We start from the raw sequence: 144,179 nt of genomic DNA, 5'->3' as shown, positions 1-144,179 counted from the left end.
TTGTACAAATACAATTTTACTATCAACACGTTGTTAACAATTGACATCTATTATTGACATAGATGTTAACAATTGACATCTATTGTTGACATTTGTGAGTTTTTGGTTCTCTGTTTGTTGACATAGATGTCAACAATCGACATTTATTGTTGACATCAATTGTTAAGGGTAAAATTGTATTTGTACAAATGATTTAGTAGTATTTTTGGTGAGGAATTGGAAAATACTTATTAAATGGTGGTAGTTGAGGAAATTTCTCAAAAAAAAAAAATCTATCAAGGAAGGGCAAGACTCATGTGGAAAAGGATTTATGGACGAAGCAGACATTTGCAGTGGTGTTAACAAAAGCTCGCATTTATTAAAAATTCAACACGCGAGTAACGATCTGGTTTTAGAGACTAACATAAAACCACACACACGGTACATAAGCAATTGTAAGTGAGAATATGTGTTGATGACTCTCCTATGTTGATGAGTAGTTTTACTAAGCAAAAGAAGGAAGGAAAAGTAAATACAACCAGGCATACGCCGGAAAGGTGCAATTTATGTGTTTTTTTAGATTTTAGGTTTTAGCCATGCTCAAGTAAAGTATACTATGAAGTATGAAAACATTCAAGATTCTCTTACAATGTATAAAATTGGTTCCTTCATTATAAATAGACCGATAAGCGAGACAAATGATGCAACATCGATTACTTACATGTTCATTGGAGGAGAAACGAGGTCAGCTTCTTCTTCTTTTAAATATACGTAGTCAAATGTTTCAACGTAGGTGTGGAATATCATATTCTCGGCGAGATTATATTTCAAACCAAATATAATTATATTGCTCAAGGAGAACTCTTGACTTTAGATCCAATTGAATGGGTCTGATGAGGAATTGGTTTTTGTTTAGTGTAGTTATTCAGCACATCATATCAGGTTATTCATTTAAAATTTGTGTATAAAATTCATGTTAATTTGTAAGCAGATGATAAACATAATGTTTCAAAAATCTTTCTTCTATAACCTAACTCCATGAACTCCTCATCTACAATTTTCACTCCAACAAACCCCATGGATACTCTGCTTAGTATAACACTTTGTCCTATAAGAAAAGTATTTGTATTCATTTTAGATTTTAGATTTTCGTAAATGAAATTACTATTACGTGCACATTTCCTAATACACACTAAAAAAACATGTTTTAAATAACACATATATAACTTGTGTTTTAGTGAAATATCGACTTTAACTTTAAGTTTTCAAAAACGTTGAATTTTTATGCCTTATGTTTAATTAAAATGACGAAAGTATACCCTAAAATAGACAACAGTGCCACAAATCTTCTTTTTATTTACTTTTCAATGACGTTGACTATAATATTTATATGTAAACACCAATTATCTTATTCATTCGCACCATATATGTAATTTATTTAAAAACTAAAAAATAAACAACAGTCTTAATCGTGAAGAACACAGAAAGAGGCAAAGGTGTAAAAATCGACAGTTGAGAGTCATTGAAATCACAGATTCGAACAGAGAATCTAGGATTCAGAGTTGCAATTCGAACGCGGAATGAAGTCATCTCTTAGGATATATGAATTTTATTATTTAATTTCAATTTAAGGCTATTCTTATTTCAAAATTGGGAATTTGGAAGTTAGGGCACTGGATTGAATTTGATTCGTTTTTTCTTATATAAGAGTTAATATCAATGAAAGATAGATTTGTGACACTGTTATCCATTTGAGAGTATAATTCCGTCATTTTAGTTAAACAGATGGTATGAACTCGACATTTTTGAAAATCAAAGGTTAAACTTGACATTTCACTAAAACATATGGTATATATATGGGCTTATTACGTGTTCATTTCTCACTAGACTATAACGAAGTAGTGGGCTTATTCTAGTCGACCGGTTTTTAAATACTGAGGTATACTGATGGTATGTCGTTCGTATACCTAAAAATTAAACATCTCGGTAAAAATCGAATAAATATATATATTTAATATATTTGACCGTTTTATTAAAACACTGATGGTTTACGGCTAATATGCCGATATTTTAAAAATACAGACGTTACACCAATTTTGAAGAGAAAATTTTACTTTATACCGGTGATATACCAATTTTAAAATATTAAAAAAAAAATTTAATGACTTGATGTTTAATTGTTAAATAATGTTATATAATTGTGATTTTATGTAAACTAAAATTCACAACGTCTAGTTTATTGTGAATTATAACTCTAGTGTCCATATGTTCGAGTAATGATTACGTATCGATTAAATGTCTCTTCAATTAATTCTCGCTATATTAGAATACTTTCCTCCTTCACCTCTAAGTTTGAACATGTTTTTTTGGCAAGTATTTGTTTGTACAACTTCAGCTGGTGCAAAGTGCTATTAGTTTATAAATATAAATAAAAAAAATATTACGAATTTTGAACATCATAGCGTATTATTTGGTATTTATAAAATATAAGTTGTATAATGGTTTTAATCAACACCGCACACTACTAACATCTCCACTCAATTTACAACTAACGAGTAAGTTTATGAAAAACTTGTGAGAAATTCTATGATATTAGGAATTTTAAATACTTGGTTGTTGTATTTTGAATATTGTATGAAATTATGATTTATGAATTGATTTGGAGTTTGGACTTCCCTCCTCGATCATATTTATAAATTGCATATTTTATATGAAATATGTCGATATACTCATTAGTTGGTACTCGTTATACCAGTAAATTTGATTGGTAGTGATTGATGGAGATATTGAAATCATTATGGATTATGGCTCATCCTGACTATTGGAAAGAAATGGAAATTCCATTTCCAATAAGCCACCTTCCATTGCTTATTGGAAATGGTATTTCCATTAGGCATTTTGGTGTCTTCCATTGTTTATTGGAAATTGAATTTCCGTTAAAGTTAATGGAAATCCATATTTCCATTAACTTCCGATAAGAAATTAAAAAAAAAAAAAAAAAAAAGTAACTTTACCCACTCAAACTCCCACTGTCTCACACACATGCACAGCAGCCCATTATGTACAACAATAGTCAAAGCATTCATCTCTCCAACAGCATAAATAGCCTGACACGCCATCTGTTTGCCTTGTCCCGCTTCCGCCACGTGTCGGAACAAAAATTTCTGCCCCATCATCACACGGTACTCGGCACACCCCGTGAGGCACACGTAGGATACGGAAGTTGTTCCTTCCGTGTGTCTTCCGACCGAGAAGCCAGCTTGAATTATGGCTTACCAATCGATATATTGATAGGTAATCGATATATCGATACTCAATGCTCAAATCAAAAAGTAAAAATTTGATGTTTAAAATGGTCTCTCTAAATATCACAAATTTCAAATATTCTATAAATACTTCATTATTTTAATCAGATTTATTTTCTGTTATTATAAATAAAATAAAGATATAAAAATGTAAACAACAAGAAAAACTATAGAAGTAAAATATTCTCGAAATTTAAGGACTTTATTTACAGAAAATATATTAATAATGAGGTAGTCATGTAATTTCCAGTTTATACCAAACCCAAAGTAATTCAGCATTTCAGATCTAATCGCGCGACTCAAAAGAGCCAGTATCTTCGTTTGTTTCATACACTCTTACTACTTGCCAAAAACTAAAAATAAAAAAATAAAAAATAAAAAATAAAAAATAAAAAATAAAAAATAAAAAATAAAAAAAATGGCGGTCCGGCTTCTGAAGATCTCTAATTGGTTGCTCCAATCTCGCAGATTCTCTACAAGCACCTCAATTTTATTTACTACGCCCAACTCCGGCATCAATCTCTCTGGTAAAGCATTCTTAATGAAATTCTCTCAGGCCTTTCCACAAACACTTCCTTAGCATGATTTTCACTTTTGTGTGACAAGTTGGTATGATTTTGTTTCCAGTGGGAAGTTCCACAGCACGTGCTCATGTTCAACGAAGAAGCTTCGCGGATGCGAATTCGACGAAGATTCAGCTGCCAAAGAAGTAAGATTCGCGAGCCAATTTTTTTTACGCTCCTGATGATGAATTTACAGTTCTAAGCTGCATGATCGTGTTTAAGAGCCAAGGAATGCGTTGATTGAACTCTCTCTCTCTCTCTCTCTCTCTCTCTCTGATTGAATGTTTGTGTTTGACCTATTTGCTGTTCCAGAAAACGGAGGCTTGATGAGATATGCGTTGAAAGATACCAACAGTACAGCCGAAATGTCATACAGTCTTGGATTATGCAAGGTAAATCCATCCACATGACTCATTGTGTTGGCAAAATGAACATATGACTCAAAAAGACAAAGTTTCCCTGATTTTCGATAGGCAAAGTATTTGTCAACGGAAAGGCAGTTGGGAAACCCGGAACACAAGTATCCGACAAAGCTGTTGTGGATATAAGAGCCGAAGTGCCCAAATATGTATGTAGGTGATTTACTTACTTGGCCTTTGTCCATTGAAAAGTTTCAATTTTGTGAAATAAAAAATGAAATAAAAAAAGGAACGTGTTTTTGAAACTCTGTGATGTTAAAAAGTGCCGTTGTCTCTGGATTCTCGTATAGAGCAGGACATAAGTTAGAAGCTGCGATCGAAAAGCTCGGCGTTGATGTTTCAGGCAAAGTGGCTCTTGACTCTGGGCTCTCCACTGGAGGCTTCACCGACTGTTTACTTCAGTACGGCGCTTCGTTTGTTTATGGTGTTGATGTGGGTTATGGACAGGTAATAATATATATATATATATATATATATATATACATATATATATATAAGCGATCGATCTCGGAACATCCCCAATGAATAGGCGTTGATTTATTTATCAGACCGTATTTATTATCAGGTGGCGGAAAAGATTCGAACAGACGAACGTGTTTGTGTCATGGAGAGGACAAACCTAAGACTCCTTGAAGGACTCCCGCAAAAAGTTGATTTGGTGACTCTAGACCTCTCCTTCATTTCCATTATGTTGGTAAGCTCTCTAACTACGTTGTTACTAAGACCAATCTCCGCTTTGTGGTTGATTTTAAGAGGAAGAGATTTTTTAGGTGATTGGTATTGTGGTTCCTATACTAATTTTATAAGCATATGGTGATATATACATGCTATATAAACGACATAAAACATTTTTGCAAACTCAAATAATTCGGTGACTCTAGACCTCCCCTTCCTTCATTTCCATTATCAGTCGGGGAATATATGGCAAAAATACGAAAATAGTATGTGCCCGATTTTTTTTTTTTTGCTTACTCGTTTTTGTTATGAGTTAGGTTATGCCAGCTGTGTTAAACACGATGAAGGACAATGCCGGTCTAGTGACCCTCGTCAAACCTCAATTCGAAGCTGGTAGATCGCAGGCAAGAGATTTTCTTGAATAATAGAATCGTATTTAGTGTTTCTCCGTCATGTGCACGCTATAATTATTTTAATCGGTATTTCTTGGTTTTTTGCAGGTAGGAAAAGGCGGGATAGTCAAAGATCCACTAGTCCATCAAGAGGTATGCAAGTTTGGCTCTCTTATTTTTGTTTTCTTATATATTGTGACCAGAGTTTTTGTTGAAATTTTCGGTAACAGACAGGAACGTTTGATTCATGAATAAAACTAAAAAACTACTTAAAAAGAGAACCTAAGCCTGACCAAAGTAGGAGAGCAAATTTTAATATGTTAATTAAATAAAATTTTAAGTAACAACCCATTACTCGCTCAGTAAAGATTGAAATGGGATGTACTTGTTAAATATATTTCTTTCTTGTAGGTTCTTGAGAAGATAATCAATGGTGTTGAGAGTTTAGGCCTAAGCAGCAAAGGGTGGATCGAGTCTCCTCTGAAAGGCGCAGAGGGCAATACAGAGTTTTTGGTTTACTTTACTCGAACGATCGAAAATAAAGCAGAGATGGCGTCATCTAGTTCTTCAATCATTTAAAAACAATGCATTGTAGTTTTGTAAGCAAGCAAAAACAAATCTGTTAGTTTTGATGTTAGCTTTTTTCTCAACTGGTGCCAATGGATTAAAAATCCGCGGTAACTGCCGATTATGTGTCGCTTTAGCCATGACCACTGGTTAATGATATTCAAAAAACTTAATAACATTGTCAATTTACGGGTGATTTATCTCGTTGTATTAATCAATATTTAATAGTTATGTTATTTATAAGATAACATTATCTACTCGAAATAGAACAAAGTACATACTCTTTCACAAAGTTTAAGTTCTGTTAATAACAAGTCCAATGATAATTTCGGGATAACAAAGTCTCACAACCCAAACCCTAACTGCAGAATTTCAAAAAGCCTAATTGCGTAATTTAAGAAATCCATATAATGAAATTATAAAAAAAAAAATAATAATAAAAAAAAAAAACTCCCAACTCTAGCCCTGGCTAGCCCCCTTGTTACAGTTTGTCTTTGATATCCCATAATGAAGTACGGATGTGTAGGATCTGTAACATTACTCTCTCCCTCCGCTAAGAGCTTGTCCTAAAGCTCGAACTCTGGGTACGACTCCATGAATGTCTTCAAAGTCTCCCACGGTGCACTTTCCGGCAACTTGGTTAGCCATTGAACGAGTAGTTGCCTCCACCTCGAGTGAAGAATGGAACAGGGGTCAGCAATGTGCGACTGTTATGGATTGAGGGTAGCTCCGTAACTATCTCTGGAATATTTCAACGATGGGGTTTTGTAGGAAAACGTGGAAGATTGATGTGAAGCCAACTTCCCTCTGTAATATATGGTAGTTCCGTAACTATCTCTGGAATATATGGTAGTTTGTGAAGCTGCAAACAAAATCTATATACCTTTTCTTTTTGCTATCACCTCATACGAGCGATGACTTCAAGACAATACAACAATGTGAAGAAGATCTCGATAGTGGACAACCATATCGATGAGCCCATGACACGTTATTCTGATAACATTGAGACCGTAACTAACTCTAAGAAACCTATAAGCAATATGAATTCAAAATGCATAGAACATAAATATCACCTCATACGAGAGATAATTCGAAGACGAGACGCGAAAATGAAGAAGCTCACAACGGTAGACAACCTTTCGGATGAGTACTTGACACTTTATTGTAATAAGAGTGATGTTGTAGATAATTATAAGAAACCTAGAAATCATAAACATTCAAAACACATAGAACAAAAATATCATCTCACACGAGAGATAGTTCAAAGAGCACGGAAATGAAGTAGATCTCGACAATGGACAACCTTACATAGACTTGAACAAGCAAAAATCTTTGACAGTCACTTCGAGGGTTTAGGGATAAAGGATCACGCTCAACTCATTTGATTGAAGTGGAAGTGGGATTGTATTTTGTCATGTATAGACTTTTATACGACTAAAAAAATAAAAAAAAATAAAAATAAAAATAAAAATAAAAAACTCAGCTAGGGATAGACAAAGAAAGAAGCACACCATTCAAATCTACTAAACTTGTCACTTTAAAGCGCCCAAAAGCAGTTTAGCCAACAGAGGCTTAGTCAAGTCAAGTCAAACACTCACTCGACGAAGTAGCAACTGCAAAGACAGAGTAAGCAAGTCATGGCTTCTTTCTCAACTTGTTACTTTTCTACTTCATCTTCGTCTTCATATTTCCATAACGAAAGATTCGTTTCCTACCAAAGAAACCCTCTCTCAAATCTCGCGTTCCCTTCAACCTCCAAATCCCGACCCGGCTCGTTGGCCTGCCCGGCTCCGAACCGGAAATGCATTTCGGCCTCTTCTTCTTCTTCTTCGCAGACCTACGACGTGATCGTGATCGGAGCCGGAGTCATCGGGTTAACAATCGCCCGCCAGCTCCTTCTCGGATCGGACCTCTCCGTCGCCGTCGTGGATAAAGCCGTGCCTTGCTCCGGCGCCACCGGTGCTGGTAAAATTTATGTTCGCTCACCGACTAAATCACAGCGTCTTTCTCAAATCGACGTTATTCTTATTATTGATTTTTGTTTGCTCAGGGCAGGGATACTTGTGGATGGCTCACAAAACCCCTGGGAGTGACTTATGGGATTTGGCACTGAGAAGCCAGAAGCTATGGCGGGTCTTCGCCGAGAGCCTCCGCGAAAATGGACTCGATCCTCAACACCTTTTGGGTTGGAAAAACACAGGTAATATATACATACCCAGAAAGAAGAGAACTTACTTTGATTTATTCCAAATGCTCACACTGTGAGAGAAATTCGGTTATCGTTATTTGAGTCATCTTTCTCGATAGGAAGCTTGCTAATCGGTCAAAGCTCTGAAGAGTCGGATGTTCTGAAGAGGCGCGTGAAGATGCTGAGCGATGCCGGGGTGAGATCGGAGTATCTTACGCCCGCAGACTTGATCTCCAAGGAACCCGCTCTGATGGTCCAAGAAGATTTCGGCGGAGCTGCTTTTTTCCCCGATGATTGCCAAATCGATGCTCGTCGAGCTGTCGATGTTGTTCTCGAGGTTCATTGCTGTTTAGCCACACTAGCCATCCACGTTTTTTAAAATTATTGCCGCCACGCTTTTTTTTTTTTGTGTGTATATTTATCTCACTGTTATTTGGTTCCATATTCAGTTTAACAGAAAATTCTCAGCCAAAGGCCGATACGTAGAGCTGTTTAACGACCCAGTTACAAATTTATTACGGTACACTGTTTCCTTTCGAGTTTAAAAAACTTGTACTGATGGTACAAAAAGGATAAAAGAAAAAACATCGAATATTTGATCAGTTTACATAACTATTTCTTCCCATGTATGTACTGTTACCCAGATCTGGAAGCAATGGCGAGGTTCTCGGTGTTGGGACTGTAAACAACAACTTGTATGGCAAGGCCATTATAGTGGCAGCTGGTTGTTGGAGTGGCTCTTTGACTCGAGATCTGTTTCGAGAATCGGAGATTGTGCTTGATGTACCTGTTAGACCTCGAAAGGTTATTACTTTATCTGTGTATCGTTGTTTGTTTAACAGTGTTAATTAGTAAGTATAGGGTCATTATTATGAACTGGTATTTTGTCCATATCCACCAAAAAAAAATTTAGCTAGTTGTTACTTCCTCGTGATAGGGTCACTTGCTTGTGCTTAAGAACTTCAATCACGTTCCACTGAATCACGCTCTAATGGAGGCCGGTTACGTTGACCACCAATCTAGCTCTCAATTTTCGAGTAGCTCAACTCCAGAGGCTTCCGATCAGGATCAGTGCTTGTCTATTTCGATGACCGCTACCATGGACTCAATGGGGAATCTCATCCTTGGTAACAATCCATAATACTTCTTTTCGCTTCGTTTGTGGATTTTTTATGTCCTGCACCATGAGCATGATGTTATATTTAATGCCTTTGCATGAGTAAGGAAAATAGTTAATATTGATTCAATCAGTTATTGAGGAGGGTGATAGGAACCTGATGAATTTAAATCGGGAATTCACCAAGTTGATGAATTTCCATAAATTATATTAATAAAACCGAATGAACAAAAAAAAAAACTTGATCTATCCTTCGAGAACTAGACCATCACTCTCGCGATGATGTTTAAAAAAGACTCATTGCAAACATAAAAATAAAATGAGCAGGGGTCTAACTGATGGGTCGTTCTGTTTTACGAGAAAAATCGTCAAATGAACTTGTTAGTGAGAATAAGTGTAATATTAGAGATTGGTTGGCCTCTAGAATTGTGAACCGGATTTATTCATGATTTATTATTCATGATATATATGTTGAAATTGCCAAATCGCCACAGTAATAATCCTAAAACAAAGAACATTATCTTATTCTCTTTTCTGGTCATTAGGGAGTAGCCGCCAGTTTTCCGGTTTTGGAACTGAAGTCGAAGAATCCGTTATTGATCGAATATGGGAACGAGCCAAGGATTTCTTCCCCAAATTGAGAGAACAAAAGCTTGCCGATTTCATCAAAAGAAGAGAAGTGAGAGTGGGATTACGACCTTACAGTGAGTCTCTCGGTGTACCAATTAACAAGAAGCCATGCTAACATTTATTATATGGATCATGTCAATCCAATAAACTCTTTTTGGTGTCTCAGTGGCTGATGGGAAGCCGATTATCGGACGTGTGCCTGGTCTGTCGAATGTTTTGTTAGCAACCGGACATGAAGGTGGTGGACTCTCTATGGTAATTCTTCTTCATTTTCTTCTCTTTTGAGATATACAAACCCAAGAGCTTCAAGAAATTCAATTTCTGATTCAGAAAATTTCGTATGTATTGCTTTTTCCAGGCTCTCGGGACGGCTGAAATGGTCGCTGACATGGTGCTTGGGGATCCAGCGAAAGTTGACCTCACGCCTTTTTCTGTTCAAGGTCGATGTTAAATGATAATTTATGCTCACATGGCCATAAAACAGGTCCTTTGATTTTTATGGTGCTGTCATTGCTTTGTTTGTAAACTAACTCTGATGTTGTCTTTAATATCTTCCCTTTTTTTTTTTAGATTTCTCAAAATAGTCTCGAATTACTTTATTATGCATTTAATTAATTGCTGATTTATTTCTTGATGTGTATTTTGACTTTTAGGATACAATGTAACTAATTCCAGATTGTAAGGAATGAGATAGATTTATTATATTGTTTAATATTGTAGATACGTCAACTAGGTTTTAATTCCCTAGGGGTATGAGTTGTATACATAATCCTGTCTCTGAATGAAAAAAAAATACTTCAGCCTCAAATAATTTTATGGTATCAGAGCCATCTCTGACTCTTCTCCCTCATCAATTCCGATGATAATTCCTACGTCCAGTGAAGTCACCAGCTGCTCAGTAACGAGCAAAAACTCAGTCCCCACTCACGAAACTGAGCTTAATCCTTCCCTCTTCATAACAACCCACAAACTAAATGGCCTAAACTATCTTCAATGGTCACAGTCTGTGAAATTGTTTATCCAAGGAAAAGGCAAGTTCGGATATCTCTTTGGGACTACAACAACTCCAACAACAGAAGATCCTTCCTATCCTCTTTGGGAGATTGAAAATTCCATGATTATGTCATGGCTTATCAACTCAATGGAACAGGAGATTGAAAAAAAAAAAACATATTTGTTTCTTCCTTCGGCCAAGGATGTGTCAAATTCGGTGGCTGAGACATACTCTGATCTTGGGAACGCATCTCAATTATTCAAGCTCAAGCATCGCATCAGAGACACAAAGCAAAACACTCATTCAATCACTCAGTACAACACCTTGACTAGCCTTTGGCATGAGTGCGACTTGTTCAATTACTTCACGTGGAAGTTCACGGAAGATCGCCTGATGGTACAAAAGATGTTCGACAAGGAATGGGTCTTTAAGTTCCTTGTCGGTCTGAATTTAGATCTTGATGGCGTTCGCAGTCAGGTTCTCGGTCGAGTCCCATTCCCCAACATCATAGAGGTATTTTCTGAAGTCAGGCATGAAGAAAGTCGCCGCCACGTTATGCTCATCGATCAACATCCCACGACAACACCTCTCGAATCATTTGCTCTTTCTTCAAAGAATGATGATCATTCATCAAAGCGACCTAGCCGACCCTTGTGTAGTCATTGTCAACACCCGAGACACACTCGCGACAAGTGCTGGAAACTTCACGGAAAACTCGCTGACATGAAGAACTTGAAGAACAAATAAGGAAGGCAAAGCTCTCCACTCTCCCCAGAATGATTCCTCTAAGTCTCATACTCTAGATCAGCAATTGTTCACTAAAGAACAACTAGAGCAACTGTATAGCTATATTGATTCTTCTCAAGTCACCACTCTATCTAACTCATATGTCAAAAAAAAGATAATACCCTTCAACCCTTAAGTACCTTCATGACTACAACTGACTCATGAATCATTGATTCTGGGGAAACAGACCATATGACTTCAAACTCTGTATCATTTATGCCATACACCCCTATTCCAGGTAACTTAAAAGATAAAATTACTGATGGCACCCTATCTTCAATTGTTGGGAAAGGTTCAGTCCAACTATCTCCCACCATTACCCTAAAATTTGACCTACATGTTCCAAAATTAGCTTGCAATCTCCTTTTTGTAAGTAAATTGGTTAGAGAACACAAATGTGTCCTTACCTTTTTCCCATCTCATTGTCTCTTACGGGATCATGAATTGGGGAAGAAGATTGGCAGTGCTGAGGTGCATGGTGGTTTATATTTCTTCAATAAAGTGGAATCTTCAGTTGGACAAATTCTACCGAGTAGTTTGAGTTCTTTTACTATTTCTAGTACTCTTATTTAATGTTATGGCACCTAAGATTAGGCCACCCGAGTTTTGCTTATCTCAGAAAAATATTTCCCACGTTATCCATGAATAAAAAAAACTCTATTTAGTTCAAATGTGAAGTGCCTGAACTTGCGAAACACCATCGTACTACTTTACCGGCTAGGACATATATGCCATCTAAACCGTTTTTCTTAGCTCATACAGATGTTTTGGGGCCCCGCTTGTGTCACCAACATCTCAGGTACTAGATGGTTTGTCACTTTCATAGATGATCATTCTAAGTGTTGTTGGATATACCTGTTCAAAGACAAATCTGACACAGCAAAAACCTTTCAAAATTTCCATGGCATGGTCAAAAATCAATTCAATACCTCGGTTCAAGCTCGTGTATGTTGGAATTGATCTAGGGTTTAAGAAAAAGATTAAACGCTTCGGGAAGCGGCGGAATTTTAAAAAATTTCTTTTCAAGTAAAAACAGTTTTTACTAACCTAGACAAAGAAGCAAGTACATGTAATTAAAAACAATATGAGCTAAAGAGTTTACTAACCTTTCTTGAAGCTTGAACTTTGAAGAAGCTTTTGGAAAGTTTGCAACGCTCGTCTCCCCTCGCAGCACGTCTCTCTTTCTTTCCTCGGCACCTCGAGCAACCACGAAAGTTTCTATCACTAAATCACTCGAAAAGAAGGAATCAGTGAGTGGGCACTTTTAAACACTACGACTTAAGAACGAGTCTCAAAGTCGCAGAGCTAAACACTAGGTCAAGTGAGGACCTAGGTGCCAAAACAAGAAAAATCGAAAATAAACTAGAAAGAGAGAGAGAGAGGAGTTCGGCCAACAATGTCTAGAGAGAGAGTCTCTCAATCTCTAACTTATGTTGAATGAAATAGAATGAGAGGAATGAGGGTCCTATTTATAGGAGAAGGGTTGGCCTTGGAAAGAAGTAGTTTCCTCTTATTTTCCAAGCCTTTATGAGCAATCTTTTATTACCCATTCCTATCAACATAGGCGCCCACCTCATGCACATCCACAAGGGATTAGTTTCCTCTTTTATTCCATGCCTTTGACTTTCTCTTGGCTTGTTTGGCCGAATTTCCTTATGGCAAGCATAGGAAATTTGTTTCCTCTTTTTCTTTTGGCAAGTATCTTGATACATTTATGCACAAAATATTTTCTCTTTCCTTGGGTATTATGGGCGCCTATTCTCATCTAGAAGGAGCTTCTAGAAGCTTCTTCATTTGTTCATGACAACATGAGAAAAGCCCATTAAGAATTTTCAATAAAATTCTTATGAAATGAAATTAATTCACAAGGCCCAATGATCAAGTCGTGGCTGAGTGACATTAAGTCATCAAATGAACTTGTCAAAAAATTTATTGACATTCATTTCATCCTATGTCTCAAAAGACAAAAATACCCTTTTGACTATTTTCGTTCTTGTTTTGACTTAGCTTCCAGTTTAACTATTCCTATCGATGTGATTCGTGACAGTGACCTCGTGGACCCAAATGAACAAAGCTTGAGCTAAACACTTGGACTCAAAAGTTCACAAACATTTTCCAAGTTTAGCTTAATGCCAACTGACTCCACTAAAGAGCTGACACTGAAAATCTCTCGGTTCAAATGAATTTATTTTCTACTCAAGAATTCGACCTAATTATGATGAGCGGATCCACTGAATATTATCTATGTTTACCCTTCATGAATGTCATCAGCTAGTCGGGATTTACTAAATTACCATTTTACCCTTCTAGCTGTTATTTCCTCAACTCCTTTGTCGCTTGTGAATAAGTTAGAAACAATGTATTGACGAGGAGCTAACAAGTCACATTGTTTCATCCAAAAGAGTCAGGACTCAATTTGGACACTGGCCAGTTCATTTATTCACACTCCAAGGAACAAAGCATGAGGTGACATACATTGCATTTCAGCAATCTTGTACATGAATTCCATATCTATGAGAACTTCACAAAGTTACTCATGACAGACTCACAACTTAGTACTTCACCAATAGGCCTTGTTCGGAATCACATAGTGAGTCCGAACTTTGACTTTCTCAAATGAGAATACTAAGGTGTGAAATGGCATGTCTCATTTCAGGATTAAGGTAAGCATGATGCAATTCATACATAGTGACTTCGAGACATAAGAGGTTAAATGGTTTGTTCTTATATTGTCTCTAGAAGTGCACTGGTCAATTCAGTACCTTCGGAAGATACCTAGAAGAACTATAGAGTCCCCAACTCTCAATGCCTCATAACCAAACATCATAGATTCTTCTAACAATCATACTGAGGTCAATAGTCCTTTGACCCTAAGATTGCGAATATATCGTTTTAAGCAAACTACGAAGAGTTTGTTCATGCAAATCTATATTTGTCTCTTCGTAAGTTGTTAAGTTTGTTTATGGACTAAAAGACTAAGGTTTTATCATAAAGCTTCAAACAAAGAAAGAATGAATGAACGTTTCAACTTTATATTAATGAATAAGCATTTACAAGCAAGAGTCTTCGTAAGACTATATGACATCAAATGTACATAAATAGACACTACTACTCTTCTTGTGGGCACCATTGACAACAAACTCCTACTTGACTCAAAGAAGATGTGAGTAGTCCTACATGCCTAATCCCTCTCGAAGTTGGTCGAAGACCATGTTCGCTAGGGCCTTGGTGAATGGATCTGCCAGAGATCTACTTCACCTCCACGTCTCCGCGCTGCGCGATCTCTCGAATCAAATGGTATTTCCTCTCAATATGCTTAGAGCGCTTATGGCTTCGAGGTTCCTTTGAGTTAGCGACAGCCCCATTATTATCACAATAAAGGGTCATGGGCTCGTCGACGTTTGGAACAACTTCCAAATACTTAAGGAATTTTTTAAGCCATACAGCCTCTTTGGATGCTTCACAAACAGCCACATATTCTGCTTCCATTGTGGAGTCAGCAATGCAAGATTGCTTAATACTCCTCCACACAATAGCGCCACCATTAAGGATGAACACAGATCCCGAAGTGGATTTCCTGGAATCCTTATCCGCTTGAAAATCGGAGTCGGTATATCCCGTCATAGTCAGGGCAGTACCTGAGTATGTAAGCATCAAGTTCCTAGTTCTTCGAAGATACTTAAGACCATGCTTAACAGTAATCTAGTGCTCGGGTCCAGGGTTGGATTGGAAACGGCTAACTACGCCAACGGCGAAACAGATGTCAGGTCTAGTGCAAAGCATAGCATACATAAGGCTTCCTACGGCAGAGGCGTAAGGAATTTTCCTCATGTCTTCAATCTCTTGTGCAGTCTTTGGAGACTGGTCCTTAGAGAGTGAAACTCCATGCCTAAAGGGTGTTTGGCCCTTCTTGGAGTCTTGCATCGAGAAGCGATCCATTACCTTATCAATATAAGACGCTTGAGAGAGCGACAGGGTCCGGTTTTTCCTATCTCGAAAGATTTGGATCCCCAGAATGTACGCGGCTTCTCCTAGATCCTTCATATCGAATTGCTTTGCCAGCCAGACCTTAACCTCAGATAACTTACCCACGTCATTACCAATGAGTAGTATATCATCGACATACAGTACCAGAAACACAACTTTGCCTTCGTGTATTAACTTGTAAACACAAGGCTCATCTATTGACTGTTCAAAGCCGAAGCTCTTTACAGTTTTATCAAATCTAATATTCCATGACCTAGATGCTTGCTTTAGTCCATAAATGGATTTAAGCAACTCACAAACCTTGGTCTCTTGACCTTTATCCACGAAACCGTCTGGTTGAGCCATGTAAATGCGCTCGTCAAGATTGCCATTCAGAAAGGCTGTCTTGACATCCATTTGCCAGATCTCATAGTCGAGAGCTGCAGCTATGGATAGGAGTATGCAGATGGATTTAAGCATCGCGACTGGCGAGAAGGTTTCTTCATAGTCAATCCCTTCTTGTTGGGTATAACCCTTCGCCACAAGTCGTGCTTTGAACGTCTCGACGTTCCCATCAGGACCCCTTTTCTTCTTGTATATCCACTTACACCCTACGGGTTTAATCCCTTCAGGAAGGTCTACAAGTTTCCAGACTTTGTTGACATACATCGAGTGCATTTCAACTTTCATGGCGTCAAGCCAAAGGTTTGATTCAGAACAAGCCATCGTTTGGCTATAGGAAACAGGGTCATCCATGTCGGAGACGGCTACAAGAGAGTCTCCATAAGACATGTACCTGTCAGGCTTTTGAGTAGCCCTCCCACTACGTCTAAGTACTACTTGACGAGATTCTGATGAGTTAGGTTGTGTTTCAGTTGGGGTAAGAACAGTTCTTACAGATGAGGTAGAAGCTTCCTCACCCAACTTTTCTTCAAGCACAATTTTGCTTCTAGGTTTTGCATCTTTCATAAAGTCCTCCTCGAGGAAACGAGCATTCGTGCTAACGAAAGTCTTATCGTCCTCGGGACTATAGAAAGTAAAACCTTTGGTTTCCTTTGGATATCCTACAAACAGGCACAATTTTGACCTACTAGCCAACTTGCTAGTCTTTTGCCTCAGCACGTGTGCAGGGCAACCCCAAATTCGGATGCGGCCAAGATTCACTTTACGGCCAGTCCATCGTTCATAAGGAGTACCAGGAACCGTTTTGGACGGAACTTGGTTCAGAATATAGGCGGCTGTTTCAAGGGCATATCCCCAAAAGGAAAGCGGGAGTGATGAGTAACTCATCATTGATCTAACCATCTCCATAAGAGTTCGGTTTCTTCTCTCTGACACTCCGGTTTGTTGAGGTGTGCCTGGTGCGGTAAGCTGAGAAGCGATACCTTCTTCTTTAAGAAAGTCATCAAACTCTCCAGACATATACTCACCACCTCGATCAGATCGAAGGGTTTTGATCACTTTGCCAGTTTGTTTTTCCACTAAAGCCCTAAAGACCTTAAATACGTTAAAGGTCTCGGATTTGTGTTTAAGCAAATAGACAAACCCATATCTTGAGTAATCATCAGTGAAGGTAACGAAGTATTCGTATCCTCCACGTGCCTGTTGGTTGAGCGGACCACATACATCAAAATGTATTAGTTCCAGTAACTCATTGGCTCTTCAACCCCTATCGGAGAAAGGTCGCCTAGTCATTTTTCCTTCTATGCAGGATTCACAAGTAGGTAGTGAACCTATTGCAGAGGCTTGGAGTGGACCATCCCTCACAAGTCTCTTAATACTATCTAGACTGATATGACCAAGTCTTAAGTGCCATAGGTGTGTTGATTTTGTTAGATCGGAGGATTCAGAAAGTTTGATCCTTTTTGGCTCCCTAATTAGATCGTTATCTATTTCGGTGTCTAAAAGAGAAGGTTGAGTGGGATAGATGTAGAAAAGAGCATTCTTCATACATGCATCAGTGACAAAAGAATTATCAAGAAACGAAATACGAATTCCATTCTTAATGAACTTTTAAACAATAATCTTGCTCAAGAAGACGAGCAACGGATATTAAGTTCTTCCCAAAGGTAGGAACAAAATAAACATTATTCAAGTTTAAAGTGCGGTCTTCAAAAGACAGCGTCACGGATCCCACAGCCTTCGCGGACACCAGGCTCCCATCACCCCATTTGAAACAGAACTCGCCTTCCTCTAAGCTTTTGGTTTTCTTGAAACCATTCAAGGAACAACAAATATGGTTAGTAGCAGCGGAGTCAAGAATCCACGTTGATACATTATCAGCTACTAAGCATGCTTCGGTAACTAGTACAATACTATGTTCCTTTGCTTTGAGATAGGCAGGACAGTTCCTTTTATCGGCTTTGTAAGGTCCCTTCTCAGTTCTAGAGGCGGAGGCTTTGTGCTCAGTAGCATGTGCCTCTCCTTGATTCCTCTTTCTCTTATTGAGACCTACAGCAGTGTGAAGCTCCTTCATAAGCTCGGTAACAGTGTACTTTAGCTTTGTAATGGAGTAGTTCAGCATGAAGGTATCAAGAGACTCGGGGAGAGTTTCTAAGATCATATCTATGATATTCTTCCCATCAATCTCAGATCCTAGGATTTCCACTTCATTTAGGTAACTAATGATCAGCATCATATGGTCCCTAACAGGAGTCCTAGCCTTCATGCGACAGTTCATAAACTGTCGGACTGCTTGTAGCCTTGTTTGACGCCTTTGCCCTTCAAACATCTCAAAGAGATTGTAGAGCATGTCAGCGGCAGTCTCGATGTCACGATGTTGTTGTTGCAACACATTGTTCATTGATGCTAAGATATAGCACCTCACAATCTCATCGGAGCAGAGCCAGGCCGCCAAGGCGTCTTTGTCCTCTTGAGTTGAATCATTATTCGTTAGAGGAGGACACGGGGTGGTGAGTACCCATTTGTGCTTGGTAAGGATTATGTCGAGGTTATGTTTCGAATCTACGTAGTTTTCGTTTTCGAGTTTGATCGAGGAAAGAAAGATTGAGAGATGGTTGAGAGACTTATTGCCTATATAAGTTGAAACAAGTTTATGATTAGTCTTTGGTTTAGGATTTAAGTTTTATTAAGACTTTTATAAAATCCAAAAGTGTTATAAACCAAATGATAATTTACTCCCTCAAGAGAAGGCCGCAAAAATCTCCTTTTATAAGTAAATGACACATCATTAATGCTTAGCCAAGATGTCAATACATCAGCTTTGACTAGCCACCTTGTAAATTGGTTTGATCACTCACATCCTTTCGCAGAGCCTCAAGGGAGGATTACTAGGGATTGAGCCTAAGTGTGTAACCAACCACTTAGTCCAAAAGATCAGCTTTGAAAAACAATCCCCCAAGGGGAGGCCTTGTCATCATTGCATCACTCTCAGACGTAGCTCATTGAGCAATGATCGAAGTAATAACGCCTTGGAGTACTGACATTTAAGTGAGGGTCGCAAGAGCGGCTCTTAGTCCCACGTTATTGCATCTTTCATTAGTGTTGGGGATCGTGGGTTACAAACAACGAATATAACCCTCCCACTTAGTTTTTGGAGATGGTTCATCGACTCTTATAAGTTCGGAAACAAATTTCCTAGTTAGAGAGCGACAGAGCGGACAACTAGAAGAGAATCCTAGATCGACATGTTCAGAGCAGTATTAGTGCATAAAGGCACAAGGTACATACTCGATCTTTTCCTATTTTCTATTTCGGGAAAGTGCGTGAGGGAAGTGTGAACTTCAACTCACTCGAACACTTGAAAGTTTGAGATTACACATCTTTTTATTTTTCGGCTTGTCTACAAGGAGACCTCCCACTCAAAATTTCAAGAGCATATAGATTTTGAACATATGTGATATAGATATAGTTTTGAAAACATTTTGAAAATTTATTTGATTTGGATGACAAAATATTTTCAAGTTTGAAAGTGAAAACGGTTTTTCAAAATTCAAACTAGTTTTGTAAAAATTCAATTTCAATTAATCTTTCAAAAATCAAAACTTTTAATCTTACACATCATGTTTATAATCATACGAAAAACATTTTTGCTCAAGAAAGTTTTCTCATTAGAGTTCTATAACTCATGGTAGTGGGGTTTGAAAATCCGGATTTCTAAAAAACTGGAGTTTCAGACAGCCGCGCACCTCGGAGAAAAATTGCCATATCTGGCGGCTCCGATGTCCTTTTGAGCCGAAACCACTGGAATTGGACAGAGGACAGACAGAGCTTTAATTTGATTCAAGAATCATTAAATTTCGATATCTTAGCAGAGAGTTATGCCACTTTTAATGCGGGTTTACTCCAGCTCGAAGAAAAAGAAATAAATTAAAGCTTGGTCCTTTTTAGGTGCGAAAAAGAATCAAGTGTACCGGAACGTTTTAAGATGTTGTTTAAAGCTTTTATTTGTGTTTTATTAGCAGGGTAATAACATAGAATAAAAGAAATAACAACAAGCATAAAACGATTCAAGTAAAAAAAAAGAAACTAGCAAGATATCAAAACTAGTCCCAAAATTTTACTCGAAATTTCTCAAACCTTTAAAACACGTTTTTCAATATAAAAAATTAAAAACTTTTAGAACTGATTCTAATGTGTTTTAAAAACATCCCAAACTCATAGAAAATCAACATGCTTTTTAATTTAAAGGCAAGAGCAATAAATTAAAAAAAAAATCTAAGATTACAATTCTAACTTTTCACAAAATTAGTAAACTTTCGAAAACGATTTTCAAGCTCATAATTTTAAAAACATGTACATGCATCTCTTTGACCATAGCTCTGATACCATTTGTTGGAATTGATCTAATGTTTAAGAAAAAGATTAAACGCTTCGGGAAGCGGCGGAATTTTAAAAAATTTCTTTTCAAGTAAAAACAGTTTTTACTAACCTAGACAAAGAAGCAAGTACATGTAATTAAAAACAATATGAGCTAAAGAGTTTACTAACCTTTCTTGAAGCTTGAACTTTGAAGAAGCTTTTGGAAAGTTTGCAACGCTCGTCTCCCCTCGCAGCACGTCTCTCTTTCTTTCCTCGGCACCTCGAGCAACCACGAAAGTTTCTATCACTAAATCACTCGAAAAGAAGGAATCAGTGAGTGGGCACTTTTAAACACTACGACTTAAGAACGAGTCTCAAAGTCGCAGAGCTAAACACTAGGTCAAGTGAGGACCTAGGTGCCAAAACAAGAAAAATCGAAAATAAACTAGAAAGAGAGAGAGAGAGGAGTTCGGCCAACAATGTCTAGAGAGAGAGTCTCTCAATCTCTAACTTATGTTGAATGAAATAGAATGAGATGAATGAGGGTCCTATTTATAGGAGAAGGGTTGGCCTTGGAAAGAAGTAGTTTCCTCTTATTTTCCAAGCCTTTATGAGCAATCTTTTATTACCCATTCCTATCAACATAGGCGCCCACCTCATGCACATCCACAAGGGATTAGTTTCCTCTTTTATTCCATGCCTTTGACTTTCTCTTGGCTTGTTTGGCCGAATTTCCTTATGGCAAGCATAGGAAATTTGTTTCCTCTTTTTCTTTTGGCAAGTATCTTGATACATTTATGCACAAAATATTTTCTCTTTCCTTGGGTATTATGGGCGCCTATTCTCATCTAGAAGGAGCTTCTAGAAGCTTCTTCATTTGTTCATGACAACATGAGAAAAGCCCATTAAGAATTTTCAATAAAATTCTTATGAAATGAAATTAATTCACAAGGCCCAATGATCAAGTCGTGGCCGAGTGACATTAAGTCATCAAATGAACTTGTCAAAAAATTTATTGACATTCATTTCATCCTATGTCTCAAAAGACAAAAATACTCGTTTGACTATTTTCGTTCTTGTTTTGACTTAGCTTCCAGTTTAACTATTCCTATCGATGTGATTCGTGACAGTGACCTCGTGGACCCAAATGAACAAAGCTTGAGCTAAACACTTGGACTCAAAAGTTCACAAACATTTTCCAAGTTTAGCTTAATGCCAACTGACTCCAAAAGTTTTCAGGTGTACCTCTTTTGTTCATCTTCACAATCACAATAGAAGTAAACTCGAACCTCGTGCAATAAAAACCATCTTCCTTGGCTATTCCTCCACTCAAAAAAGACACAAGTGTTTTGATCCCTCAAGTCGAATGTACTATGTTAGTGCTTAAATGAATTTCTTTGAAAATAACCCATATTATACCAAAAATTCACTTCAGGTGGAGTCACAACATAGAAGATCATTTTTGGACCTATTCAAATTGAACACCCCCTTATTCCACCTGAGACTTACTGTAACTACTTCTCAGGCTACTAGAACAGTGAATGAACTTCAAACTACTCAACTAGAATTTCGTGTCTATGCGAGAAGGAAAAATATGAAAAATATTGAACTACCATGCAACTTAGAGCTCCTAACTCTTCAACCTCAGCATGTATCCAAAAAAGGTACAACTCATATCTTATCTCTTCCAAACACCAATGTTAGTCATGAGGAAAACACCAATGACCTACCAATAGCCATTAGGAAAGGTGTTAGGTCATGTACTCGTCACCCAATTGCCAAATTTGTCTCTTATTCTAACAAGTCCACACCTTTTCAGTCATTTGTTTCAATATTAATGAATAAGAAGTACCTAAGTCTATACAGGAAGCACTTCATTCCCAAGTGGAGAGAAGTTGTTCTTGAAGAGATGAGAGCGCTAAAAAGGAATAACACATGGACAAAGGTGAGTCTTCCCAACGGAAAGTCTACAGTGATATGCAGATGGTTGTTCACCATCAAGTTCAATTCAGATGGAACAAATTAGAGATATAAAGTCCGACTAGTAGCCAAAGGGTTTACCCAAACCTTTGGCTTAGACTATACTAAGACTTTAGCTCTTGTTGCCAAACAGAATACAATATGTGTTCTCCTCTCTTTAGCTGTCAATCTTGAGTGGCCTCTTCTCCAACTCGACATTAAGAATGTCTTTCTAAATGGTGATCTAGAAGAAGAGGTTTACGTGGATATCCCAGACAGCTTTTATAACGAGTCCAATAGAGGAAAGGTGTGCAAACTCAAGAAAGCGTTCTACGGTTTGAAGCAATCCCAGAGAGCGTGGTTTGAAAGATTCAACAAGCACGTGAAGAGGCTACACTCAAGTGCAAATTGATCATACTATGTTCTACAAACATACACAAGCTAGTAAAATAGCCATTCTCATCGTATATGTAGATGGCATAGTTCTCACATAAGATGATCTAGAAGAATTGGAGCTTCTCAAGACTTGTCTCTCCAAGGAATTCGATCGAAATGACGAACTTGGTGGGAAAGATGAAATGCTTCCTTGGTATGAAATTTGCTCAATCCTGCCAAGGACTCTCCTTATCTCAGAGAAAGTATGGTCTTGACCTCTTGAAGGATGTTGGACTTCTTGGTTGCATGCCAACACCAACTCCAATGGATGCCAATGTGAAGCTCGGGAGAGCAGGGAGAACCACCTTGGTGGATAAAGAGAGATATCAAAGATTGTTTGGAACATCATGATGCAGTGCTCAGAACCTTCAGGTAATCTTAAAGGCTGTCCTGGGAAAGGTTTGCTCTTTAAGTAACATCAAAACCGATCTGTACATTTTTACACACATGCAGATTGGGAGGGCTCGGATATTGATAGGAGATCCACATCAGGGTATTGCAGTTATGTTCGGGATAACCTGGTTACATGGCAAAGCAAAAAACAAGCTATTATGGCACGTAGTTGTGCTAAAGCCGAATTCAGGGCCATGGCCCAGGGAGTGTGTGAAATATTATTGCTGCAAAGAGTTCTTTTAGAGTTGAAAATTCCATTTAAAATGCCCTTGAAATTGACGTGGGACAACAAATCAGCAATAAATATCGCTCACAATATTTTCCAACATGACCGCACTAAACATGTTGAGATTGATAGACATTTCATCAAATAGAAGCTCGATCATGCCTTTCGCTCCTTCAAAAAAGAAAAACATGGATATTCTAACGAAGAGTCTACACGGTCCTACATTTCAAGAAGTGACCAGCAAGTTCGAACTGTTTGATATATGCATTACGGCTTGAAGGGGAGTGTTAAATTTCTCAAAATAGCCTCGAATTACTTTATTATGCATTTAATCAATTGTTGATTTATTTCCATATTTGTGTATTTTGACTTTCGGGATACATTGTAACTATTCCATATTATAAGGAATTAGATAGGTTTATTCAAATTTTTAATGTTGTAGATACGTCAACTAGATTTTAATTCCTTACGTGTACGAGTTGTATATATAATCCTGTCTTTGAATGAAAAAAGTATTTCCGCCTCAAATAATTTTATCTATTATAGTAAAATATAGTTTCTCATCAAAGAGAGATAAAACTCTTTTAGTCTGTATTAGTGATCAAGGTTTAAAATTTTGGGGTATTTAAGGGAAATGGCACCGAAATTGCGGTATTTTTTGAGGTCCGACACATTTGTGACATGTTGCTCATTTCGCCATAAAATTTCAATCGTTTTGTCGTCGGCGTTTCGCCAATGTTGTTGCGTCTTTTGTTGTGTCTGAGTCTGTGAATAAAAAGAAAAAAGTCACGACATTTGGACGAAATTGCACTAGACAAAACCGTACAAATTTCTCTCGACTTCGTACATGGAGGTCGGCGACACAGGAGTGTGATTTATTCCGTGTCCATGTTAGTTCGTCATCTTCTTTGAAAAATCAACAATATTTCCATCATCTCGCCGTAAGGTCGCAGCATCTCCGTCGCTCTCCGTGAAATTGTGTCGTCCAAGTATTCAAATATCAGATTTCGTATCGTTTTAAACACAACCATGGCCACTATGCTCAATAGAAAAGAAACGCAAAAGAGACCAAGTTAGGTTTGAATTTTGATAAAGAAATTTTATAAAGTGGGCTTAATAATTAATCAAATATCATGTTTAGACCCGTTAGTTTAAAAATATCAAAAATTAGACTTTTGGCTAAAAAAAATAAACAAAAATACCCTTCATACCGAATAATAATTAGTTTTTTTCTTGTCTCCCATTTTCAATCTCCTTCCTTCTCACTCAGCCAATTCCATGAAGATTTTTTATGGATTTGACCTTCTTGCGTAGATTTGACCTCGCCCCCCGTAAAATGCAAAAAAAAAAAAAAGTTATGAATTTTTTGTTCATTTCATATTTCATTGCTTATAGATTGATTTGGAATGATTTGGAATGATTTGGACTGAATTTGGTAAAGTTAGGGTTTTGAATTTTGGAAAAATTACAATGAGAATTAAAAAGAATACGAAATGTACGATAAAATTCATACGATTTACGATGGTATACGATAGTGTACAATGACATTCAAAACCTGAGATTTTTTTTTAATTTTTATTTTGAATTATGATGGTGTACGATGATATACGATGCTATACGATAGTGTACGGTGGCATTTAAAGGCAGAGATTTTTAATAAAAAAAATTTGAATTGCGATGGTGTACGATGAAATATGAATGATAAATAGGCTAAAAGAGTATTTTTGTCCTTTTTTGGTCAAAAGTCCAATTTTAGATATTTTGCAACTATGGAGTCTAGTTTTGATATGCATCCGTTATTAACAAGATATTTTGTAAAGCAATTGCTTTTTAATTAAAGATATTTTATATACTGATACACGCAAGTTAGAGACTAATATGCTTATTTGTGTCTACTGTTCTGTCCCATTAATAATTATTACAAAAAGTTTATGTGGGAGAGCATGAATACCAAATGGGCCTTGGCCCTATTACTCATTTTATTTTTCAAATAATCTATGAGACAATACAATTATACTCGGGAACAATAAAAAAAATTATAATGATAAAAAGAAAATAAAATGTTATACTCACACGTTTTATATATATATATATATATATAAATTATTATTTTGCAAAATTATAATGATAAAAAGAAAATAAAATGTTATATATATATATTATTTTGCAAAATTATTTTTGTTCTGTATTTTAACGCAACTTTCGTCGGCCACCGCTATTTCCGTTGACACAATTTTTTTTTTCAAATTTCCACATTATTTTCGTCACAATTTCCATCGGCCACCGCAATTTCCAATTTTCAAGGTCACCGACACAAAACAATCACCGACATTTCAATCATTGGCTTACTAGGATAACCGATGGGTTGCCGCGCGGTATGCCGCTTACCGCCAGATCCCGACAGCAAAACGTACAAAACCATGAAATACGTGTAAAATCGGAGGATCCGGAGTAACAAGAAGCAGAAGATTAATAATAATAAGCAAAGTTTGGGTTACCGCGCGGTATGCCGCTTACCGCCAGATCCTGGTAGCGAAACGTACAAAATCATGAAATACTTGTAAAATCGGAGTTTACTGCACCGGTACAGGTGGAGAATCCCGTAATGCAAAAACCGGCCCGATCCAGTTAGAAACTTCATAAAAATCGGGGTTTATTGCGAGAAAATCGAGGTTTTACCGCAATTGTAAATTAAAAAAATAAAACTTATGAAAACTTAATTTATATTTCTTTATTATGAAAAATCTATTGGTTTTTTTTTTTTCGGAAAACCCACGATAAACACTTGTTGTAAGAGGTATACCCATAAAATCATATTTCGGGCACGGTAACGGTAAACGGTATCCCAAAACCCTTGATAATAAGCCGTAAAGGTTAACCGATTTAACTGGCTTTATGTTTTCCTATTATATTTAATCTGGCCTTTAGAAAGGAAGAGAAACGGAGTTTTGTTCCACTTCCGATTGGAATGGAATACTCCTATTCTAGAACAATGGCGGAACAGAAACTGTGTTTCGTCTTAAAATTCTTTTTAGTTTTTTTTTTTTTTTTAAATAGTACCACAACAGAAGTTCCATTCTGGTTTGGCGGAAATTGCGGCCACTCGGATTTTTTATCAGGACAAAGCAAAATATTGTTCATTTTGTTTGCTCCCGATTATATATACAGTATATATTATCATTTTTGTAAAAAATATTTAAAGTTCTTTTTAAATTTGTGATATGTAAATTATGATAACAAGTTTTATTAATATTGGAACAATTAGGCTAGTAACGTAATAATTCATCCTCCTTTTAAAAAGTAACTCAAGTTTCATTTTAAAAAATAGTTCATCAGTCCGCAGTAAATTAAATCAACTAAAGGGTTAATTACATTTACTAATGAGTTAATTAAATTAACTAATTTTGCAAGAACAATCAACCAAGCAAAAAAAAAAAAAAAAAAAAAGACAGAATTAGTAACTCAATTTAACATGGAATTTAGTAACTCGGTTTAGTGATAATCTTTAAGGTTGTAAACTTAATGGTAGAAAAAACAATCCACTATAATCAATTAGAGGTACAAAAGACGAGTTTACAAGACTCTCAAAACTGCCATCTCCTCCAAACAGAATATAACATAATATAGCTTATAGAGTTTTTGCACTAAAAATCTTTGAATTAACGTTACAATTTGGAGTACCTTAAAAAGAATTATAATATGTAACTCTCGCTGATAGTCGTAATTAAATGCCTAACCGTAGTACACAGTACAAAGGACTACACATATCAACACAACGACCCAAAAGGAAAACACCAAAGAGAGATGATGAAGCAAACAAATCAACAAAAATTATACACGTAAGCCAGCATAACTACACAGATTTAACAATAAGAAAAAAAGCTTCCTTTACAATTCTCCCTGACAAATAACAATAAAACCAAATCAAAATCATCCTGTGAAAAAAAAAAAGCATACAAAAGCTCAAAAATCAAATAGAAGGTTCAGGTCAAGTGGTGACACTGGAGCCGGAGCCGGAGCCGGAGCCGGAGCCGGTGCCGGAGCCGGAGCAGGAGCCAGAGCCGGAGCCGGAGTCGGGACTTTAATTTCAGCAGCCTCTATTGTTGGTGCCAGAGCTGGCACCTCGGACTGTTCCGTTTTACCCAAGGAAGATTCTTGAACAGCCTCAGTAGGAATGGCTTGGTCCGAAGCAGTGGACGGAGGAGGAACAGGCAGCGGCGTGTCTGCCGGAACGGAGTCGCCAGATTCCGGTGGTGCCGTCGTAACAGGTTCTCCTTCGGACGATTCCACCGGGGGCGACGCTTCCCCGGCGGTCGAGGGCGGCGTCGGGGCGGCGGTGGATCCTTCTAGAAGCAAAGGCTTGGCCGGGGGCTGCTCCAATTTCTGGGTCGCCGGAGCGGGCTTTTTGGGAAGAGAAATCATCGGAGCGGTGAGGGACGTCATTCCCGGGGGAAGAATCTCGATCGGGGGTTTCTTCCCAGCTTCTGCCAAGCTTGTGAGCTTCGGTTCCTCCAAAGAAGCCAGGAACGCGTCTGCAGCGTCCATCTTCAATGACGGTGTGTGGTCGACTTCCTTCTGTAAGACCTTGTTCCAGGCCTGAGCCAAGCCCTTCAATGTCGGCCGTCCGTGAGCCTACAGAAAAAAAAAAAAAAAATTAAGGATATACCGATAACGGGTTTTTAGATTTGTAGCGTATTATTGTTCGGACAAAAAAAAAATTAATTAATCTTCGTACATGGGCATGAAGTACAGCCTCGGCTAGCATTCCTGTGTCCTGCCACGCCTTTTCCATGAGCACATTGTCCCCCAAAACGGCCGCCGAAAATGCCGCTTCAGATCCCAACCCGAGCACGATCAGATTGTTTATCAAACTCTGTTCAGAAACATGAGCATTAATTATGATATCGGATTTTCGAGAGGTTCACAATAGGAAATTCTAACTTCCACTATTTCTCGTACAATTTTCATGATATATCTTCTCCTTTTAACTTATCTTGTTTTAAAGACCAATATAACTTGTGATCTATCTTTTTTTTTTAAAACAAAGAGTAACTTAAAAGCAAAATACGTACACCGAGGCGGGTCAATTCTCCATGATTTGCAAGGCGCAGCGCCAGTCCTCGTAATTCGTGACCCTGCAGAGATCCTTTAACCGAACCGGCAGCGGCCAATCTCTTCAAGGCTTCCCGAGCGATCTCAGCTTGGGCGGTCGCATCGGCCGCGTCGATGAGATCCAAGAACTCCTTTGCGAATTTTACTATTCCTTGTACGGCTTCGACCATGTTCTCTTTCCGAGCAGTTAGATTGAGGATATCATTCAGTTCGAGCCCCGTGTCGTGCCCCAAATCTCTGCTGTTGCTCATGGTGAGAAGGCACTGCAGAGCTCTCTTCAGATCGTTGCTCTGCATGGCCAGATCAAACTCCAACCTGTGAAAAAATAATAATGAAATCGGTGAGAACATCAGCCCAATGATCTCTGTAGGTTCCACATGAAGCATTGAAAATGAATGCTGTATATAATAACTGTACCTCTTAGATATGCCAGGCAAATGAAGTGCTTCCATAGCGTAACCCATGCCCAGCATAAATTGTGCTAAATCATCGTGATGTTCTCTCCCGAGTCTACTCGCCCTGTACAGTACACGTTATGGTTGGAAAAGCTAGAAAAATACGAACTTCGATATTGTATTAAAAACTATAAAAGAGAATACAATGATAGATTACGGAATTTCGAGAGGTCCGTGATCTCTGCAAACGAATTTCTTCCTTCCTCTAAACTCCATCAGTTTCCATACCCCCTTCTCTTTTTATCCATCCTATTAATAAGCTAATATAATTTCTAACTATTTCATATTGAACCCATAATTATCTACTACTTACTACTATAGCTCTTTTATATCCAAGAACCTAATAATCTCCAGGAAGAAACATACCACTTAACGGCACTAACAGCATCGCCATAAGCGGCAAGGCATCGGCAGCGGATCCCAGGATGGCTTAATGATAAAGCATGGGCACACATGTATCTGCAGAAGAAATTTGCTAATTACAAACAACTCATTTTTTATTTAATTTTAAAGAGATTGGTTAAAAAAGAGTTTTTGAGTACCTATCTATAAGCCAAAGAACACCATCTCTGACGCCTACCACGACCAAAGGACCCGGAGGCCGTTTTTGCTCTGTTGGAAAACGAGTAGCTGCCACTGCCACTCCACCGCCACCAACGGCAATCTCGTTCACCTTTCTTTCTTCCATCTCTTTTTGCGTGTATGAATCATCACCATCGACTCTGGACTGTTTAGGCAATGACAAAAATGGTGGTACCGAAGGAGCATGCTGAAATGAAGCCAAGCGAACCACCTACACGAAAAGGAGAATATGAACCTATGAGAAGGTAAAAAGCATAATTATAGATTTGAGAATTGAGATAGCATCAGTGTCCTCAATCCGACCACATCTAGCTTCAGATAAGCCTCAGATTCGGTTCACAGACGTGCGCCATTCAAACCGTCCAAAGAAAGGGCACTAGAGTCCATTTTTATTAGGTGAGGACTATTTGGGTTGTTATTTTATATTTTAGTAATCAGGCCCATTTTTGGTATGTGTTAGTCATTTCGGTGTTGTAATAAAGGGGAACAAGGGAAAGGGTGATGTCATTCATTCACTCGGATAGTTTGTACTGAATTAGAGAGCACCAGTCCTCTTGGAAGGCCAGGTGACTCTTTGTTGTTCAATACAAATTGCTGGCCTTGTCTTATATTATTGCTGTTAGTCTCTTTTCGCTACTCAGGATCTATCAGTTTCTTTGCCATTTTTAAAACCGAGTAATTGACCCATCAGCTAAAGGAAGGTCAAAGCTCTGCTCTTTTTTCATACATGAATAGAATAGAAACTCTTTTACCTGTAGCATTGGGGGACGCAAAGCCATCCGTTCTTGTGTGGTTTTTTGGGGACCCTCGACTGAAATTAGAGCCAACTCACCATGCTCCGCAACAGACCTTGCACGCGCCTCTTCCAATTTTATCTCCTCTTTCCTCTTTTTGGTTTCAATATCAATAAGTGCAACACCAGCATCAACAAACACGCATCTGTAGCCGAACACAATAGTGTTAGTTTGAGGTTCAGTGAGTCTAGTATCCACCCATTAACACTCAAGTTTAAAAGTGAGAACTTCTGAAACTAAGGTTTCAATATTTTTATGCTTAGTGTCGTATTATACATTATTTTTTGTCTATTTTAGAAACTGATTCAGGAATCTTTTGGAGAGATTAGGTTTATGGAAAGCCATTTCACATCATATCGTTTTGATTACAGGGACCTTTCTGTGAAACAAGCCCACAACTTCGTTAATATAATGCGCTCGGGTGAATTTTCCAAGTGAAAGACAAAAATGCATTGAGTAAAAAAAGGTGGATTTCTAAACCCACCTAGATAGACAAAAACATCACAATAATAAAAAATAAAATTAAAAATAATCATTGTCCCCTGATCGTATCTTACTCAATTGTTGTAGGCGTGACAACAAATAGTTGTCTTCGATGCCAGACACCACCAGTAGCATACGGAATAGCAACATCACCCAAGTATCTAAATTGAGGTCGCAAAGAAGCTATGACAATGTAGTTATGATATGCAAAAGCACAATACTCAACAGCCTGATCCCATGCTGCCCATTCTGGCTGCGGAAGAAACCCACCAACAGGCTGGGAAGTTTCCCAACTGCACAATTACACATGTAAAATTGGCACTTAGCAGGAAGAAAAAAAAAATGCCTGTTTAATTGCGTACTGTTCATCAGATCATTTATATCACAAAATATCATACATGACATGTATTATCTAACTGGGCACTGAACATGTACCCAAAACATGCTGGTACCTGTACAGCTGAAAGTTAGGAGCTGGAGCCTCAGTCGGAGATCTATTAGAAGACAATCCATCATCAAAAGTGTTAAAAGAAGATAGACCACTATTGCTGAATCCAGACAAGGGCATAGATTGAATTGTTGAAATAGCAGTCGCAGCCACAGGGCTAACTCTTCGAGATGTTCGGTAAGCAACACCAAGTAATGCTCCTCCATGCAAGCCAATTACCTTCCATTAAGTTCAAAAGAGCAACCAACCAATCTTATTATGTATTTCAATATAAAGTTTTAGTTAGATACTAGTGATATATTGTAAATTCTAGTCTATAAACACTAGGCAAACTTCTTAAGCTTTTGGGAATATAATTTCTTAATTTATAAATATATTGTTACTCGTTTTTTTATTTTAATTCCTAGAATTTCTCTATGACCTCTAGCAGTTAGAAACTGTCATAACACAAATCAAAGACAAAAAACAAAACTACCGGGAATGATGGTAATGTAGTAAAAACAAAGAAGTATTATCCAAAACTCATATAATTTTTAATATATTTCTCTGTTTAAATAAAAAAAATTAGTTTCTTCTAAAAATTAAAAGACAAAACAGCAGACTAAGTTCAAGAGACACATACCGGCTCGCCACGGCCACCAATAGATGTGGAGAATATGTTTGAAGTGCCATCGTCGAGCAAGATGCGAACTTGTACACTGGCTGAGGAAGCAGCAGAAGCAGCAGCAGCTGCTGCTTGTGCCGCAGCTGCAGCTGCCTCTTTTGCTTTTCTGGATGAGCCCTTGACAGCTATGGGAATTCTTGGAGGTAAAGTAGATTCCAATATAGCATACCTATCACGGCATGTATCCCAAGCAAGAAGCCTTGCACTTCCTGAATCAACTATGGACCAATCACTAACTTTGTAGATGGAGAAGTAAGGAATATCTGGCCACACAATTCCAAGATACCTGCAACCAGATTATTTGTAGAGAATAAACATCACTTTACAACTATGGTTCTATTTTCAGCATCGCTGATCAATGAATGGAAACTTATGCAATAATAGAATGAACAACATGGGTTACTTGATTCATGCATCTAACAGAATCGTTAAAAGAAAGGTTAGCAATTAAAGGAATCCACTATATAAAATATCTCAAATGCGGTAGATGGCAAAGAAATCGTGTAATTGAAATAACAAATGAAGTTATGCCAACTGCCATGGCCATGTCATCAGTCTTTTAAGTTGGTACTGAGCAAACGTAAAATAATCCAGAAAATTGCAATCCAATCATGCAGACTACATTTAACTTTGATCTGACGTACTAGAAAAGCAGAATATACACCAACTGAACTTACTTTCCAGAACTGCTTACAGAGAGTACCGAGTATGAATCATGTGGAACAGGAGTACTGATGTGCTTTTTCAACTGCTTGACCAGCAATTGTTCAGGTAATTCTCCTCGAAGTCTGGCAGCTTCGGATAAGGAGCCATTGTTCGCCAGTGTAGGATTTGCTGTCTGAGACAGTTGGAAGTTTAGTAGCTTAAGTTCTCTCTCAACAACATAGACAGCAGAATGTTCTCTGCTTCCTGAGGGTGTTGGCAGCGCAGCAATAGCTGGAAGGGATCTAGGGTCAAACTCACATATAATGACACCAATATTGGATCCAGTAGCAACAAGGTGAGGTTGCAAAGGATGAGTCGTCATACAATAAACCTAGAAAAGGACTGGAGTTAATTTGATCTTGCATAAATATACATGTCAACAATGTATGGTTACCAAATAAACAATTAAATGCTTCATCTCATATTCATCATTTGTATTTTCTCAACTGAGAATGCTGTCAACTATAGACATGGGTCATTCTTTATATAGCTTAAGATATTAACATCTTTGAAGCGGCTAAGTCAACACCAAGGTGGGTACTTGGAAGAGCTGATACCTTAATCGAGGGAACTGATATTCATTCACTAAATGTTTTATTCTACAGTTCGAATAAATGAAAGCAATAACCCTGAGAAAACTAGATATCAAAGCTAAAAACCAGAAGACAAAATCCATTGATAGAAATTTACCCTAATTTTCTTGTTAGGTGCGAGAGCTTGTGGAGGGACAAGAGAGGAGAGTTCACACAATGGCCTTGTTAAAGCTGAGTAAGTTGGGTGTTCAATAGCCCTGATAAAATATTAAAGTTAAACAAATATGCCTCAAAGAACACTGGAAAGGAAAGAAACACCGCTATATTTTCTTTCGCTCGTCTAGATTTACCACTGACAAATAAAAAGAGTTAATAATTAATAGAACAAAATGTTACACATACCATATATGGGAATCTTTTACACAAGTTAAAATATCAAGATTTGGGGCTCTAGGATGGGACCAAGATGCCATACTATGACAGGCCAGCTTCGGAACAGGTTTAATACGACGTAATTCCTGCAAAATAATGGTAAATAAATATCAGTTGTCAAAAAATCTACCAAACCTCCTTACTTTTTCAAACTGAAAAAATACTTTTTTGTTTTAGATAAGTACTGCTGCGACATTAGTATAAGACCTTAAAAGAGATTGTATCCCATATGGCTAAGGTCTTATCAGCACCAATTGTAACAAGCTGTGGAGCACCTCCAATAACTCTAGAAAGCTCAACAGCAACAACACCACCATCGTGTGCCTGCAAGTGTAACAATACCACCATTGTAACACGGCTTTTGCCATTTTTGATATATAATACATATTGGAATTTTTGGTTACAGAAACAGTGTATTTATATAATTGTATAATATGGTAATATACATCCGAAGTGAACCCTCCAAAACCCAAAGAACCTGAACAAAGACACGACCCTATCCTAAGGGATATAAGGAAGTCCACCAAATAAAACATTAGATCTTCCTAACAATCAAAGGGCACTAATCATACAAACTAAATATCAATAAAACTTTTGACAGAGAAGAAAGAAAATAAGAATGAACCGAGAATTTTAGACACTTCTTGGACGAGAAATTATTTTGAACTGAACAGAATAGCCTTTTCATGTGCTGCTCAACTAAGATACCCAAAATTCATATTACTTTGACTACATAGGGTTTTGTGGCAAACATAATTCATTAGTTAACAAAATTGAAAGGAAAAAAAAAATAGCAGATCATTAAAATCATGCTGAAATAAAGATCAGTACCTTTAAGCTCAGTTTGGGTACTAATTCTCGTGAATCTTGACTATTATCTGCACTCCAAAGGACAATCAAACCATCGCTAGCCCCAGAAACTAGAAGAGCCTGAGATGAAAGTGCAGTACAGGTCCAGTTTAATCTATAGCGAGCATTCAAAAGTTATACCTATAAACAACTGTATGTTCAACATAAATCATGCAAAGGATGACATGTGTTATTCAATTGAATAGATAATCAAATTAGTGTTCAAACTATGCAGCATAGAAACATGATAAAATAATATAACTCCTCCACTTAAGGAAAAGATATTTAGAAAATTATAATCATCATATATTGCCTTTTAAAGGGAAAATAAAAAATAAAATAAAAATAAAAAAAGAAGAGGTTCTTTTGGATTGTTATCATGATTCATGCTTTGTCAAGTATGCAGAAAAAATTGCTATAGCTCACAAACGTGATGAATTCAATTAAGTAATGGCACCAAGTTAGATGAAATCTATGAAACCAGTTGACCGAAATGCATCGTATAAAGCTTAAGTTCTACCTCACCAGACGAAGCCACGAATGACATCAAACAAGAAATTGAACCTTTATGCCCTCCAGTATATCTTCGTAGAAGCTGCAAGAAATAAATCATGTTAACTCAGTAACATTAGTTGCTAGAACAGAGAACAAGAGTATTAAGTTTTAAACCTTCCACGTCATCATTGATAGCACTCTAATGACACCATCTGATCCACCAAAAGCAACTAAAGGTGCATCTCCTGGAGCAGTTCTAGAAAGAAAGTCCATACTGCAGGAGAAAAGATAACACAATAAGCCCCAACAAAAACCACAACAATGAAAAAAAAAGTAGGACAAAAGGAATACAGCAATGTTAACAACTGTGATAACAAAATACTATCGATGTTTTACTTTTCATACATAAAGCCTCGAAATAAATTTCTAACAAAATGCCGTGAGGTTATGACCGAAGAAAAGGTGGTCATACTTATTATATTAATCCATGAACTATTATAATAGTTATCCTGAAAATCCACACAATTGAATTGGTGCATATAGTAATACTGAGTAATTGTCTTGGTCCAGTTATCATTAAGGTTGGCAAGGAAACTCGACAGGTCCTGTCCTAAAGAATTATAACTTTTTTTTTTCTTTTTATTATCCTATTATCCACCTGCCAAACCCTAAAGAGAATATTTTCTTTTTATTTATCCTATTATCCACCTGCCGAACCCTAAAAAGGTAAAAAGAATTTGAAATTTAAAAAAAAAAAAAAAAGAATTAACAGAAGGTCCTTCTATGTAATACAAGCAATAAAACAAATACACTAAAGATTAGTAGCCATCATTACCAAAGAAGTGACTTGTTGTCGAGGTCCTGCTTGGGCACATCTCGGCCTCGCATAGTCACCAAGTCAAGAAAAATAGCTTTATTTTCACAGCAAATTACAAGAAAATGTCTTCCTTTGGTTGATGGAGCAGGAGAACTGAAAGCGGATGTGACTTGTTGGACAGCTGAAGGAGCCTCCGCAGCAGCGGCACGGTTGCGCCAAAGTTGCCAAAATCGCACATCGTCATCAAAGAAACTCACCTGCTTAACACTTCAGATGGGAACACGTGTAAATCAGAATGCTGTGGTTCAGATTCCAATTCAAAGAAGAACGGAGGCGCTAAATGTAGAAACAATAAGAGAATACAGTCATTACCTCCCTCCACGCATAGCTTCAGTGGACTTTCCTCTAGGTTCTGGGAAGAATATCAGGGGAAAAGAAGAAAAAATAGTTTCATCAACATATAAGCATCATAAACATGTGTATTATGCATCGATACTAAATTGTACACGATAGAGGTCTGCAGATCCATATTATGTGAGATCACATATCGGCATTTTAAGTTTTTTGCAGCTCATCTAAGATAAGAATCCATAAAAATCTATTGAAAATTCGGATAGACTTGGATTCTTCACAATACAATTCTTCCAGTGTTATTACTTGTTAATCACAATCAAATTTGCTAATAACTATATGACTGGTTGAAGGACAATATTTCCCGTATGTTTAATACGGAAGCACGACTCTTCAGTTATTAGAAAACTAGACTAACTGCTCTTTCAAAAGAAAAATGGAAGCTATGTTGATCCGTGTATCATTTCTTACTCCTAAAACTCACTTCTTTATTTCAAATTTCGACTTCCCTATCTAAACTATGAATTCACAGATCTGGTTTATATCAAATTCCACAGTACAATGGAACACTTAAGTCAGGTTGCAAAAAGCATTGTCCAAACAATTCCAAATTCCATAGACAATTTTTTTTTTTATTAGAAACTCAATTAAGAAGAAAAACAAAGCTTCGGACAATCATAATTAATACAACCAAATTTCTACTTCCGATTAATTAAATCTTACAACTGCAGTATAAATACATATCAAAACTTAAAGGAAAATAATAATTATTAAAAAACGATCGTTTTGGGGAAGAAATTTCACATTCAGACCTGATTCGCCCTCGGCGAGCTTTTCCAGCTTCGCTCCGACCAAACGTCTCTCGTCGACGCCGCCGGGTTTGAGTTCGTAGATCACCTGGGAGAATAAACCGATTCGGCGACCTGAGAACTAAACAGCCGAGACCTGCATAGCTTGAGAGCTCGAAGATAAAGAGGACGAAGAACTCGTACCTGACGGTGTTCCCAGTTCCAAACGGAAACGTGGTCCGACGAATCGGCTGTGACCATCCATGGATGAGTCGGGTGTAACTGGATCTTCACGATCTTCTCATTGCTAGGCCTAAAGGCTTTTAATCGCAACATTTCTGTAGCTGTTTGAGATCGATCAGAGCGACAAGTTTATAAAGGTACTAGAGAGCTTGCAAATGCGAACCAGATTCGCTTTGGTGTAATCAATACATAGAGAGAGATGAGCCAAAACTCTCCCTGGAGAAGGTCGGGAGAGATTTTCTGGTGAACGTCCGAAACCCAACTTAAGTTTTAACACAAAACGACTGGATCAACCGACATGAAAAGTAAGAAACGACACTGAATAGAAAATGTCTAGTTACTGTTGTGTTTATTCAAAATATAACAAATATAATATAGTATATAGTAAAATGGGCATTATTTGCCTCCAAAATTTCTAATCTAATGCTTTATATTACATATAATTTTACACTTTTACACTTTTGATTTGAAACAAACTTCAAATAACGTATAGATGTGCGGCATGTGCCTACCGCTAAAGAAAAAAAAAAAAGAGGCCAACTTAATATATATAGATAGGTTGATATTATTTTTTGAATTAATTCATTTTTTAACCCCTGGACTCGTACCTCGATTTCATTTCACCCCTGAACTCGGAAATGTTGCATTGAGAATCTCTTAACTAATGACGTTATTACACGTTGCCACTTCTGTCTAATTTTGGACGTTAAATGTCACGTTTTTTGTCACGTGAGATTTAAAATATGTGCAATTATCAATATACCCTCGTTTTATTATTTTTATAATAATAAATTTAAAAAAAAAAAAAAAAAAAAAAAAAACTCTTGTGTATGCCTATCCTACGGACCTTCTCCGGCGCCGGAGCCTCCCAAGTGCCGCCGGAGCGTCTCTTCATCTCCTAGAAATCAGTGACGCAATCCTCCACGCTCAGCCCCATCACTCTCTTCCGCGCCGCCGCAAGCTTTTCTCCGGCGTCGGCGTCGAACCTCTCCTCCCAGCCGGCAGCCCAAGGCCACGCGCGTCGCAGAGCTCCACCGTGTCGTTGACGGCTTCGATCCAGCTGTAGTCCCGCCTCAGCTTCGCCACCATTTCCTCAGCTCGCTTGCCGCCGCACACCGCCCTGCATGGCCGACAGTAGACCCTGTTCAGCATGCCCCGGCTCGACATGGCCGCCATCGGCAAAGACATCCACCCCAGCGGGAACTAAAATAGAAGATCACAACATAAAATTATTCACAACTCATTGATAGTTGATTTAAAATCAAGAATCAGTGCAGCTTCTCCTCCAAGGCAAGAGAAGCAAAAACAAACTATGTGCTCTCAACTGGTTCGTCATCTCTTTCTGAAGAAAAAAAACAAAAAAACAAAAAACAAAAAAACAAAAAAAAAAACCAAAAACCAAAAACTGGTTCGTCATGGTTACCCAATCCCATTTGTGGGTGCTAAATGTCGAAATCGTAAATAAAGCAGGTTAACATACCTAGCCCTACGAAATTAGAGATTGGCGACGAGGGAGAGAGAGAGAGAGAGAGAAAAAAAATAACGAAGAGAGAGAAACGAATCTCTCTCCTTCGGTTCCTGGTTTTTGTTTCCGACGCCTCCAAATCCAACACCTACTCTCTCCGCCTCTCCTATCTTGTCCCTCTGCTAGCCCTCCCATCCGCGCTCTTCCAATGCCCAATCGCCGACCTCGACGTGGACCCCGACGCCGCCTCCGCCCTTCTCAGCGTGCGCGGCCTCTGCTCCGCCCAGTACTCCGACCAAAGCCTCAGGCTCAGATTCGCCTTCAAGGACAACGAGTTGTCCTTGATCCCTTCTCTCTCGCTCCCTTCAAACGCCTTCTCTTTGGCTTTCAAACGCCGATTCTCCCCTTCTCACAAACTCAGGTAATCCCATGTATGTATGGAATGGGTCATCATCTTATTCATTCTAATCAATTAATGGATCAGCTACTGGTACAATTTCGATGCCCAACAGCTGGAGCGCCGTGTACAAACAAAACTGTGGCAAGGACCTCAAATTGAAAGCTGGTTATGATACTTGTTTCCTGGTAATTAGTTATGGTAATTTAGTTAATACATATCAATACTTGTTTCCTGCATCTTCGTAAGGAGGAAACACAACCCAGCTGAAACAAAACACAACCTACGCGAACCAGGAAAGAAAAAAATTGCAGAGAAGAAAGGAAAGAGAGAAGAGATAGAATAATATTTATATTTAATAACAATTAATATATCCGATAATAATATTTAAAGATTAAAAGTATTTAGAATAATAGAAAATACTCTTATACCCTTTAAAATATTGTCACGTCATCAAAAAGTTAAATTTAACGTCCAAATACTGACGGAAGTGGCAAGTTGTAACACGTGTCTAAGTTCTGAGATTAGTTCTGCAACATTTCTGAGTACAGGGGTGAAATGAAATCGAGGTACGAGTCCAGGGGTAAAAAAGGAATTAATTCTCAATTTTTTTTTTCCTGAGTTAAAATTATGCCAAAAAAATCCAATTATGCACAATTTTTGTCATCACAATCCACAATCTACAATTTCAATGTTAAGCAAAAAAGATTAACAAAAAAATGCAAATAGAAAAACAATAGGTCTGTTTAGTAGTTCACTCAAACTGTTTTATTTTCTGTTTTTGTTTTCTGTTTTTGTTTTCATATAATTGCAATCTAAAATTTTTTGCAGTTGTTTTCAAATAACATTTTGGTAAGGATTTCAGTTTTTTTATTAAGTTTTTTGTAATTGTAGTGTAATAATTCACATAAGAATTAGGCGTCGAGATATATACTAATCGAAAGTGTTTGCTGCGAATATAATGGTTGTACGTTTAGTTATAATGATTGTTCACAAGTTCATCGGAAAACACCGTTTGTCTTTGTAGTTAATACAACAAATATCAAATTTTGATACCTAATGTTGACTAAAAATAGTGAAAACTTATGCGCTCGACGAGAGGATCACGACCAATTAACAGTTTGTAAAATGGAGTTCCGATTGTTTAAAGTTTGCCATAATTGTAAAATTAAAATCAAGCTTTACAGGGAACGAAAACAAATTCGATAATCAAAAGTGAGGAAAATGAAATGATGTTGATAGGAGAGAAGGATATGTCAAGAGGAAATATTAAAAAAAAAAGTTAAAAAAGTTGAGTGAAAAAATTGGAAAACACCTAAAAACTGTTTTCTGATTTTCTTCATTAAAATAGAAAACATTTTGAAAACTTTTTGAGTTGTATTCTGATAATCATCAAACAAACAGTGAATTCAGTTTTTTCATAAAGAAAAGTCAAAAACAGTTTTCAAGTTAAGAAACAAACAGGCCCAATAGCAGCCTCTTTCATCTGGATTTGTTTCGAACGTCCTCTGGATCTGTCCGTGGCTCTTTCATATCTACATGTCCATGCATGGTGAGCCCCTAGATCGACGAAGCCTTGCGTTCAAGCGGTATCTCTTGGCAGCTCACACCCTCAATGTTACAAAGCTCTAGATCTAGAAAGATTGCAAGTGCTCCCTAAACTTTTCAGACTCCTCTCTTTATCGTGACCGAAGCAGGTCTTGTTCTCAAAGACACCAGAGGCCATATACCTCACTTTGTGTCTTTCTCTGTCATTTACATTCTTAGATTGTGTTATATAATTTAGCTTCCCTTGTGTTGTGACTTAACTCTGTACCCCTGTTTATGGGACACAATTTCGGCTGATGCTTCAATGTTAAAGTCCAAGTGACAACTTTTTCTCTAAAAAAAATCAATACCAGTTGGTGCTCCCCAGCCCTGCAATTCCAACAAATTTCCAATAATACAAAAGTCACTACATATGAATACTTGGAAAAACCTCAAAATTTTCAACACGTTTCCAATGTGTCGATGACATTAAGAGAAACTATTTTTGACAACTGAAGAGGGTAAGTGAAATTTTGAGGCGTTATAGATCAAAGGAAAATTCAAGTTATGGAAAGGAAAAGAAATACCCACGATTGAGCGTCGGCCCATTGAAAGCCGAATTTGGCGAGGTGATGCTAGACTAACTTGTCGTATATATAAAATTATCTAAAACCTTAAACCAAACTATAAAAACAATTAAAATTTATGAATTAAAAAAAAGTATAGACCTTAAAAAAATGAGAGGGTTTAGATAATCGAGGGAGAAAAAAATTAGGGGTTGCGAGAGAGGCGAGAACCTGAGATTTTGGTTGAGATGACAACTTCAAACACTTATCACATTCGTACACTCCCTAACCACAATGTTTATGCTGAGTACGCCATTACAAGTTTAACTTATTTACAATCAAAAGAAAGCTAAAAACTAATTAATAACACAAAATGTAGACTTCAATTATTCACCACAATATTCTTACAACAAATAACACTTATCACACTTAGGGGTTGCGAGAGAAGCGAGAACCTGAGATTTTGGTTGAGGTGACAACCTCAAACACTTATCATACTCGCACACTCCCTAACCACAATGTTTATACTGAGTGCGCCATTACAAGTTTAACTTCTTTACAATCAAAATAAAGCTACAAATTAATTAATAACACAAAGTGTAGACTTCAATGCTTCACCACAATATTCTTACTACAAATAACACAAACAAGTTGCTCAACTCAAGAATTCACATAAAACAATGAACATTTAAGGTATGAAAATATTAGTTCTAAATGTTAATTTGAACACAAACGAGCAAACAAATCACAGAAAAATTCAACAGAAAAGAACATAAGGACTAAGCATCCAAATTCACGTAACTCGAAGCTAACTAAATTCATCAGCACATAAAACATAAAATTTAACTTCTTTCACATTGAAGCCAAAAAGTCTCACATAAAACAAAAACTAACAAGCTTAGTAATAAGCGAAAAAAAATGATCAAAGAATCATAAACCTGGACTTTATCTCATATCTCGATTCTCTTCTTCTCAATCTCCTCTTTGAGAGTCGAAAGTAGCGAGCGAGACTTCATTTCCTCCTTGAGCAACATGTTGCAGCTGCTCAAGATCAGGCTTCCTTTAAAAAAAATGAAGACGAGCATTTTTAAAATGATTAAAAAAAACTTAGCAGCGTGGTGACTTGCTGCCTGAGTGAGAAGGCTTCAAAACTGACCTTGCTTCAGAGATTTTAGCCGGAAAATGGAAAGTTGTCGCCACTTCGTCGTACTCTTTACAAGTCATTTCCAATTGTTGAACTCTAAAGCTCTCTTCATTCCTGTTTCTAGGCCTCCATTTTTCTCTCATCCTCACTTTCACGTACTCGTGCACCTTTCAATCAATCATTTTCTATTGACATATTACCGTCCATACATGATTATCTACCTTTTTTCATCACATCGCCGCTTCATCTCCTAGAACAGAACACCATTATACAATGAGTACTTAAACAACATAAAGAAGATACATTAATATGTTTGATTCAACACAAACAACAAAGACCTCAAATGTGTGCAGTTCGTTAAGAAGAAACTCCGAAGGCACTGTGATCGTCAGAGAAATATTGTAACGCTGAAACTACGGGAAAAAAAATTAAGAATGCATATTAAATAAGCTTATCAGAAAAACCAATCACAAAGAATGTTTAATTAAAATTCGACTTTATGTAGAGTATGTTTATTATGTGCTCCCGAGTGTGTGTATTTGACTTTTTATCATGTGCTCCTGAGTGTGTAAATCTATATAAATATAATAAGTGAGAATGTCTTGGTTATCATGCATTTGTATTTTTACCAATCACATCACGACACCTAAGCTTACTCTTATTTTAACAAATCATATCATGACACTAGTCTTACTCTTATTCGATATAATAAGTGAGAATGTCTTGGTTATCATCCATTTGTATTTTTTACCAATCACATCACGACACCTAAGCTTACTCTTATTTTAACCAATCATATCATGACACTAGGCTTACTCTTATTCTAACACATATACACACTCATACACGGTTGGTTTTCAACACTTACACAGTTTCTTCTTCATTTCAGACTTAAATTCTTCATTGAATCCCAACGTTTTCAACATTTTCATCTTTTTCAATCGCATTTAATCCCGCCTTTAGTAGCGACGTTTCTATCTCCGTCTCATCCACCGAGTCATCTCAGCTTCCTCTCTCTCTCTCTCTCTCTCTCTCTCTCTCTCTCTCTCATCGAAGTGGTTTCTTTATTTCTTTATTTTACGATGGTGGACTCAGACCCTACACTGTTCCATCCACTTCATCTCATTCGAATTCGTTTATTTTTCTATATCCCATGTCTCGTAGTCTCTTTCACCTAATCAAGGTTTTTGGGTATTTCTGAATTTTTGTTTTTGTAGAATTCAAGTTCGTTTCTTTTCTACTCGGCAATTATTCCTGGCTCCACCTTCGGACTCCCTCTCTGACGGTGAGATACTGCAAATTCATGTTTGGTTTTTTTTTTCTCTTTTCATTTTTTGTTGTGCTCAATAAATTGAACTCTCATCTTCTTCAAGCACGTTTTTGCCTTGGAATCTGTCGGATAATCCCAACGTTTTGTATATAGTATATAATCTAATTATTATTTTTTGAATTTTAGCCTTTTTATTTGGGAGTTCTGTCTCTGAGTTTGAATAATTTGTTTCAACTTTGAACGTTATGTATTGAAATGTGGATGGGGCGAGGAGGAGGAGAATAGGAGTACTTGTTCAAGATCACGCACATCTTCATTAGTTCCATTTATATATATTTTCAGTTCATTCTATTAATTGTGAAGCTAAATGTTTTTGTGATTATTGTGAATATTTGTTGCTGATACTGAGTCATATCTAATTAATCTTATGATATTTAAAAACAAGAGAATATATAGAAAGTACCTAAAATATCATTATCATTATTTTCGTGTTCATGTAATCTATGTTAATTGATATTTTGTTTTTTTGATCGGTATAGAGATTCGATTTAGTGGGCAGGTTCTTATCCCAAATCAAGGAAAAGAAAAAGATGAACGGAACGACTGCGTTACTTCCCCCAAAATACAAGATTGTGAATCTTTCTTTCAAAGGTATATGTCGCCCACCATGTGTTCGATGAAATAAGTGAATAAAGAAATTTCAATCAGATAATAGATTATCCTAATTGTTATCATAAAGATTAAAGCTTTAGGCGTATGTAGATTGACCCATTTTTCCAAATTGTGTGTGTGTGTATAGTTTTCAAGTAAGTGTTAATCTGTTGATTTTTTGCATAGTAATAAAGGATTTGAAAGATATGAGAGGCTGCTAGGATAGCTTACTCTCTGCAGTCGCCGTGACTGAATAGCTCATATGGTACATTTCTTTTCCAGCTCATGAAATGTCTTTTACCATGACGTTTTTTGTGATTGGTTATTCATGGGTTCTATTCATCGAAATCTTGCAGAGTTCTTTGAGTCGTTACGTGAATTGGGTGCTTGTCTTCTCGAGAAAACCGCTTTGACCGACGATGAAGACAGCGGTAATGTCACTCTTCATCATTGATATATCGTATTAATGTGGGCAGTGTGTTATCTTCTTGTGGTTCAGTCAAAGTACATTTCATGCTCAGGAAAGTGCCATACGAAATCCCAAAGCTTGTCGTCGACTATGTAGCAAAATATAAATTACACACAAATAATAATAAAATAAAAAGTTACATATAACACACAAATAAAATTACACTCAAATAATAATAAAACTATTATAAATTGGTTTTAATTTTATTTAGAATAATTGCCAGATGAAGTTGTTTGAACAACTTGTTGACGCTCCGGCTCGAACAACTCTGTTACAATTTGTTTTGCCAAATAAACTATGCCATACAAAATAACAACTATAAAAAATTAGATGGACTAGTCAAACTCAAACGTTGAGATTGCATATTAGCCAATCTTTAAATTTATTTTGAGGAATAGCCAAATTCGCTGACGTGGCGTTTCAACCAACATTTTTAATTTTTTATATATCGGAAATACCCCTAATGTAGCTGCGTTTTATTTGAAGAAATATTCATATGAATAAGTCAACATAATAATATCAACGTATATTGCATGATTTCAGGGATTAATATCAACACATTTGTTCTCGTATTACCCAGATTACATGATATTCAAATATCATGTGAATGCGTCGATCCTCGACAACGAGTCGTGAGAGTTTATTGTCGAGAAGTGAAAGAGCATGGTCGGAGAGAATCAGTGAAAACTCGTCGCCGCATCGAACCACCACCATTAAGCACCCTCAATCTCTGCCCATCCATCTCACGCGCCCCCGATCTCTGCCACGAGTCACCACCACCGATCTCCTCATCGCCGCAAAGCACCACCACTTGCCTTCTTCGCCACCCATACCTATCGCCACCTTCATAATAAACCAGGTCGGAGACCTTGTGATTTTTTGCCAGAAGCTCATCATAGCCAGACTATAATTTTTTAATGGCGAGATCGCGGACGACGACGATCGAACGATCCAGGTCGGAACTTTATCGAGGAGGTTGCGGATCTCATTCATCAAAGACCTCGGCTTTAGCGGGCCGGTCCGCCATGGCTGTTTTAGACCTTCTTCTGTAATCGGATCGGTATATTCGTATTTATTTTTGCTAATGTCGACGTAATTTTGTGTTAATTTCAATATATTCTTGTTTATTTGTGTTAATATAGGTAAAGTTCAGCATATTCGTGTTTATTTGTGTCGTTTAAAATTATTCCGCAGCGTGGATAAATCCGTGAGATTGATTCGATGACATGGTTAAGTTCTCTTGGTCGGTGTGATCGGCAGGAAGTGAAGATCTCAATATATATTTTCAAATTATAAGGGATTTTTGTAATCATAAGAAGAAGAGTTGTTTCATTTTTTTCCCTTTGATTTCGTATTGATTAAACTTGCCGTGTATATGTGAGTATAATAGTCTGATTTCAATTTTATTTTTTATTTTATTTAATCTTTTATCTATCTAATTAATGGTATTTTTGTCTGATCAAGTGGGTTAATGTGGTTTATTGGTTATTTTGATAATTTTATATTTTTAATTGGCTAATCTACTAAAAATTCTCAATAAGATACTTATCAAAAATCTCAATTCTTGATCAATGGAGGAACAATTTCATTTTTTTTGTTCAATAAGATAGCAAAGTGGATGGTTGACTTATTCCATACCAGAAATAATCACATAAAATATTTTGATAACCCAGATTCTTATTTCTCAATGATATCATCAAGACAATTGGCAAATAAAAATTACTAGGTATCTATCAAATGTCACTTCCATTGCCCTTTTTATTTCATTAGCTACCGCAAATTTGGGTAAGTAAGCAGGTTATCACGCTAATTATTAGTCCTCTTTAATAAAGGCTACAAGCTTATGGAGCATTTCAACGGCCTTCTCATTCTTCGGATTTCTCAAATGAAAGCAGTGATCCTCTGCGAGCGACTCCACGATCTCAGCACTCCCTGGCCAATCGCTCTTCCTCAGCTCCTCCACGTAGCGCCTCCCAGGTCCCGCCAGGCTGTCCTTCTCCGCCACGAACAACAAAACCCTCCCGCACCCGATCCCAGCCAAATCCTCTGCAGTCGGGCTCACCCTAGGATCGCTCGTACCCTTGTCATTCCCGGGCCACATGTACATGACCATTTCGTCGTCAACGGTGCCGGCGAAATAAGGGTGGATTATCGCCGCCCCGGAGATCGAGACCCCCGGTAACCCGTCCCGCCCGAAGCGGGACACGATATCGTGGGTTATGGTCCCGCCGGCGCTCTCTCCGGCGACGAAGACGCGGCGGAGGTCGGCGTGGGCGTTGAGCCACGGATCTGGCCCGGCTCCGTCGGCGTGGGCCGCGATCCACCGGAACGCGGCCCATGAGTCGTCGAAGCAGGCCGGAATAGGCCGTTCCGGGAAGAGTCCGTAGTCGACGGAGATCCCCACGGCGTTGGCAGCGGCGGAGACGGAGGTGACGAAATTGTGGGACCAGGTGGAGGAGGCGGATCCCATGCAGAACCCGCCGCCGTGGACGTGGAGAAGCACGGGGAGCTTCCCGGCCGCGTTCTCGGGGAGGAACAAGCGCGCCGTGACGCGCGGCTCGCCGGAGATCACGACGTCTTTGTATCGGACGCCGTTGACCGGATCGTCGGAGGGAGGGACGGTCGGGCCGGGCGGCCAGTTGAGGACGACGCGGCCGTCTCTGTGGACGCGGAAGAAGCGAAAGCGGTGGATGATATCGTCGCTGTCGGCGGAGGACGGCGGAGATGCCATTTCCGGCGGGGTTTGGACAAGCGAGTTAGTCGTGAAAGAGAGGAAGGAAGAGTGTGTGTTTGAAATCCGTAGAATACGATTCCTTATAGTTTTTATAGTAATAATGGTGGGCCATATTCGGTCAATAGTACAGCTCACTGCTCACGCTTGAAATATCAAATATTTAAGAGTTTTAAAGACTTACTGTACCCTGATCTGAATTATTTTATTATTATTATTATTATATTTATTATTTTGTATCTACGAAGTGATTGGATATTGGGGACTGAGAATATTATTTCTTTAATTTTCTTTCTCTTCTCAAAATGTTATTACTTTACTATGAATGCAATTGTTAGGTGAGGACAGACGTTTTTTTTTTCCTGAAATTGTTAGGTGAGGAGGACAAACCACTTTACGCTTCCGAAATCAATTTTCATACTGTGGTTTTAATTTTCAGGAAATAATTATGGAAGTCGTAGGTTCCATTCCATCTAGAATCTTAAACAATAGCAAACATCATTTGAAAAAAAAGTCACACCATTCATTTTTACCGTATTCTTTGACCTTATTTATCGCTAAGAGGTTCTAGATGCATAAAGGCTAGTTTTTAAATTAGGTTGGAAGTTCCAGATCATCGCATGTATGGTGTGAGTTTAGGCTAAAGAATAAACGTGGGCCGTGGGCATGGGTTGATTTAACACCAAATTTTTTTCCAACTCCAACCACAATATCAAATTTCACACTTAAAAATATTATTCACCATTATTATATTATTAAAATAAAACAATCTCTTTATTAATAAATATTTTAATAAATAATTATAATAGTTATATTTTTTAATTAAGTGATTAAAATAATTTAGTACTTACCAATATTTAACAAAAATTAAGATAAATAAAAATAACATTACTAAAAATATTACATTTAAATAATTCAACATAAAAACATACAATTGAAAGATAGATTACATCGTACGAATTATCATAATTAGTATATTCATTCCACAAGTGCTCAATTAATGCATTTCGAAGTTCAATATGAGCGTCTTTGTTCTTGATTTGTCGGTGTCGAGCTAAGAATTGTTGAAATCGAGCATCTTCATCGCCTGCCATCTCAACTTCAGCATTTGGAACTTCGGCTCGTTCTTCAATGGTTGGATTAACATCGCGTTCATCTTCTATTATCATATTATGTAAAATAATACAAGATGTCATGATATCATGTAACACTTTCTTACTCCAAAAGCGGGATGGTCAGGTCACAATTGCAAATCATGACTTCAACACTCCAAATGCACGCTCTACATCTTTTCTACATGCTTCTTGCTTCATTGCAAATAACTTTTTTTTTTGGACCACGTGGATCGTGAATAGTTTGAACAAGGGTCGACCATTTTGGGTATATGGCATCAGCTAGATAATAATCCATGACATAATTGGCCGGTGGAGCAGTACCCTCAACAAGATTAGCAAAAAGATGAGATGCCTCTAGCACATTAATATAATTATTAGATCCTGGTAGACCGAAATATGAATGACATATCCAAAGATCATAATCAGCTACAGCTTCTAGAATAATCGTAGGCGATCCACTACGTCCAGCATATTGACCTCCCCAAGCTCTTGGGCAGTTTTTCCACTTCCAATGCATAAAATCTAAACTACCCAACATACCTGGAAATCCTCGACGCTCATTAATGTGGGGAAGTCTTGCAACGTCATTAGCATTAGGTGCTCGAAGAAAATGGCCTCCAAACCTCGACAATAGCACGGCAAAATCTCTTCTAGCATTCCAAAGTTGTGGACTCGCCTATTTTGATATACTCATCGGTGGAGTCTGTCGGTGATCCATATGCCAACATTCGAAAAGCGACCGTTAGTTTTTGCAAACTAGATAACCCGAGTTTACCGAGTCCATCTCTTCGTTGGACAAAGTAATTGTCATGCCTTTGCACAGCATCATGAATTTGAAGAAATAAAGCTCGGCTTATTCGAAATCTTCGTCGGAACATTGTCTCTGGGAATCGAGGATTATTTGCAAAATAGTCGTTGAAGAGATTGCAAGCGGCATGTTCCCGATCACGGTTGATAACGATATGACCAAGAATAGATCCACGATGAGAGCCTTCGGTATTTAGCATACGATTTAGCATAAAATTGTTATTTTCAGTAATTTGATATATGACTTTGCTTTCTAGATCTTCATAAAATTCATTATCCGAAGAAGAAGAGGAAGAAGATGGTATGTAAGATGAACTACCATATTGAAAATTTATCGTTTTTATAAGAACAAGTATACGGTAAAGAAGGAGGTGATATTTTTTCAAGTATGAAACTCATCATTTATAGAAAGAAATAAATAGATCCGGACCATTGAATTTTAGATCTGAAATCTAGCTGTTGTATTGTACTGTCACATCTTGTCTGTTAACATTATCAGAAACAAACAAATAGATCCGGACCATTGAATTTTATATTTAAAATCTAGCTGTTGCATTGTATTGTCACATCTTGTCTCTTAGTATTATCATAAACAAACAAATAGATCCAGACCATTGAATTTTAGATCTAAAATCTAGCCGTTGCATTGTATTGTCACATCTTGTCTATTAGCATTATCAGAAACAAACAAATAGATCCGGACCATTGAATTTTAGATCTAAAATGTAGTCGCTGCATTGTATTGTCACATCTTGTCTCTTAGCATTATAAAAAACAAACAAATAGATCCGAACTATTGAATTTTAGATCTAAAATCTAGCCGTTGTATTTATAAAATCTAGTCGTTCAATTTCTATAAATAAGACTTACTCCTCAACCCATTTCCTCACAAATTCATTCTTCACCTCATTTCTTCAAACATGACTTCAAGTCGCAGTTCTTCATACTCTGTTCAAGAAGATATACTCTTGTGTCATACCATTTCCCAAAAAAAAGATCAATTTTGGGCAAGAATTGAAACAGAGTATCACTCAAATGGAATCCAAAAAGTTAGACCAAGAAGATCTTTAGAAACTAGAATGGCAACCATTCTTTCTGCTGTTTCAAAACTAAGGGGATGTGTTAACCAGATTGAAAATAAGAATCTCAGCGGTGCTTCGGAACAAGACATTGTAAGTATATATTTTGTCGATAATATGTATTCATATATTTTTTTTGTACTGACTAACTCTTTATCATTATTCTCTTATCAATATATAATAGTTAACTCAAGCGAAGATGTTATTGGTAGAGGATGCCAAATACAAGAGAGGCTTCAAATTCGATCATGTGTGGCCCATTCTGAAGGGAATTGAGAAATTTGCTAGTAACAGCTTAAATATCGAGTCCCCGGGTCGTAACCATCCATCATCATCATCATTTTCTACCGAGTCACCTGTAACCCCCGGTATGAATTCATTTGATCTTAACATGAACGATCAATAAGGCACTTGCAATTTATCTGGAAGACCAATGGGTGTAAAAAAAAAAAGCAAAGAAACAACAAAAAGATGCTGGAGAATTTAAAAAAATGATGGACAAAAATGAGAATCTTGTTTGAACTATTAAAGATTCTAATTTTGATAGAATTGAAATTCAGAGACAAAAAAAATTAACTTCGAAAGAAAAAAATTGAGCTAGCTCAAATGAAAGAAGAGAATAAAATTTTATCCATGAATTTGGATACTATATCCGACCCAAATATGTGTGAATTTTTAATAAAAGAAAAAGAAAAAATTATGAACAAAAGAGCACAGACGAACCAATATGAAGAGCAATGAGAATGTTCCCAATATCATGGATCTCAATATCGAGCATGTAATTATCAACAAAATAAAGCTCAGAAAGATCAAGCTCAGGGAAATCAAGCTAATGAAGATCAAACTCACAGGGATCAAGCTCAGGGAAATCAAAATCAAAATTACACCCAGTATTATAATTATCTTGACGGAACTGGAAATAATTTCCCCGATTATTAAATTGTGTTTTAAGTTCTTACTATGTCTTTTAAAATTATGTTATTGTTTTAATGTATTTTTGTAGTTAATTTAAGAGTTTTTATATTTTATAATTATTTATAAGGTTAATATATATATATATATATATATATATATATATATAAAGAGTTTGGGTTTAATATGTTAATAAAATAAATTAAAAAAAAATACTGTGTGATACAGTGTCACGGCATATATAGAGTGACATTGTATCACACGCCAAATATGCTGTAGAATTTGGCGTTTGGTTGCAGCAATTTTCACGCTATATATAGCGTTATAGCGGTAGGTTACAGTAGCCCTTAGAGAGATTAGATGACCGGTTTCATGAAAAATGATTTTTTTTATCTTGAAATATATATAAATTATTTGAGAGAAAAATTCAATTGAGGCCGAAACGTTGGAGTCAAGTTATCATCCATTCTCAGGTGAAGATTGTCCTAGGCCAATCATCACCGGCAAAAACTGTAATTCAATGACAACCATGATGTTGAATTGTTGACAAGAGAAATTGGCTCAGTGGCAATAAACACCAAAAATTCATAATAAAGATATTGTTGATTTATATTCATTAAGGGTTGGAACTCGAGAGATATGAGAGAACTGAGAATGGAATCCCTCCAATTTTATTTGTGTTGTTTTGATAAACAATAGAAAAGAAAATAAAGTATGATAGAAAATATATAACTAACAAATGGAAAATTGAGCGGACAATGTAATTTATCCAAATTTATACATCTAACGATCACATTTGTATCTATTTTCTCACTTTGGGATTTTGTCGAGCTTGAACGAGATTCCTCACCATTAGACTTGAACCTCATCAACGAAACAAGAAAGATGTCAGGAGTAATCATCTTCAGATTTTTTGCTCTCGTTTCTTCCAACATAAACACATGACCATTGATTTGTAGTCTCTGAAGCTCGGCCTAAAATCGGGATAATTCGTAAAACCAATATGCCAAAATTTGCAATGTTTATCACTCGCTCTTTCGATCCCCATTTCATCGTAAGTGAAATTCTGATTAGTCACAAAGACAAGATGTCGCACACAAAGTGTTGACAATGTGTCCGACAACTTGCTTGAACACAGATAATGGATAAACAACAAACAGTGCGATAAAAAGAATACACACGATATGATTACCCAGTTCGGTGCAATACACCTACGTCTGGGGGCACTCTGCCAGTGGAAAGGATTTCACTATCTTGTAGTCAATAGTACACGCAAGGTTTAAAAGATTACAATCACCAAATCAATAAAACCTAGAGACTATTACCACCACTGAATACCTAAACCAGGGACTCCCCCTGGATTTGAGATCCGCCCCAATTCCACTCTTCGAGCAACCGCCTATGCTCGGATGACTTTCAGTCTTCAAACGATCGTGAGCCTTCAATCACGAGAACACAAAACCCAACTCTCACAGACACTCAATCTTTCTGGAATAGTGTTTGAGAGAATACACCGCTCTTAACAAAACACAAAGCCTCCCAATCCGCCGGTCTTGCACGTCTAGGAGCTCTAAGTATTTTATCAAAAGCGTCAAGGCTGCTAAGGGTGAAGCGCATGGATTTTATAGCAGTTGTACAGGCCTGGAAGTGTATCTAGGGTTTCCTTACCCAGCCTCACACGAATTTCTCACAATAAAGTCACCAGCAAGGCAATCTGTCAATACTGGAAACTTGCCCGAAATTATGTCTGCACATAGAAGGAAGAATGTCTCACCAGAAGTAGGAGCATGAGGACCGACATCTTTTCAAACAACTTACACTAAAAAATACAGCCAACAAATGACGTAACAACAGTAAGAATGCTAGAATGTTCCAAAACAAGAATTATCTTGGGGACTTCAGTGCGGAAGAAATTTATACTTGCTTGCCTCCAAACTCAATTGTCGAACTTAAAATGACATTGAATTTGCAAAGACATCATCAATTACACCTTACTTAAGTTATTTATTTTTGTTTTACTCATAAACAATTAAACAACCAATAAGAAAAATTAAACTTACTGCTCAAAAAAAAAAAAATTAAACGAAAAAGAAAACTTTGTTGCCTTTGCTTCGTGAATATCCCTAAACTATAGTAAGTGTCTAAAATAAAATTAAAAATTAAAAGAGAATCCATAGGAAAAGATTCAAACTTTTTGAGGAAGTGATACTAATTTGGACAAAGTTTTAAAACAAATGAATATACTAATTCAACTTAATCACCACGGAGAAAATAAAACATAAAGAACATACAAAAAAAATGCAAGACATACCTCTGTCAATAGAAATTTGAAGTCGTTGTACATCCATCAACATCATTTAAGTTATTGCTTCAATTCATAATCATAACTGATACAAAATTAAACCCCAAGTGTCAGTTCAAAAGGGGACATAAATTCCGGTTATGACAGCCCAAAGTAGACCATCAAGAACTTCCATTCTAGTGGATCTTTGAAGTTGAACCAGTACTTCCGCTTCTGCATAAAAAATGATATGTACACCATAGAAGCGTGTACTTCCAGATTGTGCCGTTAAGATTTTGTTATTTTTCTCTTACACTTTGTTTGGTAGGGTGGATAGATGAGTGGAGGGAGAGGGTTGGAGGGAGAGGAGTTGAAGGAAGGTTGAATTCCATTGTTTGGTTTAAAAGAAATTAGGGGGGAAATGATTAATGGGAGGAAATGCTCCCCCTTGGATCCCACAAAAATTAATCATTCGGGATATGGAGGGATGAGATAGCCAAAAAAATGGAGGGAATATTAAGAGAGCTACAAAGATAAAATTTACCCTCAGATGTCTAGAGATATGGTTTTGTATTGTTGATGTCTATATTTTGTAACTTTTGTTAAAACATGCAGTAAGACTTTGAAATATTTTGTAATGTCGACATCCATATCAATATCAATATTATTATACTATCTATTGGTTTGCATTGGTGATAGTTTTTTTATTACATTAATGTTCAATTTATTTCTATAACTTTTTTTTTGGTAACTTTATTTATTTAAGTTAAGGATATATAGATTTAAATTTATTATTTATATATATTTGATAGCAACATTATTTCACAATTCAATAGCCAAGAATATGTTGGATAAAATAGTAATTGTACAAATTAAAATTCATCCATCCTTCATAAAATCATTCTAATACCAAACAAAGGAGGGGAAATCTTCATTATCTTCTCTCTTTCTTACCAAACAACATGAAAGATAACACTTATCTTCTCCCTCCACCATCACCTCCATCCTTCTTATTCTATCCATCCCTCCTACTCTCCATCCTTCTAACCAAACAAAGTTTTAAAAAAACATGGGTCATTGGATTTATCTCCAACAACCCAAATTCATCTCTCATAAGAGCCATTAAGCTGGTGGTGCTCCTGGGTACAAGCCATGCCCATGGCTTTTTTTTCGGAATAAGAAATCTTCAATTTTGAGCTGAAAAATATGTTCCAAGAGGACTGTAATGACTAGAACGTTTTATTCTGTCTAGGATTGGAAGTGGCGTTTGGCCAAAGTCAAAAGGCGATTACAGTAGAATGCCCAGATTTTTTTATTAAGAACAAAATATGTATTATTGATGATATTGATGACGAGTGAATACAAAATTCAAAGCATATATAAACTTGTAGTTAATAATTGAAACTTTTCAGCGAAAGAGCACAAAATAATCAAAATATAAAACTAAAACTCCTAAGAGGTAAATATTAACAGAGATGTCGAGATGCATCTAACGGGATTGCTCACTCGCCCTCCGAAGAAGAGAACTAATGTTTTTTGGCGGACTATTGGTTCTGTGTCGAAGACCATGACGTCAACAAGTCCATTTCCCAGCTTGGAATCTTCGCGTTTTCATTTTGTACCCTTGTACTTTTTTTTGTGATCGAGTTGGTTTAACTTGATCGCGCGTAATGCACATCAAAGCCTATCCCGTCTGAAGTCTGCGCCCGGATTTAATCTTTACTGTTGATATAATAATAACAATAATAAATATTCTTCAAAAGAATAACAATACTAAATAGTCATCTATATTCTATGGGGCACAATGCTAGGTGGAGGTGAAGGGCTTTAGCCTCTTGAACTTCCTTTAAACTTTTTTAGTTTAATTAATTATTGTAAAAGCCTAATACTATGGCTAATTATAATTATAAGGGAACAACTAACATAGTTAATAATATATCCATTTCAAATTACTCTTGTATAAATAAGTACTAAGATCTCAATTTTAATTTTTATGATTCCAAAGTTCTAAATGAGTTTCTAAATACAAAATACCATCTCACCCCAACAAAAAAAAAAACACAAATACATCGGTAAAGGTATTTAGTGGATTTGTTTGAGTATATAATATTTTTTGTATAAATAATTATAACAGTGTAATTTTTTTTACATTATTTTTGGCTTCGTCCCGAGCACGAAAAAACTACTTGGCCTTACCTTATTTTTAGCTCTTACTACAGATCACAAAAGTGGAGTCATTAAACTCATCAAATAACACCATAACATTCATAGTTTGCTGCTCTGTTGTTGCCTAATCATGTTTCAAGAAAGAGACGACCCGGTTCAACAAATCAACCGCCTTATCGCACGTGGGTTTCTGGAGATGAAAAACATGGCCTTCCTCTTCAGACTCGAACAAACCCAACTTGCCGGCCCAACCACTCTTCTTCAACGCCTCATAATAAGCCCAACCGGACTCCCTTATGAAGTCCCTCTCCGCCAGGCACACCAACACCCGCCCGCACCCGATCCTCGCCAACTCCGGATCCTTCCCCGGATTCACTCTCGGGTCACCCGACCCGTTCATACCGGGAAATATGAACTTGATCAGATCGTCCGGTCGAGACTCGTCCACGTAGAAGTACGGATGGACCGCGATCAAACCCGCGATTCTCGGCCCATCCAACCCCGCCCGCATCGCCACGTAATGGGCCAGCGTCGCTCCCGCGCTGTCCCCCGCCACGTAGACCCTATCCAGGTCCGCGTGGTCCCGGACCCAACCCTCCGGCGCGGCGGCGATCCATCTCGCCGCCGCCCAGGCGTCGTCGAACGCCGCCGGGAGGCGGTGCTCCGGCGCGAGGCGATAGTCGACGGAGACGGCGACGGCCTCCGCCGCGGCGGCGAGGTCGCTGACGTGGCGGTGGTAGTGCGGCGAGTACGGGGACTCGATGCAGAACGCGCCGCCGTGGAAGTAGAGGATGAGAGGGAGTTTTCGATCCGGGTCGGGTGTTTTGGGGAGGAAGATTCGGGCGGAGAGGTTGGATTTGGGGTCGATGACGACGTCGGCTGATTGGACTCCGGTGGCGGGGTCGGTGGAGGGAGGCACGGTGTCGGTGCCGATGAACCTGTCGATGCGACCGTCTTTGTAGATTCGGAAGAGACGAGGGATTTCGGCGGCGATTTGATCGGACATTTTGATATTTTTATTTTTTTGGTCAAGTGAGAGGTTTGAGAAAAGAGTGGGTGATAAATAGGTGAGAAAAAAAATGGAAAAGAAGATTGGTGTTGAATTGAGTGCATGTCATTCAATGACTCTCTGACGGTGGTTTAAGTCTTTGTCGGAATGTGGTAAGAGTATCTCCAACCCTGTGTTGAAATCACACTATTTTTATGTGTTTTTAACACCAAATTTTTTTAAACTCCAGAACATCAAATTTCACACTAAAAACACTATTTTTTATTATTATATTATTAAAACTAAACAACCTCTTTCAATAAATATTTATAATTCTTATTTTTTTTAATTATCTGATTACAATTATTTCTTACATGTAATATTTAACAAAAAAATAAAATGTACTAAATAAAAAAATAATAAAATTCTGAAAAAAATTACATTACTTAAAAATATATTAGTTTATTTGCAGTTTTTATATTTAGTTTGTGTGTTTAATTTTAATTTTATAATTTATGTATAACTTTTTAATGTTTTAATTGAATTTTATTTTAATGTGTTATTTTGGTGATTTATAAAAATTTATATAGAATATACATATATATATATGTATATATATATATATAAATAAGTGATAATTAGATAAAGTATCCAAAAAATAATAATAACAAAATAAAATAAGTTATATCGTATTACACATTCACACGGCATATATGAAGTGATACTGTACAAACGGTATAATTTGATGATGGTTATGCAGTATGATTGGAGGTCATTTCACGCCAAATATAGTGTTATACCGTGTGGTTGCACATGCCTTAACAATTTAATGAGTAACGTAGAGTCCACGCCATGGCAACGCATTAATATTTTCGATCAATTAGGGACAGAGCTAGAGCAAATATATATATATATATATATATATATATATATATATATATATATTTTAAAGACGGTCTCCACTCCAGGTCAGGACTTTTAATTGAAAGGCAATTCCGCGGTAAACGATCTATAATGTTGCATTTGGAGTTTCGTTTTCGGACTGCTTTTAGCTTCTTGAAAAAGTTAATCGTTTTAGAGCATTTGATCAAACAATTTTTTATAAAAGCTAAAAAGCGTTTTTAAAAAATATATAGAGTTGAAAAGCAGTTAAATCGTTGCTTTCGAAAAAAGTAACATCGTAATCAAAACATAACTACTAATTTATCCTTGATCATGAATAAGTCATCATGATTTTTGCTTAAAGACCGCTAAGAAGAACGAGTAAATTGTATCATCCTTATTTATCTCAACTGATAAAATTTCATTCAAGTAATGAAACTATTTAAATCCCTTAGATCGACCTATGTAGAAAATATTATATTAATATCTTTCATTTGACAATATATGTAAAATTATAAAAACTCTCATCCATTCATCTCCTCCATTAATTGTGAAGCTGGAATCAGGAATTGCTAATAAGGTACTTTCTTCTTTCTCAAATAATTTATTTTCATGACAAATTAAGAATAACAAACATAAAATAGTGAAAAACAAATATATTGAACAAACCCTAGTAAAGCAAGCTTAGAGGAGAATATAAATCATTGATTAACGTCGTGCGACGGAGGAGCTAAAACATCGGTGAGACCGAGCTCAACCATCATCGATTTCTCCGGCGAGACCGCGGCGACGAGAGTTCTGACACCAATCCGTGCTTCTAGGCATAAAAGAATTCTTGCTTCTTTTTATCTAAAATAAACAGGATGGATTTTTTTATGGGGTGGTTTATTTTATTTTATCTATTTCTGCTAAGTTCATGGAGAGAGTTTGAAGTTTGAGCTATGAATAGTTTTGAAATTTAGAAAGAAAAGAATCTACTAAAGATATAGAATACATTTACAATGAGAAATTTCATTTTCTAGACTTAGTAGTTATGAAAATATCTCAATTAGATCCACTAGTTTAAAAATATCCAAAATTAGACTTTTATACTAATTTCGAACGGAAATACCATTGCAGGACTATATAACCTCTTTTGACAAAAGTTCATTCACTATGGAAATCTGACCAAATCCGATAAAATCCGACCACTCCGACCAAATCCGATAAAATCCGACCAAATCAGACGGAATTCGCTGATATTCATAAAAAAATTTCCATAATTTTTAAGAACCCTAAAACCTATTTTTTTTCTTCCAAATCTCATTCAAATCAACCTAAAATCACTAATAAACACTAAAATCATGTATCCTATGATTCCTATCAATACTACATTAATCAAACCATGAAAAAAACATAAAAATCTATTTTTTTTTATTTTGAGTTATGGTACTTTGAGAGCTTGACAACCACCTACACCGGAAGGAGACGGTCAGATTTGGAAGGTGGGACGGTCGGATTTTGATGGAGAAGGTCGGATTTTTCTTGTCTCGGTCGGATTTGGGTTTGTTCGGTCGGATTTGGGGAAAGAAAGAGAGAGAAAGTGAGAGTGAAAAAGATGAAGTGTGAGAGAGAGATGATCTATTTGAACTGGGGGTATTTTTGTCCGAAATTGGTACAAAAGTCCAATTTTGAATATTTCTTAATTAGTGGGTCTAATTGAGATATTTTCATTACATTAGGGTCTAGAAAATGAAATTTCTCTTTACAATATTAAAGTATTTTAGGCTGGTAGGCTGTAGGTATATCTATTTCGTTTTTAATTTTGTTTCCAACGTTCGCTGAATAATACAGCTACTGAACTTCTCGTATCATCACGCGATGTCATATATATCGCAGAGTTTGACTTTATATAAGCTTTTGATTTAATATAATATTTATTTTTTAGGGTTATATAGCTAAATAGCCTCCCAGTTTAGACGGTTTTGGATTTGGCCATCATTTGGTTAATTTCGGGTTAATAGCCAGACCCATTTATTTACACAACATCAAAATACCAAAATAATCTCAACTGTTCCCGCCCATTAACATGCTGAAAATAAAAACATTTAAAATAAAATATTCGGATAATAACTGCTCGCGGTTATCGAGGAGCATCATTAAGATCATTAATTAATTTTTTTTCTCTTTTCTTGGTCATACTTTGACCGGGCTTTTTGTTAATTTTAAAAGGCTTATTCTTCCTCTTCCCGTCACTCTCTTTCTCTCTCTCTCCAAAATTTCATTTCATTTTTTTTCCTCAAAACTTCAATTGACCATATCTCTATCGTTTGAGCTCCGATTTGGGTGATTCCAAGTGCTATGAACTTGTGTCGAAGAGAGGTTCAAGAAAACACCCATCATGCTTGCTAAAAATTTCGGTTAATTGTCGTGGGAGATCGCCGGAAAAGACCTCCGCCCCAATGTTGAGTTTTTCGATCACCGGAGGGAGGTGGTCTTCACCGTCGGTATAAAAATGAAGTTCATGACATAGGTAACAAAAGCCCTCATGAAATTCCTCCGATAGGTGGTCGGAGATGCTCCGTTTTGCTCGAGGTACGTTATGGAAATAAAAAGGGCTAGATCTATGTTGATGTGTTGTAATTTTGATGAAATTGAGTTCGTCATGGTATTTAGAAGGTGAAATGTGTAGGGTGGGATTAATGGCTGATTGTATCATTCTTGCTTGGTTAAGCTTTGTCGTTGATTTTTTTTCTCTCATTCTCCCTGTTTGGTCTGACGGGTTTGGATGAATTGAAGCTGTTGAATTGATTTTTGTTGGTTAAAATTGAAGGCTGAATTTCAATCGCAGGCTCTGGTTATTCGGCAAAGTCTGGGGCGTCGTGTGTCGGTGCCGAGGAAGGCGGATTTAGTTCGATTTGTTTGAGAAGCGGTTAATATTATATTTTTTAGAAGTAATTAATTGTTTGTTTACAGAAAAGAAGGAAGATGGGTCAGTGATTTGCGTGACAAGGAAGATGAGTGTCAATGGTTATTTGGTTGTACAGAATAGGATGATCCGTTTTTGTTCGGATGGTGTATATTCGTGTAAATACAAGCATATTTACAATATATTCGTAAATACAAAACGTATTTACAGTATATTCGTGTAAATATAAAACATATTTACAGTATATCCGTGTAAATACAAAGCATATTTACAGTATATTCATTGTAAATACAAAGTATATTTACAGTATATTCGTGTAAATAAACTGAAAAAAATTCTGAAAATATTTTGGACGTTCTAAAATTATGAATATATGGAAGACAAAATAATATCAATAAATGAAGAATATATTTACAGATTTTATCCATAATGAATTGCCACGAAAATATAAACTAATTAACTAAAGTCAACGCTGAAAACTTCAAAATATGTAACAATAAATGCGCTGGAAACTTTCAAAATCTGCTGGAAAATTCAAATTTCAAATTTGAAAACTTTCCTATTCGGTTTCAATATTTGATTCGAAATTATAAAAAAAACTGCCTAATTAAAAAAATCTGCCGAATTAAATAAGGGCAAAAGTGTAAACTTAATTCAATTAATAAACTGCCACGCAAGCAATATGGCTATTTACATGAAATTAACGAAAAGTTGGCTAAAACCAAATTGCTAGTGTTTTAGATGGCTACGCAGCCAATTATTTGTATTTTTTAACTAGTAAAAATGTTATATTGTACCTAACCATGGTATTTTTATCAGTCTTTGGCATTGGCACTGTGGGGTTCTTTACAACTATACATTTTCTATTGTTTTTATAACTTTTATCGTTACTAGTTACTACAACCCAACCGTATTACCCACTTCTTTCTATTATTTTTTGTATTATTTTACTTTTCGTATTACCCACTTCATACAACTAAGTTGTATATCATAACGAAATTAAATATTAAGTAAATCAATATGTCATATATGGCCAATGATCGAAATACCGTTACTATTCCGGGACTCAGATTTTACTGGTATCCGAAGGTAAGCTAGAGGAATACCGTGGAATTCAGAAAAGGAAAAGAAAACTTTACCGTTGAAAATATCGTTACCGTTGAGGAATACCATCAAATACCGTAGCTTACCGAGATGAATGTAGTGAATAAATATTTTAAAAGAAATTCATACATAATATAGGATAAAAATGAAAAAAAGTATACAATAATAGTTCAATAAAAATCCAATACAAACTTAATGATATAGTTCAATACAAAGTACAAAATCAAAATAATGATAATATTCATGTTAAAAATCAACTAATTATACATAAAATTTCATATTCTACAACTAATTTAACAAACAAAACCAAAAACACATTCAAATCTAAACCCTTATTTCTGATGCAACAAAAAAATTGGATACAAACTCTAATTAAACATAATAATGAGTTAGAAACTACGGCTAGATTGGTTTCTAGAACCCTATTTGATCAATAAAAATCCAATACAAACTTAATGATATAGTTCAATACAAAGTACAAAATCAAAATAATGATAATATTCATGTTAAAAATCAACTAATTATACATAAAATTTCATATTCTACAACTAATTTAACAAACAAAACCAAAAACACATTCAAATCTAAACCCATATTTCTGATGTAACAAAAAAATTGGATACAAACTCTAATTAAATATAATAATGAGTTAGAAACTACGGCTAGATTGGTTTCTAGAACCCTATTTGATCATAAAATTTGTGTCTCGAAAGCGGTGTGGAAAACAAAAATTCATGAAAAGTCATGGCTTTTTCTCTGGCGATTCGAGACCCAACATCCTCGCTATTAGGTTGGCGCTTGCTCATCTGGGCTTATATGATTTAGAGTAGTGTAGGTCATGTGGTGCTTTTTTTGAATATATGTTGCACCTTTTCATCGTGCCGATGGCAAAGAGGCTGTGGTTTGTGATGACTCATGGTATCCGCTAGGATGCGGCTCGAGGTCAACATTTGGATCTAAATTGGCAATCGTTTAAGATATTGTTCAAATCAACCAGGCATGATTAAGGACATCGGGGATGTGGATTGTTTCTTATCACAGTTCTCGATCTAGAAAGGCATTTGGGCTAGGTGTAATAATTAGATTTTTTTGGACGAAATCATAAATTAGAAATTTTTAGAAAAACGTGATATTTTAAATTTCTAGCGGATCAAATTTACCCTTTTTCATATTTGACATAATTTTAAGATAACATCATCTTATTTGTAAAAAAAATATGATCTTCTTTCTCACAAGTACTGTTAAATAAGATAAAAATGCATTCAAATATATAAATCATCATAAAGCATCATATAATACTGAAAGAAAGCGAAAAACGCCTTAAACTATAAGAGCCGCGTTGAACATCGAAAAATATCAGAAAATTATAATTAATCGAAAATAGCCGAAAAAATCTCGAACCGTTGAAAGACATCACAAATTTATTAAACGTTTAAATTTCATCAAAATTTTAATTAAATTTCATCACATTTAAGCGTAAGTTATAAAAAATTATCGTAAAATTACATAAATGTCATCGTTTCGATATTATAATCACAACCGGTTTCAAATAAATGTACGAAATAAACTTATTCATTGTCTTGGGTTTCAATCCACGAAATTTAACTTTTTAGAGAGAATAAGAGAGATAAGTGAGAAACTGAAAAAAAAATGAGTGCACGAATTATTTTAAGGATATTTTCGTAAAAAATTGTGACAAAAATCTAATTTTAATAGCGTTTTCAATAAGTTTATTCATACTTTTATGTTAGAACTATTAGTAAATTTTTTTTAGGACCAATGTACTGAAAAAAAAAAAAAAACCTAAAAACCCTAACAACTATCTAACGGCCCATATTAACAGGCCTCTATCTAACGGCCCACACAACCATATACCTTGGTATATAGCCATCGCTATCCGCTACAAATTGTTTCCTCTCCGACCTCTGCGTTAAAGCATTTTAGGGTTTCCTGCGATCTTTTGATTCAGCTTCCAAGATGGTCAGTATATACCAGCTCAGTTCAATTTGGTTCTCAACGTCGATGTTTTATTTTGTGCTGTTCAGATTCTAAGATTTCACTATGTTTTTTTACTTTGATTTTAAAAATATGTTTTTCTTTGCTACGTGTTTAGGTTCTCCCAAACGATATCGATCTTCTGAACCCACCGGCGGATCTTGAGAAGAAGAGGCACAAGCTCAAGCGTCTCGTTCAATCGCCCAATTCATTCTTCATGGTAATTCATCACGAGTAATATATCGTATAGATGTTCGATATGCTCTAATAAGCTAAACACTGATTCGATTTTGTTTCGATTTGTTTTCTCTTATTTTTGCGCCGTTTCAAGGATGTCAAATGCCAGGGTTGCTTCAGCATGTAAGTTTCAACCCTTCAACTCTCTCTGATTTACATATTTACATGATATGTTTCTGGTTAACAAAAATTAGAAGTCTTTGTCATTACCGAGTTATCCAGATTGTCGAGAATTTCAATTCGTGCTAATTTATCACCCTTGGAGTTTCGAATGTTGTGTCAAATTTTATGTGAAAGAGAAATATATGTATGTGAATTCAACTAGTCTTTAACAAGAGGCGTCATTTAGATGCTTTGAGTTGTGGGTTTTGATGTTATTTCCTAATTGACCGTGAAAGAACATTACTTTCTCTAGTACAGGGTGATATTATGAATTTGATTTAAATTTGGAATTTGACGGGTGTGTTTGTGATTCTGAAACGCAGCACGACCGTGTTCAGTCACTCTCAGACGGTGGTGGTGTGTGGAAACTGCCAGACTGTGTTGTGCCAGCCTACTGGAGGGAAAGCCAGACTCACCGAAGGTTGCTCCTTCAGGAGAAAGGGAGACTGATTTTGGTCAACCACTTGTTTTTTTTGCTTTGGCTGCTGTGATCAGAGAGAGTTGTTCTGCTAGCTAAGTTAGTTTCAGAATATTATGGTGTTTGAAATGAATTGTCTCTTAGTCTCATTGTTATGGTGTTCTGATTTTGGTTCTCCTTTTCTTTTGCTATAAAAATATTTATAGACTGCATTTTTATGCTTTGAAGTTTTGCTCTTTACTTTTGTTTAGTTGATTCTGTTCTAAAGATTTTGCATAAATTATTCTTACTGTTTTAAGTTTGCCCATTATATGCTTATTCCTTGATCCCCGTTTCTTGTGACACTATATAATGATAGTGTTCAATAGCAACTTGAGATGGTAGGCTGGTTGGTCAATTGCTCAGCAAAGCAGTGATTTTACAGAGCCTTTTGCTCTCTTAATAAGACGTTCCTTGTTTCGAGCAATTAATAAGATGTTGCCTAAGGTTAAACTTCGAGTTACCTTTGATTCTTGATTCAAGATATCGCAATGAGATATCGATCATGCTGGGTTTGAAAAAAATGGAAAATGTACACCACATGATTGTTAAATGGCTTTTTATTTCGTTTAGCAAACGCTACCATCTCTCACGTGCTCAAGTCTTTTACGGTAAAGGCAGCTTAATCAGGTGCAAAAAATGCCTGTTTATGGTCATTGAGATGAACTAAAAACAGGAAAATAAAAAAATATAAAAAAACTTTATGGTTTTCTTTCTTTAGATCTAGGTCTACATCTACTATTTTTCTCCCCTGGGGCCGATTCCGGCCACGGCTGGGCATCTCTCGGTCCCAGGGAGGAGGAGCGAATCGTTACCGAAAGTAGAAAGACGACAACAGAGCTTGATAGTGTTGCTGTAGGTTTGTCGACGATGGTTTCGTGCCGTGGCTCGTCAGCTATGGTAGTTGTGCGGTGTGGGTCTTCGGTGATGGCGCGGACGATGCCGCTGCGTGACTCCTCGATGACGGCGTCGGTGCAGCGACAATCCTCGGCGGCGGAGCTATGGCGTAGCTTCCCGGAGTCGGCGACGGGGACTCTGCGGTGTGATTTCGATGATGCTGTGGCGAGGTTTCTCGGCAACGGGGATGATGTTGCTAAGCTTTTCGAGGTTGTCTATTAAACTTCGGTGACATATTTAATTTTTATTTCGATTTTTTTTAAAAAAGGATTTGTGACTCTTTTATTTTGTTGTTGCATTTTGTTTGGCTTGGTTTATTTTGAAGACGGATTAGCCGTCGTCCACTATCCCGTTGTGAATTTCCTGTTAGGTTTTGTTCTATATAGGTTGACGAAGCATCTTCTTCGTGACCATCGGACCGAGGTTGAGTGGATCTTTCCATCAACCAATTTTGGTTTTGTTGAAAGAGCCATATGTGTGCTCGATTATTGTGCTCGTCGTTCTTCTTCTTGTCGGAAGCATGCACAAAACATGCGACTACCGGAACTTAGTGTTAGTTTCACTTCGATTTAGTTTTGAGGTGTTTCATGTACTAAAGTGTTTTTCTTCTGTATTGATGAGTTTTTACCCAGTTTTAATGGAAAATCCGTGACATTAAAAAGAAAAAATATGTCGTTAAACAAATTAAAAAAGATATTGACTTACAATACTAAAAAGAAAAGAAAAAAAATTATAGTTAATCTAGTTTTTGAAATTATTTTTATACATACAAATTCAAAACCTAATAATTTATTTTCAAGTTTATTAGTTATAACAAAGTTTTCTTATAAATTTATTTTTTGACAACTTAAAATATAAATTTTAAAGTGCTCCATTTTGTGATTTAACTTTTAACAAAACTGTATAAATTATTCATTATTATTACTTTTGACATAGCCCGAATGATGTGTCCTATTCGATATATATTTAATATTTTTTCAAGTTGACAAGAAAATACTAACAAACACAAAATTATATAATAAATTTAATAAAATTAATAGAAATAAGAAGAAAAAAACGTAAAAACTAATAAAGGGTAAAACCTTCAAATAGAAAGAAGAAGAAAAAAAACGTAAAAACTAAGGGTAAAACCTTTAAATATGTGATCAAGATATTTATCATTCAAGTAGAACTTTATTTATTTATGGGAAAATATCAAGATTATCCCTCGTATTTAATTGAAATGCGAGATTTATCCATTCGATTTTTAGAAATATCAAACATATCCCTTCAGTTTAATATAAATGACATATATATCCCATGAAAAATGTTATATTAAAAATATCCCCATTTTCGTTTATTTTTTACAAAAAAAATAATTTGAACTCCCCAAAATACCCTTAATGAAATAATTTTTTATTTTCTATTCTACATACAAAAAAATTAAATTAAAAAATTTCTTTATAAAAAGTTAAGGATTTTATTTATAAAGAGAGATTTTGATTTAAAAAAAATAAATAAAATACTAAACAAATATTTATTCTATTAAGGGTATTTTGGGGAGTTCAAATTATTTATTTTACAAATAAACGAAAATGGTGATATTTGTAATATAACATTTTTTCAGGGGAGGTATATGTCATTTATATTAAACTGAAGGGATATGTCTGATATTTCTATAAATCGAAGGGATAAATATCGCATTTCGATTAAACACGAGGAATACTCTTGATATTTTCCCTTTATTTTTTTCGCATTATTTTTTTGATTGATTTTCCTCTTCATTATCTAATCACTTTATTCTCAAGTATCCGCGACGACATATATCGTTCTTGAGCTAGATGTACAACACTCGCCAATTTTGAGTTCCACACACCCGGCTCGGGCGCGGTCACTTGGTCCAGCCTTGGGTCGAACTGCTCGAAGTTTTGAATAGTTGTTCTATTTATAACAATAATATTTTGGTGCTAAAAGGAACTTCCCAACTTAACAGCCACAAATCCCTTCCACCATATTCTTCTTTCTTCTTCTAAAAATTTATTTTTTTTCTCAAACTCGAGAAAAGATGAACAACCCTCACGTTTTGAGAACCGAAATAACCTCAATAACCTAGCGGTAGTTCCAAATATACCTTGAATCGCTCCCCATATCCAACTTAAAACGTACGGGACACCCATGAAGGAGAATATTTGCGAACTTCAAGAGGCTAACGCAAGGTTCGTAGCCGACTGGCTGCGAAACAATCTATGCGAATAGAAGAGATTATCAAAGAGGAACCCGAAAACCTCAACAGTGATGATCAAGAGGATGATCCTAGTTACAAGGGTCTCGAGGATTCCGAAGACACCGAAACTTCCCTTGCTGAAGACAGGGAACTCCCCTTCACAAAAGAAGTCAGACCTTCAAATCCTCAACCTAAGACAAAGAAAGCACATGCTGCTTCCTAAGAAGGAAACTTTCGACGCTCAACCCATGACCGACTTGGTCAAAGGGAAAACATTGCGGAAAGCAAGGTCGCACGGAGGAAATACATGGTATCAGGTGTATGTTAAATAAAAAACTGGTTAGGAAACGTGAAAATAAGGGATTTCTCAGAAAACTTTACATCTATGCGACGTGCAAAGACAGCGACGAGCGAGGAAAAAATTCATCTCCGATCCTAGCGGGATGGCCGCGGTGGACAGCACGCGATGCGTAAGGCCAAAATGTCATGCAACGCAGTGCACCAAGGGTACTGCACGACGCGCCGTTCAAAATTCTGCTTCTCTTTGACTTTGAAGCTTCGCCCCACCCCCGTGAATTGCGCCCTCCCCATTTTTTCCCGAGTCTATATTTAGGCCAATGTAGGTTTCAAGTTTGAGGGTTGGCTACATGACTCATGGTGGCAAGTTAGTATCCTTCATCTCTCTCATCTCTCTTGGCCGCTCTTTTAGCCTTAAATTGTAATAATTTTTAGAATTTGTTTTTACTGTATTTGGATAATTGTTCCTTATTCTAGAATTTGTAGCTTCTTTTTTGTTTTTGTGGAAAATTATCTTAGTTTAATCTTGAATGTGTTGAATGCTTGTTTAGTATTTTCTTATCTTAATATGGTTCATTTTTAGTTTTAACTTGTTTTGTGGATAATTTGTGATGATTAGTGTAATTTTGTTATTTATTTACTTATCTTAATTTTGAGTGTTTGGTTTTGTGAATGCTTTGGATTTGCTTGTGGTTTATGAACGTTCATGACCCATAGAGTCTTGAGACTTAAGAGTAATAGTAATGTATATTTACTTGCACTTCAAGTCTTATGTTTGATTGAAACTCTATGGTGGCTTACCTTTATTTGGTTTGACCCGATGATTTTCATTACTTTGCACATTTCGAGCCTTAAGGATGGTGTTTAGGGGACTGGAAAACTGAGTCCTAACAACCGCACCTCGGGAGCACTAGAAACACTTGAGCCATCCTCGAAGCAAAATGGTTATAGGTGAGGAATGTTAAGATGATAAAAGCATTAGGTTTAGCCACTCAAGCCAAAGAGCCACCCCGTTCTACCTCCACTAGAACCTTTTCACAAAAAGTCGAACGCTATTTCCATCTCTTGTTACTTAGTCTAAAAAAAGCCTTAGCCCATGAAATGAAATTCCACAAAGAATCACGTTCTTTAGCGACGAGTGATTTTGTCTATTTTGTGGATTGTGTGCTTTTTTAAATTGTCAATACTCTCGCCGCGCCGTTATTTATAGATATCGTGATAACTTCTAGTTTTTCCTTTATCTCTTATTGTTTATTGCTTATGAAACAGAAGTAAAACTAAAGAGAAAAAAAGAATAAAAGAAATTAAATAAAAAGGCACAACCATGCCATTTACTTTGAAAAGTTTGTACATACTTGTTGGTGATTAATGCACCTTAAATAACCAATAAAATGCGGAAAAGAATAATTACGCGTACAAGAGCTAATTATTAACTTGGTTATTAAACAAGATCTAGATTACTTAATAAGTTAATCATAAGAAACTTCATCAAGCAACCATATTAGATAAGAGACGAGTTCACGAACCGAAAGCTTTTACAATCCGTCTTCGTCTTTAACGTACAAGCCTCCACACGATTAGATCTATAATTCCTCCTTCAAGGACTCGATGTGATGACACCAAAGTCTTCCGAAACGTAATCTCCGAGGAAGATAAGACAAAAGAATGGGTTTCGTTATATCTCACTAGATCTGGAAACTAGGTGTTTCCGATCTTTCTCTCTTATTTCTAAGAATGGAATTGAAGCAATTCCGAGGGGAGGAATGAGAAGCACGCATACAGCCACGAAGGAGAGTGTGTGGGCGTTTTTAGCTGTATGTCTAGGTTCAATTTTGCTTCACATCAGCCATCTATTTATAGCAGTTTAAAAGGTATCTTTATAGAATATTCCAGAATATTCGAAAAGATATTATTTCCCTTTATTGTGTTCACACTAGTAGATTAAATCTCAGCACTTGGATCTCAACAAGTGAATCCTATTTTTCCTCTCATCCATCATATCAATATCTAGGATTTTATTTTATACAACAGTATAAAATATTTTCTGTTGAGAAAATCGAGGAAATTATATTCTCCTAGATATTCGCCTAAATATCCTCATAATATTTAGCCTAAATATTCGGAGAGAATATAGGAAAATATATCTCCTATTTATTCTCCTATATTTTAGGAACAGAAAAACAGAAAAAATACTGATTACCACACCAGTGCAAAAACGTCCAACACCGTAGGGGGTAGTCGATTTTTTGCTTTTTCAAGGTCCAATAGATTTAAGCCCATTAAACACTTATTTACTTGTCCAACAATAAATAATAAGTTTATTTACTTGATCAAGCAATAAATAAACAGCTATACTATAACTATTTATTTAATTCTCAAAATACCCTTTTTGGAATTTAATGCTGTCAATCACTATTACAGCAAGTGAGATTATAATAATAATACATACTATTATATTAACGTTCTTATCCGCCTTTATCGAAGACGAATCGGGGACGATGGACCTAGTAGTTGAAGCTTAACAAATCCGATAAAAAAGACGAAATAGTCCTTTCTCTTTTTCGATCGATTTGTCTAATCTTAGTCAATACTCCACTGTGTAAGCTAAGACTGCACTCTCCTTTAATACGAGAATTATATTTACTCATCGTGACGAGTGTCCACTGATTTAGTCAGTACGTGATCATGACCCTCCAGGTTCTGCCCGTATCGAGATAGGTCAATTTGTTCCGTTATACCTTTCTCGTTACATATAAGCCCTAAGCATCGTTGTTTCCCCAGCGAAATATTCAACCGAACGCAAGCCAACTTCGGAAGTGTGCAGAATCAATCGGTTCTGGATTCAACCCTTAGGTAAGAGGGCGGACCTAGGTCAAGATTGTTGTCAATGGTGCCAACAAGAAGAGTTGTAATCTTTATATTGTGCATTTGATGTAATAAAGTCTCATGAAGACTCTTGCTTGTAATTGCTTATTCATTAATAAAAAGTTGAAATGTTCATTCATTCTTCCGTGTCTGTTTGAAGCTTTATGATAAAACATTAGTCTTTAGTCCATAAACAAATTAAACAACTTACGAAGAGACAAATGTAGATTTGCATGAACAAACTCTTCGTAGTTTGCTTAAAACGATATATTCGCAATCTAAGGGTCAAAGGACTATTGACCCCAGTATGATTGTTAGAAGAATCTATGATGTCTGGTTATGAGGCATTGAGAGTTGGAGACTCTATAGTTCTTCTAGGTATCTTCCGAAGGTACTGAATTGACCAGTGCACTTCTAGAGACAAGATAAGAACAAACCATTTAACCTCTTATGTCTCAAAGTCACTACGTATGAATTGCATCGTGCTTACCTTAATCCTGAAATGAGACATGCCATTTCACACCTTACGTATTCTCATTTGAGAAAGTCAGAGTTCGGACTCACTATGTGATTCCGAACAAGGCCTATTGGTGAAGTACTAAGTTGTGAGAATGTCATGAGTAACTTTGTGAAGTTCTCATAGATATGGAATTCATGTACAAGATTGCTGAGATGCAATGTATATCACCTCATGCTTTGTTCCTTGGAGTGTGAATAAATGAACTGACTAGTGTCCAAATTGAGTCCTGACTCTTTTGGATGAAACAATGTGACTTGTTAGCTCCTCGTCAATACATTGTTTCTAACTTATTCACAAGCGACAAAGGAGTTGAGGAAATAACAGCTAGAAGGGTAAAATGGTAATTTTGTAAATCCCGACTAGCTGATGATATTCATGAAGGGTAAACACTGATAATATTCTGTGGATCCACTCATTACAATTAGGTTGGATTCTTGAGTAGAAAATAAATTCATTTGAACCGAGAGATTTTCAGTGTCAACTCTTTAGTGGAGTCGGTTGACATTAAGCTAAACTTGGAAAAGGTTTGTGAACTTTTGAGTCCAAGTATTTTAGCTCAAGCTTTGTTCATTTGGATCCATGACGTCACTGTCACGAATCACATCGATTAGGAATAGTTAAACTGGAAGCTAAGTCAAAACAAGAACGAAAATTGTCAAAATGGTATTTTTGTCTTTTGAGACATAGGATGAAATGAATGTCAATAAATTTTTTGACAAGGTCATTTAATGACATGTTTCACTCGGCCAATATTAGTCTTATTGGGCCTTGTGGATTAATTTCATTTCATAAGAATTTTATTGAAAATTCTTAATGGGCCATTCTCATGTTGTCATGAACAAATGAAGAAGCTTCTAGAAGCTCCTTCTAGATGAGAAATAGGCGCCCAACATACCCATAGGAAGAGAGAATATTTTGTGCATAAATGTATCAAGATACTTGCCAAAAGAAAAAGAGGAAACAAATTTCCCACACATGCATAGGGAATTTCGGCCACATGGGTCAAGGGAGAAGCAAACAAAAAAGGAAACAAATCCAAGGACTTACTTGGTAAGTCTTGGCCGTGCACCTCTATGAAGGAAAAGGGAAATTGGCTCATGAATATGTGATATTCTATAGAAGAAAAAACTACCTTATTGAAGGTGAGACCTCTCCTATAAATAGGAGCCTCATTCTTCTCATTTTATTCATTCCACAAAACTTAGAGATTGAGAGACTCTCTATCTAGACATTGTGGCCGCCTCTCTTCTCTCTCTCTCTAGTCAATTTCGTTTTATTGTTTTGGCACCTAGGTCCTCATTTGACCTAGAGTTTAGCTCTGCGACTTCAAGACTCGTTCTTAAGTCGTAGTGTTTAAAAGTGCCCACACACTAATTCCTTTTATTTCGAGTGATTTAGTGATAGCAACTTTCGTGGTTGCTCGAGTTGCCGAGGAAAGAAAGAGAGACGTGCTGCGAGGGAGACGAACGTTTTCAACCTTCCGAAGGCTCATCAACGTTCAAGCTTCTAAAGAGGTTAGTAAATTTATTAAGCTCATATTAGTTTTATTTATATGTACTTGCTCTTTGTCTAGCTTAGTAAAAACTGTTTTTACTTGAAAAGAAAATTTTTAAAATTCCGCCGCTTAACGAAGCGTTAAACTTTTTCTTAAACCCTAGATCAATTCCAACAAATGGTATCAGAGCTATGGTCAAAGATATGCATGTACATGTATTTAAAATTATGAGCTTGAAAATCGTTTTCGAAAGTTTACTAATTTTGTGACAAGTTAGAATTGTTTTCTTAGATTGTTTTTAATTTATTGCTCTTGCCTTTAAATTAAAAATCATGTTGTTTTTCTATGAGTTTGGGATGTTATTAAAACACATTAAATCTAGGGTGCACGAAATTTTTCTAAAAAATTGCTTCATTTTTTGCCTTCTCATGAACCCCTATTTATAGTAGTAAAATGAGATATTCATGGAATCTTCCAGAATATTTTATTTCCTTTTATTGTGTTCACACTAGTGGATTAAATCTGGGCCATTGGATCTCAACAAGTGAATCCTACTTTTTCTCTCATCCATCAGATCAATATCTATGGGATATTATTCTCTATTTAAATAGAGAATATTTTATTTAGTGAGAGAATATAGGAGAATATATTATTTCCCTTTAAATATATTCTCATATATTCTCCTAAATACTTTCCTTTAAATAAGGAGAAAATATAGGACAATATCTTATATTATTCTCTCTCCTTTATTTAAACAACTAAAGAGAAAATATTGGTAAATACCAATATTATAAAAATCGGTTTTTAGGCACACGGCCAAGGGGATTTGCGCAACTCCCATGCCAAAATTCCCAAATCCGATTTTCATATTTTGTGCAAGGCCCAATTGCTTAAAACCCAATTAATTATTTATTTACTTGGTCCAACAATAAACAAATAATTAATAATTGTTTATTTACTTGATCAAACAATAAATAAACAATTCTACCATAAATATTTATTTAATTCTGCGAATACCCGTTTTCCAGAATTAATGCTGTCAATCACAATTACAACACGTGAGATTAATAATGATAAACATTATTATACGAAAGTTCTTATCCGCCTTTATCAGAGCCGAATCGGGGACTATGGACCTAGTAATAGAAGCTCAACAAATCCGATGAAAAAGACGAAATAGTCCTTTCTCTTTTTCCATCGATTCGTCTAATCTTGGTCAAATACTCCACTTTGTAAGCCAATACTGAACTCTCCTTTATACTAGAATTATATTTACTCATCGTGACGAGTGTCCACCGATATAGTCAGTTCGTGATCAAGATCCTCCAGGTTCAACCCGTGTCAAGAGAAGTCAATTTTTCCGTTATACTTCTCTTGATACATATCAACCCTAAGCATTGTTGCTTCCCCAGCGAAAGGTTCTTTCGAACGTTACTTACTTCGAAAGTGCTAGCAATCTATCGGTTCTGGAATCAACCGTTAGGCGAGTGAACATTAACCTTCTTTCAGGAAGGCTAGATTCCGTATCTGTAAATCACTTCCCACTCGAATTATGCTCTGAGAAAACTCCAAAGACATAAGCTGTGATTAGCATGAATAGCCTTTTAGCGAATGAGTCAAAGAGCCCAGTAACATAACCCAGTGTACATGATCACTTCAGGATTTAGATCAAGTCTCACTGTGACCATCATAGTGACCTCGGTTAGTGTGTCGTAACGGTCCTTAAACCACACATCTACACCAAGACCTGTCCAAGTCGTACACTTACCACAAGTGTAGAATGCTCTCACATAGTGATCAGCCTTCACCTATGTGTTCCACATATATGACTTTAGATATAGCTTTCCAGGCGTATATCAGTCATCGACCTCGTTTTAGCTCACCGCCCGAACTCAGGTGCCCAACACGTGACTCAGTTTAATATGGAGGCTATGGAAGATAGTTGTTATTGATTCTAATTGTTTAGAACTCAACCCACTAATCATATAAAGCTAATAAAGTAATCTTACTATCGAATTTAGTAATCATTTATTCATTATCTTCAAGTGAGCAATATTTCCAACAATCTCCCACTTTGACCAGAGAAGATAAGTTTCCTTAAGCCAATTTAATTCTTTACCATCATTATAGACGGTTTAGACTTTGACCCAGGATTGAGATTCCCATCATATGGATTCCCACTTTTATCTTTACTCTGTCATTTATGTCGATCTGACATATGTCCCATTTTCATATTATTCTAGTTCATGCATTTTTGCAAGTGATCTTTGACTTACCATTTAAGGTCAAGTCAAATTGTTCATAGTAAATAAATTTACTTTAGAACAAATTAACACTTCGCATACCTTTAGATCATACACCAGACTTTATATCTAAAGATAACAATTCTCCCTATCAAGGTGTATATCCCTTTGGTGCCAAAACAGGTTGCACCATTGCATGGTCTGATCTCATCACCACTTACTATAGTGTGATTAATTGAACGTGTTTAAATAAGAATTTCTTGACCTATTTCCATTACTTGGTTATTTATAGTTCATCCTTGTTTGTCGTGTTCATATTCAATATATACACATGACTTTAAGGATCAACTATATTTAAATAACTAAGTATCTCACTATTTCTAGAAATCACAGTGTTTACAACACATATAGTTATTCTCGGAAATACGACATTGTCTAAGGTCTAATTGTTAGTCCTTTTAAAGAAAATGTCGATAGCCTCAACATTGAGCTCATACCTTATATCAATAAGTATGTTTGAGACATAATGGAATGAACATGTCGTTTCTAAATTTAATTTTAGAAACAGTTAGCTCAGTCAATTTACTTGTGTCATAATGAGGTCTAGAACTATAATAGTAATGACTTTATTCATGACACTTGTTTAGGAGCTACACTTATCGATCATTCTCAAAATATTGATTATAAGAAACACCCATGTACAATCTGTTGCGATTTTTCCGTACGCAAGTGCACGTAGTCGCTCAAGTAGTAGAGTTCGTAAGTACGAGTCGATCCCACGAGGAAAATGTTTAATCAAATTGACAAGATTACTAGCACGAATTGAACCAAATGATTTGATGATTATGATGGTTATCAAAACAAACGAAAATTAAAAACAATTAAAATACGAAAGATTACGATAGTGAGAAAGCAAGAACTATGGCTTCACAAGTTATTCCTATGGTTTGGATTCGGGAATTACACACAAAACACACACTCTTATGTTTGCTAATCACGCTCACGATAATGGTAATCTAAGATTTCTCTCGAACATCTAAGAATCTAAACCTATGCCGGGATATCTTCTCTCGATCTCAACCCCTAAAAACAATGGCTAGCATTAAAAACAAGAACGTTCACACTACTCCGAAACAACCTAGCTATTCCTAGCCTAGGAATGTATCCCAGTAAATTAATCCTTGTGCACGACTAACCTAATCTCTCCCGAGCATTAAGCAATCCTAATATCATGAACACGGTAGCTAATCGAATTTAAGCATTACACACGGAATTAAAATAAACAAACATTATAGAGCATATGAACATTAATTTGACATGAATGAATCCATAACCATATTCCTAACTTGTTACACCATAGCCCTTAAAGAATTTAGTGCATGATTGAACGGAAAATAAACGGAGATGAATATAAAGCAATCATGAATAAACTGAATTATATTAATAAAAACGGGAGTTCCAAAGATTCAGAGAATAGAGATAAAAACTGTGAATGATGAAAACGAGAATTGTGGCGACGATGATCCTCTCTGAACACTTCTTCTCTCCCGGGATTTTTGCGGCCGAATGAAAACAAAACTAAAAGCAAAAGCAAAGATATGTTTCTCAATAAACTAAAGTGTTTTTGTAGGTTTCCTAGGTTTTTCGGAGCTCATATGGGCCGTCGGATCGCATCCAACGGCTTGGATTACAATTATAACGCGTGACAAAAAAAAGTGGGAATCGGGGCCTGTGCGCCGCACAGGTCTTCCTGTGCACCGCACAGGTCTTCTGGGAAGCCTGTGCACCGCACAAGGGCCGCACAGGGCAAACGCACAGGGCTGTACGCCGCACAGGGCAAACGCACAGGGCTGTGCACCGCACAGGGGCCGTACAGGGCAAACGCACAGGACTCTGGAAGTTTGTGCATTGCTTGGTTCACCTTGATCCACCTATCTTGAGCTCCGGGTGTCGGAATTGAGATCCGAAAGATGTTCTGAACTCCTTGCGATTGCCCCGTCGTACTCAAATGCTCTATTTGTCATTTTTGAACCTCAAAACTCTGAAAATTAAGAAAAACACTCCAAAACACATGAAAATGCTCTCGAACTAACTTCTTTTCACTTCTGAGAGTACAAACAAACACGTTTAAAACGCGTTTATCAAATACCCTCAAACTTGAATTGTCGCTAGTCCTCGAGCGATAAAATAAAACAAAATCACAAAAAAACAATAAACCTAAAAAAATGGTAGAACTTGGTGTATCACGCCTCGACCGATAATCGATTGCCTCAACCATAATGCGTAGACTTACATACAAGTGAGAATTCATGATTTTAAACTTCACGTCAACTACTAAATGCGCAAGAAAGATTGCAAGCTCGAGTTACCTTGACCGTTTTTCAATGCTTTCGTATCTCGCTCACTTTCGACTCCCAAGGCTTTGCAACTCTTCCAACCCTTCTCAATAAACACTCTAATGCCTAATTTTGCGAAATTCGGCTCAACACACCCATATGCCTCCTCTTTTCCCTTAGTCTCGACTAATCTACACACATCATTTCTAGTCAATCGGTAAGTCTTTAAGGCTTGTAATGTTAGGCTTAGGTCACAGGTAGATATGGATATTTTCACGGCTCATGGTTAAACTAACTAGGGTCACTAATCACCTCCTTAGACTCACTCAAACTCTCCTCAAAGTCAAAACTACTTGTTTAAACACCGTCAACAAACTCAAAACAAATAAACATAATGTACACAACGCTAAAGATGAACGTTCTTCATTGCATTTTTTTTTCTCTTTTTTTTTTTTTTTTTTTTTTTTACATAGTGCGTAAATAAAAACAACGACGGTATTTAACGAGCTTTTGACATTTTTTTGTGTGACTCGGAAGATCGTGCTACGAACAAGTCATATAGAGGTGAATAAGCGATGAAGTCCTAGTTAGCTTAACTGATTTTTTTGTGGGAATGTCTTCTTTGGTTAAGCTCATTTAGTGACTTAGAACGAGATGGGTCGTGTTTGGTTTTTTCTAAAAAAGGGTTCTAATGGATATAAATGATCGGGTCGGCTTTTTAGGTCTACGTGGCTCATCCTAATGCTTACTTCATTTCGACTTAGATTAGTGTGTAATTTATTTCGCCTCGATTAGGAATTACAGAAGGTTCTAGTGTGTTGTGGGTGTTTTCAATCAAGCGATCGGTCAAGTTGCTATCCAAGGTTACCTAAAAGGTCGAGACATGCATCATTCGGGTCAAATATGGAAACTCTAGAACTCGACAAATTCTTTCTCACCCAGTAGTTCATGAACAAATCTCACCTCTAAAGCTAAGACATTACAATATCATCGACAAACAATATAACAATCAATCGAGACAATTAATACCAATTTCTACCTAAAAACCTCAAAAACAAATAAATTATCCTAATATATACAAATCCACAAAACAAGAATCCCCCCAAACTTAAAATCTACATTGTCCCCAATGTAGTTCAAAGAGCACAAATGGGAAGAAAACTTATCTTGCGGGGGTGGTAGAACTCCCCTACTCGTTGCCGTCGCACACAGGCGGCGGTGGTTCTTCTTTTATGCGCTCTTTTTTTCTCCAAACCTCTTTGAACGGTTTCGGCCAGTGTCCTCGCCATGTCTTGAATGTAGACTTCGGCGTTGCACCCTTGTTCGTACCTTTTGTTGATTTTTCCGGAGGAGCACGTGGTGGTGGTGGAGGTGGCAGAGGCGCCGGAGGCATCAGAGGCTGGACTTCAATAGTCTTGAGGACATAGACTTCTTCTATCTCATTTTCACGTTTTTGGGCTTTGTCGATCCTAAATGTCTCTTCCTCGTTCTTCATGTGCGTCGTCAACTCGCCTTTTTGCACGTCGATGCGAGCACCACATGTGGCTAAGAAAGCCCTTCCCAAGAGTATGAGAATCTCGCGGTTTTCGTCCATGTCGATGATGTAAAAATCGGCCGGAAAAGTAAATTCTCTTACTTTGACGAGGAGGTCTTCCATAAAGCCACTCGGGTGCCTTACGGTCCGATCTGCCAGTTGGAGAATGGTGCGCGTGGACTTTAGTTCACCCATCCCAAGTTTGTTGAAGACTGTCATGGGCATGAGGTTGATGCCTGAACCTAGATCGCACAAGGCGTTGTCGATGAAGACATCTCCTATGGTGCACGACTGTAAGATATCGAATTTTAATTATTATTTATGTAAATAATAATTATATGGTAAGGACTAAATTGTAAGGTTTTTGGACCCATTTGAGATAAAAATGAGAAAAGAGGGTCAAGTGGGAGTTTTTGGGAACTTTAGCATTTGTTCTTATCCTTGCCACATCATCATGGGCTAGAATTTTCTTCAAGTGATTTAAATCACTCGGCCAACCCATGTGCCACACAAACAAACAAGAAAAAAAAAAGATTAAATCCGATATAGGAGGATAAGTATACATTGCCACGTCATCAAGTTGGAGACTTATCTCCTTCATGGAGTAATATCCTTGCCCTGTCAAACACACCAAACGCACTAGGAGGAAAAAAAAAGAGAAGAGAAAAAAAAAGAAGAAAGAAGAAGGAAGAGAGAGAGGGAACGCGAGGGAGAGAGAGAGAGAGAGATCGAGAGAGCGAGAGAGTGAGTGAAGGAGGAGAGTTTGAGGAGGAAGAAGAAGCTTGGCCGACAGCAAGCCACCGAGACCAAATCTCACGCGCGCGCTCGGACCGAGAGGAAGTGAGCCACCGCGAGCACGCCAAGGACGCCGGACCGAGAAAGACGCCGGGAAAAGAGGGAGTGAGCGTTGAGGAGACCCAATTTCATGAAGTAAGGTGAGAATTCGTTCTTGCCCTGTTTTGATTTTGAAGTTAGGGTTGGAATTTGGGGCTTTTCAATTATGAACGTGTTTGATACTCCTTGAATTGGTTTGGTGCTCGAATTGGTGTTTTATGATCCTAAGAATCTTGATTTTGGATTAATTCTGGGTTTTGGGTGTGTTAGTTGGCCGTGTGGTTGGCTGGAGATTTTGTGATGGTATGTTGAAGTTACTGTTGATGATTCGAGACTGTTAGTGTTGTGTTGGCTGGAATTGTTAAGCGTTTTGTTGTTGTGTTTTGGATCGAAATGATGTGAAGTTGTTTGTGATGACGATTAGAATATGAGAAGTGTGTTTATTAGGAATTATGGTTATAGTGTGATATATGTTTTTTCAGATTTGTTGTAGAATTATTAAGTCGTTTTTGTTGCGAGTTTCTCGTCGAGAGTTAGGCTCGGTTTAGGTAGGCTGAACAGCGCTCGGGGCAGCGGCTCGGGACGGCGAGGAGGCTGTCCGAAGATTGGCGGAGGTGCTGCGCGAGCGACAACGAAACGGGGCTGGTCAGCGTGGTTCATCGGCTCGGTTGGAGCGAGCTGTTGGGCCAGGGACGGCAGCGACACTGTGGCGGCTCTCGGGGGGCTGTTTACGGGAGTCTCTGCCTAATGTTAACGAGTCGAAATTTCCCGAGTTCCGACTCGAGTCTAAGACGTTATTTAGTAGTTTATTTTTCGAGTTAGTTACGAAGTTTTGATTAAGTTGTGCGAGTGCTCGAGTTAGTACGTTTTTATTATTATGTTTTATAGTCAAACCCGTTTGATATATGTTGTTAAGAAAAATAAATTAGTATGTTATCATTATTAAACTCGTTGATTATTCAAATAATTATTTAGTATTCTTATTTACTTAAGTATTAAAAATCGAGTTCGACTATAAGCTCGACTCTTTTAATTTGGAAAAAAAAAGAATATCAACGAGAAATGTTTTATTTACGCACGAAAATAGAAATAAAAGAATGGTTCGACTACGAACCGAGGGTTCGGTTATTTCATAAACATTTTATTAAATCGAATCCAAGAATATTTATATATGGTTAGATATTTAAAATAAACGACTTGGTTTATTTTAAATGGAAGGTTTTTATGTTATGTACTTCATTTATCAAATGGTTATAACTTGTCAATAAAAAGAGACAAGTCAAAAATATTTTCTAGAACATATTTGAAAAGTATCGTTTTGAGTTATTTTCATATAACTTCTGTATGCTATAGATAGTTCGTAATAATTTCTTATTACGTTCTTTTCTTCTAGTTTCGACTTCGGGAACCTATTCTAAGCAGTGGGTCTTGCCCAGTCAAAAGAATAGGTGGTCGAATAGTATGTGACGTTTCTTAGCTTAAGTCGGAGAAGTTATGTCAAGATCTTATTATCTTTAGGCATCGATTCTTTTCTGCATCTCTGTTATGTTCTCATGTGTTCTTGATTGCTCGTGTTTGAGACGCTCTGAGTAGCGTGACTAGGAGGACGTTTGAATACGTTCCTTATGAGCTTTCTTTCTAGTAGAAGTATGTACGTTAGTATGCCGAGGGATGAGATACTGAATACGCTCCATGTTCGATCTTCGTCTTCTATAGATAAGTCCAGATTGCTACAAGGATAGCAGTGAGCGTAAAGATATTACGTGGACGAAGCTACGTGAAGTAAAGAAAGGACTCTTTCTGTTGGAAGAGAAGGATTCGGGATTCGAAAGAATCGTATCCAGGTAAGTAGAAACATTTCAACTGTATCACAAAAACAATGTGTTGTGTGTGCAGCTTATGTGCTTGCATTGACATGATATGATATGTGATTGTTGCATTTATTGCATTTGCATTCATGTGCATCTCATCTAAAAATGGAAAAGAGTTTTACGAGAAACGAGGTTTTTCGAAAGAAGGATGTGTGTTGTGGATCGTCCATGAATGGTTGGCTAGCTCCTAGGATCGGGGAGTTAGCTACAACTTCGCGAGATAGGATCGGTCTCACGAAGGATCGGGTCATTTGAATAGTTCTGGGAACATTATGACTTCGATGAGCGGACCGTATGTAGTACTGGGTACCTTATGGTCACGTCGGACCATTTGAATAGTGCTGGGCACCTTATGGTTGCGACCTCCGGGCTGTATGTCATAGTGCTGGGCACCTTACAGCTGCGGCGTTAGTCATACATGTATGCGAGAGGACCTGAGTGAACTGTTTACAACACACACCTTGCGCGCGATTAAGAAGAGATTTAAAGAGAGAAAAAGATGAGAAAAACTTGCTTGAGTTTTTAAAGTGAAAATCATATCATATGCATTGTTTCTGCTTATTGGGGGTTGGCTCATTCGTTTTTGTGATACAGGTGAGGGATGTGAATAAAAGATGTATATACGGTAGCAGGTTGACTGGCGAGCGCTTCCACGTAGACGAGACTTCGTATATGGGCTATTTTGACCTGATGGGCCTAATAAGAAATCGTTTTGAATAATGTTTTGTGAAAGTGGTTATGTTTTGCGAAGTCTGTTTAAGACCTAGAGGTCAAGTAGATTGTTTCTTTCACTATGTCGTTTATGCATGTAGACTTTTAGTCAAAACGATGGTGTTGTGTGTAGATACGAAAGGTTTGTCATGACGTCGTGTCGTTTATGTTTTTTTTTAAAAAAAAATTCCACGTGTTTTCATTTAAAATAAACGACTCGTCGGGGCGTGACAACGACAGCGTGAATTTGCCTGGGTCCTTCAACTTTGGCGGGAGCTCTTGTTGTAGAAGCGCGCTACTTTTGGCTGAAAGCGCCACCGTGAGCCTTTGCGGGAGCGGCTCATAAGTATGGATCGACGATGGCAGCTTAGGAGCTTCGGTGACAGAGGCAACCTCTTCTTCTTCTTTCTTTGGGCCCTCGATGATCGCAGCACGTTGATGTGAGATGGCGTTGCAATGCTCCCTTGGATTTACTTCGGAGGTGCTTGGAAGTGTACCTTGGGGCCTTGTGTTGAATGAAGCAGCCATCTGTGTCATCTGTGTCTCGAGGTTTCGCATCACCGCATCTTGATTCTGCATGTACGTCTGCGTTCGGGACATGAAGGCTGTGAACATCTCCTTCATTTCATGTTTAGGGGCGGGCTGATTTTGTTGTTGTGGCTGGAACCCCCGTTGGTGTTGTTGCTGCCCTTGTTGTTGATTTTGGAACCCCCGAGGCGGTCCTTGATTCAGGAACCCCTGTTGATGTTGCTGTTGTTGTTGAGACTGCGGTTTCCATGCTAAATTTGGGTGGTTGTTCTGTGCTCCGGTGTAGTAGTTGTTGGAGTTCTGGAACGTTGGACGATTGTAGTTCCCCACGAAATTTGCATTCTCGGCTTGACACTCGTTTGCGTTCGGGAAGTCGTCGGTGAAGTGAGGCCCGTTACACCAGAAACATGGCTCTAGTGTCGAGTGCACCGCATGGGCTGTGGCTTGCATCTCCTTCAACTGCTTCTTAAGTTCCGCCAATTCAGCCGTCACTGCTCTAATTGCTTCCACATCAGGTGTGGATGTCGTGGCATTCGCGGATGCTAAGGGTGGCTTCATGATCCGCTTCTCCACCGGGCATTGGTCATTGCCTCGTGCCAGCTCGTTTAGGAGTTCCTGGAACTCTGTGCGTGTCTTAGTTAGCACCGTGCCTCCTGCCGTGGTGTTCACCAAAGTTTTCGTGGATGAGAGCAGCCCGTAGTAGAATATCTGAAGCTGGATCGGAAGGGTGACTCCGTGATGTGGGCACTTTCTCAGCATCTCTTTGAAGCGAGCCCATGCTTCGTGTAGAGATTCGCCTTCCCATTGTCCGAAACTATGGATCTCGTTTCGTAGTCGGGCTGTCTTCTCGAACGGGAAGAACTTGGCGAATAAGACATTGCAGAGGTCTTCCCATGATTCAATGGAGTCGGCGGGTAGCGACTTGAGCCAAGACTTTGCTCGGTCGCGTAGAGAGAAAGGGAATAATCGAAGACGAATGACATCAGTACTGATATTATGGATTTGGAAAGTATCGCATAATTCATTGAAGTTTGCGATGTGCTCATTCGGATCTTCATTGGGGGCTCCCGAGAATTGATTCTGTTGAACCATGTTAATCATCCCCAATTTGATCTAGAAGCTTCGATTCCCTTCAACCGATGGATTCTTGATCGCCGAGCGATACCCTTGGACCGTGGGTTGCACATACTCCATGAGTGGTCGTTCGGGTGCAGGTTCTGCCATCGTTGATTGTGTCTTCTTTGCTCGTCGATTCTGTTTGCAGGTTTTCTCGATTTCAGGGTCGATCGGAAGAAGACTCGATTCACCGACCTTTCGCATGCACCTTCACAAAAGCAAAAGAGAACACGAAACTAGATGAATACAAAAGAAATAAAAGAAGTTCAAATAGTAAACTAGTTGATCTAATCTTAATTAAAATAAAATTCCCCGGCAACGACGCCAAAAACTTGTCGCGATTTTTCCGTACGCAAGTGCACGTAGTCGCTCAAGTAGTAGAGTTCGTAAGTACGAGTCGATCCCACGAGGAAAATGTTTAATCAAATTAACAAGATTACTAGCACGAATTGAACCCAATGATTTGATGATTATGATGGTTATCAAAACAAACGAAAATTAAAAACAATTAAAATACGAAAGATTACGATAGTGAGAAAGCAAGAACTATGGCTTCACAAGTTATTCCTATGGTTTGGATTCGGGAATTACGCACAAAACACACACTCTTATGTTTGCTAATCACGCTCACGATAATGGTAATCTAAGATTTCTCTCGAACATCTAAGAATCTAAACCTATGCCGGGATATCTTCTCTCGATCTCAACCCCTAAAAACAATGGCTAGCATTAAAAACAAGAACGTTCACACGACTCCGAAACAACCTAGCTATTCCTAGCCTAGGAATGTATCCCGGTAAATTAATCCTTGTGTACGACTAACCTAATCTCTCCCGAGCATTAAGCAATCCTAATATCATGAACACGGTAGCTAATCGAATTTAAGCATTACACACGGAATTAAAATAAACAAACATTATAGAGCATATGAACATTAATTTGACATGAATGAATCCATAACCATATTCCTAACTTGTTACACCATAGCCCTTAAAGAATTTAGTGCATGATTGAACGGAAAATAAACGGAGATGAATATAAAGCAATCATGAATAAACTGAATTATATTAATAAAAACGGGAGTTCCAAAGATTCAGAGAATAGAGATAAAAACTGTGAATGATGAAAACGAGAATTGTGGCGACGATGATCCTCTCTGAACACTTCTTCTCTCCCGGGATTTTTGCGGCCGAATGAAAACAAAACTAAAAGCAAAAGCAAAGATATGTTTCTCAATAAACTAAAGTGTTTTTGTAGGTTTCCTAGGTTTTTCGGAGCTCATATGGGCCGTCGGATCGCATCCAACGGCTTGGATTACAATTAAAACGCGTGACAAAAAAAGTGGGAATCGGGGCCTGTGCGCCGCACAGGTCTTCCTGTGCACCGCACAGGTCTTCTGGGCAGCCTGTGCACCGCACAGAGGCCGCACAGGGCAAACGCACAGGGCTGTACGCCGCACAGGGCAAACGCACAGGGCTGTGCACCGCACATGGGCCGCACAGGGTAAACGCACAGGACTCTGGAAGTTTGTGCATTGCTTGGTTCACCTTGATCCACCTATCTTGAGCTCCGGGTGTCGGAATTGAGATCCGAAAGATGTTCTGAACTCCTTGCGATTGCCCCGTCATACTCAAATGCTCTATTTGTCATTTTTGAACCTCAAAACTCTGAAAATTAAGAAAAACACTCCAAAACACATGAAAATGCTCTCGAACTAACTTCTTTTCACTTCCGAGAGTACAAACAAACACGTTTTAAACGCGTTTATCACAATCATGATTAGTTTGTTAAGTAATTAGGATCTACCTTTCATATTTCAAAAGGTTTAGTAGTATAACTACTTCGATCCACGTCTTTATGTTATTGGAACTTCATCCTCAAAGGACAGTTGATCTTCAATTTTGAAGATCCCAAATGAAGTGGTTCGTGGTATCAGAAAGAAAAGTATCATTGATGATAGTGTCTCTCCTTAAGGGCTCAATCCCTTACCTTATATAGCTCATTAAAGCTTAAACCATTTCATTAATCATTTTATAGATCTCTCTATTCCTTTAAGCTAATAGCTTAACAGGTAGATCTATTAAATATGGGCTAATAACTTTCAGACAAGTTAGTTCGATCGAGAGTGATATCTCAAGATCATGTTTTTCCATTTAAGGAAAGTTTATTGTTGATGAGAGTGACAAGGATCCATTCTAGGATGCTCCCACTAGGTTAACGACAAGATAATTCAAATATATCCTTCCTTTCAATTCATTGATTTATGTGGCAATGTAATCATTGATTACTCTTCCACTTTAATTATTGAATAATAGCATATACATTCCGGTCAAGGATGCCATCTTCAATGATGAGTTTAATCCTATGAAGGATGTTGCTATTTATAGAACAACGAGTGGCTAGATTTCATTAAAGAAAGCTCCCACTCTTTTTTTGAACAATAGTGACTAGAATCCAATTAAGGATACTCCCACTTAATAATATTGGTTATTTAGTGGCTAGGTCCCATTTATGGATGCTCTCACTAAGTCAATGAATAAGAGTAGCTAGGTTCCAGCTAAGGATGCTTCTACTCGATTATTGAATTTTAGACTGGCTAGGTTCCAATTAAGGATGCTCTCACTCAATCAATAAATCTAGAGTGGCTAGGTTCCATTCAAGGATGCTCCCACTCAATCAATACGAATATTAGTGACTAGGTTCCAATTAAGGAAGCTCCCACTAATTTAATTCATCATCAACACTTACACTTAGTTGTGTCTCCTTTATTACTTATTATTCGCACAAGTCATTGTCGAATAATGGTAATAAGTATTTAGACGCTTTCAAAGCTCTAAATAGTTCTTAAACAACAAAACATATTCAACATAAGAATTTAATGAAGCAATAAAAGCTAATTAAATTCTAACAGAGATAATAACTTAGAAAATATTTATATTTATTTATTGTGCTTCTATATAGCATACGAACGGAAAAACGTGAGCTTCATATTCTATATCTTTTTCATAAGGACATAAGCATTCATGCATATTCAAATATCATAAAAGCAATCAAGGCATTCAATTATAGAAGGAAATATTTAAAGACACAACCATGTGTTCATAAATAATGTAATAAAACATAAAGAAAGAAAGATTCATCCTTTCTGGAATAACCATAAAGGCTACAGTCCAGAAAACCTCGGATTATTAAATGACACATCCCATGTTAAAAAATAAATCCAAAAATGAAAGTAATAAAACTAGCGGGAAATTAGATCTTCAAACGGAGCATGAGCTTCTCTACAATTCGGGCTTGAATCCGACATTGTTCAGCAAGCTCGTCTACACACGTGTGCTCCATCAGATCTGCTCTGCAACAAGAAAATAAGTATGCTCATGAATAATTATCCTCAAAACATTTTTAGGATATCTTTAATCATGAATTTTAAGGTACCATACAAGCATTCTTCTTGTTTTTCTCAAGCTCAGCCAAGTACAAAGTACAATGCCTCTTCCAATGGCCTTCAGTGTTGCAGTGGTGACATTTACCAATGCTTTCTCGCTTCTTTTCTTTTCCTTTTCCACTTCTCTTGAAGTTCTTCCTTTCCTTCTTAGCGGGACCTTTCCCCTTTGAAGTATTCGGACGTGCCTTAGATGACTCAGCACCAGAAGTCAACTTCTTCTTGGTTTTAGGCGAAGAACTCTTGTCAGCATAGAGAGCTGACCCTTTGTTCTTCCCATGTCGAGTGATAGACTCGAAAGTCTGTAGTTCATTTAACAGCTGAGACAGTTCATACGTCAACTTGTTCATGATGTAGTTGGACGTAAACTGTATGAAGTCACTCGAAAGGGAATTCATGATTATTCCCACCTGAGTAACCTCATTCATCTGTGCCCCGTGGAGTTCAGCTTCGGTGAAGTAGTTAGTCATCTTCAGGACATGATCCCTCACCGGAGTTCCCGCAGTCATCCTAGTGCTAGTGCACTTACGGGTGAGCTCAATGCGGGCTTGCTCGCTTTGCATCCCAAATATTTGTTGCAACGATTCAAGGATCTCCACATCGGTCTCATTCCCTTCCATCTTAGTTCGCAACGCATCAGATATGCTTGCGAGCATGTAGGCCACCGCCTTATTATTGGCAGTAGTCCACTTGTCATAGTCCACCCTCAAGTTCTTGGAGGCACCATGAGTAGGAAGAGGAGGTCTGTCTTCAATGAGGATAAAGAGAATGCTTTCACTCACAAGCACAATGTTGAGATTCGACTTCCACTGAGGAAAGTTATCTCCAGTCAGGACGTCTTTCGACAACAGGGCCATAATAGGGTTCGACATGATTACTAAAAACATAAAAGTACATTTATTAACAATATGAAAAGAAACAACCATCAATATAATTTAGGAAATGAAAACTATAATGCAAACATGCACGGGATAAAATACTAATCAAAAGAACCCAGTTTTTATATTCCAAGGTAATTCGACTAATAGCCACAGTCCGTTTCACTCTGGTGACGTAACGGAGTGCACCTAGTGAAAATGAGAACCATCTCAGATTAGTGAGCAATCATAGTACATGCACCTTCATAACTATACTCACTAACTACCAATTTTATAGGAATCTTTGGCCACATGAGCAACCACCGGTTGGTTCATGCATGAGTCAACCCAACATTTCAGTGAAAGAAATCTAGCTCATATGCACTAGCGTAACTAGTACACGCAGAGATCAACCCTCCCACCTATCGTCAGAGACACAACCTTGGTATTGGAATCAGAAAAGCCCTTCCGAATGGAACTGACCACCATGTTTAGAAAACCGCCGGTCACGAGGGGATCTTTCATCCTCACGGTGTTGTGTCAATGTTGGAGACCTACGACTCAATATACTTTCAGTATTTTAATTTTCCTAGCATTAACTTTAATCTAGGTGATCCACTCGAGTTAACTAAGTCATATTAAAAACTCGAGTGTTTCTAAGCTACCCTTAAAAACAAATGTTTCGATATAGCTTAGTGATTATGAATTCGTGACATCTAGTCTTGATTATCCTAAAAGTATTCCATCACAGAAAAGCTCCCAGTAGAGAAGGTGAGACACTAGGTCTTCTTAAGTACCTCTCAGCTTAGCCTCTTATCGGCTTGGTGACAGAGCTCTCCGATCTGTTCAACTCATTCATTAATTAACTATCCTAATCCAATTAGACAATTTTAATGAATGAAAGCCCATGACAACCATTAACATACGATACATGATCTAAGTTATAGCATACAAGCATGGCATAGTAATTAAATAAACAAGCAAGAGCATGCAAGAATGGTTTGATTCGGATTGATCGTTTCCTATTTGATTCTATAAAGTAAATCAAGATGAGCCCAATCATATTGGCCCATGGATTCAATTGGGCCCATTCTTATGTCTCTTAGAAAAAATAAATCAATATCAAATTATTTAATTTTTCTAATTTTTTATCGAAAAAATTAATTAAGTAAGGGCCCATTCTAATGTCCCATTTAAAATAAATCGATATCATAATCATTTATTTTGTAATTTTTTAAATAAAAATCATTAGGGCTCAGCCCATACAATTAATTAAATAAAACATTTAAAAACTTAAATTTTTTTTTTTTCGGTAAATTTTTTTTTAATGAGTGGGCCCGTGGGCCTACTAGGGTTTCCGGGCTGAGGCCAAGACGAATCCTCTAATCTTGACCTAGGTCAAGATTAGACTTGAGGCTGCACCGGACCGCCGCCGCCACGAGGGCGCGGCCCGGCACGAAGAGGACGTCCGAGACTTGTCACAAAATTTTGTGACAAGTTTTCTTGTGGCGTAGTCGTGGAGGCTTTCTTCGTCCGTCACGCTTCTTCGTTGTGTGTCCGTCTCTCGCCGATCGTCGCGATCAAGAACGTCGCACCATCGGATTACAACAATAATAATAATAATTACATAAAACCTATACCATTTGAATTTCGGGTTTACAAAAAATCTAGAAAAGCGAGAATAAAATATTCTACGATCAAACCACGAATCACAATCCACATATAATTTCATTCAAACCATATTTTAAATTAATTACAAGAACGAATCGATTAATTAATCATAACATCTAGCTCTGATACCACTTGTCGGGGAATCGAGCGCATATCAGACACGAACAATCGTTCTGATGCGACTCGTTTGAGATGATTCCACCATATAACCATATTAATGCGGAAAAATAATTAATTACGTTGATCATAAGCTAATTAAATTATGGTTATAATTAACAAGATCTAGTTATGTTTAATTAATTTAATTCACAAGAGCATATTTATCAAGCAACCGATTTGAGCGAAAAATGAATACTTACATTGATTTTCCGTTCAGCTACAGAACGCTCCTTAACCAATCGCGTACTCCTTGCGTCGTCTTGATGAAGGACTCGAGGATACCTTAGTCTTCCGAAACGTAATATCCGAGACGAATAAGAAAGATGAGTGGGCACAGTCTTTATCTCACTAGATCACGAAACTAGGTGTTTTGAGATCTCTCTCTTATTTTACTAAGAATGGAAACGAATTTCCGAGGGGAGGGATAGGCAGAAGTGCACGGCCAAGGTAGACTAGGGTGCACAAAATTTTTCTCAAAAATTGCTTCATTTTTTGCCTTCTCATGAACCCCTATTTATAGTAGTAAAATGAGATACTCATGGAATCTTCCAGAATATTTTATTTCCTTTTATTGTGTTCACACTAGTGGATTAAATCTAGGCCATTGGATCTCAACAATTGAATCCTACTTTTTCTCTCATCCATCAGATCAATATCTATGGGATATTATTCTCTATTTAAATAGAGAATATTTTATTTAGTGAGAGAATATAGGAGAATATATTATTTCCCTTTAAATATATTCTCATATATTCTCCTAAATACTTTCCTTTAAATAAGGAGAAAATATAGGACAATATCTTATATTATTCTCTCTCCTTTATTTAAACAACTAAAGAGAAAATATTGGTAAATACCAATATTATAAAAATCGGTTTTTAGGCACACGGCCAAGGGGATTTGCGCAACTCCCATGCCAAAATTCCCAAATCCGATTTTCATATTTTGTGCAAGGCCCAATTGCTTAAAACCCAATTAATTATTTATTTACTTGGTCCAACAATAAACAAATAATTAATAATTGTTTATTTACTTGATCAAACAATAAATAAACAATTCTACCATAAATATTTATTTAATTCTGCGAATACCCGTTTTCCAGAATTAATGCTGTCAATCACAATTACAACACGTGAGATTAATAATGATAAACATTATTATACGAAAGTTCTTATCCGCCTTTATCAGAGCCGAATCGGGGACTATGGACCTAGTAATAGAAGCTCAACAAATCCGATGAAAAAGACGAAATAGTCCTTTCTCTTTTTCCATCGATTCGTCTAATCTTGGTCAAATACTCCACTTTGTAAGCCAATACTGAACTCTCCTTTATACTAGAATTATATTTACTCATCGTGACGAGTGTCCACCGATATAGTCAGTTCGTGATCAAGATCCTCCAGGTTCAACCCGTGTCAAGAGAAGTCAATTTTTCCGTTATACTTCTCTTGATACATATCAACCCTAAGCATTGTTGCTTCCCCAGCGAAAGGTTCTTTCGAACGTTACTTACTTCGAAAGTGCTAGCAATCTATCGGTTCTGAAATCAACCCTTAGGCGAGTGAACATTAACCTTCTTTCAGGAAGGCTAGATTCCGTATCTGTAAATCACTTCCCACTCGAATTATGCTCTGAGAAAACTCCCAAGACATAAGCTGTGATTAGCATGAATAGCCTTTTAGCGAATGAGTCAAAGAGCCCAGTAACATAACCCAGTGTCCATGATCACTTCAGGATTTAGATCAAGTCTCACTGTGACCATCATAGTGACCTCGGTTAGTGTGTCGTAACGGTCCTTAAACGACACATCTACACCAAGACCTGTCCAAGTCGTACACTTCCCACAAGTGTAGAATGCTCCCACATAGTGATCAGCCTTCACCTATGTGTTCCACATATATGACTTTAGATATAGTTTTCCAGGCGTATATCAGTCATCGACCTCGTTTTAGCTCACCGCCCGAACTCAGGTGCCCAACACGTGACTCAGTTTAATACGGAGGCTATGGAAGATAGTTGTTATTGATTCTAATTGTTTTGAACTCAATCCACTAATCATATAAAGCTAATAAAGTAATCTTACAATCGAATTTAGTAATCATTTATTCATTATCTTCAAGTGAGCAATATTCCAAACAAGCTCATCATTTATACTTAGAATGAGAAAAGTCTAAGTTTGGGAGAAGGCGAAGCTTTTTGCTTAAAACAAGAAAGATGAGGAAAGTATACATGAAAACTGAGAGTGTTTGCGTGTTTGGTGAGTTCGAGTCGCTAAAGTAATGTTAAGCTTCTTTAAATTCTATATCCGACTCTTTGACCCAGCCCTACCATTACAAGCCGATATTAAACCTTTGGACTCTCATTTCCTCCCCTAAATCGAGTGGAGAAAGAGAGTGGTGAAAAGCTTTATGGTGCTTCGAGTTCAACATTGAACACATCTTTTCGAGATCGCATGTTAGGAAAACGCGAGATCTCTAACGCATTTGACTTGGGCTGAAAGCAACCTATTACACAGGAATCTTAAAAGAGGTAAAGGCACATGGGAATTGATCAATTACTTGTAGTCATTGAGCTTTAATTGTGGTTGTCCTTACTCTTAAAGTCGATTTTATCTAGGCGAGACGTTCATGCAGGTCCAAAGTCCTTAGCAATTTTAACACTCAACTTTTAAGTTTAGTATAGCTTAGTGTAACTTCTTTCACATCTTAGCTTCTTTCCTAATTAGTGTAACTTCTTTTAATCTAACTTCTTTGTTTCCATGCATGCCTTTGCTAGTTTGCTCTGTATAGTTGTTTTGTTATTTTAGGATAAGCAACGGTTCAAGTTTGGAGGTATTTGAGAAGTGTGATTCATTCACACTTATCTCGACCCTTTAATACGAGAATCAATGCATGTTCTTAAGTTATTTGATAGTTTTTAGTGATTTTCAAGTACAAGAGAGCAAAAGAGTGTTATGGTGCAAAAACGAGTGGAATCGAAACTAAAATGCACAAGAAATGACCTCCGAGAGCCAAAGTCAAAGTTGGAGAAAAAGTCAACCAAGTCTCGCACGTCGCGCAAGCTTCAGAGCATGATGTGCTGGCAGAATTCAGGGTTGTGCGACGTGCCAGATCAAGTGCGCGATGCGCAAGCATCACCAAAAGTTTCTGACCCTAGCGCGATGGACGCACTGACCACCACGCGTCGCTCAGACTTGTCGCGCGACATGTGTAAGTCCGTGTGTGACGAGCAAAGTGACGGAGCCAGATTCTTAAAGAGCTCTTTCAAGAGCTAATCTTGACCATTGGATCTCATCCAAGGGCCCATAATGCTCCAAAAATATCTCTTTAGATGCCATAAAGTCTTAATTAGGTCTAAATACATCATCACCATATATATTACACACTACTCCAAGGTTTTAGATCCAGTGATCCATATTTGAGAGAGAAAAAATCCATTAAAGGGCTCTTGGATTAAAGAAGAAAAAGAAAAAGAAGAAGACGAAGGAAGTGACAACCCTCTGTATAATCATAATCAACTTCACTCTTTGTTATCCGTTTGTCCTATTCCTTTCTTTATTTTCTTACTTGTTGAACAATCTTTACTTGTTTTCTAAGAGATTTGGATCTTAGTTTTGATTATTATTCTTTGTTATTCCATACTTTGATCTTATTTTTATGTTCATTTGAGTAATGCGGAGTTGATTCTTGGATTGTGAATATTAAATAGTGTTTATTTTGAGTTTTGTTTGAATATCATGTCTCGTTACTTTCTAACTTTTTTACTTTTGCTTATTGTTATTTTGCTTTGTTTGATTTTCATTATGAGTAGCTAGATTTGTAAAGGGACATGATGTAGTTGGAGATTTGATCATGGTTGGTTCATAGCATTAGGAATATAGTTGAATTTTATGAGGGAAAGAAGAAGAAAACTATGGGAATGTGGGTGTGTATTGTCTCTAATCAGAGTAGCTAACTAATTGTGAATCCTTAGGCAAGTTTTGAAACTGAGTGGTAATAAACATATGAGCCTTACCCTTCCGTCCATAAATCCACCTAGATCTATAGAAAGACTATAGGATAGGTGTAATAGTTTGAACCCAATCCGGTCACTAAAGACTTGAGAGAGATTAGTGGATAATTTCGAGGGGTGAGATTCCGTGCTAACCATACTAAATGTGAATCCAATAACCATCCACTTCATTGAACCAACGAAGTCATGCCCTTTGCTTTTACCATAGTTGTTTACATCGTTTAATTGCTTGCTTGATAGTTTTTACACATAAAAAACCCCATTTTTATTGTTTTATTTTTATACATTCAAATTCAAAAGAAGTTAAGAGATTCTAGTTATTGAGCGTCTAGTCTTCGTGGGATCGAACTGTGCTTTTTGCACGTATATTACTTCTCGATTCGTAGACTTGCGAAAATGTCGATAGAAATCTCCCGACCAAATGGATTACAAATGTCTATTTATCAACCCATTAGGATTGTCTAGGGGCTTGTAGGACTCACACTCATAAGCTCTTCACTCCACATAGAGGAACATCCCACTATTGGTCAATTTTTCTCCTATTTCACTAGTTTGACTTAGGAAAAGGAGCAAGGAGGAACCATGCCATCCAACCCGAAAGAAGAAGCGACTCGGATGTCCACCACCACATATGACCACTTTCCTAAGGACCAAATGAGATTTTGGTTATTTCGGGCTTATCCCTTTCCAACTTAATCCGTTCGTGACCAAAGGAAGTCGTCTCTAGCCTCAAGATCGCCTACTGGAAGAGCCTTGGAAATAGACGTCTCATGGCTCCTAGCCATTGATGCCTCTAGTTCCTCAGAACCAAGGAAGGAGATCTCTCACTCATGGCGTGTTGAACCATACCTCTCTGTGAGACACACGTTGCAAATGTTATGCATAAAACGCATTAACATATTCTATTACTATATTTGTGCTGATGACGTTGCCTTTACCGTCAACAGAAACAAAGAATATAAAAAGATATAAACGAAGTATAAAAATTTGACATCACGCATATGTTATCATCCGGCGCAAGCAAGACTAGTGAAACCGTGCTGAGGTGTTGATAGTATTCAAAATGGGCAGATCACAGTGGTGCAACATCAGTGTTATAAATCAACTGTGCAAGATTAAACATTAGCATAAATTTAAATATGATTAATGCAAATTATTTGTCGTAGTTGATATTAAAATATTATATTCTTTTTTCTTTTCTCATAAGTTGAATTGCATTTTAAAATTTTATTCCCTTTCATAGTTTTTGAAAAGTGACGATTCTTAGTTATCTACATGCTTTTTTATAATATTTTTAATTTTTTACTTTGTAAATTAGTTATACATATATTATTTTTATTTGTGCCTCTATTGAATCAAATTTCTGTATCTGTTACTACTAAGTCTCGATGGTTATTTGACCACATTTTTAAGTTGGTGTTGTCCGATTTAAGTGTTTTGTAATATTTTATTTTTTATTTATTTAATTTTTTTTTATATAATTTTGAAGAAATTTCTTGGATGATAAAAAAATAAAAACGTACTTGTCAAAAGCCAACATCTAGTTCGTGAGGTCTTTTTTTTCTGCGGTACAATAGAGCGTGTGATCAATTATTTGTAAAGAAGGTTACAGCTAAAAATATGTTATGTTACCATATCCATGAATAAAATGATACATCCCTATACGTAATTAGTGCAGTCGGAACTTAATTATCACATTTTTACATTGATATGATATAGTTCCCGTTTTAATATAATGTCGTGGACTGGACATGGCTATCTTTTGTTTGTTGGTTGGTTTTGTTTTTTTTAATAATTTTGTTCATATTCATTTCCGGTTCCCTTATCAATCCTTTCAAATTTCACATTCTAGTCAATGGGTCGTCGTTGGATTTAGTCCACACAACCATTAGGTCCCAAAAAATTCCTCTGTAACTGTAAAGTAGAGAGTGATAATCATAACTCATCGTGTTCGTAATCGTGACATAAAGAGGAAAGAAAAGAGAAATTTCATTTTCTAGACCTAAAAGTTATGAAAATATCTTAATTTGACCCGTTAATTAAAAAATATTCAAAATTGGACTTTTGTACCAATTTTGGACAAAAATGCCCTCAATTCAAAATAAACCTCATCTCCACCCCCTTCATTCTCACTTTCTCACTTTCTCTCACTTTCTCTCACACAAAAACCGACTCTCCCCACTTCCGACGCCAACATCACCAAATCCGACGCCAACCTCACCAAATCCGACGCCGACCTCGCCACCTCCGACGCCCACCACCAACTCCGACGCCGACCTCAACAAATCCGACCTCCATCTACCTCCATAGCTTTCAAAACCTAAAAATGACAAAAAAAGTAAGTTTTTTAATGGTTTTGTCATGGTTTGATTAGTGTAGCATAGATAAGATATAAGATTAGAGTGGTTTTGTCATGATTTGGTTTGATTTGTCACAGTGATTTTTTTTTTAAATCTGGGTAGCGTCGGGTTTGAATTTTTTTTTTTTTAAATCTTGATGGATCCCGTCGGATCCGACCGTCTCCGACGCCATTGGATCCATTTCTCTCCCATGTGCCGTTAACCATCAACAAAACTGCAAAAAATATCACATAAAAATAGATTAAATAAAAAAAAACAAGATTTTTTTAATTTTCTTGGTACACTGTCGGATCCGGTCGGATCCGGCCAGATCCGGTCGGATCCTGCCAGATCCGGTCGGATTCTGGCAGTTTGTCGGATCCGGTCGGATCCTGCCAGATCCGATCGGATTCTGACCTTGCCAGATCTGGTCGGATCCTGCCAGATCCGGTCGGATCCTGTCCGAATTTTAGCTTAAATTTCATCGGAAATAGTACTTAAATTTCATCCTAAATTATCGGATTTCATCGGAAATAACGTTAAATTCCGGGTTATTTGACCTAAATCTACCAACTTTTTTTTTTCTACACAAACTATATGAACATTACTATAAAAGATGAATGAATGAGCATACTAACCCATTTCGACGGGAGGATACTCGAGAATGAGAGAAAATGAGAGAGAATGAGAAATGAAAGGGTATTTTTGTCCGAAATTGGTACAAAAGTCTAATTTTAGATATTTATGAACTAGTGAGTTTAATTGAGATATTTTCATAACTTTTAGGTCTAGAAAATGAAATTTCTCAAAGAAAAACCACTAAGGAAAAAAAAAACCATTAAAAACGACGACGTTTGCGATCATTTTCTCCAAGCAAAATGGTCATGTCATGACGTGTCAATGTTACGTGGGCAATCAAAACGACGATTTGTTTTATTCCTTTTTATTAAAGTCTAAATTAATAATCCTCGTCTTGGTGGGTACTTGTTTTTCATTTTTTTTTTTTTTTGAGAGAACTTTTTCATTTTTCTTTTCAAATTCAATCTTCGCACTAGATTACGCCGAACATATGTGGATTTAAACACAAAAATAAATAAGAAATATTATAAACAAGAAGAAGAAAAAAAAAAAAGAGAAAATATCGAGAATTCATAAATTATTAAAATAAAGAGAAGAAGCCAAAGGCCAGGAGAAGAGAGCGTTCAACGGTCGAAGAAAAGAAACCCGCAGTAGCTCATCACGTCGTCGATTTAGATTCAAGAAAGGGAAAGAAAAAAATATTTAATTTATTTTTTCTTTTCTTTCTGTTGGAGGCGTTTTTGAGTTTGAATTTTATATGTTTGTTTATTATCTAAAGGGGTTTGTTTGTGGATTATACAGATTTTATTTTTATAATATTTTATTAGTTAAACGAAAAGCTTAAAGCAGGGATTCTTTTTTTCTTCCATCAATGCCTTTTCGCTGGTTTCTGTTTTGAGCTTTCGTTGCGATGGCTATGGCCGAAGATCTCTGTTCCTTCTTCCCTAAGGTCTGTCTATTTCCATCACTGTTCTGATTATTAATTTATATATATATTTTAAAAATTTCGCCTATACTAAATCAGACTCGTCTTCTTTTTCATTGAGTATATATATATATATACACTTTCATCTTTGATCTATATATTCTAATGGCTTTGCATGTAGGAAATATTCGAGCTGTTACTCAGATTGATCAAACATTATTTCAGTTTTCTTCAAGATGAACATATTTTTCTTTTCTTTTGGGGCTTTCTCTGACTGAGCTTGTTTCAGAAACTCCCACTTTTTTCGTCGACAAAAAGAAAAAAAATGTAGCTAATTTTAGCTAAGATACAAGAATTCTTTTTTCGATCTTGTCCATGTAATCTTGTAAATTTTTTCTTCTTGTTCTGTTTCCGATACAGTGATAGCTAGCTAGCTTAAAGCTCTATGCATACTCATCCATTTCGAGTGATTCATATATGTTCATAACAAAAACGCTTTTTTTTTTTTTTTTTTTTTCTGTTCTTACACGAGCTTGATTTATTTATTTGTTTATAGAAATTACAGGATGGGTCCGCGGCAAAGGCGCCGAGCAGATCGCCATCGGTGGTGAGGATGGTTGTGTTCTTCTTGTTCACGATGGTCTGCGGTCTCTACATTTGCTCGATCTGTCTCAAGCAGTTCAGCGCTCGGAACAGCAAATCCGGGTATTTCGATCTCGAGCTCCCCGACCGGCCTTCGTGCCCGGCCCTGGAATCTCCGCTCGTTCACTACCCGAAACCCCTGACTTATAGCAGGTACAGTGAACTGTGTTCGGATTCGGTATCCAAATTCATTCCATGTTTATTTTATTTATCAGAATGGTGATTTTTAGGGAGTGATATCGATTTTAAAACTCATAACCCTAACCTCGCTTGTATGCATCGACTGTCATAATAAACATAAACTTGGATCAATACACATGAACTATATAGCTACATTTCTATGCTCATAAAAACTTAGATGAATTGATGATTTACGAAATCATTTTATGTGGGATTCATTGCGAGAAATCAATGTTGAAACTCAAAACTCTAAGCTCGCCTGTCGCCATTTATATAAAATACAAGAGTCGTAAAATTAGACGCATGCGCACAAAGCTATTTGAGGGCAAGAAAAACTCAGATGAATCGATTATTTATTTGTGAATGTTTTTTTTTTGTGTGTGTGGGCAGAGCGGAGTGTGAGTGCAATCCGGTGCGATACTTTGCGATACTGTCGATGCAGAGATCGGGAAGTGGATGGTTCGAGACATTGCTGAACAACCACACCAATATAAGCTCGAACGGCGAGATCTTCTCTGTGAAAGTGAGAAGAAGCAACGCGTTGACGATTGTGGAGACTCTGGACAGAGTGTATGATCTCGACTGGTTCAGCAGCGCCTCCAAGAACGAGTGCACCGCCGCCGTCGGCTTCAAGTGGATGCTTAATCAGGTTGCCCATTTATAATTAAATCAAAGAAAAGGCTTAGAAGCCCTTTTCGACTTATAACTTTGAGAACAACAAATATAATACACAAGATTTATTCGCAAGAGTTTGATAGCAGTATAAATTATAAGACGAGAAACCCGGCACTCTCCAAGAAAAGGATAAGTGTAAACCGAAAATCGATTCCCCCCCTTAAATGATCATTCCGGACCTTTATTTATAGACTAACAAACCGTAAAAATTAACAAATTATTTCATTGTCTAAAGTCCTATCAGAGATCTAATTTTTTTTATTTTTTTTTATTTTTTTATTTTTTATCATTATTCCGGAACGGTCCATGCAGGGTTTGATGCAACATCACGAAGAGATAGCAAAGTACTTTGATCGCCGTGGGGTCACCGGAATATTTCTCTTCCGGAGAAACCTTTTGCGCCGGATGATCTCAGTGATCGCCAATTCTTACGACAGAAGCATCAAGATTCTGAATGGGACCCACAAGTCTCACGTCCACTCGCCTCTCGAGGTCTCTCTCTCTCTCTCTCTCTATATATATATATATATAGGTATATGTATATGTGTGTGTGTGTATATATACACATAATGTATCTTTCTCTCTTGAGTGGTGTTGTGAAATTGGATTTGGTTAATTTCAGGCGAAAATATTGGCTAAGTACAAGCCGATGGTGAATGCCACGTCGCTGATACCGGACCTGAAGCAAGTGGAAGAGACAACAACGAAAGCGTTGGAGTTCTTTAAGAGCACCAGGCATATCGTTGTCTACTACGAGGATTTAATCAAGAACCGCACTGTAAGCAATTTCTTTTTGAGAATTAGTTTTTACTCTTGTGGATTAGGGTAAATGTTTTGAAATTCAGTTGGTGGACGGATTGAAACTTAAAGGAATATACGCTCGTAATAAACGTTTGGACTTCTGAACCCAAACAAATTCACATGTCCAACTTTTTTATGGCCATGTTTGGAACTTGAAAAATGTGAAGGAAAATAAAAATCCTCAATTTAAGGGAAAATACGGTGGAATATGTAAACCAAATGCTGGCATTCCATTTTCATCGGTGTGGAAGATTAATATATATATATATATATATAAAACCAGATTTCAATTCTCTTCCTTAATTTCGAATTTCCTTGGTTTCTTACTTCAAATTTTCTTAAGCACATCCTAAGTTTTTCTACCCTCAAAATTTCCCCTGACTTCCAATTACAATAAATAATTTTATTTTTCACATAAGTTTTCCTCAGTCATTTTCATTTTCGGTCCAATTTTTACCCTCCAAAGCTTAAATAGAGTGCACGGACATTTATGCAGAAAATAAATGATGTATTAGAGTTCTTAAAAATCCCGGAAATGGAACTGAAGAGCCGGCAAGTGAAGATACACCAGGGATCGCTATCCGAAATGGTCCAGAATTGGGATGATGTCCGAAATACCCTCACCGGGACACCCTACGAGAACTTCCTCTACGCAGATTATAGAAGAAGAAGAAGATAATGATTATAACGGTGATTAGATAGATCGAGGGATGAATTAGATTTATCTCTGGTTTTGTGTTGTATAGTATTTACCATTTCCTCTTATCTGTGTTTCTTTTATTTAACGTAATTTTATTTTTTGCTACTCATTTTCAACCTGCACAGAGAGTAGAAAAAAAAGCTTCCTGCAAAATTTTTGCCTGATTTCCAGTTTTTTCAGCTTGTCTGGTATTGTTACTAGTATTTCTTAATTTCATTTTGCCACTTGTTATTCAATTAATTCTTTGCTACTTTAGTTATTTATTGAGTCAAACTTTGTAGTATTTCAGAATTATGTTGGGTAATTAACTAGGGAATTTATAGCTTAGAGTCTAATTTTAGACTTGATTTTGTTCCTGTGTTTTTTGTTTTTGTTTTTATTATTAAAGAAGGAAAAGGTTAAGAAACTTCAATTTTGTTATAAAACATTCAAACTTGCAATGGTTGACTAGTCTAAATGTCGACATGTACAGGTAAAAGTTTCAGACAGCTTCATTACGACCAAATCAAGCGCGTGTTGGTCATTGATGTTGCATTTACTCCAAAAAAATAATCACAATAGGCATTTACTCTCAATTTTATTTCTTTCTTTCAAAAAAAATTTCCGCCTTTTAAAAAAAAAAAACAAAAAAAAACCGAATGTTATATGCAAGTGTGGTTTTGTGCTGAATTTATAGTTTGGATTGTTAGCAACGATTTCATGTGTCAAACTTTGTTAGTATTTTAAGTCATCATCAAACAATAAATTGTTCGTACGAGAGTCTGTACTGTTTTAATCAAGAGGGCTATTTCTCTTAAAATAAAAAGGGCAAAGAAATTGGTTATTATTTTTCCTAAAACAATACAAAAAATAGAAGTGCCAGCGCGTCTTAGTAATGGCATTTTAATCGTCAATCATACATTTTTGTATTGTAATTTATATTTTATACCTTCCTTTTGATACAAATAGGGTTTTGATATATTTCTAAAAAAATAGAAAATAAATGTTTTTTTCCTTCCCTTGACTGTTTTTCTTTGTAACAACGCAAGACATGACCGGCCTTCAAATACTCTTTTGTAATAAATTCATTTCTTTAAAAGGGTAATTTTATTTCCTTTCTCTTCAGAAATTACACAATATTAAAAGTCAAAGATAGCAATCATATGCTACAAATAAATCAGTGACATACACGCAACTTAGAAGAAGGTACTTTGAAGACAATTAATACGACTATAAGAAATGTTGCACTAATTCGTTTCATTTGAAAAAACTCATTTACAAAATATTTTATGCACTAATTTGTGTATTAAAACCTCTTGTTGTTGGAACAATGTACAAACTATAGGCAAGTTATATTATTCATGATAAAACTTCAACCTTCTTAGAATATCTCTCTAGAGCAACAGCTGGTGGTATTTTTTACTCCACATATTATTTTATCCTACTTATTGTTATTCAAATTTTTATTTTACTTTATTTTACACAAGAAATTTATATAATCACCTTACATCCTCTTCAAAAAACTACTAAGCCATGTCGTCTCTCCTTACAACTAAACGGATCAAGCAAACGTGAACAACGTGTAGAGTAAAATTTTAACCCTCTACTCAATTACAACACGTATGTAATCGAGTCATTGTTCATGCAAAAACCGTAACCCTAATAAAAGAACACGCGTTGAGTTTTACGTGATTACCGTACTCGTTCACGCGTTCCACGCCACCACACTCATAACTTTCCGTTTCCTTCTAAGAAAAACCTAATCGAATCACTGTCAAAATAAGAAATATCTGAAATTGTAAAGATGGATAAAAAAAAATGTAAAATCTTCATTACCTAAACACATCTATTAAAAAACAAGAAAATAAAAACCCTAAACAAGCAACAGCAAATACCAATTTTAGATACACATTATACTTCTATAATCTATACAAACAAAACACACAAGAGAAGAGAAGATACAAAGAAAGTACATGTTATGTTTGTGGGTCTGATGAGATGTGTCCGACGCCCATAATAATAATAAAAATAATAATAATCGTTAAATTGGTGAAAACGAGGTCGTATTATACGTAAACACTAAATAATAACCAAAAAAAAAAAAAAAAAAAACCAAGATCCAAAATCTCGTCAACGAAACACACACACACACACACACACAATATAAAACCCATCTTAACCCACTTACAGCCTCCTCTTTTCCCCTCCTCCTTCTCCTTCACTTCATTGCTCAGCCTCTCCTCTCTCAAGTCTCAAATTATATAGATATACACACATATATATAGATAGAGAGGAGAGAGAGAGATATATATATATTTATATATATACACACACATATAGTTATAGAGATATAATCTGAGGAGGAGATGGCACAGCAGCAGCAAGCGAGCAGCAACGGCGGCGCCGGAGATCTGGCCCGGCAGCCGTCGGCGGCGGCGGCGCCGTGGCAGCAGCAGCAGCAGTGGATGGGGATGCAGTACCCGGCGGCGGCGATGGTGATGATGCAGCAGCAGCAGCAGCAGATGATGTACCCTCCGCAGCACTACATGGCGGCGTACGGACACCACAACCCTTACCAGAGCCCGTACGGCGGCGGCGGATACCAGAGCCACATGAAGCAGCACAAGCAGGACGAGATCCGCACTCTCTGGGCCGGCGACCTCTTCCCATGGATGGACGAGGCCTACCTCCACTCCTGCTTCGCTCCCACCGGACAGGTTTCTCTTTCTTTTACCTTTTCTGGATGTTTCGATTCGGATCGTTTTGCGCTCTTTCATTTTTTTTTTTGATGTTTGAATGTTGTTTAGTTTCTCTTCCGTATCGGAATCTCTCTGCAGCTCTCGTGATTTCGAGTCTCTGTGTTTGATTTGAGCTCTGATTTGTTCGGACCGCATTTCGGTTACTGCTTATGTTTTGTCTTATGAATTCTGAGTTTGGTGCATCGAAATTGTTTCATTATTAGTGTCTCTGTGCTTTGAAAGTTTCACATCTGTTCGTTGCGCGTCTATCGAAATTGAAATCTTTGGAGGTTTTGTTGCTAGAGTCTATGTGTTTACAAGTTTCACATGAATTCAGAGTTTTGTCGATCGAAATGAAATTTACTAGAGGAGGTGCGTTTGGAAGTTCCACACTTAATTTGCCTGTAGTGTTTGTCAATGAATTCCGAGTTTGGAGCATCCCAATTGAAATATTTTCCGGATTCATTATTAGAGTCTACGTGACACTTCGTTTACCTGTAAAGTTTGCATGCGAATCCAGAGTTTTATTGCATCGAAATCAAAATGCTTGCATTGCATCCATCAGAGTATATCTGCGCTTGAAAGTTCGACGCTTGCTTAACCAATCACGTACGAATCGAAATCTCTGCAGGTTTACTCGGTGAAGGTGATACGAAACAAGCAAACGGGGCAATCCGAGGGGTACGGATTCGTGGAGTTTTACTCCCGAGCGGCGGCGGAGAAAGTCCTCCAGAGCTACAACGGGTCGCTGATGCCGAGCACAGAGCAGGCTTTCAGGCTGAACTGGGCGACGTTCAGCCAGGGCGGCGAGAAGCGGTCCGAGGCCGGCTCTGATCTCTCAATCTTCGTCGGAGACTTGGCCGCGGACGTGACCGACTCGATGCTCCAAGACACGTTCTCCGCCAGATTCTCGTCCGTCAAGGGAGCCAAAGTGGTCATCGACGCCAACACGGGGCGGTCCAAAGGCTACGGCTTCGTCAGGTTCAGCGACGAGACCGAGAGGTCGAGAGCCATCACCGAGATGAACGGAGTCTACTGCTCCAGCAGAGCTATGCGCATCGGCGTCGCTACGCCCAAGAAGTCCACTGGGTTTCAGCCACAGTATGGATCACAAGGTGTCTGCAAATATATATTTTTATTTTTATTTTATTTTATATGTTGAAATATGAATGTGTTGATAATGGGAGTTTTGGTTCCTACTTCCTTAACTAGCTGTGGTGTTGGCTGGTGGGCAAGGTTCGAATGGTGTTTCCGGGCAAGGGCAGTCTGAGGGAGAGTCTAACACCACTGTGAGTAAAGTTTCCTCATTTTTCCTTCTTAAGAAGGAAGAAAATAAAAATTAAGACAAGTGTAAATCTCGTCTCTTAACTATTGTGCCAAGTGACATTTTGGCATTAAGCTAAATAATTGAACAAAATGGCCTTCAATAGATGGATTTTGTAGAGCATCTTAGTCCCTTTCTCCTTTTTTACACTTATACTATACTTTTTAACGGAATCTATCACCTAAGAAACTTGAATCATATTTTTCAAACTTTAAGTAACATGTTAATTTGACAAAAATAACTAATTATTTGAGTTTGTTGATGAGCTTTTTGCCTGTATAAACTTGAAGTTTTTAAGTTGTTTAAGTGTTAAATTTCATAAAATAAAGTTTAATTTTTAATTATTAATATGAAAATGACTAAAATACTTTAAAATCAGTAGTTTGGGGACATTTTGCTTAAATAAATAGTCGACAAACTACCACTCGTGTAGTTAGAGACTAGCTGTGCTCAAATGCCCAAAAAGAAATTATAGAGAACGTACGTGTGATATGCTGACACGAGATATATTATAGATATTTGTGGGAGGTCTTGATTCTGATGTCACCGATGAGGACCTTAGGCAGCCATTTTCTCAGTTTGGTGAAGTTGTCTCTGTGAAAATTCCTCCCGGGAAAGCCTGCGGTTTTGTACAATTCGCCAACAGGTAAGCACTTGACATGTTATATAAACTACCGTGGATAGACGAGACTATGAAATTGTAAAATCTAAAACTTTGTATTGTATTTTGCGTTGATAGTGTTACAAAATCAATTTGAATCTGATATACATGTTGTGTGTACTCGCAGGAAAGATGCCGAAAGTGCAATAGATACGCTTAACGGTACTGTGATTGGCAAGCAAACAGTTCGTCTTTCATGGGGTCGCACCCCCGGTCACAGACAGGTAAAAAATAAAATAAAAATTGAACTCTTTCGTCAAACAACAATGCAAATTCTCGCATCATATAAGCAAAAATGTCGATTTTATTCAATATCCTTAAGTTGGATATCGGAATACAAAACAATCTTGATAAACATATTTGACTACCACACTGCCAGTATAATTGAACAACAGATATATGAAATATGATACTATCAATGTCATACCCAATGGAATCGATAGTGACAACAATGTCCAAGTGTTTTAACTACTATTAACTCGACCACCTAAGGTTTATATCTCTCTCTCTCTCTCTGTTGAGTTGTTGAATGACGTGCAACTGTGCAGTGGAGAGGAGATTTAAGCAACCAGTGGAACGGGGTCCACCACGGGGGCCAAGGAGGGTATGGTGGCGGGTACGGATACGCTGTGGCACAGCACACCGCAGCAGCTGTGGCCAACGGGGCCTCTTGACAGAGGAGAATCTTCGGAGGAGGGGTGGCTTTAAACAACAGGGTGTAAAATCAACGTGACAGTTGTTAGATTATAGTGTGCTTATTCAATATCATGATTGCGATAGGATTGGTCTCGGATTTTATTTAGCTGCTCTGGTTTTTTGTAGCTAATATCTGTATGTTATGTTGTCCTGAATTTTGTGTTCGTTTTAGTCCCCTGAATATGCCTGTGACTGTTTTTGTATGTGTTTTAAAAAAAAAGTGTTGGTTTGTTATTCGTCAAGAATTGTTTCTTGTTTTTTCTTTTTCTCCTTTCTTTTCTAAAATTGATGGCCAAAAAAAAAAACACTGTTTCTCTTTCGTTCGTTCTATTTTATTTTGCTTTTTAATTCTTTTGGGATGCGAATAAATACGTTCGAGTAAATACTTAATCACATGCAACTTTTTAATTCTGTTCGATGGCATGTTCCGGTTACTTAAACCTGTTTTTATGCGAGAAATCTCAGCTCTTTTTCATTAATGCATTATAAGTTAGTGAAGAACATACTGTCATGGTTATCAATGTGTTGTATTGATGCTTTGTTCTGTCCTTGGTTCCACATCAGAGGTTTTTTTTTCTTGCACTTACTGAACACATTTTTTTTTTGTCTGCAATCTTGTCTGGTGAGGAGCTAAAGAACCAACACAAGTACAAAACCAAACTTTGTATTGCGTACTGTGGTTAATGACCAATCTGGTCTTATTTCACTTGATGAAAGTTTCTTGAATTGCCAAAAAAGGAAAGAAAAAGCAATTGATGAACGGGCAAGCAATATAATTTTGAATATTATTGATAATTTATTATCAAAAACCAAACACTAATGTTTTACATCAGTATGATTCTCTTGATCTTTTGATTACTACCTATGAAACACACCTTTACCGGAACGATCAACAGACGACAACCGTGTTCGTTTTGACCAAGATCCATGTAGAAAATTAATATTGCCGTTTGTTTGGCAACACTTTAATTATATGTTCCGAATATTTTCTCTAATACGTGCGCATGTATGCACTTTATTTATTTAAGAGGAGAAATTGACATCAACTACCCCTATTTCGAATCTATATTTCTTTCATGTTTATCTCTTAAGAATGTTTCATATTTACATAAACTGTACGTAAAAAATGACATTAATATGGAAATAAATTTGGAATGGGTATAATAAATGCATACTGCTAAATGTTTTCTGGCATTTTTTTTTCATTTTTTTTATGCTTTCTTATCCTTGTCGTCTTTCCCGATTAAATGTCGTTTCTCTTTCTAATTTACGAGTGATAATTAAATTTGTTTATTATGTTAAGAGAAAAAGTTGCTGGCTGTGGGGTTCGAACCCACGCGCACTTATGTGCAGTAGATCTTAAGTCTACCCCCTTAAACCTCTCGGGCAAACCAGCTAGACGATGAAATCTTTACATCATTAAATATAATAATATTATAATCATACAATAAATAATCACAAATTCCATAACTAAAATACACTCGACTTAAATATAAAAATGCAGATGATTTAGTACATTGCGCATGACACGCTTGGAAAACACTCACTTATTTATTTTTAAATTTTTATCACCACATTTCACTTTTTTTTTTTTTGAGATCACATAACTATTTTTTTTTAAGAAACTATATCAACTAGTCAAATAGTTACTCTTCATTAAAATTATAGCCAAATTATTTAAATAATTAAAAAAAGATTATACAAAATAGCTAATTAAAAACTAATTGATTAGCAAAATAGTCAATTTCAAATTTTTCGACAAAATACTCAAAGTTACGTTGTCAAATATTTTTTTATACCAAAATTAATTTTTTTTTACCATTATTATAAGCAATTTATCACTTTAAAAAATATGAATCCTAAGATTAATTATGTTTTGAAACCTGATTACTATATATTTTGTCTATTCTTTTAATTTTAGGTAAATTTTGACTATTTTATAAATACTTAACTTTAAATCGGTTATTTAGCCAAATCACTCTTAAAAAAATTATCCAACGTATACATATATCTCCATTATATGATACATACGTTATGTCTTAGTTTTGACTATATTTTTAATTTTTAATTTAGATAAAACATTTTAACATAAAAAATTTGAATGGGCTGTATACCTATCCTCCCTATTTTTTTTTTCTTCCGAATTACCACTCTCTATCAGCTGAAAATCATCAGGGAAAAACGTTATCATCTACTAGCAATATTCATGCTCTAATTTTTCAGTTACACGTTTCCTCTCTCTCCAATGTCCCAAATTCCCAATATCTTTTTATTTCTTTATTATATATATATATATATATATATATATATATATATATATATTTCATTTTTAGCTATTTGTTGTTAAATTTATTACTGGGATGAGTTTTGAAATGAACCCTTGATTTGGTAGTATGGTTCACCGCTTTATAGTTTGTGTGTTGTCGCTTATAAACTATTGGATGCGAAAAAAGCTTCGTAACACCCCAAATAAAAACGCACATATATATGATCTTGAATAATTTAACTCATTGTGTTTGTTTCTTCTTCCAAACAATATAGTTGACCGGAATTTGTGATACATAATTTCTTTAACAAAAATCAAAATAAATGCAAATTCAATTAATCATATATATATATATATATATATATATATATAGAGAGAGAGAGAGAGAGAGAGAGAGAGAGAGAGAGGAAAAATAGTGGAGCCGAATTGAATTTCAGTCTCAACCATATATATATATATATATGTATATATATGCATAATACATCCTCACTCATTGTTAAAATAAAGTGAAGATTATGGATAATAAATAGTATTTATTGGGGTCGGCTAAAGAACTAGCCAAAATAACATCTTTACTTTAAAATTATAGCCCAACTATTAACATATTTAGGAAAATAGCCAATTTATCATGACAACATTCCAATATTCCAATAATATCCTTAGGTTAATATTATTAACTATTATAGTGAATAATAACATCCATAACAAAAAAATTAGTAAATCCAATTAACAATAACAAAAACTACAGTAAGTTTTATTTGTCGTAACAATAATAATAGTAAATCTTATTTACTGTAACAAGAACAAAAGTAAATCTTATTTACCGTAACAAGAATAATAGTAAATCTTATTTACCGTAACAAGAACAATAGTAAATCTTATTACCGTAACAAGAACTAGTATTAGAGATGAGGACTAATTAATCTAACAGTAAATACAATTTACTAATTATTTCCGTGAACAATCGAGGACAGTAAATTCAACATTAAATCATATTAACCATTGAGTAAATCCTTCGTTTCTATGGTAAATATAACAGTAAATCCGATTTATTTAGTTAACCACAAAAAGAAAAAAAAATTCACATTTCAATGCATGACTTTCCATCCTTTTTGTTAAGTGGAAAATAATTGTGATGTACTAGCGATCACCTATATGGCGACGAAGAATATCAATCCCTCGAGGTTCACCTATATGGAGAGGAACTTTAGCGATTTGAGCGACCTCTGCGGCGGAGATTCATCTTCCTCCACCTCTAGCGACTGCAACACAATAGATCCGGCGAGTTTTCACCGCCGACGAGCCAGAATCGGAGGATCCTTCTCGCCTTCGCCGCTGATAACTCCGATGAATTAATTATGCAACTAGTCGCGGACCTGGAATCAGGCTCCGTCAAGGAACAGAAGCAAGCGGCGATGGAGATCAGGCTTCTCACGAAGAACAAGCCGGAGAATCGTCTGAAGATTACGAACGCCGGCGCGAGGAAGCCTCTGGTGGCGCTCCTCTTGTCGCCTGATCTCTAGCTCCAAGAGTACGGCGTGACGACGATTTTCAACCTCTCGCTCTGCGACGAAAATAAAGACGGAATCGCGGACGCCGGAGCGATCAAGCCGCTCATTCGCACGCTACGATTGGGAACTTCGATGGCGAAGGAGAATGCGATCTGCGCGCTTCTCCGGCTGTCTCAGAAAGAAGAGAACAAAGTCGTGATCGGACGATCGGGAACGATTCCGGCGCTGGTGGACCTCCTCGTCGGCGGCGGATTCTGGGGAATGAAAGATGCCTCGACGGCGTTGTTCTCTCTGTGCTTTGTCAAGGAGAACAAGATCAGATCCGTTTAAGCCAGGATCATGAAGCCTCTGCTCGAGCTAATGGCGGATTCGGGATCAAACAAGGTAGATAAATCGACGTACGTCCTGAGCGTGGTGGTTTCGGTGCCGAAAACCAAGGCGGCTTTGGTTGTAGATGACGGAATTCCAGTCCTGGTCGAGATCGTTGAGATTGGCTCTCAGAGGCAAAAGGATCTGTGGCGAGGCGATAATAGAAAGCGTTGGGCTAGAAAGGGTAATTTTGGAATCTAAAATAATGTGGGCCATTCTCTTAATAGAGAAATTGCCCAATTCGCCACCAATTTCATAACATTTTCCCACTTTCCACAAAAACACTAATTTGTCCCAAAATACCACCATCTATGTCAACAATGTTGACATCTATTTTTTCCCTTCACTATGTTGACATCTCGGTGGCATTTTAGGCCAAATTAGCGTTTTGGTGGAAAGTGAGAAAATGTTATAAAATTAGTGGCAAATGGGGCAATTTCTCCAAATAGTTTGGCCATTATTTTAATTGTCTCCATTCAAATTGGCTAATCTATGTGAGTTGTTGATTTTTGGAAAATATTTGAGTGGGATCCACTTAACGGAATTGTTTAATTCCTACGTATTATTATTCCTTGCGGAAATGAGTATAAGGATTATAAGTTTTCCAAAATTGAAGTTATAATGAATGTAAAATTGATGCTCAAAGTATGCTTAAAGATACACATTAATTGTGTGAAAACACATTGTTGTATGAATGAAGTGAAATGCAAGAGTATCACATGGAACGAGAATGAACAAATGAGTGAACTTATACAGCTAATCTGTGCAAAAGAGTTTGGGTCAATTTGTAGAGCGCAAGAGCTTATACAAGCCCAAGTCCACCACACGCGCTCCGCCGTTTGATTGGTTGTGCCGAGCCGGGCTTGGTAATCCTTATCTTTTATTTGAAAAATTTACTTCTGAAAGTTTTAATTTCACAAATAATTTTTCTTTGTTGTGTTTGAAATTATTTTATGGAATGGTGTAACCGTGCATTTAATGCAACGATTTTGCATATGAATAAAAACGTTCATGCGTTTGAATGGCTGTTATTAGTAAATTAAAATGCATTAATGTATTAAATGACCATTATTGCTGGATGGTTTTTTGTGTGGTTCAAATCGTGTAACCACTATGAGACCGTGAATGAGGCATCTAGCTCTCATTCGAACGTACACTCAGAATATCTTCTCCCAATCTTTCTCTCTCGAAATTGCTTTGTTTTTTTTTTTGTAGTCGATGGTAGTTTTTGTCACAGGTTTGATTCGCCGGAGAAGTACCGTTGATGTAAAGTTCTTCTCAACGTTGTATCTTGGGAGACTTATCCTTCATCAATTCCAACATTCGTGGGAGAGCGATATAAGTTTTAAGAAAATCGTCAAACGGTTCTCAATGTTCTCCGGTTTCATTTTTATTCCTGTTTCCGGTTATTTTTTGTGTTATTTTGTTGGTTTCCTTCTCTCGATTTTTTTAAATAAAAATAATAAAATAATAATTTTGTTTGATTAATTTTCCGTGCAAACTCTTTTTTATTCCCGCATTATAATTATATATATATATATATATATATATATATATATATATTTTTTTTTTAATACTTCTAACACTCATAATCCACTACAATATATGGCTTTTCAAAAATTATATAAAATAATAAATATTGCACTTCAATCAAGTTCGGAATTTCAAAGACTCTGAATCAACAAATTTTAATTAGAGTTCTATTTGATATTTATCTTTTCTCTTCCACTTGCAAGATCGCATATACAATTCATATGCGTCATGACATATACGCACGTAGATGTGTTTGTGCTATTATTGTATAATGTATATCTATGTCTCTGTTTAATAGCAATCTGGAAAGACGAAGATTTTGTCGAATTATATAGCTAACGTGAAGTGATATCCACGTCCATGAATTGACTAAGATATAGATTCTCAAGTTGATATTGAAGTTGCATGTATAACATATCAATTTTAATATTATTAGAGGACCAAAGAAATACGTTCATTCTTTCATGAGTTAAATATGCATATGACTATATATCAAGTAGAATAGCCCATTAAAATGAACAAATCACAATTTCAAAGTCCAATAAAATGAACTATATATATAGGATTAATTCCGTTTTTACCCCCTGGACCCGTACCTCGATTTCATTTTACCCACTGGACTCGGAATTGTTGCAAAACTAATCTCAGAACTTAGACACGTGTTACAACTTGCCACTTCCGTCAGTATTTGGACATTAAGTTTAACTTTTTGATGACGTGTCAATATTTTAAATACTTTTAATATTTAAATATTATTATCAGATGAAATAAATAAATATTTCTATCTCTCTCTCCTCTCTCTCTCTCTTTCCTTTCTTCTTCTTCTTCTTCTTCTTCTTCTTCTTCTTCTTCTTCTTCTTCTTCTTCTTTTCTTCTCTGCAATTTTTTTTCTTCAATAATGAAAAAAACTCATCGATTCCGACATTTATGGTTATTAGCGGACCAAATCGATTCCGCTGTGGACCTTCTCGCCGAGTGGTTTTACGAGTCTCTTGGCTCTGTGTCTTTCTCTGCTCTGGACAGCCCTAAGTTTAGGGCTTTCCTTGCTCTGTTTCTCCAGAACTGTAGTTCCCCACCGTATTTCTTTTTTCCCAATTATTTTTCTCCTTTATAAGATAATATCAGTATTATATTTTATTTATTTATTATTTCTTAATGATAATGTGGAGTACTAGGCCTAAGTATAGGTTCATAAAACCCTGATCGCGTCATGAAACGAGAAACGATCGATTTCTCTTTCGATATAGCCTAAGATCATGAATTAAGTACGAACAAAGCTAAAAGGCTTTCCGAACAAATTTTCTCGGCAGCCAAACATCGAAAGGAGTACCATTCACGAAGTGAGGAAGGGAAGCTCGAGCCAGGACGGAAGTTCCTCTGGAAACCTTGGAAGCCGACTCTGAAATCCAAGAAACCCTTGATCGAGACGCTCTTTAAGAGCGCTTTCGTGGAGTGACTCGAAAACGCCTTGGCGAGCGCTGGGTTCGAGAAAAGGTCCAGAGATTTCGGGGATAGAGAGCTGGGTTGGGATCGCCATGGACGAGAGAAGAATCGGGTTGAAGGATTAGAAATGGGTGTGGAGTCATGGAGAGCTTTCCTGGCGAAGTTGGAGGCGAGTCTGACAGACGCGACTCTCTGCATTTTTTTTTTGGTCTTCCAAGAGCTTTGGAGTTGCTTTCTTGCTATGGGAAACCTCTGGTCTTGTATGCTAGCAAAACAACTCACGCTGAACCAGGAAAGAACAAAAAATGCAGAGAAGAAACAAGAAAGGAAAGAGAGAGAGAGAGAGAGAGAGGAGAGAGAGATAGAAATATTTATATATTTAATATGATAATAATATTTAAATATTAAAAGTATTTAAAATATTGTCACGTCATCAAAAAATTAAACTTAACGTCCAAATACTGACGGAAGTGGCAAATTGTAACACGTGTCTAAGTTTTGAGATTAGTTCTGCAACAATTCCGAGTCCATGAGGTGAAATGAAATCGAGGTACGAGTTCAGGGGGTAAAAACGGAATTAATTCACATATATATATCATGCATGAACCATATCAAGCTTAATTGATATTGCTCATTGGATATATTTAAAGCATGCATTTTCTGTTTTGATAACATAGCAATAATTAATCAAAAGAAAAAAAAGTCCTCGTCCAAATGATGAAATAATATCACAAATAAAAGGGAAAAAAAACCCTGCATTGGAGTAGTGTTTGTGATACAAAGCAAAGCGAAACACAACTTCCATAATTAGGAAACCGAAGAAAACTAGTAAGAATGAGAAAGAGGAAGAGTCGTAGAAAGATGTACGAACGAAGATAGAGAGTATATTATAAATGGTCAGTCGTATTTGAAAAATCAAATGAAAGTATCATTAACGTTAGGAAATTGACACTTTTAAAATGGAAACCAAACACACATTCCTATGCAGCCTTTGTTCGTTCAAAGGCAAGTGCATATCGTCTCCTTCAAACAACTTTTCGAGAGCATACAAGTATATTGTAACGGTATTGGAATCAATTTCATGTGTGTCTTTTATTTCTGTATAATAAGAGGAGAATCATTGCTCACTACAACATTAACTAGCTGTTTCGGTATTTGTTGTAGTGGCTTCTGATTAATCAATCTTTTTTCTAGAAAAAAAATTTGTAAGAACATTAACGTGTTAGTGATTGTTTTTCATTCATACTTGAATTATGCAATATTATTAGGTGTAATAATATATGTGACTTTTTGTTGTTGTCGTTGTTATAACGAGTCTACGTGGCTTATGGTTTTCAATGCATTTTTTTCGTGTACATTATATATAGAGTTTACCAAGGCAGTACATATCAACGTTGATAATACATCGTTTATAAAATACATTCCTCCATTGCGGTTGCTTAAAGTGATGCTTCTATTCTATTTGCATTTTTTTCTATTTCCAAACGACTCAATTTAAAATTTCACTTTTAAACTTGGTATGTAACTGTTTTTTGTTTTGTTATTTCCAAAATTTCCACTATGCCGTAATACTTTTCCCCCCTTCCTTTTCTTGTTTATTCATGTCAATTATTCAACACTAGTAATAACCATTATTTAAATCTGTATTTTAAATCGGAGCAAAATTCATAATTATTTGCTCATTCCAAAAACATTCGGATACATACGTGTGTGTTTATTTATAACTAACTAAGCTACTAAAACTAAGAGAATGCTAAATAGCCTTTTTTTGTGTGTGTAAATTTCAAGTAAATAACTGACATGACATTTTCTGGATATTTTGACTTTCCAGAATTGCCCTTTGTGTATTTTCACTTTATTTGAATATTTTAAGCAGTTATTCGTTTGAATTTGAATTGTGTTATGCATTTAATTTTGAAATCAATTATTTAGTTGACTTAATTTTAAAGTGCTATATTATTTCCAAAAAATAGCAAGTAGTTATTTTTACATAATTTCGTGGGTTTGTTGAAATCGTATCCGTGTAAAATATATACGCAACTGTTACTTTTTTTATTTTATTTTGTGTTCATACGACCATAGTACACAGTTATACATATTAACAGATATTTACAAATATTTACAATTATTGACACATAATAACATATACTAACACATTTATTTAAGTTTTATTTGAATATTTTGGACAGTTATTCGTTTCAATTTAAATCGTGTTTTGCGTTTAAAATTTGAAATCAATTATTCAGTTGATTCAATCATGTTAAGTGCCATATTAATTATATTAATGAATAATTACGTGGATTGTTGAAATCATATCAGTGCCAAAATATACACAACAATTACTTTTATAATTTTATGTTCATACAATCGTACTTCACATTTATATATTAACAGATATTTACAAGAATTTACAATTATCAACACATATTAACAGTTATTTTAAATACATTATTTTACAATATTTAAATAAGAATCTGGATGCGGTGTTCGCGATCGACGATGTTTTGCTTCCGAGAGAGCTTTTAAGAATGCCACAGAGAAAGATCGCCGATCGACTAAGAAGAAGGGGAAGAAGGCTGTGGATGAGGAGGACGGGGATGCTTTGGCAGACTCGCCGCAGACGCCACCGCATGCAGAAGCGTCAGTGTTCGGAGGTTTCCGAAGTAAAAATCCAAACAAATTTAGTAATGATGTAAATCTAGTTCGTAAACATTAAAATTTCTAACATTTTGACCAAACCTGTGTGATTTTTTTGTTTGTTTCGGATAAAAAGTTCACAACCAATTTTTTTTCCTTTATGTTTTCTTCGTGTCTTTAGGTACTTTTCTTTTCTGTTTGAATGCTTGATGAGATTAATGGCTATTGCCTATAACGATGTACTCTCCTCGTTTTACGTGATAATAATTACAATTAATTGAGTAACTAAGTTACCAAAATTTAGAGATTTGCTAAATAGTCAATCTTTTGTAAATTTTAAGTAAATAATAATCATGGCGATGTGACACTGTTTGGACGTTTTTAGTATTTCATTTATGTCCGTGAAGTCTGATGGTTATTTACAATTATTAACGAATATTTACAACTATTACCGTCTTTTTAGAATTTGTTGATAAAATCTCGTGACTATTTACTTAAAATTTACCAAAGGTTGGCTATATGGCAAAACTTGAGTTTTTATATGACTATATCTCTAGATAGCCCTAATAATTAATGCCCGAGTTAATAGTTTTTTTAATTAAAATAATGTGAAACATTTGGGCGGGAAGTGTTATAGGCTATTTACGTCAATTTGGACTTGTAAATAACATTTTGTGGCGATTTACTAAAAATTTATGGCTAAATAGAAAAATTCAATATTTCATATAGCTATATATCTATTGAATATATATATATATATATATATATACACGTATATATATTTCATTTTCTATTAATTATATGACAAGTTTAAATAAATGCTATTTGCTAATCAAAAGGGGATGTCATCGTTGTAACAAAAAATATACAAGTCTTATAAAAAAAAACCATTTTCGATCCTAACTAAAAAAATTATATTGAAAGAAAAAATATAACGTGATATAGAATATTAGATTACTTTTAAATTATCTTATTTGTCTAATGACATTAACATGGTGGTAAATCAATAAACAAAACTTAATCCACGGTTGTGTTCGTCTATGATTGCGTAACAGATTAACTAATCTCTTACGTTATATTTTATAATATCTCCGCTTAAAAAGTAATTGGCTCGTTTCGTTTGATTTCCAATTGGATTTGTTATTTATTTTGTTGACACATTCAAATACAATTAACAAATATAAATAATTATTTATGTTTAACGACCCGTATCTACCCAAATGACAATAGCCGAGTACATCATCCCCTGATCACACCTTTAGCAAACTTGCATTTCAAGAGTGATAACAACAAATATTGGTAATGAAGAAGCCATTATAAAGTCAATGATATTGTTTCCTTTATTAAAAAAAAAGAAATGTCAATATACTTTGTCTTTTTGTGCTTGGGAAAATTATTATGCAGCAACTATGAACTCTGTTTTTCTATTTTAGCTGCGGAGTTATAGAGTTGTTAGCGGGCGAGGGACAAACTTGATGGACAATTAAATCAAGACGTGCTAGGAAAATAAATAAATTAACAACCATTATCCCACGTTCGAATTGAATAAAATAATATCAACTAAATGGTGTATAGACCGATGTCATTAAAGTGGAATAGTGTCGACAATCATTTTGTATAAAAAAAATTAAATGATATAAAATTGGATAACGTTGAGATGAGCAGTGAAAATGTCTTGATGTAATGTAATGTTTTAATGCAATTTTTTCTTCTCATGTTTATACCATGGTATTTCTTTTGATTAATAGTTTCTACCTAGGAGGATTGCATATAAGTAATTATTGATTACATTCCCAGTAGAGATAAAATAGGACTGTAGGAACATTATTTTATATTTTACTTAATTTAATGTAGTAAAATATTGGTTATATATTCTAACTTTATAAATAAATTTCGTCATAGTTCTACTATTTTTTATTCATTAATATATTTTACATGTAGCTTTACAATATTAATTTCTATAGATTTCTTTTCTTTCAATATTGTTTGCACCGACTAAATCTTTATATTGTGTCTAGTGTCTACGTATATGTTTTAGTATTCCTCATCATGATTCTGAAATCTTATTTATTTTTCCCCCTCTTTAAAAGCGTTGATGGGTTTTTAATTTTGCGTAGTTGCATGCATGTCCATGCTTGCACTAATTTAATCATTATTGCAAAATGCACAATAATGAAGTTGGTAGTTTGTAGACGTTTGTTGGTTTTCATTTTTATGTATAACTTCAATTAGTATTTTTTTTTTCAACAAGTGATTCCTTCATTTATATTGGTATATCATACATGGGTTTTTTTTTTAAGGGGCACATATATTATTCCATATTTCTTTGTATTTTCAACTCGGTAACGTATTAAAATAGCTTTTGAGTTTATTGTTAAATTAATATATTTATTATTTGTTAAATTTGTTCACTAATTAACATTTTGATTTACTTTTGGTTGTTTATATACTAAAACAGTAGAAATAGTCTTCGTATAACAAAATCAACTTCTCATTTTGTGTGTCTAAACGGCTATTAAATTTACTCTTTAAAATTGGGACTATAATGTTCAGTAACTTATTATTTGCAGTAGATGGTACATTTATCAATTTTTAAAATATAATGGCAAAAATGAAATGTCATGTAACGGTATTACTGTCATAAATTCATCAAAACTTGTTTAAAGACAACTGGTTAATTATAATTTTCGTCATTGAATCCCAGTAAAACTCACTTCAAGGTTCCAAGACCTAGTTTTGGTGACAATACACCATTCATGCGAAGTCTTTTCATGTGTAAAATTGCGAGTTTAATACCTATAATTGTAAGAACAATGTCTATGTTTGAAACTTAAGAGATTTTTGTGTAATATGATTGTAAGAAAATGTCTTAACTTAAATGATTTTCGCTTATAATTAATGGGTAAAAAAAAAATTTGCTTATAATTTGTATTTGATCCTTAAAATATTTTTGTGTAACATATACTTCAATATCTATTTCTGTGTTGTAAGAATGATAAGTGTTTTTTTTTTTTTCCAAGAATAAAAGGGAGAAATGATATATATTATCAACTTTGTCGCTCTAGTATCTATCCTACGAAAAAGAGTCGCATTCATACAAAAACGACAACAATGACATTATTGCCATATATATATCATTCAACTTTCCACGTAGATATAAATATATACATATATATATTCTTTTTTTTTTCTTCTCAAAATAAATATATATATTCTATGCTTTATAAAAATTTATTAAAGAAACAGCGACGATTGTGTCACATAGGATCAAATTAATTTGCACGATTAAAACTTTTTAGAAGTTGCACATATAAGCACGAGATAGATATTGATTTAAAGGTATACTCAAAATCATGCGCATATGGCATACAACCTTGACCTTGAAATGATAATATAAAATTACAAAAACAAACCAATAATACTTAAGCAACTAGCTAATGTAAATTTGATTAATAACCCTTTTACCTTTCGTTTTTGTTAAATTAATAAATTAAACCAACTACCGCTTTGTATTAAGTGGTGAGAACTACCACCAACATTAGTTTAAGGTCGTAGTCTCAATTAGAACATAAATTTCATAAAAAAAAAAAAGATCAAGATTTTTCAATTGAAATGAATTGATATACAACATACAATTTTTTTTTTTTTTTTTTTTTTTTTTTTTTTTTTTTTTTTTATATAGTGCTAAACTAAAACTTACAGCTTTTTTTAAGGGTTGTTGACGATAAAAATCTTCAAAGAGAAAAAAACAACATCAAACATTAAATAAAATAGACGATGAAGATACGACATTAAGAAATTGTGGATCGAGCTGGCGCCATTCATTTTAGGCTCTCGCCACCAAGTAGACGAGGCGGAGACACTCGAGTTTAACTCCCTCTTTAATTAGACGAGGCGGAAGAAAATTTTACAACTTCCCCATAACTTTTATAACAGCCAAAATGAAGCTTGTAAATGCAAAATTAATCGACAAAGCTCAAGAGGTAATTTTACTAATAATTTCACTAGATCTCAGTGATTTTAGGCTTATGCAATATTTGTTACAAACTAATTCGTCATCGTGGTTTTACCGAAGTACTTTCCGACCAACATTGATAATTCGTGTCCTTTTTAAAAAAATTATTTTTTAAAGTCTCATTAATTAATACACTAGGTATTCGTAATAGTATTACGTGCAATCTGAGTTTACAATGTCATTGTAAAATCGGAAATTAATATACAAAAAAAAGGGGTAAAAGAAGAGAGGAGAAGAAAAGTAGTTAAAGACTAAAGTTAACACAGCTATGTATGTACTATACATAAAGTATATATAATATATATATATATATATATATATATATATATATATATCAATATGACGGCTCATCTAATAAGACCGATGTTAGTTTAGTCAATCCCCATTCTTTCTTTTTCCTCTCACCTTCCTCTCTCTCTCTAAATCCTATAACTACACAACAACTTTACATTCCTCGCCTCGCTGTGTAGTCTTGTCTGTACAATTACAATGGAGCTCCAATTTCCGGTCCCGATTCCGGCGCCGTCGACGGAATTCAACTTCGACAGCACGTGCTCGTCTCCCTACATCACGGCGCCCTCGAGTCCCCGCCGCTTCGGAAGCTCCCTCACCGGCGACGGAAACTTCTACTACAGCGCTCCGGCGAGCCCCACCCGAATCTCCGCCGCCTTCTACTCCGACCTCTCCATCCCCTTCAAGTGGGAGGACAAGCCCGGAGTCCCCAAGCCCGACCATCAAGAAACCGCCGACCCCGATAGCTTCCAGTTCGACTTCAGCGGCCATCTCGACCCAGCCCTGCTCTCCGAGCTCTCCGCCGCCGACGAGCTCTTCCACGGCGGAGTCATCCGCCCTCTGAAGCCTCCCCCGGGAAGCCCACTCGCCGGATCTTCTCCCAAGTCGCCGCGCTCGCCGAGGTCTAAGATGCTCTCCCACGCGCTCTCGATTTCCTCTCCCAAGAAAAAGAAGGAGGATTTCGAGGTCGATCCCTTCTCCGCCGCAATCGAGGAGAATCGCCGGAGAGATCAGTCGGCGGTGAACAGGACAAGAAGCCGAGCGAGGTCTCTCTCTCCGATGAGAGTCTCCGACGTCGTCTTCGCGCCGGAGGATTCATCGGAGGCCTCTGTCGTCGCGAAGCAGTCTCCGTCGGCGTACTCGGCGATCATGTCGGCGTTCTCCGGCGGGCGGAAATGGCGGCTCAAGGACCTGCTCCTGTTCCGGAGCGCCTCGGAAGGTCGGGCGCCGAGGAACGACGACGTTCTTCTCCGGCGGACGGAGAAGAAGAATTCCGGCGGGGGATCAAGCAAGGTGGCGGCCGGAGAGGAGGTGAGGAACTCGAGCTTCCGGTCGACGGAGAGCGTGGGGTCGGTGAGCTCTCGGCGGCGGAGCGCGGCGGCGTCGGCGCACGAGATTCACTACACGGCGAACAGAGCGGTGTCAGAAGAGATGAGAAGGAAGACTTTCTTGCCGTACAAGCAAGGTCTCCTTGGCTGTCTAGGGTTCGCTCCCGGCGTTCATGAGGTCTCCAGAAGATTCGGGTCCTGGTCTCGGGCATCAACTTCCAGTTAATATTTATGAATATATTACATATTTATTTGGGTTTTTGTGGTTAATTTCTCTATAATCACTGCATGTAAAAGAAAGAATGAAATTCTTCAATACAGATATGGTGTGTGTTAATGACGAAAACGAACATTCCCTTAATTTAATAGTTTAGCGTCTATAGAAGATCGTTGATGAGAAAGCTGTAAACTTTTTTGTTTTTTTTTTTGTTTTTAGATGATGAGCTTTGAGTGTTTGTGTAACATTACTAATTTTAAGTTTTTCGAATCAATTTATCTATTGTTGTGTTGTGCATATATGCACAGATATTTATTGTCTTATGAAGAATATATTTATTATATATGTATGTAAGGAACGGAGGATGTATATATTAATTTGTTTTGTAAGTTTTGTTTGAACTTTGAAGTGAGGAATTATAGACGTTAGATTGGATAAAAAGTGAAACGAAAAAAAAAGAAGAGAGAACAAAAGAATAAAGGGGTAATTATATTTTTATTTTTACCAAATAGACGAGTAGTAGTAATGATTAGGAAAGTATTACGCAAAAACAATAGGGGTAATGAGAGTTTAAGTTAACAGGAAAAAACAGTCTGTGAGACATGTTAAATCCCAAAAAAATTCTCTACTTAATGATTAGGTTTTGGACAAATTAATCGCGTTAGGGATATCTTGATTCTTGCCATTAATCAAATAAATGTCGGAGAAACTTACGTAACTTAATTTCAAATCACAAATGATGATAGAGTTTTATATATGTGTGGGTGTTGCGTATAATTCTTTTTGGGATATATAGGTATGAAACATTAAATTTTGTCAATTAATTAATTTTTGATAAATTTGAAGTAAATAACCACGAGATTTTATTTACATGGTCAAGACGATTTATTTGCCCGATTGCTTTTCCCGCCCACTTACCTCATATTTTATTAATTAGATTAAATAAAATAATTATCATTAATATTAATCTCTATTTTTTTTATTCATTTATTATTTACGTTGATTATTCTTTTAAATTATTCGTTTCAAATTATACTAGTTTCCACGTTTTTTTCTTCTTCAGTTTCATAAAATTTTACTCGTAAACGCTATTAACTACTATTAACATATATTAACTAATTTATCATGTTTATTAACTATTATTTACAATTATCAATCCACATATCATATGGGGTAAATAATCATAAATACATTACGAATAGAAAAAAAGAACAACAATTTGATTGATAATATGTGTGCTACTAAATTTTGGAACAACACAACATAATCTAAACTAGTATATACAAAATTACAATCTAAATATGGTTGTTTGTGAATTTTGTCGAACGGACTAGTTCGCCGTTGAATTTGGAACAATGAAAAAAGTTTGAGGGTGCCGTCTTGGCATGAAATTCTGACATCAAGAGTCCCGGAGACGGCGGCGGCGGCAATTTTCGGCGAATGAAAAAATGAACCAAAATTATGTTTTCCATCAATTCTTAACCTCCTACTCACAATGGAGGAGTCATTTATAGCAAAATCAACACAAACCAAAGTAGATCTACAAGAGAAAGTCAGAACTCACGTTTTCTAATGAGTGCTCCGGCAACCATTATTCTGTGTGAATCTCGTAATAGAACTGTCCAATATTAAAAGTCTTTTTAAAATAAACACAATGCATAAAGAATCGAGTTAGACGGAGTTCAAATGACAGAGATATTAATCAAGAAAGTTTCAAACCCAAAACTTACTTTTTCTGACTTCGGCCATGGGTTTTCGACGAACAGAAACTTTTCCACGAACTGAGAGTGAGCTCAAAACGTGTCATGACACAAGTACTATCCTTTGGTGGTGGAGGTGTATTCCACCTCCATTCGGCTTGGCCATAAATGATGCAGGAAATGGAGAAGCGAGAGAGGAAGAGTTACAAGGGATATGGTAAAAATATGAGGCCAAAAATGGATTCTTCATTTATGAAAGCACCATAATAGACTGTAGAATAACTTATTCGTCATAACCCGGGACGAAAGTGATCGCTCTGATACCACCCTGTCACGCCCCGGGAAAGTAGGGTGTGATTATTGAATATAATTAAACACTAATAATGCGATTATAAAACTAAAACTGAACTTTCAAACTTTAACTTCACAAAACTAACCCACGGTGCATACTCAGTTGATTACTTTACAAATCCAAAGAAAGAAAACGAAAATAAAACAAACCTTCAACATTTGATAGTCTATCCAGCGAAACCTTCAAACTCTCGACCACACTTAACCCCGAGGTCTTTCTAACCCTTCTCCTTCTCACTTCCTGATTATAAGAAAAATTTGAAGAAATAGGGATGAGCCTGAGGCCCAGTAGGTGCTATAGTAATGGTTTGACTAAAAAGATTTTCGAAAATAATACTTTATAATAATAATATTCTTGTCACGCGTAAATCACCATACACGTACAAGTATAATAACATTCTTATACGTGTAAATCACCATACACGTACAAGTATAACTTGCAGGAATGTAAATTTGCATGAATGTAAATGACATAAATGTATATGACGGAATGCTGATGCTAGAAATGTAAATGCAAGAAATGAAAACAAGTTTAAATGTGCCTTTAAGCCAATTTAAACGTGTACTATTTCCTGAGCCCCTGCCAACATAACCCGTGGCAGTCCTCTGATCAGAATGGTGCACTCTCCACACCCTTATATATATATATATATATATATATATATATATATATATATATATATATATATATACGATTGCACTCTCCGCTTCATATATATACGTTTCCGGCTCTATCAGGATATACAAAACATTTTATTTCGCAAATACGGGATATATGTATAATATCGAAAAATATTCTCAACTTCATAATCGGATATCCCGAGTTGAAGTTCCGCCACATTTTCTAAAAACGGTTTAGGTTTCATGGCACGTTCGCAACCATTTTCATTTCGAAAATAATATATACTTGAGGCCAAACCATAAAATCAGGAGAGAAGAGTTATAATAACCTACCTCGAGAGCAAGCGTCTATGTCGCTTTTCCACGAGACGTTTGCTCGCTCCGTGAACCTGAACGTTCACTAAAACCGAGTATCCAGACGTTCACTTACACCGCGAACCTTTTAAACGACTTTCGGTCTCGAGTCTTATCACGATAAATCAAACCGATGCTGAATCAGAATCCTATGAGTAATCCATAGTACTCAAACTCAAACGTATGATTTAAAAATCATAGGATCCAAAGACATATCTAACTATAAAAATCCAAGTTCTCGGAATAAAATCCAAACGATACGAGAACATGTAAACTTGAACAAAAAAATCCACGATCAAACTGAAAAATCCGAAAAGTAACTCTAATAAGCAAGCCTCGTTCTTTTCTTCTCCGAATTCCAAAGGAAATATCCAATCTTATCATTACTAAGCTCGAGTAACCGAGAAATCCACAAACAAGCTTGATAATAATAATATAATAATTTATCATTCTTTTCTTTTACGACATACATCGATACCGACTTAAAGAATAAAATTTAATAACGTGTCAAACTGAAATAACTCGTACAAAATAACTTAAGTGTCACAATATCTCGAAATTCTCGACTCGCAAAACTCTAAACGGACACTCGGGAGTCTCCGAGCCAAAACCGAAACATTGGCCTCCTTTCGATCTTGTCCGGTCTCGCCTCGTCGACGCTCGCGCGGCAGCTCCGTTATTCTTCGGCCACGTCCTCGCCGTCCCGAACAATAATCGAGTCTAGACTCTTGACAATAACTCACACGCAAACCAAACATATCAACATGTCACAAAATATTTTGAAACATCGTTGAACATTAACGAACCACAAATTTTCTGACTCTAAAATCCATAACTATCCTTCTCAAAACATTACTAACTCACAATAAGATTTTCAACCTCAACATCCCACGGCCAGCCACAAGACTCACGGCCAAACCAAAACCCACGGCTAAACTTGTAAAAAAAAATTCAAGAATTCATAGCAAATTCGTCCAAAAATCCATAACAACCACAAATCCAAACATAAATCAATCCAAGAATCACCAAAACAATTCCAGAATCACTAAACCACGTCCAGAATCAAAACCCCCAAATCTCTCAAATTCTAAAATTCGGAGTGAGGAAAAGAAAATTTTCATAAATTACTGTGAACAAGCTTGTGCGTGAATCTCCAAATCAAAATCCTCAGAGCACAAAGCCCCAATTCGAAGTTTTTTTTTTAGGTGGTCCAACATTAATTGAGAAGGGAAACTTGAGAAATAAGTTTAATGTTAGAGAAACTTATCCGTCACTAAAAAAAAGACAAAACACCTTCGAAACGATTAAAAAAATGAAAGCAAAAAACTACAAAATCACTAGTGTCAGAATAATCTTTCGAAGATTTTGCCTTCATTTTTATGTTGACTTTGAAGATTTTACCTTCATTTTTCTAGTGATTTTGAAGTTTGTGTCTTAATCTTACTAATCGTTTAACATGGAGCTTGGTTTTTCTAAAGTGTTTAACATGGAGCTTGGTTTTCAAACGTGAAATAACATAAACCTTGGTTTCTCAGGTTTCTCATTGAAAATGTATATTTTGTGCTCCTTATACAGATCATTGGTTACTCACCGCACTGTCAATTGGTTTTGAGATAAAATTTCATGATACTTTAATATGTGGAGCATCGAGCCGGCATAGGAAGTTGAGTTCAAAATGATTAAATAGGGCTATCGTTATAGCTCACCGAGTTGGATGGTCGAGAGTTGTTCTGGGAGGTGATACTCAACACTTCAGATGAACAAGAAACGTCTTAGCTGGAGAATTTTCTCTATAATTTTTGAATATAATTTAATTATTTTCTAAACTATAATGAGTTTAGAAATGATGTTAAATTTTAAAGTTATTTGGATTATTTTAGTCCATCGTCCACAAGTTATCTTTTAATCCTTGCTACCAATTATATTTACAAAATAATAAAAGGGTAAAAAAAAAAAAAAATAAAAAAAAAAAAAAAAAATAAAAACTAGACGCCTTACTCTTATTTCACTTCACTCTCGTCTCTACAGTCCACATCAACACAACTTGCTGTGATGATGAGTTGTGGCAAAGTTTAACTTTACAGGTTTAACTTTAATCAAAATGCATAGATATTCTACAAAGCACGAGGATAATATTAATTATATCATCTTAATTTTAACGTAATAATATAAGGAATATAATTGTCGGTTAGATACTAACATATCACTACTCAGGAGTGTCCACGGTGGTCTGGTTCGAACTATAACAGGTCAAAAAATCAAATCGAACCGTTTAAACTAGGGATGACAACGGGTACGGGTAAGGCCGGGTACACCTATTTCGTTACCCGTACCCGCTATAATTTTTTACCCGTTACCCGGACCCGTTTACTCGGATTTTGAGACGGGCCGGGTAACGGGGATACCCGCCGGGTAAGCGGGTTAAAAATGTTAGACCCGTTACCCATTTACCCGGTTTAAAAAAAAAGGTAGCGGGTCGGGTAGACCCGCTTATCCGTTTATAAAATAAAAATCCCTCAACAATATAAAGCTTAAAAATAATAAAATTTAGGTGAAAAATATTAAAGTGCTACTACAATATAAATGACATTAAAATTCAAAATAAATAAATAAAAAATACAAAAGAAGTCTTCGTTGTAAATTGGATCATCTTCATTGTAAATTTGGTTATCTTCATTGCAACACTATCACACTGAAATAAGTTGTTTCCTAAAAAAAATGGCATATATGAAAGAATCAACTTTTCATTATTCTTACGTATAAAAACAATGTTTAAAATATATCATCTAAACATATGATTTATTATATTTTTAAATATTTAAAAGTTAACGGGTCGGGTCCCGGGTAACCGGGTACGGGATGGCTATTCCGTTACCCGTACCCGGACCCGTTAAAACCTTAACGGGTATTACCCGTTTACCCAAAAAGAACGGGTATTACCCGACCCGAATAAATCGGGTAACGGGCCGGAACGCGGGTAACGGGTCAAATTGCCATCCTTAGTTTAAACAGTTTAAAAAAAAATTAAATCAGATTGGATCAAATAAGAAAAAAAACGGATCGGACGAAACCGGTTAAACAATTCAGTCCGATTTAAACAGTTTCAGACCGTTTTAGACCGCTTAAACCGTTTTGGACCGGACCATTTTGAACCGAACTATTTTGAATAATTAGACCGTTTTAAACTAGACCGTTTTGAATCATTAGACCGTTTTAAACCAGACCGTTTTATTTTAACATATTTTTATTTATATTTTTCTTAAATAGTAATCGGTCTGGTTATCTTTTAGACCGTTTTGGACCGTTTTAGACTGGACTATTTTAGACCCGGCCGTTTCAGACATATTTTTTATTAATTTTTTTTATTGAAATACTAATCGGTTGGGTCCGGTCTAAACCACGGGTTGAGATTTTTAGACCGGACCGGACCGTTTAAAAGTTCAAACCGGACCAGTGAAATTTTAAACCGTTTAAAACCGGACCAACGGTCTAAAACCCAACAATCTGATCCGATTTATGATTTTACCGATTTTTTTGCGCCACTCTATCATTTCCAAAAAAAAAAAATCATAGACATTTCTCTTGTAATCATTTACTTATTTCAAAAAATATTATGTCCATACATTTTTAAACAATAACTCGGCCGATCAACAAATATGTCGTAAAACACCAAATTATCGTTTCTCATTATTGAAAAGTAATATGAAATAGCTAATTATGTTTTTTTTTTTAAATAATTTTAAATGATTTATTTTATTTTATTCAGATTTTTCAAAAATTAATATAATTATTCTTATATATAATTTATATTTTATTTTTCTTTCAAGTACTAAATATTTTAAAAAATGCATGATTGACTAATTGATGATTAATTGCTTGTGATAAAATCATACAAAGATGCAAGTTTTGAATTCTTAATGACGTGCTGCATATTTAATTTATGGATAAAATGCTTATTGAAGACTCTAAAAAAAATCCATAGTCGCCTCCTCGATGTCGTTCTCTCTCAAGTTTTCTCATTTCCAAATATTGATCTCTTTTTTTTCTCTCCCTTGAGGCCAAATCTGGTGGAGACTTCAGTCACTGACTGGGTGTCTTTTGGCCTCAAGGGAGGAGGTACGACGGGAAAGTGACCGGAGGATGGTGATGGAGGTGTGGTGCTATGGCTTGGTTACCAGCGGCGTTGAGGCATGGATCCTCGACGACGGTCGTGCGGAGTGGCTCTTTGGCGACGGTGGTGCTAAGCGGCTCCTCGACGATGGCCATATGGAGTGGCTCCTCGACGATGGTGTTGCGTCGTATCTTCGACAACGACTGTGCGGAATGGCTCCTCAGCGACGATGGTGCGCCGTGACTACTCAACGGCGGCGGTGCAGAGTGGCTCCTTGGTGATAGTGGCGCGGCGTGGCTCCTTGACGTCGGGGCTGTGCGGCATGGTTCTTTGGCGACGGCCGTGCGGCATGGCTCCTCGTGGTCATCTTCCTCCCATCATCTCTGTGTTGGCTCCCTCGGTTGCGAATTCAAAGTTTATTTTGGTTTTTTTTTTTTTTTTTTTTTTTCATTTTCAGAGTGGTTGTGAACTTCTTATTAGTTGCTATTTTTTTTGCATGATTTGGTTTGTTATGAAGACAAATTAGTCGTCGTCCCCTATCCCGGCGTGAATTTCTGTGATGGTGTGGTTCGATGGCGGTTGTGTGTGGTGGAGGCACGGTGGGTAGTGGTGTGTGGTGGCAGGGTAATTGAATTTTCATTGACTACGCTGGAAGCGACATTTCGCTTCTAATAAAAAATGCCGCGTCCAATTAGAAGTGACATGTCGCATCTAATTAGAAGCGACATGTCGCGTCTAATTAGAAGCGACTTGTCGCTTCTAATTTTGGGTGTCGCTTCTAAGAGCCATTTTTGTAGTAGTGCGTATGCTCTGACTTGAGATGATTGGGCGTCGCCTTACCTTATTTGCAGTGTACTCCGACTTGGGAGGGGAGGCTCTGCAATGATTCTCTTCCCCCACCTTAATTTGTTTGCAAGATTTTTTTCTTCTTCTGATTTTCTATTTCAATTTCAGATCCCTATGGTCAGAGTTAGTTGTTGAAGCTGGCAATGTTTGACGGTGAGAGACCTTTTTCATTCGCCAAGTTCATTGTCTTCATTCCCTTGTCTGAGTCCGGATAAGCTTTTCGATCTGCGAATTTTTTGCCGCTAATGCGGACGCGGGCCAAGTGTCGCTTGGTCGCGACTTTTAGTGGCTTAGCAAAGGGAGAGGCGTGTGGGTTCATGTCGGTGCTTGGATGAAGTTGGAGGGGAAGCTTCTTAGAGGATAGGAATTTTTTGGAGGTTTGGTCCTGCTTTTTGTGTGGCTTTGATTTGACGTGGGACCTTTTTTGTGTTATTTCAATGTGGGTTTTGATTGCGTCAACATTTTTAGTTGTTCTTGTATGATGATGAAGTAGCCATCTTTTAGGTTTTCGTATTGAAGTTTTGGTTGTACAAATGCTTGAACATCTTTTCTCTTGGTTGGTGCTCCTCGTGTACATGAATTTTTACATTTAGCTTCGAAGTTACTGAACAATTAGATCCATGAAATTGCTCAAGGCTTAGTGTGAGCTATTATCACCTGTTCGCCGGAATCTAACACATAATGAATATGATTAATTTAGACCCTCTACATTAAATTTATAGCGCAACTATCAAATAATTAAGAAAATAGTTCAACTTTGAAGTACTTAATTCACTATGATGATTAAATCGATTTATTACTTGAGAAAATCGTCAATTTCCAAGAACTAAGCTTAGAAAAACAAGTTTAACAATGACTATTTTATGAATTTTGGTTAACCTAATTTACAATTAGAGTTTATTCAATTTACTTAAAAAAGAAAGAGTAGATCTCTATTTTTTAATATATGTATTATTAAACTACAATTCTAATGGGAGGTAACCATTTGACGTATTCAAAGAGTTTATTCAATTTCTGACTCGATCCTTAAACTTGTTATCACTTTGTCTCGGGATCAATGAAAAGAAAATATTTATGTTATTAACCTCCAGTATCATGGAATTATTAAGAACTCACTCTCATGTTGCTAACTATAGTCTATTTTTACAGATACATGTAGTATTAAAACTAAAGATGTAGCGAAAAATTAACAAGCCAACAATTTATTGTATATACTTGACATTACATCGCTTAAGATATAGCGGAATTCGATATATACACGTATAATACATATTCAGGAAATATATATATATATATATATATATATATATGCTATTATATGATCACCAAATTCTCGTATGTACGTAAAATACTATACTTTTCTTGCATAATCAGGTGAACCTAACCTGGACTTTTAGTTCGCCATAAAACTCTCTCTAAGAAAAACACCTGTAATTTCTCTATACTTTACAGTCCAAAGAGAGAATATTATTTGTTTAAAAGTATGTATGTATGATGAATAGGTGTCTCAAAAATATATAAAACTCTGAGAATTTCATGAGTCCTCCCATAAACAAGATTATATGTATGGTTCTTTCTTTCATATATATATATATATATATATATATATATATATATATATATATAATATTCCAACATGTAGGGAAAAAAGGGATAAACCAGCCATGAAGTGTGAAATACCATTCTAATTAGTTCAACTTCAAATTATCTGTCCTTTTCTTAAAAAAAAATTAATTATATCTCTCTGTCGATTATTAAGCTGAGTACCACATAACCTTGGTCCTTTGTGTGTGTGTTTTTTTATTCTATAATTAAGTTTATTGGACTTGAAAAAGTGAAGAAAAAGAGGCGAGGTGTGAATAATATATTCATTTGTCATATTATCTCATCATAGCAAAGTACTGAACTTTGAAGGAAAAGGAGAAATTGATGACTTGAAATTAAATATCTCATCTGGTTATGTGGTTGACTAGAATATTTGGTTACCATGGTCACTGCGATGGTGTTTCAAAAGGTTATTCCTTTGTTTATGCTAGTTTGGGCATGCAAATTTGTTTTGGCTTTTTGACAGCTCTGTAATACATATAGGTTTTATCGTATGATATATTACTCGTGTAATTGCTTCAATTGCTTCAATCTTTATTTATAAACTAGTTCTAACAACGCGTGTTGCGCGAGTTAGAAAAATTATGATTGTTTTTAAACAAAAGGTGGAAAATAAAAATAAGGAAAATAAAGTAAGGTGAAGATTTTTAATTGTATTAAATTAAATTTAGCAAAATTGTTGTCAATGATTTTTTAAAAATAACAAAAAGTAGGGAAAAAAACTCTTCTATGATTCAAATTTTTTCAAAATACTGCATGTTTTTCTACCTGTCAGATTTCTTAAAAGTATTATGGGAAAAAAAAATTAGTTAAATAAAAAGTGAAGTTAAATTTTGATAAAATAAAAAAAAAGATATAGAGAAATAGAAATTAAAAAAGTTTCTTATATTTATATTAATATAACGTATAATATTAATACGACATAGTTTTTCAAATAATATATATATATATATATATATAAACATATAATCCAAATGATGTATGTTATTGATATAGTATAATATAGTATTAGTAATTATGATTATAATGGGAAAAAAAATTTAGTTAAATAAAAGTTGAAGTTAAATTTTGATAAAATAAAGAAAAAAAAGATATAGAGAAATAGAAAGTAAAAAAAGTTTCTTATATTTATATTAATATAAAATCTATGTATAGTTTTTCAAATAATATATATATAAACATATACATAATGTATGTTATTAATATAGTATAATATAGTATTAGTAATTATGATTATAATATACATAAAAAAATTATACAAAATATATTGATGAGAGAGGGAGGGAAAAAAATTATACAAAATATGTTGACGAGTGAGGAAAAAAAAAATTTAAAGGACAAGGGTTGAAAAAAAAAAAAATCAAAAGCCAAGGTTTGAAAAAAAAAAAAAAAAAAAAAAAAAAACAACCCACCAGGACAAGTGTTGGAAAAAAAAAATTCAAAGGGCAAGGGGCGAAAAAAAAAATTCAAAGGCCAAGGGGCGGGAAAAAAAATTCAAAGGCCAAGGGGCGAAAAAAAAAAAACCGTCACGTGTCGCCTCCTGGCGACTCCAGGATGCAAGTTGAAGGAGAGGTGCTCCTTATTAACTATGTTATGGATTATAGTATTATTTTCTCTAATTTACATTTAATTCCTTGTAAAAGTAATCGTTTTCAACAATTTTATTTGGGCAAAATTGTTAATCAATTATTATTAATAAAATCAATGGTTAATTAACTATAATTAAAAAAAACATCGACTATTTAACAAACAATAACTTTGATGTGATTTAGTTGCTTATAAATTTATTCTTATTTTTAATTTGAGTTTTATTGATATGAGTCTGAATATTAGTTATTTTGATTATATCAAATTAGGTATATAATTATCTCTAAATATATTATTTCATACGTGTCGTCATTTGAATAAAATTAAAGAATTGTATCTTCCCATGTTACGTTAAATTATAAAATTAATGCCAATTGAGAGATATTTTTGTAAATAAAATATCTTACTCAATGTTATGATAATATATTTTGTTCTTAATTTATAGGACTCCGATTTCATACCTTAACTTTCAAAAAGTATCAGGCAGCCGGAATCTCGTCGTATATGCATGTTCAAGCCGTATGTTATGCTGGCCACAAGTCAAAGAGCGCTTCTAGAAGAAAATAAATATTCTAGTCTATTTTCATTTTAGAATACATAGGGTTCTTGTTAGCTCGTATGTTTGTGTTGTTACGTGTGTTATTGACTTATTTTTTTTTATTGCAAGTCCGTTTGGTAAGATATCTTGCAACACGCTCCAGGATATGTTGGAGACATCTTGGCAGCTATGTGCAGATCTATATTTCTAGCAAGTTTCCTGTTTCGCCAGAATATTTCGCCGAAGAATTTCTACATATATTTTTTCCGCATGAATGGGTAAGGAAACCCTATTTTGTCTTCCAGAGGTGTTGACTACTATAAAAAGGAAAAGTTATGCCCTCAATAGTTTTGACGCATTCATTCACACAATGAGGATTCTTAGACATGCATGATCGGAGACTGAGAAACTATTTGTGTGGTATATGTGGTGTAACTCTCTAGACGTTATTCCAGATTCTTTGAGTGTTAGAGTGTTGTGTGGATTTTGTAATTTCATGATTGGGTATTCACGAGCGTTGACATTAAAGATTACCAAACACTTTGGAGAGTGTTTGAGAGTGAAAGTGAGGGGATCTCAAATCCAGGGACCATTGATTATCAAATGAAATCCGATTTCAGACAAGACCATTGTGAACTATTGACTACTTTTGATATAGTGCATTTTCTTTTCACTGGGCAAACAGCCCCGTAGAGTAGGTGACGTTGCACCGAGCTGAATTACCTTTGTTTGTGTCATTTATGCACTACCTTTATATTTTTCATCTATTGCATCGGAACAGATTGTCGCATACATTGACTCTACATTGTGTGCGACATCTTGTCTCTGACTAAACATAATTTCATTTTGGACTCATCACACTATAAATGAAACCAAAAGTTAGCAGAAATAGTCATTCGCCTTTTTATTTTCATCCATCATTTTGTTCTCATTTGTTTAACGGTTTCCCTTAGACGTTCATGATGTTCATCTTCTTTGACAAACATCGTTGATGTACGTAGTTATCTTGAAGGTTCATAGTGTAGACTATAGAGGAGCGTTTGAATACTGTTAAATATATTAAAATTATTTTTGGAATAAAGACAGATTAGAATTAAGGGAAAAATTGAAACGAAAAATTACAACTAGATTAAATAACGATGAACAACAAAATAATAAAGAACCTTCACCGAAACAAGATAAAAAGAAAGGATGTTGGACAATTTCTTTGAAGCTTTGTTGCTCTCCTATCGGTACAGGAACTCTTGAGCAAGACTTCCCAGGATACAACGACAAACTCGACGAATAATGGTACCACAAAGTACGTCGAACAGCGAACTAGAACTGAGGCAAAACTATCACCAAACTCGGACAAAAGAAGAAAAAGTTTCTGGGAACAACAAGAGAGAGAGAGAGAGAGAGAGAGAGAGAGAGAGAGAGAACAATAGGGAATATGAAGGAATATCAACTTCTGGTGTGTTCAAATGAGAGAAAAGATCTGTAGAGTCAATGTATGCGACAATCTATTGACTCTACATTGTGTGCGACATCTTATCTTTGACTAAACATAATTTCATCAGCTCCCAAAAACGTATGCCATAAACACTAATAATGACTCTTTACTTCAGAATAAAAGAGAGATGTTACAAGCCTGAAGAATGAAGCTCAACGGACAAGCGTTTTGCTTCTGATGCAAAGTGGTATCCACGTGCATGCATGTGGCGCGCAGGCCCATGCCCAATACGAAATGAAAATTGCAATAAAAAGATAAGAAACGATCCCGAGCCCGAGCCCAAACCCGGCCCGACCCAAATCGGCGACGGCGTACGTGTGTGTGTGCGCGCGTGAGAGGGTTAAGAGATAACCCACACACACTCTCCTCTCTTGCACTTGGATGACCACTAATCAAAGAGGATAGTATTTAAACACTACCACGACACACATCGTCAACCAATGTGAGACTCTTGCAATTTCACTTTCACAACACAACATAAATGTCTTTCTTTTAACCTACTTTGAGCATCAATTTTTCATTCATCCTCGGTCCAATTTTGGCAAACAAATATTCAATCTTATACTCTTCGTTACGAGGAATACGTAGCACTTAGAATTATTCAATTCCGATGAGTGGACCTCATTCAAATTGCTGCCACAAATCATCCATTTATTCAACATTATTCCAACAAATACTTCACAAGCGAGGTATGTGGCAAAAAAAAAAAAACACAACGCATGTCCGTTATCCTTCTTCAGGCAGACCTAAAGAAGAGGACCGTGCAAAAGGTCTCACAAATTCACAATGGCTATGGTGTGGTGTGGTTAGCCTTATTAGTTCAAGGTATAAGATAGAGATTATTTGTAGTCTCTACTTCCTGACTCCACACTATTTTATCGTTAACAAAAATAAGTAATCTGAAAACCATATTACCAACAAATTTTTTTTCCTTCCGATAAAAAAAAAATATATATATATATATATATATATATATTTCCTGTAAGAATATTGTCATTCAAAATAATTATATGATTGTTTTCATTTATTTGTGGTTATTTTTGTTTATTGTATGAACTCTTTGACAGTGCACTGTATAAACAAGTTTATTTACTAACTTAGGTTTTGGCCTCCTTGATCAACAAATAAAAATGATGCAAAAATTACTAAGGGCCAACTACATGTATTTAATTTATTATCTTTTCAGACTTCAGGGATGGTCTCATCTCAAGGCCGAAAATGCTGACTAATTGAAAGAAGAAGAAGAAAAAGGACCCACGGCCATTACAACAACCCAAGTCAAATTTAGTAAATTTCAGAATAAGAAATTTTTTTTTATAAAAGCCAGTGCACGACCTCATAAAAAAATAAAAAATAAATAAAGGAAGAAGAAACGACCACGAGCATGTTGACTGCCCTGAAATTCAACACCTAAAACTGAATAATGAAGGCTGGCATCGCATTCTCTTCACTATTTTCCAAAGATTTTACATTAAATAATGTAATTGATGGTGTTCTTTTTTTTGCTCCTTCTTCATTTATTTAATTCTTGGGTTTTTTTTTTGGTGTAGAAATTATGTGTTTGTCTTTGTCCAACATTTATGACCCATTCACTACTTGCTATGATTGTGTCTATAAATATACGGCTCTTCAGACTCTTGTGTTCACATTTTGTTACAATATAAACCAATGATTTAAATATTGATACGGATACCGGTATCGATGTTTTAATTTTACTGATATATCGATTATTGACGGATATATTACAATAATTTGAATACCGTTTACTAATGATACGACTACCAATGATAGCGATGATATATCGACTACCAACGGATATATCGACGAAAATTCTATAACAAAATATAATTAAAGAAATTGATTTTCGGCCCGATTCACGAGTCCCGAACGATCCACTCACGTGATGACACGTGGCAACAAACTGCCACGTGTCATCGCGTGAGTGGATCGTTCGGGCTCGTGAATCGGACCGAATAGCATCACTCTATAATTAAAGATACTCAATATATATATATATATATATATATATATATATATATATATATATATATATATCCAAATAAATGTTCAAAAGTTACTGACCTTCTTATCTTAATATGTTCGCATATAAAATTTTTATATTATTTACATATAATTAATTATTGATATAATTTATAATTTTTAAAAACTTATAACCAATTAAAATTATGTTAACTTATAAAATAATTCTCAAATACTACATATTAAAGACAACAAATAAACTCAAAATACACACTACAAATAATAAAATAGTATGTAAATGCTACCAATTTTTAATATAAAAATATCTTACACGAAAACTTTTAGTAGAACGAATCTCTATTGAACCTCTCCCAGGTCAAAGTGCACCATTGCGCGGTGAATCTAACGTCCTGGGGTGGCGGGGACAAAAATAGAAACCAAATATTTCTAGGCCCTTTTAGAGAGAAAGAGGGGAGAGAGAAAGTGTTACATATTTAGACATCAGAGGTTTTATTTATGAAAATTAGATTATTTAATTATGAAATTAGGCTATCTAAATCTTGCAATTACTATTTTTAAGTATGCATTTTTATTATTACTAATTTATGGTTTTAGTTAGGCAGTTAGGATTTAATTATTGTTATCCCGAAATTGTCCTTGGACCTACTTACAACTGGGTCTCTCTAATGAAAGTAGCATCCAACCAAATAACTTAATCTCTCTCAAAACAGAAAGAGGTTAGTTTCAGGTAGAGTTTTGCGTTCTTAAGTATTCTTGTTAACGGAAATCAATCACGACGGCACTTATCACGACTTCGAGATCTCGGGTCCATAACAATTTGGTATCGGAGCTGCTTGTGATGGAGGACCAATCAAAAGACGCACTAGCTGAAATCAAGGCGCTGTTGGAAAAACGGGCAAAAAGGCTCAACATCCGATTCGACGAACTCCCTATGGCTTTCGAGGCGCATAAAGGCGTCGTGAATCATCGGCTGGAGGAATTGACACCGACAACGACATCGCACGGTTCAGCGATCCCGACGGTAAGCCGCGAGCTCCCAGAATGTGTTGTGGGCGAGGCGAGTTTCCAGGAGGGACTGGTCATGACGACAACCACTTGGGAGACGGAGGCTTCTGGCGAACCTGTAATGGTTGATGACGTGGCTTCTGTCGTGGTACGACTTTCAATGATGGCGGCGAGGTCTCTGGTTGTAAAGGATAAACTTTTGAATCTCGCCGTTTGTAATTTACGGTTAATAAATGAGCTTTCGTGTGTTACAAGTAAGTTCTTGAATGAATTATAGACGTTGAAGTTTATCGAGTTAATTTAAATTATCTTAAGGTGATGGAAAATCTCGGAATAAATAAAGGATTTATCGAGTTCGTCTCGAATAATAAATTATTTTCCGAGGAAATATGCCGGAATTTAATTTAAGAAATAAATTCTCAAGGACGAGAATTATTTTCGAGAAACCTTAAATATATTTAAATTAATCAAGAATGAACGAGGAAAGTCTCGGTTTGAATAACTTAATTAAAAGTTCGAGCGAGTACGGGTTTTAGTCACAAAATTTTGTGACAAGGACGTGATTGTAACGTGTTTGGAGCTATTTGAGAATAAAAACGTGAGAGTGGGGTTGATTTTAGAAGATGGAGGAAAAGTGAATTTAATAAATAAATAATTTATTTTCCTTCTTCTCCAATGTTCTTTCCCCTTCTCTTTTCTTCTTCACGTGCAAAGAAGAAACTTATCTTCTTCTCTTCCTCACTATCGCGCGACCTGCAAGAAAGAAGGAACAAAGAAAAAAAAAATTCAATCGCCGCCGCTCACCACCAGCCGCGCCACTCAGCCACCACCACCTCGTCCTTTCTTCTTTCTTCCTCGTCTTCCTCTCCTTCGTCGCTCTGCCTCTCGCGCAACTCACAGCCACCGCGCGCGCGCCTCGCCGAGGAGAAGAGTCGCCGCCGTCGAGTCGCCGTGGCCGCTGACCGAGGAAGGACACCGGAAATCAAGTGAGAACGTGCCGAGGAGATCGATTTCATAGCAAGCAAGGTGAGGAAATTTCTTCTCCGAAATCAATTTTGAAGTTTAGGGATTTGGAATTTGATTTGGGGATTTCGAGTTCTAAGGGGATTCTTGAGGAATTGAATGTGATTTATGGATGTTTGAGCTTGATTGGTGATGTTGATAATTTGAATTGGAGTATTGAACTCGAATATCTTGGATTTAGTTTGAATTTTTGGCCGAATTTCATGAAGTGGTTTGGAGATTTGAATTGTTGGGGCTCTTGAATTTCTGGAGTTGTTTGATGATTATAAGACATTTATGTGACTGTTAAATGTTTGGGTAAGGAGTTAAAGTCATGTATTGATGTGGTTTGATTTGGAATTTGATGATGGCCGTGTGGTTCTTTGTTGTGGCCGTGAGTTTACTTGGCCGTGAGACTTGTTTTGGGTATGTGATTCATTTTGATTATCGTGATTTGATTTGGAATTGATGAAAGGGATTTGAGATGTGATATATGTAGGCTCGGTTTCTATGAGTGGTTTTTGAGATAGAAATGTGAAGTTTATGTCAACTAAAGTGATTTGTTGACAAGTTATATGGTTTATTGACATGTTTGAGAATTTATGACAAGTTGGAAATGTTGTGACGTTGAGGTTTGAGTTAGATGTTCGTTTCGAGTCGGGAACTTGATTTTGGGAATTGATCGCGATGTTTGTTTTCTGAATTTCACAGCTCAGTCACAGATCGGATAGAATCGAGCGAGAGCCGGCAGAACTGAACGCGTCGAAGCCGAAGTATAGTGAATTCAGAAAAAGTTTTTAAAGCTCGATCTCACTCGTGAGTCGTTTATCGCTTTGTAGCGTTAGACTCGAGTCTTGATTTTTGGATTTGAGATTTGTATTCAAGGATTATCAATTATTTAATTAAGAGATGTTCGAGAATTTAATTTTGGTTAATTCATTTAGAATTCTCGGTTTGTACTATTTTCGGATTATTTCTTTAATTTATTTAAGACTCGTTAAAATAAGGATTTGGATTTTATTTCGTACTCATTCTCTGGTACGAATTCGTACGAGTCTTGAATAAGTTTAAATTCCGAAAAGCCGGGAAATAAGTGAATTAAATTCTCGAACCCCTGAACCGACTCGCAATGAATCCCGATAACGAACCTTAAGCTTGTCATCACCTTCCGGATCATTGACTGATGAGATTTCAACTTTGGGTTTTAGTTTCTCGACGCTTCAGAACGTGATAACGCTCCAGGACGTGTAGAGTGTCGGGAAGCGTGAAAAGCAAGGGAACTCCGGAAGTCAATAGATTTTCAGACGATCTTTTCCGGGTAAGTGTGGAGACTTAAGTCAACTACATACCAAGGGAATAACCCTGTTTACTTGCATTATTGTTTGTTAGTAAACAAGAATAGGAAAAGCTTTAAAATCGAATAATCTCAAAGATTAAGGCTTCGGCCGCTTTTCCTGAAAACTTAGCGTGAGTTCGCTCAATAAGTTCAAACATGAGATTTGTGAAACCCAGCCTCTGATATGTGATATAATTTCCTTAGCTGTGATGACCCGTTAGAACGGGGGAGACAGGAGAGCCGTGTTTAACTCTCGAATTCAAATCGAGGGTAGAAGTACCGGGAGTCATATCCCGAGTCTTCAACCTAAAACACTAACGAGCATAAAAGGGAAATGAAATTTGTTTCAGGATTTATCCTGAGTCGCTCTCCTGTAAGTAGCATAGGTGTGTACTCTGAGTGCAGCAGAGTACCCGAACCTTAAAGAATTGTTGCGTCGATGGTACCAAAACGAAATGAACCCTGACGGGCTATGAGGGCCTGGGGGATGGCGCTGAGTACTCATTTATCGGGAAGTCGACCAAGAGTCGCACCCGATCTTAATGCCAGGTTATGAGGACCTGAAGGACGCACCTTGACGGGCTATGAGGGCCTGGGGGTTGCGCCGACGCCGAATGAAGTTGGTACCATTAGTGGATCCCAGACAAACGTTAAAACTCTTAGGCCGCCGGACGACTGCTGCTCGAAGTCTAAGGCTGGTCTCTTGTCGTTCTGAAGGTTATAGCGGGGGATGTGTGTAACCTTAAAGACGACAAGTTCTAGTTAAAGTGTATACACAAGAGTCATGCTCTAGACTTGTTAGATTTGCATCCATGCATTATTATTTGCTTGTTTGCACGTCACATGATATCACATGGCATTTAGTCGCTTTATTTTCTAAGTTAGACTCCCACTTGCTGAGTCAATCGACTCATAGTTTTATGACCCTTGGTAATGTAGAGAAGGGCAAGACGGCGATGTGAATAACAGAACTGAAGACGAAGACCGGACGTGTATCTCTTGACCTTTGGGCTAGTGGAGACTCACTCGGGATCAACCTCTTCTATAGTTATAACTATATTTTGTTGAACCACTTCCGTAAACTACGCTCCTAAAACTATTTCCTGTAATTATACGTAAACCCAAGAGCGGTTATGTAAATATTTAGAGTCGTAGTGAGACTCAAAGTTTGAATTGAGAAAAACGAAAAATTTACCCAGGTTTTATATAACGACTTATAATACTTATATGTTATCGTATTATGTTTAATATAAGTATTGCGTTGATTATGGTTATATAATGTTATTCCTGTGGATATGAGATATATTATTATAGTGACGTTGTGACTTGTGACGTAACCTACCGTCGCGGCTCGTGAACCGGCGACGAGAGGTCGCGGGTCGTGACAGGTTTTGTGGTATCAGAGCCCAGGTTTAACCTTTCATGTAGACTTGAGATACACGTTCTGGTACGAATTGTGGGATCATGCTGAGCTTGTTGTTGCCTTCTTTGTTCGTAGGACGCAGATAGTTAGTAAACAGCGACATGAGTACCCTTTTTGAAACCCGTCCGACTAAGCCTTGGGTAAGGCTAGTCTCTTTTTGGGAGTCTATAGATTTGTGTAGATAGTGATAGTTGCCATGTGACGTGTAAATGGTGGATGCACGAATGCAGGTTGCATATATCCTTTTTTACTTGAAATAGATATGAGAAATGTTTATGAGATCTCGTTTTGAGATATGATCGTGTGTTGATATGTTCTTTTCTCGCATTCTCGATGTTATGATTTGAGATTTGATTATGCTTTCTACCAGGTGAAGGTTAAGAAGGCATGGGCCCTAGGCGAGACCCAACAAATGCCGAGAATGTTACAGCGGCGGATCTCGCGGAGATCAGACGCACGCTGGAGAGACAAGCTGCTGACGCGACCCAAAGAGATGAGCTGAATCTAAGGCTCGCGCAGCAGCTGGAGGAGCAGAACCGCACGATCGCAGAACTCTTAACGAGGCTGAATGCGCCGCCTCCACAACACCCAGCGCCTCCAGTTCCAGAAGAACGACAAGAGAATCCACCGCCAGTACATGTAGAGCCTCCTGAGGAGCTCAATTTCCAGATTCCTGACGTCGTTCCTCCTGTGAGCGAGCCAGTATATGAGAGGTTTCGTAAGCAGAAGCCTCCGACGTTTGACGGCCATGGGGATCCAGCTGCAGCGGAGAACTGGGTTAAGAAGATGCAGCAGATCCTCAACTACATGCAGCTGTCCGATACCGAGAGAGTGGCTTGCGCTGTGAATCAACTGGAGGATGAGGCTAGGGGCTGGTGGGAGGTGATGGCGTCGACTGAGGATGTTCACTCAATGACGTGGGTTCATTTTCTCAATCTCTTTCACGGGAAGTACCTGAGTGAAGCTAACCTGTCGAACAAGGTACGCGAATTCATGAGCCTACACCAGGGTTCAATGTCAGTATCAGAATATACGACAAAGTTCGACACGTTAGCCAGGTTCGCTCCTTCCCTAGTCCCTACTGATCAGGCTAGAAAGATGAAATACATGCACGGGCTCAATGTGGATATCGTGAGCCAAGTGGATAGCGGAGATGATGGACCTCGTTCTTACGCCAACGCCGTGCAAAGAGCTTTGCGGATTGCTGGTTGGCGCGAGGGTAATCGAACTCCGGCACCGAAACCAATTGCTGCGACACCTTCAGAAGCTGCGGGCCTAAAGCAGAGCGAATCGAGAAAAAGATTCAGATCCCCATCAAGATGGGAGAGTCGGCCACAGCGAAGAGACGGAATGAGGTCCCAACAAGGCTTGAGTTATCGACCTCAAGGAAGTTCTGGAAATCAATCACAGTCGATGAACCAGAACAGAGGACGTGAAGATAGCGGACAGTCAGGGCCGCCCAATAAGAAGCCTATGACCTCTGGAAGTAATCAGATGACCGTGTGCCGAAGGTGCGGCAGATCGCACGAGGGAGAGTGTTATGCTCGTGCGCTGGTGTGTTTCAGATGCGGGAAAGAGGGACATCTGTCCCGAGTATGTGAGAATCCAGAAGTGAAGACCCCTGCACCCAAAGAGCAACCGAAAGCCAATGCCAGAGTCTTCTCCATCCGTGAAGATGAAGTGCGAGCAGGATCTTCCACCGCTATCACAGGTCAGATTTTCGTGAATTCTTTATCTGCATATGCATTGATAGATCCAGGAACCACACATTCATTCATCGCATCTAGGAAGTCTGATCAGTTAGGTGAGCATCAGAAGGAATTCTCGTACCCGTTCGTTACGGCTACGCCTTCTGGAGAAAAGTACCAGTCATTATGTTGGTATAAAGATGTGCCCATCTGAGTTCATGACCGGATGATGAAAGCAGACTTGATAGAATTGGAAATGGTAGACTATGACGTAATTCTTGGAATGGACTGGTTAAATACCCACCATGCAATCATAGATTGCCGAAAGAAGTTGGTTCTGTTCAAGAATCCAAGACTTGGAACGCTGTAGTTCCAAGGTTCCTCTCGAAAATCGAGTTTTTCGATCGTATCGGCGCTGAAAGCCGTGAAGATGATGCATCAGGGTTGCACTGGTTACCTTGCAAGCGTGGTAGACGTCACGAAGACAGTCAAACCACAGCCGCATGAGATTCCAGTTGCTAGAGATTTCCTTGATTTTTTTTTAGGGAGCGCCTGTCTTGTTCGTTAAGAAGGCAGATGGTTCCTTACGGCTCTGTATTGACAACCGTGGGTTGAACCAAGTAACGATCAAGAACAAGTATCCGTTGCTACGGATCAACGATCTTTTTGATCACATGAGCGACATTGTTCTCAAAGATTGTCTTGCGTTCGGGATACCATCAATTGAAGGTTCGAGATGAAGACATCTCAAGGTCGTCAGAAAAACTACGCTGACAGACATAGAAGACCTCTAGAGTTTGGAGCCGGAGAGAAAGTTTTTCTGAAGATCTCACCCATGCGAGGAGTTATGAGGTTTAGAAAGAAAGAGAAGCTCAGTCCAAGGTATGTTGGACCTTTTGAGATCATTGAGCGTGTAGGCAAGACAACTTATCGCTTGGCG

At 36.6% G+C, this 144,179-nt stretch overlaps 8 protein-coding genes, 2 long non-coding RNA genes, 2 other non-coding genes and 4 pseudogenes across 15 annotated transcripts in view; 11 read left to right on the top strand and 5 right to left on the bottom strand.

The window, feature by feature from the left end:
• The first annotated feature begins 3,667 nt into the window (after window positions 1-3,667).
• Window positions 3,668-6,154, top strand: LOC149389332 (bacterial hemolysin-like protein). The gene is made up of 9 exons (XM_089624091.1): window positions 3,668-3,811; window positions 3,912-3,993; window positions 4,160-4,239; window positions 4,321-4,423; window positions 4,557-4,713; window positions 4,832-4,960; window positions 5,259-5,345; window positions 5,442-5,486; window positions 5,745-6,154. The coding sequence occupies exons 1-9, from the start codon at window positions 3,703-3,705 to the stop codon at window positions 5,910-5,912; spliced, it is 960 nt and encodes a 319-aa protein (XP_089480217.1). The 5' UTR covers window positions 3,668-3,702; the 3' UTR covers window positions 5,913-6,154.
• Window positions 6,155-7,454: 1,300 nt separating this feature from the next.
• Window positions 7,455-10,520, top strand: LOC149389331 (FAD-dependent oxidoreductase family protein). Its single transcript, XM_089624090.1, has 9 exons — window positions 7,455-7,865; window positions 7,951-8,100; window positions 8,208-8,425; window positions 8,538-8,608; window positions 8,733-8,892; window positions 9,026-9,215; window positions 9,751-9,909; window positions 10,002-10,090; window positions 10,194-10,520. Exons 1-9 carry the CDS (start codon window positions 7,538-7,540, stop codon window positions 10,284-10,286), a joined length of 1,458 nt encoding a protein of 485 aa, XP_089480216.1. The 5' UTR covers window positions 7,455-7,537; the 3' UTR covers window positions 10,287-10,520.
• A 16,494-nt stretch (window positions 10,521-27,014) lies between these two features.
• Window positions 27,015-37,364, bottom strand: LOC149389330 (Transducin/WD40 repeat-like superfamily protein). Its single transcript, XM_089622867.1, has 21 exons — window positions 37,068-37,364; window positions 36,888-36,972; window positions 36,097-36,136; window positions 35,743-35,991; window positions 35,082-35,181; window positions 34,933-35,007; window positions 34,395-34,493; window positions 33,771-33,887; window positions 33,534-33,649; window positions 33,289-33,388; window positions 32,571-32,929; window positions 31,852-32,179; window positions 31,234-31,448; window positions 30,856-31,074; window positions 30,257-30,443; window positions 29,465-29,715; window positions 29,289-29,381; window positions 28,885-28,986; window positions 28,428-28,782; window positions 28,091-28,228; window positions 27,015-27,987 (listed from the first exon to the last, which is right to left on the bottom strand). Exons 1-21 carry the CDS (start codon window positions 37,197-37,199, stop codon window positions 27,319-27,321), a joined length of 4,029 nt encoding a protein of 1,342 aa, XP_089478993.1. The 5' UTR covers window positions 37,200-37,364; the 3' UTR covers window positions 27,015-27,318.
• Window positions 37,365-46,348: 8,984 nt separating this feature from the next.
• On the bottom strand, window positions 46,349-47,390 carry LOC149389329 (putative carboxylesterase 12 pseudogene; annotated as a pseudogene).
• A 371-nt stretch (window positions 47,391-47,761) lies between these two features.
• On the bottom strand, window positions 47,762-53,912 carry LOC149389328 (uncharacterized; annotated as a pseudogene).
• Window positions 53,913-55,511: 1,599 nt separating this feature from the next.
• LOC149389327 (putative carboxylesterase 12 pseudogene) lies at window positions 55,512-56,784 on the bottom strand (annotated as a pseudogene).
• A 6,608-nt stretch (window positions 56,785-63,392) lies between these two features.
• Window positions 63,393-64,607, top strand: LOC149389326 (small ribosomal subunit protein eS27y-like). Its single transcript, XM_089624510.1, has 4 exons — window positions 63,393-63,548; window positions 63,682-63,783; window positions 63,895-63,923; window positions 64,286-64,607. Exons 1-4 carry the CDS (start codon window positions 63,546-63,548, stop codon window positions 64,410-64,412), a joined length of 261 nt encoding a protein of 86 aa, XP_089480636.1. The 5' UTR covers window positions 63,393-63,545; the 3' UTR covers window positions 64,413-64,607.
• Window positions 64,608-79,366: 14,759 nt separating this feature from the next.
• LOC149389325 (uncharacterized) lies at window positions 79,367-82,458 on the top strand. Its single transcript, XR_016300572.1, has 3 exons — window positions 79,367-79,744; window positions 81,360-81,487; window positions 82,109-82,458. It is a non-coding gene; the product is annotated as an uncharacterized LOC149389325 (long non-coding RNA).
• A 1,026-nt stretch (window positions 82,459-83,484) lies between these two features.
• On the top strand, window positions 83,485-83,590 carry LOC149389324 (small nucleolar RNA R71). The gene has a single exon (XR_016301116.1). It is a non-coding gene; the product is annotated as a small nucleolar RNA R71 (small nucleolar RNA).
• A 13,749-nt stretch (window positions 83,591-97,339) lies between these two features.
• On the top strand, window positions 97,340-101,100 carry LOC149389323 (uncharacterized). Of its 2 annotated transcripts, none has more exons than XM_089624116.1 (6): window positions 97,340-97,876; window positions 98,418-98,647; window positions 99,065-99,323; window positions 99,662-99,841; window positions 99,972-100,127; window positions 100,647-101,100. In XM_089624116.1, the coding sequence occupies exons 1-6, from the start codon at window positions 97,838-97,840 to the stop codon at window positions 100,827-100,829; spliced, it is 1,047 nt and encodes a 348-aa protein (XP_089480242.1). In that variant the 5' UTR covers window positions 97,340-97,837; the 3' UTR covers window positions 100,830-101,100. The 2 variants fall into 2 exon arrangements, with proteins under 2 accessions (XP_089480242.1, XP_089480241.1); XM_089624115.1 differs by having other exon boundaries at window positions 98,409-98,647.
• A 1,907-nt stretch (window positions 101,101-103,007) lies between these two features.
• Window positions 103,008-106,482, top strand: LOC149389322 (polyadenylate-binding protein RBP47-like). 2 transcript variants are annotated; one of them, XM_089622186.1, is made up of 6 exons: window positions 103,008-103,546; window positions 104,199-104,682; window positions 104,780-104,856; window positions 105,407-105,537; window positions 105,680-105,776; window positions 106,101-106,482. In XM_089622186.1, exons 1-6 carry the CDS (start codon window positions 103,196-103,198, stop codon window positions 106,224-106,226), a joined length of 1,266 nt encoding a protein of 421 aa, XP_089478312.1. In that variant the 5' UTR covers window positions 103,008-103,195; the 3' UTR covers window positions 106,227-106,482. The 2 variants fall into 2 exon arrangements, with proteins under 2 accessions (XP_089478312.1, XP_089478313.1); XM_089622187.1 differs by having other exon boundaries at window positions 103,009-103,546; window positions 104,804-104,856.
• Window positions 106,483-107,560: 1,078 nt separating this feature from the next.
• TRNAL-UAA (transfer RNA leucine (anticodon UAA)) lies at window positions 107,561-107,644 on the bottom strand. The gene has a single exon. It is a non-coding gene; the product is annotated as a tRNA-Leu (tRNA).
• A 2,025-nt stretch (window positions 107,645-109,669) lies between these two features.
• Window positions 109,670-112,276, top strand: LOC149389320 (uncharacterized; annotated as a pseudogene).
• An 8,161-nt stretch (window positions 112,277-120,437) lies between these two features.
• On the top strand, window positions 120,438-121,936 carry LOC149389319 (calmodulin-binding protein (DUF1645)). Its single transcript, XM_089623536.1, has one exon. The coding sequence runs from the start codon at window positions 120,512-120,514 to the stop codon at window positions 121,586-121,588; it is 1,077 nt and encodes a 358-aa protein (XP_089479662.1). The 5' UTR covers window positions 120,438-120,511; the 3' UTR covers window positions 121,589-121,936.
• Window positions 121,937-138,384: 16,448 nt separating this feature from the next.
• LOC149389318 (uncharacterized) lies at window positions 138,385-141,177 on the top strand. Of its 2 annotated transcripts, XR_016300789.1 has the most exons (3): window positions 138,412-138,816; window positions 139,504-139,608; window positions 140,001-141,177. It is a non-coding gene; the product is annotated as an uncharacterized LOC149389318 (long non-coding RNA). The 2 variants fall into 2 exon arrangements; XR_016300788.1 differs by lacking the exon at window positions 140,001-141,177 and having other exon boundaries at window positions 138,385-138,816; window positions 139,504-139,821.
• A 2,798-nt stretch (window positions 141,178-143,975) lies between these two features.
• Window positions 143,976-144,179, top strand: part of LOC149389317 (uncharacterized) — a 483-nt gene continuing 279 nt past the window's right edge. Inside the window, exon 1 of the mRNA XM_089622608.1 lies at window positions 143,976-144,179. This exon is cut by the window's right edge and continues 279 nt beyond it. Coding sequence (XP_089478734.1) covers window positions 143,976-144,179 — 204 coding nt within the window.

This window comes from Urtica dioica, chromosome 8 (genome assembly GCF_054948205.1).
Source record: "Urtica dioica subsp. dioica isolate 48M chromosome 8, U.dioica_male_clone48M_v1_H2, whole genome shotgun sequence".
Taxonomy (NCBI): domain Eukaryota; kingdom Viridiplantae; phylum Streptophyta; class Magnoliopsida; order Rosales; family Urticaceae; genus Urtica; species Urtica dioica.
This window is presented reverse-complemented; position numbering and strand designations above follow the sequence as displayed.

What these genes read in the sequence shown, in the direction of transcription:
- LOC149389332 (XM_089624091.1), top strand. Translation starts at nt 3,703, where the DNA reads ATGGCGGTCCGGCTTCTGAAGATCTCTAATTGGTTGCTCCAATCTCGC. An exon ending in CTCCGGCATCAATCTCTCTG is followed by an intron (nt 3,812 to 3,911) that starts GTAAAGCATTCT and finishes TTTTGTTTCCAG; the next exon opens with TGGGAAGTTCCACAGCACGT. An exon ending in CCTTCATTTCCATTATGTTG is followed by an intron (nt 4,961 to 5,258) that starts GTAAGCTCTCTA and finishes GTTATGAGTTAG; the next exon opens with GTTATGCCAGCTGTGTTAAA.
- LOC149389331 (XM_089624090.1), top strand. Translation starts at nt 7,538, where the DNA reads ATGGCTTCTTTCTCAACTTGTTACTTTTCTACTTCATCTTCGTCTTCA. An exon ending in TTTGGGTTGGAAAAACACAG is followed by an intron (nt 8,101 to 8,207) that starts GTAATATATACA and finishes CTTTCTCGATAG; the next exon opens with GAAGCTTGCTAATCGGTCAA. An exon ending in CTGTCGATGTTGTTCTCGAG is followed by an intron (nt 8,426 to 8,537) that starts GTTCATTGCTGT and finishes TTCCATATTCAG; the next exon opens with TTTAACAGAAAATTCTCAGC.
- LOC149389330 (XM_089622867.1), bottom strand. Translation starts at nt 37,199, where the DNA reads ATGTTGCGATTAAAAGCCTTTAGGCCTAGCAATGAGAAGATCGTGAAG. An exon ending in GACAACAAGTCACTTCTTTG is followed by an intron (nt 35,182 to 35,742) that starts GTAATGATGGCT and finishes TTTCTCCTGCAG; the next exon opens with TATGGACTTTCTTTCTAGAA. An exon ending in GCTGTTAGTGCCGTTAAGTG is followed by an intron (nt 28,987 to 29,288) that starts GTATGTTTCTTC and finishes TGTACTGTACAG; the next exon opens with GGCGAGTAGACTCGGGAGAG.
- LOC149389326 (XM_089624510.1), top strand. An exon ending in CGCCCAATTCATTCTTCATG is followed by an intron (nt 63,784 to 63,894) that starts GTAATTCATCAC and finishes CGCCGTTTCAAG; the next exon opens with GATGTCAAATGCCAGGGTTG. An exon ending in TGCCAGGGTTGCTTCAGCAT is followed by an intron (nt 63,924 to 64,285) that starts GTAAGTTTCAAC and finishes TCTGAAACGCAG; the next exon opens with CACGACCGTGTTCAGTCACT.
- LOC149389323 (XM_089624115.1), top strand. Translation starts at nt 97,838, where the DNA reads ATGGCTATGGCCGAAGATCTCTGTTCCTTCTTCCCTAAG. An exon ending in TCTGTTCCTTCTTCCCTAAG is followed by an intron (nt 97,877 to 98,408) that starts GTCTGTCTATTT and finishes ATTTGTTTATAG; the next exon opens with AAATTACAGGATGGGTCCGC. An exon ending in TCAAGTGGATGCTTAATCAG is followed by an intron (nt 99,324 to 99,661) that starts GTTGCCCATTTA and finishes CGGTCCATGCAG; the next exon opens with GGTTTGATGCAACATCACGA.
- LOC149389322 (XM_089622186.1), top strand. Translation starts at nt 103,196, where the DNA reads ATGGCACAGCAGCAGCAAGCGAGCAGCAACGGCGGCGCCGGAGATCTG. An exon ending in AGGGAGAGTCTAACACCACT is followed by an intron (nt 104,857 to 105,406) that starts GTGAGTAAAGTT and finishes GATATATTATAG; the next exon opens with ATATTTGTGGGAGGTCTTGA. An exon ending in TTTGTACAATTCGCCAACAG is followed by an intron (nt 105,538 to 105,679) that starts GTAAGCACTTGA and finishes GTGTACTCGCAG; the next exon opens with GAAAGATGCCGAAAGTGCAA.
- LOC149389319 (XM_089623536.1), top strand. Translation starts at nt 120,512, where the DNA reads ATGGAGCTCCAATTTCCGGTCCCGATTCCGGCGCCGTCGACGGAATTC.